Raw genomic sequence first — 115,824 nt, 5'->3', positions numbered from 1 at the left:
AGACTTTACCTGATGAGCTGTCTCAGTGGCCCAGGACGATTAAATCACTTCTTCGTCTGATGTGAAAAGTCAGGCTGTTCATCCAGCTTCACCATATGTGACTCTGCCATGGAAACAGGAAACCCACCGGTTATAGAGACCTTAACTGGAATGGACAGGCATTCCTGGCCTCAAGGGTCAAGGGTCAGTTTGGGGCCTCTCCTGACAGAGAAGGAGCAAGCAGCTGTAACAACAGGTCAGGGTAGGGTTGTGGCTTCTACCCACAGGTAAAGAAGGGGGAAGGAATACTTAGCCCAAGCAGGCTAGTCCCCTCCTGTCGGATTTCTGTGGGTGGTCTTCAGATTGGAAGACTAAAATAGCCAGGCTGAATGCCACATGCCTGAAAACTCAACATTCAGGATGCTGGGGCAAGAGGATCAGGATCACTGGGGGTTGTGTTTTATAAAAAGATAAGGAGAGAAGGAATATGTTTGGTGGAGGTACAGTAAGGTGTGAGGGAAGGGGGTGCCTCTTGGGGCCCATGCTGAGGCATCCCTTCCCCTTCCCCTTCAGGGACCAGTCACACAGTATAGTACAGAATAGAGTTTATTCAGGGCAAAGGGAAGGGAGTTTAGGGAGTAGAGACAGAGAAAGGCAGAGAGAGAGAGAGAGAGAGAGAGAGAGAACTCAATGGATCAAGAGGTCACATGCAGAGGGCCCAAAGGCACCCTGTAAACTCACTTGTTAAATTGAGGGCAAGGTATCCCAGCATGATAGGGTGTAGCTGGTCTTTGCTACTTTGTGGGTTCTTCCTTCTACCCTTTTCCCCCTGGTTTCACCCCCTAACACTAGATAGGAGAGAAACAGAGATAGAGATGAGAAAGGAATTAGGAAAATCCCTGAATCTAATTTCCTTCCTTTTGTTTCTTGTTGGGAGCCAACTTTAGTAGAAAGCGGCTAGATCAACTTTGCAGCATCTGGAACCATATACCCTGACCTGAGACTTGTTTTTCAACAGCCTACAACAGCTGAAGCACACTCTGATATCCATCATATTTTGTTTTGCTGTTTACTGCCCCCAGCTGCAAGGCACACGTGGTAGTCACGCCTGCAAGGCATGCGGTTCACGTGCTGTCCACGTGCTATCCAGGCCATATATGCCTGTAAGGTGCACGTGGTATCCAAGCCTGTAAGGCTTACGTCATATCAACACCTGCAAGGCATGTGGTATCCACGCACCTACAAGGCACGTGGCAAAAGCGTATAAATACCCCAGATTTCCCTTCAATAAAGGAGACTAGAGACTGGAGACTGGAAACCTGACCACACACCCTGTCTTGTCTCCATTCTTCGCGTCGATTGCCCCTCTAGCCCCACCCTCTCTTTTGACCAGAGCACTTAGCCCCAAATCGTTGAGGCAGAGTGTGGATCTCAACAGTTTCTTCTTGGACCCACAGCTGCTAACAAACCAAAACCCACCTCCCCAAATGACAAATGACTAACTACCACACCCATCCCACCCCCGAGGGCTCTAGCATCTATATACCCTCTGAAAAGTCTCCAAATTATCCCAGAAATTATCAGCAGCTGGCAAAATCATGCTTCTGCTAGAGCAGGAAGCAAATCAGTCAGCTGAGTCGGACAGCCTGAAAGAGTCCATAGCCCACTACTGCGATTAAAATGGAAAGACATTCCTTTCTCTCTCTTTTTTTTTAATTTTATTTTTATTTTATGTATATTGGTGTTTTACCTACACGTCTGTCTGTGTGAGACCATCAGACTCCCTGGAACTGGAGTTATAGGCAGTTATGAGCTGCCATATGGGTGCTGGGAATTGAACCCATGTCCTCTGGTAAAGCAGCCAGTGGTCCTAACTCCTAAGCCATCTCTCCAGCCCTGAAATCACACTCTTAAAATATTTCTGGGTTGCTGTTTTTTTTTTTTGTTTTTTTGTTTTTGTTTTTAAAGAAACCAAAATTCCAGAATACTCACTACAGTGGGGTCCACCATTAAACTCACTACTAGGGAGACAGAGCCAGTCAGATCTCTGAATTCAAGGTCGGCCTGGTCTACATACAGAGTTGAATGGAACAAAAACAAACAAACAAACAAACAAAAACAAAACAATAGAGAAACAAAGAGAAGTTAAGGAGCGTCACAGAATGTTACATAGAGATAAACAGCATGGGGCGAGAAGTGAGAAGCTAAGTCGCTAGTAGAATTGAAACTTTAGCCTAATTTTAAGGTCTGACTTCTGAGTCTTCGCCTCCGTATTCTTTCTTTTCCCCTCCTCTCTCCTTTTCCTCTCTCTAGTTTTGATTTTTAGAGGTAAATTATTTTTTCTATCCCAGGGTGGTGTTGAACTCACCACATAGCTCAGGCTTTTGGGGTGCCTCTGTGACCTTCACAGGCTGCAGAGAGACAAACCTTGGGAGGCAAGAAGGCAGTTCTGTTCAAAACAACTCCCTTAGCTGTTCCAAACTTTTGTTTTGTTTTGTTTTTTCAAGACAGGGTTTCTCTGTGTAGCCCTGGCTGTCCTGGAACTCACTTTGTAGACCAGGCTGGCCTCAAACTCAGAAGTCCACCTGCCTCTGCCTCCCAAGTGCTGAGATTAAAGGCGTGTGCCACCACCGCCCGGCTGTTTCAAACTTCTAAAGTGATTTATTTTACACGTCAACACAATTTGCTGAAAACTGTTCTGGCGATAGTTAACTCACATTTACAACAAAGTATCCATAAATCTCTCTTCAGAACAAAGAAAGCTATATACAAACATCAAAACTCTTTGTTAAAAAAAAGAAAAAGAAAAGAAAAAAAGTCCATACAATTTGATTCTACTGAGAAAAAGAAATTTATGATAAGGGTCTGGGGGAGGATCCAAGTCCCAGAAAGTCTCTAGTCACACAGATAGCACAAAGGTCACCTAGCTAGAAAACAAGTCCATCCAGCCTGCTGGGCAGATAACAGATACTGCATTCCTTCCCTTGAAGGAGCAACCCTGTGTGCTTCACACACCAGATTCCCCTAGTGCTTATGGTGAGCACAGGGACTCTGGTGCCTCCTGTATAGGCTTGCCTTTTTTTTTTTTTTTCAGGTTTATTTATTTGTGTAATTGGACACTTTGTATGCATTTATATCTGCACACCAGAGGACATCAGATAGGTGTGGGCTGCCATGTAGGTGCTGGGAATCGAACTCAGAACCTTTTGGAAGAGCAGTCAGTGCTCTTAACCACCGAGCCATCTCTCCAGCCCTTAGGCTTGCCTTTAATTCAAAGCAGCCCTTGCTTCTGCATCTCAAGCACCAGAGTTAGGGTTATACTGTGCTGTGTGCCCTGGGCTTTAATTCTTGGGTTGAGATCTGCGAAGATCTTTAAAACAGTATTTAAAAACAAATATTTTTAAGAAGATGTAGTCTACTACTTCATCCCTTAAGCATGCAATGAATTCTGTGTTTTGCAAGAAGCCCTGGGTTTAATCTTTCACATTTCAAAAACCAGCTGCGGTGAATGCCTGCAGTTCCAACACTGGGGAATTGGAGGCAGGGGGCTTATGAGTTCAAGGTCATCCTCCGATACATAGCAAATTCAAGGCCAGCCTGAGGTACTGGAGACCTTGTCTCAAATAAACAAAGAAGCCTGGCAGAGTCACACATGCCTTTAATTCCAGGACTCCAGAGGCAGATGCAGGCAGATCTCTGAGATCCAGGCCAGCCAGAGTTACACAGAGAAACCCTGTCTCAAAGGGGGAAAAAAGAAAAGAAAAGAGGAGAGGAGAGGAGAGGAGAGGAGAGGAGAGGAGAGGAGAGGAGAGGAGAGGAGAGGAGAGGAGAGGAGAGGAGAGGAGAGGAGAGGAGAGGAGGAGAAAAGAAAAAAAGCTTGTTACTTCATTTGACAGTTTTTGTTTTGTTTTGTTTTGTTTTGTTTTGAGACAGGGTTTCTCTGTGTAGTCCTGGCTGTCCTGGAACTCACTCTGTAGACCAGGCTGGCCTCCAACTCAGAAATCCACCTGCCTCTGCCTCCAGGCGTGTGCTACCACTGCCCAGTCACTTGACAGTTTTTAAGAAAAGGTCTCAATAATAGTTCTGGCTGTCCTGGAACTTATTATGTAGTCTAGGCTGGCCTTGAATTTACAGAGATCTGCCCGTCTCTGCCTCCTGAAATAACATTCCTGTCAGGTCTACCTCATATGCACCTCCAGAAAAGATCAGGCCCAGTCAACCTGGCCTATAGAAGGGTTTCTGGCAACAGCCAGCATTCCTGGGGAACATGTGAAACCTGCTCCCCTCTGCCAAAAGAAGATGTTTCTCTTACCTCTGGCAGAAGGGACAAATGGCTGTCCAACAACAAGTACTTATGGTTTGCATGTCAAAGCCCATGCTGGCCTCCAGGCTCCATCTGTCCGTATTCACACAAGCTACTGTTATCCAAAGCTCCTACCCTGGTATCCTGGCCCTCAGCTCAGATCACCACCGCTCTACTCCCCACCCCATATCTACACTAAAAAACTTCCCTGATAATGTAGCTGTCACGTCAGCCTTTAATAACTGAGTCCCCTCAAGTGACATCTGGTGGGGAACACCCAGGAGAGAACAAATGGACCCATGGGCCTGTCCTCTCCTAACTGAACAGAGCTGCTGATCTGACTCTCCTAAGGCATGGATCATTTGTTTCTGCTGGCTTCTGCCACCCAGCATATTCAGCTCTAAATTTTAGGGTCTGCCTTTCCAGCCACTTGTCCTCTGCCTCCTCTAACCACACCTGTCCCTGTCTACTCTGGTGAGCACCACCTGTGTGCTCTGTCCCTGTCAGTTCCTGGAGCCGCCTACTACTACAGAGACAGAGAGAGAATTCATGTCAGTGAGGTCAGGAAGTTTCTCTCGCCTATCACATGGGAAAGGATGCCTCTCTTTTGTGATTTGGAACATTTCTCTCAGACAAGTCTCTCAGTCTGGTTGGGGCTGGTGCTCACTGAAGTTCTTGTCACCAGGGTGTCAGGTTCAAAGGAAACTCCCAGCTGCCAAACTCCAAAGGGCAGTCCAAATACCCAGAAATGAGCTCCGTCTGGACTAGAGGGTTTCTCACAGACAGCCCGCAGTCAGCATTCCTCAGGACCTTGTGAATCTCGCTCCCATCTTCTGAAAGGAGTCACTTCCCTTACTTATGGCAGAAGGGACATATGACTACCCGTGCTACCAATTGGCATATCAAAATGCATGGGTGTCCATCAGAGAAGACTACTGGACATGGGTTTAAGCCAATAAAAAGTCTTTATGCACCAACCAGAGACTACACTGTGTGTTTGGGATCCCAGTCTCAGGGCAAGCTTTTAAGTCTCCCCTCCCTCTCCCCCCCCCCCCTGTCGTTTTTATGTTTGTTTGTTTTTCGAGACAGGGTTTCTCTGTGTAGCCTTGGCTGTCCTGGAACTCACTCTGTAGACCAGGCTGGCCTCGAACTCAGAAATCCATCTACCTCTGCCTCCCAAGTGCTGGGATTAAAGGCGTGCGCCACCACTGCCTGGCCTCAGCTCTGTCGTTTTCTATACAGGGTCTTTCTGTATAGCTCTGGTTGTCCTGGAACTCACTCTGTAGACCAGCCTGGCCCCAAACTCAGAGATCTACCTACCTGCCTCGGCCTTTCTAGCACTGGGATTAAAGGTGTGCACCACCACTGTCCTGCTGGCTTGTTTTCTCTAGTCTCTGCCCCCTGTTATTCTCCTGTCTCTCACAGATAGTCCCAGCAGCCTTCAGTCTGCTGGCCATCTCTGCTCTGGACTCTTCCAGATGCCTCTGGATTTTTCCCTTCGTTATGCACAGTAACTCCTTCCCATACTATGGGTTGTTATATCAGTTTATACATCTGGTGCCCAACACCTGGGGAAGGTACAACAGGACCCCTTTCCTAAGAGCCTGGCCTCTCCTGACTGAACCAAGCTGCTGCTTTGACTCTCTGGTGGTATCAACCATTTGTTTCTGCTGGCTTCGGCCACCGGCCATATTTGAATCTGAGGTTTTGAGGCTGCTTCTTCAGCTGCTTCTGTCCTCACCTGCTCTCTCAGGGTGCTCAGGGATCACGTTGGAGCTGTCTGCTCTACCTCTGCTGGCTCACGGAACCTACTACAGGCATGACAGTCCAAAGGCACAGTCTGCTCCATCAAGTGGCTTCCCTAGCCTTACCGGGAACCTGTCACATGGAAAAGGACACCATTGCCAGTTGGGACATTTCTGACACGTCTTTCAGTCCACTTGGGGACACACTGGATTGAAATTCTTGTTGTCAGGATGCTTACCCTTCTCTGTCCCATCCTTGCTGGCCCCTTTCCTAAAGTCTCTCCCACCTCTCCCTCTGCTCCTGGCTCCCTCTCCACTGGTCCCTCAGCTTGCTCCATCCCTGTCACTTGCCTGCTGGAACCCAAGCTCCTTGGGCTCTTTCCTTCCTCAGACTCAGAGACTAAAGCCTGCTGTTTTACTGCTTGACTCCTGAACACTCAGTTTCCAAATTTTGGTACATTGTGACAAGTTCCAGCACCGAGAATCTCTTCTCTCTAAACTTTCTCCACTCCTGACAGTCTTCTGTCCAAGCCTTCCCTGCATTTTCCTCACACTAGTTCTGCCCTCGGATCAGTAAATCCAGTCTTACAAAGAGTCAGACGCTTTTCCATGTGGATAATATTTTAAGGCCATTGTGTAAACTTTCTATTTCCCAGGTTCATCGGGTGTGGTTAAAATCTAGAACAACAAAAATAGCTTAAAACTTGTAACGGAAGGGCTGATGGTTAAAAGTCTACAGCATGCTTGTATGCAACCTGGATTCCACGCTTGTTTAGAAAAATAGATTTTGTTGTTTATCACCAGGCTGTATCACACAGCCAACTTCCTAACTAATGACTCTGGGACTTCTCAACAGTTATGAAAGCCTGGCCTATCTTAGGCTTGTTCCCAACTAGTTGGTATGACTTAAAGTAACCTGTTTATATTAATCTACATTCTGCCACCGGGCTGCCTGCCTCCATCAGCTCTTTATTAACCACTCAGAGGGGGTTAGAGGGCGTGTGTACAAGGTAAGATGCAGCTTTCAGAATAACAATACCAAAGACAACCTTTACACAAAGCGCAAAAAGATAGCCCTCAAGGGTCTTTGTGGTTGAAAGAGTGTGTGCCTCAAGGGCTCATCTTAGCTTAAATAGCAACTATCAGGCTTACTGCTCTAGTGTAAACTAATTAAGGAAGACCAAGCAAAAAGGAAAAGAAAAAATGAGCCGGGGCAGTAGTGGCTCACGATTTTAATCCAGTCACTTGGGAGGCAGAGGCTGGCAGATTTCTGAGTTCAAGGCCAGCCTGGTCTACAGAGTGACAGTCAGGGCTACTCAGAGAAATCCTGTCTCAAAAAACAAAACAAAACAAACAAACAAACAAACAAAAATGGAAAGCCAACCAAACGTTTTAGTCTTATTGAGCCCTCCTCCTTTCTAGGCCAAATAGTCAACAGCAAGTCTTCAAAATATTTTGGAGTATGATGGATTTTGTATGATGATTTTTTTTTCCTGAGAGTAAAAAAAAAAAAGTACAATGAAGACAAAAGCATGAACAAGATTTATGAAAAATAGGACAGAGGTGGCTCAGTGGTTAAGAGCACTGACTGCTCTTCCAGAGGTCCTGAGTTCAATTCCCAGCCACCACATGGTGGCTCACAACCATCTATAAAGGGATTTGATGCCCTCTACTGGCCTTCAGGCATACATGCAGACAGAGCACTCCTACTTGAAGAAAAAAAAATACATACATACAAATTTCTAAATACAGCATCATATGTTTGATGGTTAAGGTTTAGGAGTTCCCAAAGTTACAAAGGTCACCTCAGGTTCACAGAAGCTGATTTGCATGTGTCCGTCTATCCACTTATGTCTCTTCAATCTGTGCTCAGCAGGCTTCTAAAACAATTTTAGATAAGGATTATGTTTGATGAATGAAGTTTATGCATTCCTAAGGTCCACTCAGAACAGCAAAACCTAGCTTGAAGTTGTGTATCTAATATACAACGTTGTCTTTGCTAACTCTGTTAAGCTTTAGCTATTGGAATAAACTGAATTAGCAGAAACTGATACTCTGTGATGGTGTCCTATGAAAGGCTGGGGGAAGTAGGGTTTCCAGTTTCTCGGCTTTTATGGTTTAAAGTTTCTATTTCGATGCTACAGCTTAGTAGATCGAAACTTAGTGAAGTCTTCAACTCAAAATTTAAAGACTCAACAGGAATAAAACTTTAAAGTCCTAACTTCATAAGAGCTACTAACTTGTTAACAGTTAAATATAATTAAGACATACAAGCTAGTGATCAGTTGTTTTATGAGTGATCAAATTCTTTGATGTGAGTCTCAAACATAGCATCTCAAACATCTTGGGGCCTCCAAGGCAACTTCAAAAATTACAGCTTCTTGTTCCAATGTCTGGAATCCACACATGATCTTTGTGAAGTGTATGCCTTTAATACTAACACTTGGGAGGCAGAGGCAGGAGGATCTTTGTGAGTTCCAGGGCAGCCTGGTCTACAGAGCGAGTTCTAGGACAGGCAAGTCCACAAAGAAACACGGTTTGGAACTTTAATGTGCTTAGAACTGTGTTTGTTGCCATGTTACATACAAATGTAATTCACTTACAAGGACAAGCTTTAGTGTTCTCTATATATTGGTGTCTTAGAGGTTTACTGCTGTGAACAAACACCATCACCAAGGCAACTCCTATAAGGACAACATTTAATTGGGGCTGGCTTACAGGTTCAGAGGTTCAGTCCATTATCATCAAGGCAGGAACATGACAACATCCAGGCAGGCATGGTACAGGAGGAGCTGAGAGTTCTACATCTTCATCTGAAGGCTGCTAGGAGTAGGGTCTTAAAGCCCATACCCACAGTGACACACTTACTCCAACAAGGCCACACCTCCAAATAGTGTCACTCCCTGGCCCATGCATATACAAACCATCACATTCCACTCCCTGGCCCCCATAGGCATGTTCAAAGATATAGGTATAGCTGGGCAGTGGTGGCACACGCCTTTAATCCCAGCACTTGGGAGGCAGAGGCAGGCGGATTTCTGAGTTCAAGGCCAGCCTGGTCTACAGAGTGAGTTCCAGGACAGCCAAGGCTATACAGAGAAACCCTGTCTCGAAAAACAAAACAAAACAAAACAAAAAACAGTGTTAAAAGTCCAAAGCTCAATTCTCTTCTGAGAGTCATCCAATCACTTAGCTGTAATCCCCCAAACAAGACAGGAAACCAGCTGGGCAAACTTCAAACTCTGCATCTCCAAGGCTGATGTCAAAGCATCTTGAGATATTCAATTCCTTTTTCATCTTTGTTAACTGCAACAAACTTTTTTCTCCTCGGTTGGTTCCACTCGGTTAGCAGCTTTCCTCAGCAGATATCTCACGGTTATGGCATCTCAAACATCTTGGGGCCGCCAAGGCAACTTCAATGTTACAGCTTCATGTTTCAGTGTCTGGGATCCACACATGACCTTATGGACTCCTCCAAAGGGCTGGCGTCACTTCTCCAGCTCCGCCTTCTGTAGCACTCTAAGCTCAGGTAGATCCACTCCATTGGCTGCTGTTCTTGGTGATCATCCCATGGTACTGGCATCTGCAATGCACTGGGATCTTCCACTGCAACTAGGCCTCACCAAAGGCCTCTCATAGGCTCTCTTCACGATGCTAAGCCTCAAGCGCTTTGCACGACCCCTTCAGTCCTGGGCAAGCTTTACATTCTTGTAATTCAAGCAATAACTCCCCCCTTCAACTGCAACTGAAGCTTCAGCAATGGCCTTCCATGGCTTCTCACAGTACCGAGCCTCAGCTGCTCTTCATGACCCCTTCAGGCCTTCAAAACCAGTACCACCCAGGTGACTCTTACACGTTACCAAATACAGCTGCTGCAGGAGATATAACCTTGGCGATCTCTAGAACACAGCTTCTCTGGGCTCTCAGAAAACACTTCCCAGATTTCACCTTACTAATGTCAGCCTCTTCTTAATCACCACTATTCCTTAGCTCCAGCTAACCAGCATGAATTGTCCCAGTAGTCCCTTCTATTCTGGACACTAAAGCCAGAGCCACGTGGCCGAAGCTGCCGAGTTCTGCTGCTTGCTGGGGCTGGAACACGGCCCCTTGTTCTAGTACATCATCTCCAGCTTTCTGTTTTCAACTTCTTCACTTCCTAAGCTTGGCTGTCTTGGAACTTACTCTGTAGACTGACTTTGAACTCAGAGATCTGCATGCCTGTCTCCTAAGCACCGAGATTAAAGATGTGGTCCACCAAGCCTGGATTTAAGTTTTTCTTCACCTAGAACTTGCTCTGATCTAGGCTGGCCTTGAACTCAGAGAGCTGCTTGTCTTTGCTTCCTGGGATTAAAGGCTTATACTACCATGCCTGAACCTAAATTTAGCTGGGTGGGATCTTGCCCCAAGGTCACTTAATTACTTCCTTAATTCAATTTAATATCCTTGAACACAGGATTCAGCTCCATTTCACTTCCTGTTGTCCATTTAATACTCAAACTATATATTTTGTATTTTTCTTTTCTCAGCTTGCTATGTTTGTTCAAAATGCTCTTCATGAGACTTAACCAGAGAACAAAGTCTATGATGGGCATTCCTGAGACTTCCTTTGTTAATGCAATTAATCTGAGTCTCTTCACCTTAGCCTCAGGCAGACTCTTCAGACAAGGGCAAGAAGTAGTCACATTCTTCACCAAAATACCACAAGAATAGTCTCTGGGTCACACACTGAAATTCTCCACTGAAACTTCTTAGGCCAGGACTGCACAATTCAAATCACTCACAGTAACAAAATCTTCCATATTCCTACTAGGATAGCCCATTAAGCCCCATTTAAAACATTCCACTGCTTTCCAAATCCAGAGTCCTCAAATCCACATTCTTCCAAACAAAACATGGTCAGGCCTATCATAGCAATACCCCAGTCCCTGGTACCAACGTCTGTCTTAGTTATGGTTCCACAGCTGTGAACAGACACCATGACCAAGGCAAGTCTTATAAAGGATGACATTTAATTGGGGCTGGCTTACAGGTTCAGAGGTTCAGTCTGTTATCAAGGATGGAATATGGCAGCATCCAGGCAGACAAGGTGCAGGAGGAGCTGAGAGTTCTACATCTTCATCTAAGGGTTGTTAGAAGAATATTGACTTCCAGTCAGCTAGGAGTAGGGTCTTAAAGCCCACGCCCACAGTGACACACCTACTCCAACAAGGTCACACCTCCAAATAGTGCCACTCCCTGGGCCGAGCGTATAGGAACCATCTCAATTGGCAAGGTCAAGCATAAAGCATATAAGTGAAACAAGTACTTGTTTAAATCAGGTCTACCTAATGGAATGATTACATAATGCCTCTCGAACCCCTCAGAGAGATCTGCTGACTATGGCATTTAAGGGGTTTAGTGAAAACGACTTCCCCTGACCACAAAATACCAGCTCCTGATAGCAGCAGCTGAGGCTGTCTCCAAAGAACAAACTTGCTTCAAGTGTGGTACTACTTACTGACCACTGGGCAAAGAACTGCCTGGTGGCAGGGCCAGCCCAAGCTAAGGACAATGTTGGAGATTGACTGCCCTACTATGCTTCACCAAGGTGAGTCAGTTCTCCCAAGCTCCTTCTCTGCAGACCTTGTGGGTGTGGCTCTGCAGGCTGGTGCTGCTCGGTGTAACAGCTGAAGACAGACCCAGCCCCCAAGGAAGCCACTGAGATCACCCACAGTGGAGGATACCAGGCTGGCTGTGGGTAAGTCTCTCCCATTCTAATCAACATGGAGGGTATTTGTTTTGCACTTGCGGTTCCAATGGATCCTTCTCAGATCTCTGTGATGGCCTGGATGGAGTTCTGGCTTTATCAGACAGTTTAGCAGCAGCCGCAGCAGGCAGCCCTGAGCCAGCTCCTACCCCAAGACTGCAGGGGCCAGGTCTCACAGGCTGGTTTACCTTGCTGTCAGGCTTCATGCTAAGAAAGATAAACCCCCAAAACAGGTTTCAGTAGAAGACAAACTCACATTTTGTCACACACTAAAATTTTTGCGTTTTTTTTTTTTTTTTTTTTTTTTTTTAGAAAGTTACTGGGGAAATACTTTCTAGTCTAAAACCCAAATTATAACCAGAACTTTTCTAGTGTTCCCCCATTAACATTTGTAGACTCAGAAACATGTCAAGTTAGATCTTTGGGGGGCCATAGATTTACAATTTGATGTCAAGAAACATACTATTTATTTATCTGGTTATGTATGTGTATATGTATGTATGTATTTATTTATTTAAGACAGGGTTTCTCTGTGTAGCCCTGGCTGTCCTGGTTTTTCAAGACAGGGTTTCTCTGTGTAGCCCTGGCTGTCCTGGAACTCACTCTGTAGACCAGGCTGGCCTCGAACTCAGAAATCCACCTGCCTCTGCCTCCCAAGTGCTGGGATTAAAGGCGTGCGCCACCACCGCCCGGCCGACCTCCAGTTTTTTCTTTACTTTTTTCTTATTTGAGGACAGGTCGGCGCCATCATCCAGATCCTACTTTTCGGACCTAAGAAACCCAACCACGAGCGACCTCGGTGGAGCGGTCTCCAGTTCACAGGGTTAACGGGGAGGCGTGCAGGTACAGCAGCATCCGCTAGGCGGCGCTAGCTCCGCCTCGACCTTGCTCAGGTGCCTTTGCACATGCGTAGTGCTTCCCCCACCCACTTCACACACGCGTACTTCTGACGCAAACCAGAGGCCTCAGGAAGCCGAGCGGAAGTGCAGCGAGCTCCGCGCAAAGGAGAGGGAGAGGAGGAAAGAGAAAGAGCGGATCCGGAAGTAGGATCCAAGGAGTCTCGTTCTCTCGCTCCGGCGGGCCAGAAGAGTCGCGACTCAGGGGGCGTGGCCCCAGAAGCGGAGGGTACTGTGATTGGCTCGCGGTCGCGGCGCTGGCGCGGATTGGCCTCTGCGAATTGAGCGGTGAGTTTACAGCGCGGCGGTTGAAATTCAAAAGTGGCGGGTGTGGCGGGTGGCCTGGGCCGTCTGTCTCCCTCGTTTTGTGGCGCGAGCCCATGAGAGGACGCGGGTCTCGGGACACCGGGACCCTGTCTGCTGCCTTTGCATCCCGTCCTGTGCGGACCACCGTAGACATGCAGGCGCAGGTGAGTGCGGCGGAGACGGCATCGCGCCACGAGCGGGGGACGCAGGCCGGCCAGCGGGCCGCCCGGAGACCCGCGTCCTGGGGACGAGTGTGGACAAGCCGGCCTGCAAGGGGAGGGTCGCCCCGCCTCGCGCCCTGGACTCTAGCGGCCGAGTGAGTGCGGGCGACACACAGCGAGCTCCCCAGGACTGTAGCAGCGACGTTGAGCGCCTCCCCCCCCCGCCCCGCCATTCCTGTCGTGCAGCAATCCCGTGTCCCTCAGCCCTCTCTCCATCATTTCCCATTTCGAATTCTCAAGCGGATTCGACATGTTTGTGCTTCTCAGTTCTTGCAGATCGCCTTGTGGGAGAAGCGAGGGTTCTGAGAGGCCTTGTCGCTTGTCCGCAAAGCACATTCCTGCTGATGTCCTGTTGTGTTGCCTTCTCTTTGCTGCTGGATCTGGATGGAGGAAGAGGAGAAATGGGGGCAGTCTGCCCAAAGGAGTCCTTATCCCTTCGTCTGTCTCTTTCTTTTGCTCATTTGGACTGGTTGACTAGTTTACGGATGCCCTGCTCGGTCACAACCATCCAAGGTGTATGTGTGTGGCGGTTAATGGACTGATCTCTCTAGTGTCAGGAAGGGCCGGCCTGAATTCTTTGTTTACTGGTATTTCAGTCTAGACCGACTCACAGTCTAGTTCAGCTTGAAGAGACTTTCTGGTGTACCCAGCATCCAAATGGAGAGCATTGCACTGTGGCAGGTGACAAAAAAAAAAAAAGAAAAAGAAAAAAGTTAAGGCTCTCTCAGATTTGTTCGTGCATTATTTGCAGAGCCTCTTCTGTCCTTTCACAGTTGTACTTGTGTAGGAGACAGGAGTCCTAGCTACCAGTGAGCTGACAGACCCTGGGGAGACAGAAATAGATACAGTTTGTATCTCTTTTGGGAGGCAGTGAAGGACTGTAAAGGTTCCAGAGATCGAAGGGGAAGAGAGCTAAGAGGAGTAACATTAACTAATTATGGAGAGTAAGAGAGGTCTGTGGTACAGCACTAGGCGAACCTCCAACAAACTCTGGGATCAATAATCCCCTGAACCAAAAGCAGCAAACCTTTCTGAGGTCAGCTGTGCAGAGGCTCAGACAAGGGTTTTGAGGTTCAGGCTAGTTGTCTCAAAAAAAAAAAAAAAAAAAAAAAAAAAGAAAACAAGCAAACTTAAAAGGAACAATATATATTTGATCTAGTAACCTGAAGCTGGTAGCGTGCTTAAGAATAGTAGGGTTGGCTTGTTGTTTTCTTTGTTTTTTGTTTTTGTATTTTTGGTTGTTTTTTTGGGGGGGGGTGTAACCCTGTTTTCTCTGTATAGCCCTGGCTGTCCTTGAACTCATTCTGTAGACCAGGCTGCCCTAGAAATCAGAGATCTACCTGCCTCTGTCTTCCAAGTGCTGGGAGACAGCAGTTTTGGTGGAAGGGTTGAAGTGAAATTTGTTGAGGAGAACCCAGTGATTCTCACTCTTCCCAATGCCAGAGGCCCTTTAATACAGTTTCTCATGTTGTGATGACCCCACACCATAAAAGTATTTTTATTGCTACTTCATAATTGTAGTTTTGCCACTGTTATGAATCGTAAACATCTGATATGCAGGAGACCTGATATTTGACCCTGTGAAAGGGTCACTCCCATAGGAACCCTCAACCTGGCCCACAGGTTGAGACCCACCGGTGCCCTGGGTACTGTTTTTGAGAAATTTTGCTGCAAAGGTCAGTAGCTGCCAGGGTACACTGTCAAGAGAGGAGTTTTTGAGGCTAGGGGGAAGTGCCTGAGCTGGCGGAGGTGGGACTGGTGTAGTACTCACAGGGAGTGGGTGTGTATGCACTTGCTGGATGTTGGGTGCCTCTGAGAGATGAGGTCATTGTGTCTGTCTTTGCAGCAGGGACAGAGGCATTTATGCTGGTTAGAGTTGTCCAGAACTGTGGGGAAACACAAAGGTAGTGCATTTCAATTACTCAGCAATAAGGTTGGGTTTTTGTTTTCTGAAACAGGGTCTTACATGTTACTCTGGCTGGTATAGAACTGGGTAGAACTGGTTTCAAACTCAGAGATCCACTGCCTCTGCTTCCAGAGTGTTGGGATTACTGCTCCTGGCTCCGTTGTTGTCATTTTTAGGAAAACATGAGAACCAATTTAGTGAACATCATTTTTTTTAAACATCACTGTCAAGGTGTGACTTTTTTGACATTGTGATGTGATGTTCATTGTTCTCTAGAAACATAGCTGCCTCATTTATAGCTTAACCTGCCATGCATGTGGCTGTGGCAGCTAAGGAATTTTAAGTTATAGAGACTCTGTACCGCCTTGTCCTGCCCTGTTCCCAACCCCACCCCAGCCATGTAGCCCAGACTGACCTGGAATTTTATGTAGCTATGGACTATGGCCAGGACAGCTTCTTTTATTTAATGCATCTGCACAGAAAGTCAGTCAGTTGAGTGCAGGGTTCACAGTGAACACTAGCTGAGGGAAACTAGAAATGGTGGGTGGCTCGTGTCCATTGCCGTACAGCTTAAGTGGTGATAACAGCTATCAGCTTGTAAATCTTAGGATTGGTAACCAAAGCTCTGTGTGTGTGCGTGTGTGTCTACGTGTGTGTACATGTGCGTGCATATATGTGGTGGCATACTTAGAAATCAGAGGACAACTTTCTGGAGTCGTGAGCCCTGGGTGTTACACTGAGGCTGCAGCAGGTTTGGCAGCAAATGCCCTCACCTCCTGAGCTACCTTGCCAGCCTTGCCAGCCTTTCTGTCTCTGTGCTGGGCACTGAATGGCTCTTGTTGCATGTTCTGCTCACAGGCTGTCTCCCAGTCTTTTGTTCAGGTTTCCAGTTTTAGTTAAACAGTCTTGCTGGCCTTGAGCTTGGACTCTTGCTGCCTCACCCTCTCCAGTAGCTGGGGTGACAGGCATCTGCCGTCATGCCTAACAGATTGGTTTCCTGAAGCTGGACCAAAATAGTTTAGTTCACTGGACTTTATAACATGTGCAGAGGGACCAGGTATGGTAGCATATTTCTTTAATCCCAGCACTGGGGAGGCAGAGGCAGATGGATCTCCATGAGTTTGAGGCCAATAGAGTCTACAGTGTGAGTTCCAGGGCAGCCAGGGCACAGAGAAACCTTGTCTCAACCCTCCCCACCCCACCCCCTCAAAAATATGTGCAGGGGTATGTGAGTGAGTACTAGGCAGTTCAAAATTTGGTTTTATCAAAGTGCATTCTTGCAGGACTCCATCTTGATGAGCCTGTGTCTTATTAAATGTTTAGCTGTACTTCTGCGTTAAGTTTACTACCAGATGAGTTTGCCTCACAGACACGTGAGCTAGCTAGTGCTTATGGAGAGTAAGAACCCCCCTCTCCAGTCTTCATCATGGCTTCTCCAAATTCCTCCCTTATGTATTAAAATCAACAGTTCTGTCCTCATAGAGACACTTTTGTACGAGAAGTACAGTTGGTGAGGGCGCAGATGAATGCTGTGCTTCAGGCGGAGGGGCTCGGCTGCTGGATATACTTGTTGTCCATCTGCCTGATTCCCCAGAATCAGCCAGGATGGGAGCAATTTGGGTTTGGGGTAAGACTACAGACTTTGGCAGTGGGCTGGTTAATACATACACTCAGTCTCCCCAACAGCCTTCAGCTTTCGGCCCAACAACCAGTCCCCCTGCAGAGCTAAACTAACCCAGACCCTCCTGGGACACAGTAGGTGCCCTCGGGTCAGCTTAGGCTTTCTTAGCTTCTGCCCCCCCACCATCCCCTTGGCTCCCCCTGACCTCTGACACCAGCCAGTCCCTAATTTCCCCAACACTGGCTTCAGGAGACCTTTTTCCTCAGCCCCATTGCCAGTTTATTTATCACTTGCCTCTCCTGGGTGGACAGAGTGTAGCCCCAGTGCACACGCGCGTCCTTTGCACCAGCCATAGCTCTGTGAACTAGCCAGTGCACAAGTGTGTCCTTTGCACCAGCCATAGCTCTGTGAACTAGCCAGTGCACAAGTGTGTCCTTTGCACCAGCCATAGCTCTGTGAACTAGCCAGTGCACAAGCGTGTCCTTTGCACCAGCCATAGCTCTGTGAACTAGCCAGTGCACACTCATATCCTTTGCACCAGCCATAGCTCTGTGAACTAGCCAGTGCACACTCACATCCTTTGCACCCGCCAAAGCTCTGTGAACTAGCCAGTGCACACTCATATCCTTTGCACCAGTCATAGCTCTGTGAACTAGCCAGTGCACAAGCGCATCCTTTGCACCAGCCATAGCTCTGTGAACTAGATTCTGTCCCAGGCACGCTCTCAATGATAACGGTGATTCTGTTGTTAAGGAAGTAGATAGTTTTCTACAGTTTAGTTCCTTTTGGAGTTCCAGGTGGATGGTTACTTAGAGAATGAGCTCTGAGAAGTCGGGACTTGGTGGTCATCACTTCACCAAGTGCCACGCCTGCTGCTCACGGCCTTGCTGGGTGAGTGACGCAGTCTCTGACGATGACGTCACTCATCTTTTCTCTTCTACCTACCTCATTTTCAAATGCTCACAGTTAACTCCCCACCTCCCACAAGGTCTTGCTTATATATAACCCAGACAGGCCAGCATCAAACTTGTGATCCTCCTGTCTCAGTTCCTGGGTGTGGGACTAGAGTGTGCTGCTTCATGTGGTTCGCAGTTCAGTTTTCACATCTCTCAGGTTCTCCTAAGTCAGACCTCGGAGCTTCTCCCCCTCATTACAGCATGCAGCCAGCACAGTCTCTTCCCTCTTGTCTCTCTTCCCTTTCTGCTGAGTCCATGTGTTGATCTCAACAGGACACTGCTGTTGATGGCATGTGTGCCTGTTTTTGCTAGGTTAGCATGCTTGTCCTTGAGCCATACTTAGGAAGCCGACTCTTATCCAAATTGCTACTGAAAGGACCTTAAAGGGCTGGCGAGAGCTTGGGGACTTGCTGCCAGCTTGAGAACCCGACTGGATCCCCAGGACATGGTGGCCAACAACAGTGTAAGGGGGTCTGACTCCCTCTTGTTGGCCTCCACTGGTCTTACATGGCATGCTGAACAGATCTGACCAGAGCGACATTTCACCTCATGAAGTGTGCCTTCCCCCATTTGGAGAATGACTTTAAATGGTGTGAGGGATGAAGCATTTGGGACAGCACTCTGTAGACAGCCTGCTCCCCCAGCGCGCGTCCCTCGCTTTTATCTAAGGTCCCAGCGTTGACTAGAAGGGCTGTTGGCTTTGTGGCTGTACTGTTGGGTGGTTTCTGTGTTCCAGGAATAACCTTTCTAACCCTGAAAGGTAGCTGCAGCACGAGATCCTCAGTCAGTGCTCGCTGACAGTCAATACTGAGAAGGAAGGTTGAAGGGAGCTCAAAAGGGCATTTGTGCGCTTTTGGTTCTGTCTTGTTCTTAAGAGTCTCTTTGCCAGCAGGGTGTGGTGGCACACGCCTTTAATCAGGGTGCTTGGGAGGCAGAGGCAGGCAGATCTATGTGAGATTGAGGCCAGCCTGGTCTACACAGAGAAACTTTGTAGAAAGAAAGAGAGAGAGAGAGAGAGAGAGAGAGAGAGAGAGAGAGAGAGAGAGAGGAAGGAAGGAAGAAAAAAGAGAAATTTTGTCGAAAGAAAGAAAGAAAGGAGTCTTTTTTCCCAACAGAGGCCCCCTTTGTTGGAAGTGAAGAGGAACTTAGAGCTGAACACAGCCCTGGTCAAGTCCTCATCCCGACTGCCCCTGGCAGGAAGCAGGCTCAAGAGGGGTCCTGACCAGATGGAGGATGCCTTGGAGCCTGCAAAGGTAAGATATGTTTGGAGAGCAGAGAGTCAGAAGTGGGGGAGGGATAAAGACAGGTCACTATGGAACCTCATCTTTATCTCTCCCCAGAAACGAACACGAGGCATGGGTGCAGTGACCAAAGTTGACACATCCCGCCCCAGAGGACCACTCCTCAGCACAGTGTCACAGACTGCAGGTGGGCTGTGGGGTGGGGATGGGGCCAAGATTATAAAATTCTACTGTTCTCTTACTCCTTTTCTTTCCAGTTTATTTGTTTCTGAGTCGATAATACCCTTTCACTTAGTTCAGAACTCCAAAGGCACACACGTTGTTAGGTGGAATTCTTTTTTTTCTTTAAAGACTTATTTATTTTATGTATGAGTCCACTGTCGCTATCTTCAGACACACCAGAAGAGGGCATCAGATCCCATTACAGATGGTTATGAGTCACCATGTGGTTGATGGGAATTGAATCAGCACCTCTGGAAGAGCAGTCGGTGCTCTTAACCGCTGAGCCATTTCTCCAGACCCCAAGGAGAGTCATCTTATTTCCAACCCTTTAACATATATACATATCATCAGTGCATGCCACCTAAGTGTCGTACCGTCTCTTCTTTTCCATCCTCGGACAGCTCAGAAAGGCCCTAAGAAGACAGGACCTCGTGGGTGCTCTACTGCTGGCACAGGTAATAGTGCCTAAGCTGGGGCAGACCAGGGCTCTGGGGCCATGTAATAGGAGCAGTGACGGAGGGGCTCTGGTCCTACCAGTCTTCTAGGGGAGGGCTGGTGTTGGAATCACATCTGGGGATTTGCACATGTTAGGAAACACAGCCCTTGAGTTTGTTTGTTTTACAATCTTATTTTTTCTTTTTTTCTTTTACTTTATTATGCACACACACACACACACACACACACACACACACACACAGAGGGAGGCAGCATTGAATCCTCTGGTGCTAGAGTTAATAGTGGTCACAAGTCTCCTGACAGGGATGATGAGGCTTCGGTGAGAGCACTTGCCATCTTTGTGGTTTTTGATGATTTTTCACTGTAGCTGTCATATCAGCCTCCCTAGTGCTAGATCACAGGCGTGTCCTATGTCCTACGTGGCCAGCCTGTAACTCCATGTCAATTCTTCTCTAGTGCTGAGGAACCAGAAGCCAGCTCCCGCTGCTCCTGCCCAGAAGCCTGGCAGTAGGTGACACATAAACATGGGTGAAAGGCTGGGAGGGGAGATGAGGTGGTAAGTGCCCAGAAGGCTCCATCATCTTTTGTCTTCCTATCAGGAGAGGGAAGAGGTAGCTGCGCCTGGGGTATGGAGGCCTGAAGGGTAGAAGGCCCAGACTCCTGACCTTTGTTTGCCCCTTCTGTGTCCACGTTAGCATCAACTGCTCCTGTAGTGGTAGGGAAGAAGCCTGGCAAACGTCCTGCTTGGGACTTAAAGGGTCAGTTGTGTGACCTCAATGAAGAGTTGAAACGCTATCGGGAGAAGACTCACACGCTGGACCGGGAGAACCAGGAGCTTCGGGAGCAACTGAGAGAGGTCCAGGAGCAGGCCACGACCCTGGGGGCAGAGCGGAACACCCTGGAAGGGGAGCTGGCCAGTGTACGCACCCAAGCTGAGCAAGGCCGGCAGAAGCTGGAGACGCTGAGTGCCCGTGTCCTGGAGTTGGAGGAATGTCTGGATACCAAGGAAAAGCTGGTCCAGGAGCTTCAGAAAGAACGGCTGCAACTGCAGGAGGAACGGAGCACACTGAGCACCCAACTGGAGGAGCGGGAGGTAAGGCCAGACCACAGGTGCCCTCCCAGCAGAGGCCATGCCTGCCTCCCAGCAGCGTGTCTGCACTCAGCTCCTCTGAGCAGCTCCTCATACTACCTGTGCTCCTGCCCCTCCCTTGCTCTGCTCATGGCTCCAGCATTCCTCCCTCTTCCCTTCTGTGAGCTCTGGTGAGCTAGCTCCAGGCAGATGGCATGGCTGTCTCTCAGACACTTTTTTGTTGTTGTTGTTGTTGTTTTTCGAGACAGGGTTTCTCTGTGTAGCCCTGGCTGTCCTGGAACTCACACTGTAGACCAGGCTGGCCTCGAGCTCAGAAATCCGCCTGCCTCTGCCTCCCAAGTGCTGGGATTAAAGGCGTGCGCCACCACTGCCCCGCTCTGAGGCACTTTTGAAGTGCATGTCCACCTTACCTAGCTCGCTCCTGTGCTTGAGTGTTGCTCTGAGACATCTTCCTGGATGTCCCCTTTCCACTCCTCCTAGTGCTGGGGCTTTCTTTTCTTTTTCTCTTTGGCAGCAGGGGCTGGGGATTACTGACCTGCAGCTCACTGTTCTGGCTGAACTAGCCAGCAAGGTCCAGGATGCTCCCGTCCCGGCTCCTCAGCTCTGGGAGCGCATGTTCACATAGTCATATCTAGCTTTTCTTTGTTAAACATGGGTGCTAGGACTTTTAACTCCTGTCCTTCTGCTTTTACATCAAGGGTAGGATGACTGAGATCTCCTATGTCCACGGGACCCCAACCCCACTCCTATTTTCTTTCCTCGTCTTTACCAGACTGTGAAGTCCATTTGCCCGTCTTGGCACAAGACTTACTCTGTTGCATTCCACCTTGTCTCTCTGTTCTGGACAGAGGAGGTTTCAGGCCTCAGAAGCAGCTCTGTCAAGCAGCCAAGCAGAGGTGGTGTGTCTTCGGCAGAAGACTGCAGCCCAGGTGACCTTACTGGCTGAGCAAGGAGACCGGCTCTACGGGCTAGAGATGGAGCGGCGTCGACTCCACAACCAGCTGCAGGAACTGAAGGGCAATATCCGGGTGTTCTGCCGGGTGCGCCCTGTCCTTGCAGGGGAATCCACTCCATCTCCTGGCTTCCTTGTATTTCCTCCTGGCCCTGCGGGACCCTATGACCCCCCAACCCGCGTCAGCCTTTCACGGTCTGATGACCGGCGCTCGACCCTGACAGGGGCGCCAGCGCCCACTACCCGCCATGACTTCTCCTTTGACCGGGTGTTCCCACCAGGGAGCAAGCAGGAGGAAGTGTTTGAGGAGATCTCCATGCTTGTCCAGTCAGCACTGGATGGCTACCCTGTGTGTATCTTTGCCTATGGACAGACAGGCAGTGGCAAGACCTTCACTATGGAGGGTGGGCCTAGGGGAGACCCCCAGCTGGAGGGGCTGATCCCTCGGGCCATGCGGCATCTGTTCTCTGTGGCCCAGGAGATGAGTGGCCAGGGCTGGACATACAGCTTTGTGGCGAGTTACGTAGAGATCTACAATGAGACCGTCCGAGACCTGCTAGCTACTGGAGCTCGCAAGGGACAAGGGGGCGAGTGTGAGATTCGTCGGGCAGGCCCAGGGAGTGAGGAGCTCACTGTCACCAATGCTCGATATGTTCCCGTTTCCTGTGAGAAAGAGGCAAGTCGGGACTGGAGCAGGAGGGTGGGCAGAGCAGGGTGAGCGAAAGCTCGGCAGGGACGAAGGATGCTGTGAGGGCGGTGCCTCCTCAGACTGAGAGGGTGACACACTCTTCCTGCCCCTTAGGTTGCTAAGTTCACCCTAGCCAGGATGGCTGCCTGACTGTTCCTGTCTCAGGTTCTTAGGAGCCGCTTGATTGCTCCTTCTCTGGAGGTCTTCAGGCAGCGAGAGCATTGCACTGTAGCCCTGGCCACCTTAGAACTCAAGGCAGGCCTGTCTCGGCCTCCTGAGGGCTGGGATTATAGGCCTGAGCCACCACACCTGGCCTGGTTTTATTTTGAGACATGGCCTCACAAGAACCCTTGAGATATTCCCTCTGTGTCTCAAGGAGCTTTGAACTGCCAGTTCTCCTTCAGCCTTCCAAGTGGCTGGCATTATAGGCTTGTGCATTAAGACCCAGTGGGTCGCCGGGCGGTGGTGGCGCACGCCTTTAATCCCAGTACTTGGGAGGCAGAGGCAGGCGGATTTCTTGAGTTCCAGGACAGCCAAAGGCTATACAGAGAAACCCTGTCTCGAAAAAAAAAAAAAAGACCCAGTGGGTCTCCTGTCTAAGTGCACACACACTTATACCGCTCTGCAGTTTGGCTCCAAAAGGGCAATGGCGCACCTCACCAGCGTGTCCTGCTCTGACTGCCTGTATCCCTTCTTAATCCTAGGTGGAGGCTCTGCTCCACTTGGCCCATCAGAATCGGGCTGTGGCCCGCACTGCCCAGAATGAGAGGTCCTCACGCAGCCACAGTGTGTTCCAGCTGCAGATTTCTGGAGAGCATGCTGCTCGCGGCCTGCAGTGTGGCGCTCCCCTCAACCTTGTGGACCTGGCTGGGAGTGAGCGGCTAGACCCTGGCTTAACCCTAGGCCCTGGGGAGCGTGATCGTCTTCGGGAGACACAGGCCATTAACAGCAGTCTGTCCACACTGGGACTCGTCATAATGGCCCTGAGCAATAAGGTAGGAATGGATGCATGGGCAGGTGAGGTGGGGGGCCGTGGAGTGAGCCGTGAGAACCGTGTCCTGACTGCCTGTGCCCCACCCTCCAGGAGTCTCATGTGCCCTACCGAAACAGCAAGCTTACCTACCTGCTGCAGAACTCTCTGGGTGGCAGTGCCAAGATGTGAGTAGAAGGGAGAGATTGAAAGGCCTTTAGAAGGAACTAGAGTCTTAAGATGAGGAGGAAGAGAGGCAGCTGTGCATGTTTATTCAGCCGTGGCAGACCACTGATGTGGGCTTGGACTCTGCTCTTTCCACAGGCTCATGTTTGTGAACATTTCTCCTCTGGAAGAGAATGTCTCCGAGTCTCTGAATTCACTACGCTTTGCTTCCAAGGTACAATGACAATCCTGCTTAGTTTTCTATTCTTGTGGCAGGACATTATTGGGGGCTTACAGTTTCTGAGGGTTAGGGTCCATGACCATCATGGAAATGGAACAAGGCAGTAGGCAGGCGGGCGGGCGGGCAAGGCCGCAGCAGTACCTGAAGCTCATGAGCGCCTTGAGTCCAGCCATGAGCCTTTCAAACTTTAGAGCCCCTCCTCCCTGCATGGTACGGGGCGCGCACACACACACACACACACACACACACACACACACACACACACGCCTCTGACAAGGCCACACCTCCTATCCTCTTCACCAACTGGGGCCCAAGTATTCAATCTCTGAGCCTATGGGGCCATTCTCATTGGAACCATCCCGTCTTCCCACACTGTCAGGACTCCTGGCTGCTCACGGGCGTCTCCTTCATGACTCCTGGTTTCTAAGCTAGGACACATCTATGCAGAAAGGATTTAAACTTGCTAGCATCTTGGGTACTGCCCACCTGATTCCATTTTTAACTGCTGGCATTTGAATGAATATTTTTAGAAGAAATAACCAGAGTCAGGACTGTATTGCAAGGACAAGCCGTGTCCATGTTCTGAGACCGCTCGGATATGTGTTTGTACTGTCATCCCAGGCTGCTGAGCTCTTCAGAAGGGCCCCAGGATTACTCCCAGTGCACTGGGATTGCACATTACTTTTAGCTCTGTGTAGGATTCTACCAAAGTAACCACTGCTGGGCTGGTGCATTTCCACCTTGTTCCGATTGCAAACGAGGCTCCATTGTAGTTTTGTATAACTGTATTTTCCAGTTACATCTATCTAGAGAAATGCTCCTTGGAATGGAGCTGCCAGAACAAAGGACATGGACAGATTTGTGAAAATTTCCCAAGTAGACATTGAAATTCTAAATCTTACCCAGCTAGACAGTCCCCATGACCTCATTTTCATCTGTTGTAGGGATAAGCAGGCCTCAGATTCGTTACTATCTGCCTTGGTAGGTGATTTTCTCCTGGTTTCCCCTTTTCCTGTGGGTAGAAGAGCTCTCTGAGTTCTGACTTAATTTGGCATCTGATCATGACTGGCTCTGCCCTCTGCCAGGCGGAGCTGTCAGGCAAGTCAGCACCTGCACCACGCGTGCTGCCTGGAAAGTTACTTGGCCTGTTGTCACTTAACAGGGCTTGAACCGGGTCCTCTCATAGTGAGCATGTGCTTGGTGAGCAGCCTAATTTCTCAAAGCTAATGAGCAGCTTTTAGCCATAGATGGTAATCATGTTTTTTGTCCCAGCACGTGGGAGGCTGAGGCAGGCCAATGTCTGTGAGTTCGAGGCCAGCCTGGTCTACAGAGTGAGTTCCAGGACAGCCAGGGCTACACAGAGAAACCCTGTCTCAAAAAGGGGTCCGGGGTAAGCTTTAAAGTGTTTTACAGGTTGGACAGATGGCGCAGTGGTTAAGAACGAACACTTCTGCTCTTGTGGAGGACCTGAGTGTAGCTCCCAGCACCCAACATCCATCCCTAACTGTAGTTCTAGGGCCTGCTGCATACTCTGCAGGCATCCTACACAGAAATGAATGACTCTTTTTTTTTTTTTTTTTTTTTTTTTTTATGCATATGAGTACACCACCATTGCTCTCTTCAGATACACCAGAAGAGGGCACCAGACCCCATTACAGATGGTTGTGGGCCACCATGTGGTTGCTGGGAATTGAACTCAGAACCTCTGGAAGAGCAGTCAGTGCTCTTAACCACTAAGCCATCTCTCCAGCCCCCATGAATGACTCTTAAAATTAAAAAAAAAAAAAAAAAGTATTTTGTGTGTGGTTAGAGAATAACTTGTAGGATTGTAGTACTTGTTTCTCTCCTTCCTTGTGGACCCTAGAGATCAAACTTAGGTTGTCATGTCATCAGATTTGGTGGCAAGTACCCTGCGGCCCTCAGCCCTAACATCTCCTATGTTAATGTCAGCCCTCTATGGGACAGGAGGGGTGTAAAGTCAACTTCTCATGCCAGTTATCTGTAAATGTAACTTTGGTTTGTAAAGATTTATTTATTTTATTTTTATTTATTTATTTGGTTTTTCGAGATAGGTTTATTTATTTTTATTTTATGTGTATTGGCGTTTTGCCTGCATGTATGTTTGAAGGCGCCAGATCCACCTGAATTGGAGCTACAGACAGTTGTGAGCTGCATGTGGTGCTGGGAATTGAACCCAGGACCTCTTAACCACTGAACCATCTCTCCAGGTCCTAAATGTAATTTTTATTCTCCTGTTGTCTCCAAGGCTTACTGCCTCTGTCTGCTGTCCTGGTCCTGGTCCTGGAAACTTCTAGCCTCCATTCAGTCTTATTTAGGCCTAGAATAGTTTCAGCCTCTGAGGCTCGATGCTGATTAAGTTCACCCTTGTTCTTTCTGAGCTTTCACTGGCTGATTCAACTCAGCTGGTCTGGCTCAAACTCTCCCAGGTGACTGGCTTCTCTCAGCTTCTCCTGAACTGCTCTACTTGGCCTCATATTAACTCTGGCAATCTGTTCAAATCTTCTGGCTCCTTCTCATTCTCTGGCTCGTTTGTCTTCACCTGTGTCTAGCCTGTTCTCTTTCTGTAGCTGCCTCTGTAAAACTGTAAAACCCAGTAAAACGACCTGTCTCCATTTCCCTCTGCACTACCCCCTCTTACGTAGCCCCATCTTCCTCTCTTCTCCTTACTTGGGCCGATCCTATTCTGTCAAATCTTTCTCTGATTCGTCACTTTGTCTGCCACTCAATTAGACATCATTTTCAAACATGGCTGCTTCCTTCTACACACTAACTCCATCTTCATTGTTTGAGATTAAAGGTGTGTACTAAGAGCGAGTGCATTCCAGCCAGAGGGATTAGAAGCGTGTGCTGAGGCTGAGCCACACCTCAGCTAGAAACAGGTTGTTTTCAGTAAGAACAGTCTGTGGGCTCACAGAGTGGTCAGATGCCCTGCAGCGCTGACCTTCTACCCACACCGCCCAAGTGCTGGGTCATGGCAGCGCCGCTTTCCTGTCTGTACTCACGACGTCCACGTCCGTCCCCAGCTGCCTCAGGATGTCTCTCTTGGTGATGCTTGTCTGGTGTGGGCATTCATCTCCCTTGGAGGAGGATGGGCCTGTTTGCTGAGAATGCTTGTTTAATGTGCAGCGGGGCCTCTCCTCATGTACGTGGTATTTATTTGAAGTGGGATGTCTGCCCTGTTAACACCATATTCAGACACTTGGTTGCTCGCTCTTCCTCAGAGTTGTGCTGTTTGGTAGTTTGAGACTTGGTTTGGTTATATTGGTGATTCTAGTTCAAATTCTTGGCCTATTTAATAGCTGGGACAAATGGTGTACCTGTCACATCATAAGTACCCGATCTAGTTCTACATTTATTAAGTGTTTGCTTTGTGTGTGTGTGTGTGTGTGTATGTGTGTGTGTGTTTGTGTTGTTAGAGATATCCCAGAGCCCCTGTGTGTGTTCAGCAACTGCTTTACCACTGAGCCACCTCCTCCATCTTTTTTTTGTTTTGTTTTGTTTTTTGTTTTTTTTTTGTTTTTTTTGTTTTTTGTTTTTTTTGTTTTTTTGTTTTGTTTGAGGCAGGGTCCCAGGTAGCCTAGGCCAGCCTGGAACTCATCTTTCTGCTTGCTTGCCTGTCTAGTGCTGAGACCTAGACTTGTGTTCCTTGATTCTCAACAGTGAGTTTATGAAATAGTAATTCTAGATCCATGCTTTTGTTAGAGGGCTTTTCTAATCAGTGTTTGCTACTCATGGCTTTCTCATGAAGAAGCCTCCTTACAGAGTAAAAGCACACCTCAAGGACACTGTTGTGGATCAGTCCCCGACCACTGTGGTACAGCAGAGGCAGGAAGTGTGTGCATCAGAGCTATAGTGTGCTATCGCCTGTTAAGCTTTAAAGCTGTGGACTAACTGTGAAAATACAAAATTGATAACATGTGGTAGTGATTACCTGAACTATTGAAAAAAATGGCACCAACTAGACTTGTTCAGTGTAGGGGTAGCATAAACCTTCAATTTGGTCAAGGACACATTGTGAAGGACACTGCTGTGGTGAGGTGGACATATTGATATTGTGTAGGGAAATGTGTGTGCAGAGTTCTTTGGTTGATGAGTATTCTGTGTGCTTGTATGTCTGCACTATGTGGGCCTGGTGCCTAAGGAAGCCAGAAGAGGAGGCTGCATTCCCTGGGACTTTAGTTAAAGACAGCTCTGAGCTGCTGTGTGGTTCCAAGGTCCCTTGGAATACAGCCTGTGCTTTGATTGATTGATTGATTGATTGATTGATTGATTGATTTATTAAAATTTAGCTGAGTGTGATGGCACATGCCCTTAATCCCAGCACCCAGGAGGCAGAGACAGATAGCTCTCTGAGTTTGAGGCTACCCTGATTTACAGAGTGAGTTCCAGGACAGCCAGGGCTACACAGAGAAACCCTGTTTCTAAAACAGAGAGAGGAAAACAAGTTGTATTTTATGTGAATGTTTTGCCTGCTGAGGTATCTTTACCACATTTGTACTTGGTATCTGAGGAGGTTAAAAGAGGGCATTGGATTTCCTAGAACTGTAGTGGATTGTTTTGAGCCACCATATAGGTGCTAACAACTGAACCCAGGTCCTCTGCAAGAACTAGTGCTTTTAAACACTGAATCATCTCTCCAGCCTCAAGATGCTGAGTCCTTTATAGGTTTTCAGTATTGAGTTCCTATCCTTATGGGCACACGGTCCATATGACCCGTAAGCTTTTATGAAGAGGTGGGTGATACAGATGCTTACATACATGACATCTGTCAGTCTTCTCTACTCACTCTTCCTGATCCTCACAGTGCTACATCTTTGGTCAGTAAGTACCTTCAAGTAAGCTCCTGTCTCATTTCTTTGGGCTGGGCAAGCTCTATACACTAAGTAACAACCCCAATGCTCATGGAGCCTTTGATCTGTACCTAGTAGTAGTCTCTGTTTCCAGTTCTCTTCTGTGGTGATACTTTTTTTCTCAGGAGCCCTAGTTCTCAAAGGAATTTAATGTCTTGATGTTTTTGTAGGAAGGTTTTGCGGTGTCTAGTCCAGTGTGGTTGAAAATGGAGACCTCTCTGCTGCTGTGGTCTTTGTGTAGGTGTCACAGTTCGCTTTCTAATACTGTGGTAAACACCATGAGGAAAAGCAACCTGGAGTAGGAAGGGTTTAGTCCGTTGTCCAGGGGTGTCAGGTCAGTAGCTTCTGTAGGCCGTAATGGAGTGCCGTTTACTGCTTGCTCCTCCGAGCTTCCTCAGCCGGCTTTCTTACACAGCTCATTAGGGACGCAGCTGTTCCAGGGGTAGCACTGGCCCACAGTAGGCCGGGTCCTCCAACATCAGTCCCTAATTAAGAAGAGGCCCTGTGGCTGGCTTACAGGTCAATCTGATGGGATATTTTCTCAGTTGATGTTCCCTGTTCTCAAATGAGGGAGGGGCAGCCTGTGTCACGGTGACATAAAGATAAGCTAGCACCATGGAGCTTCGTCTCTTCAGACTCTGGTCTCCTCCACTGTCCCTCCAGGGGATCCTGCTGACCTGCTTCCATGGCCCTTGTTATTTCAGGGATTCAGATGGTGGGCCCAGCACTGGGGCAGAGTGAGAGGACTCCTGATCTGCAGACCTTGGCTCTGTGTAACCCTGTTTATTGTTTACAGGTGAACCAGTGTGTTATTGGTACTGCTCAGGCTAACAAGAAATGAAGATGGATCCGAGCCTGAGTCCCGTGCAAGCGAGTGTGCGTGCGCCTGTGTTCCGGTGTATATGTATTCAGTGGGGTGGGGGTTGAGACAGGATTTTATTTGCCAGACATTATGTACTCAACTATCAAATAAAGAAAATTTGCTGTAGATTTCTTAATCTTAGATTTAAAACTGTGTACATTTGTTTTGCCTGAGTGTATGCATGTGCACCATGTGCGTGTCTCCTGCTCCTGGAGTTCAGAAGAGGGCTCTAGGTCCTCAGGAACTGGAATTAGGGATCGTTGTGAGCATCAATGTGGGTCCTGGGAACAGAACCTGGGTCCTCTGCAAAATCAGTAAGTGCTCTTAACCGCTGAGCCATCTTTCCAGCCCTTGTTACAGCTCAAGCTGTTTTATTAGCTGCCAGAGGAAGGTATTGTAAATAAATACCATAAGCATGTAGGAATGTCCTTTTTGACATGCGTTTTGCAGAGTGAGGCTATGGGCTTTCACTTGGCGGGGCACACTCTGCCGTCCTGATGCCTCTTCACTATCCTTCAGCACAGGGAACTGTGCCCATAGCTTCCCAGACTGGGCCCTCTGTGACCAATTTCTTAGGACTGCCAGGCCCGGCCCCAGCCTGGAACAGGAATGTTCTTGTCTGGTGAGAGTGCCAGCGCACTCCACAATCTCTTCCTTTCCCTGCCCACCGGTTCGAACCATGGTTCCGTGCCGCCTAGTGCCCATTGGCTGGTGTGGGCGCGTCACCACCTCAGTACTAGTTCCAAATAGCCCCTTGTCCTTTCCCTCCCTGGAGGAGCACAGCCATACCAGTGCTCTCGCAGCGGGAGGAGTGGCTGTGTGCCCAGGTGCGGTGCGCAGGCGGGGTTACGCGTGCGCAGAAGGGCGGGTCGGCAGGAAGCGTGAATGGAGAGGGCGGTGCTGCGTGCGGAGGCGGAGCTTGGAGTGGCCACGGGGGCGGGGCAGCTAACGGATGTGGCATGGGGCGGGGCCCGGCCCTGACCTGCAGGCTAGCTGCCAAGAAGGTTATTTCCTGCTGCCCTCAGAGCAAGCCTCTCCGAAAAGGGGGCTGCAGGAATTTTCTCGTCCTCCCTCACCGGCCGCGCCCCCAACAGCGCAGCGCCCTCCAGGCCTGCTGGAGGTGAGGGAGGTGCTGCCTGCCCGCCCCTCCGTCTTCTCCTCCCCTTAGTGCTCCCCACCCTCCACTCTCCTCCCTCCTTCTGTCGACTCCTCCTGCCGCTGCTGCTGCTTTGGCTGCTGCGTCATACGCCCCAGAGCCGCCAGGACGGAGGGGCTGGGCCCGGGGACCCCCTGGCCTCCCCCTGCACGCCCCCCTACGCTCACACTCAGTCTTCCAGTACCGGGGACTCACCCAGGTCTCTTGGGTCTGCCCCTACCTGGCTTCCAGCTGCCCCAGCTGTCACCGGTAAGGAGAAGGCGGGAGGCCCGGATAGGGGGGCAGGGAGCCAGGGGTCGGTGTGCAGGAAGGTGTGGGAGAGCCTCCTGGTCCCAGCTTAGGGTCTGTGCTTGGGCGACTCAAGTCCCTCCTTGGACTGGCAGTGTAGGGGAGTAGAGACTTGGACAGGGACACGCCCCCCTCCTGGGGCACTCAGGGAAGTTATCTAATCCCGGGTCAAGGAGCCCCAAATTTGAGGGTGACCTAACATAACCTGGCACCAGCATGGTGGTTCTAAATAAGACAACACGGGCCTGGGGAGACAGCTGTTTCTACTCAGAAAATGTCTTCAGAAAAGCCCCCAATATCTTTGGGCAACAGATTGCCCCAGTTAGGATACCTCTACACAGCTGGGAAAGGTGAAGTGGTAATCTTGATTCTGCAAACGTCTTTTCACCTGAGGTCCCTAGGAACTGAGATACTACAAAACTAGCAGGCAGGGGAGAGGAAAGGAGTGGAGTTGAGAAGCTGACCAGAGCGACCTGCCTTCTTAGGGCTCTAAAGGATTAGGAGACTGAGCTTGGAGATGCTGGGTCAGGGTCAGGGTTAGGGTTTCTTTATCCGCGCAGTGCAGCTTCCTCGGCACTCACAAACTCTAACCATCCTGTTTCGGAATAGCCCCCCCCAGGATGCAATGGCGCAGCTCCCCCGGCTGAGCCGTTTGGGTGCCCCCTCTCTTTGGGATCCAGCTTCCCCTGCTCCCACCTCAGGCCCCAGACCTCGGCTTTGGGAGGGTCAAGATGTGCTGGCCAGATGGACTGATGGGCTGTTGTACTTGGGTACCATCAAAAAGGTAAGACCCACCTCTGCTCTGGGTCTACCGTAAGTCTCCGGTCTGATCCCACCCCCATTTTATCATCATTGGTCATCATTCCAGGTGGACAGTGCTCGGGAGGTGTGCTTGGTCCAGTTTGAGGATGATTCCCAGTTTCTGGTTCTATGGAAGGACATCAGCCCAGGTGAGACCCTCGAAACTGCAGCCTGTGACGGGCTGCTGTGGGTGGGGATACTGGTTGGAAGCAGGCCTCTGACATTTTGCTCCTTTACAGCTGCCCTCCCTGGGGAGGAGCTGCTCTGCTGTGTCTGTCGCTCTGAGACCGTGGCCCCTGGGAACCGGCTGGTCAGCTGTGAGAAGTGTCGCCACGGTGAGAGGGCGGGATACTTTGATGGTACAGTCGCCCTGGGTCTTTGTAGCATGAATTACGTCTCCTGTCCTGGCCAGTCTTCACCCTGTCACCTCATCTCTCAGTACAGGGAGAGGGAGCTGTAGCTGAAGGTGACACAGGCCACACGAGGCTGAGGTGGCTTGGGGCTAGCTTACATTTCGTGACCGTGCTTTCTTGGGCAAGGCCCTCAACTGCTAGAAGCCTGTTTACTCTCTTGCAATGTTGGGGGCGGGATGGGACACACCCAGCAGGGCCGTGGTCAGGACTTAAATGCACACAGTGGTCTGCTCTCAACATTGTTCTCATTCAGCTTATCACCAGGACTGTCACGTTCCCAGGGCCCCAGCCCCTGGAGAAGGAGAGGGTACATCCTGGGTGTGCCGCCAGTGTGTCTTTGCAATCGCCACTAAGGTAAAGACAGCTCTTTGGCCCTTGTGTGGGAGCTCTCCTCTTCTCTTCTGCCTCTCTGAGGTTCCCATCTGCTCCTCTGCAGAGGGGAGGCGCCCTGAAGAAGGGTCCCTATGCCCGGGCCATGCTGGGCATGAAGCTCTCCCTGCCGTATGGACTAAAAGCGCTGGATTGGGATGCTGGGCACTTGAGCAACAGACAGCAGAGCTACTGTTACTGTGGAGGCCCTGGAGAGTAAGTGAAGGGGGTGGCAAGCTATGGGATGGGTGTTGTGGTGGCAGAGCCCAGGACAAAGGGGAGCAAACAGGGTGAGGGGGCCGTCTGAGGGCCACAAGTGCTGTCTTCCCTTGAGGTGGAACCTGAAGATGTTGCAGTGCCGGAGCTGCCTCCAGTGGTTCCATGAGGCCTGCACCCAGTGTCTGAGCAAGCCCCTCCTCTACGGAGACAGGTGAGCCTGGGATGCTCTCTCCGGAAGTCCCGACTATTTAGCCCTCTGCAGCTTGTATCGGAGGCTCGAGCAAGGTGCATCCTTTGCCCTGCCCATGTACAGATTCTATGAATTTGAGTGCTGTGTGTGCCGGGGTGGCCCTGAGAAGGTCCGGAGGTTACAGCTTCGCTGGTGAGATGGATTGTGTCCTCGATAGGACTCATTTCTGTTCTCCACCATTTTACCCTAATGACTCCCGACTCTGCTGCTGCTGACAGTCTCATGCTCTTCCAGGGTGGATGTGGCCCATCTTGTCCTCTACCATCTCAGTGTTTGCTGTAAGAAGAAATACTTCGATTTTGACCGAGAGATCCTCCCCTTCACCTCTGAGAATTGGGACAGTCTGCTCCTGGGGGAGGTAAGGGCTCTAACGTTTGGGAAGCGGGGTGGGACAAGGAATATCTGCTTTCTGACCCACTGATCCTCTGCCTCAGCTCTCGGACACGCCCAAGGGCGAGCGCTCTTCCAAGCTCCTCTCTGCTCTTAACAGCCACAAGGACCGGTGAGTCAGGAGAGGGAAGTCAAGGGTACGGTGCGAGTCTGGATGAGGGGAACTTGCTACAGCATGGACGGACCTGCCGACCTTCCCCTTGTCCCAGTTTCATTTCAGGGAGGGAGATTAAAAAGAGGAAATGCCTTTTTGGTCTCCATGCTCGGACCCCTCCTCCTGTGGAGCTCACTGAAGATGAAGCACCCACCAGGTCACTGGTCCAGGGGGGATGGGGAGAGTTCTCAAGGATCAGTTTGGAGGGTATATGTACAGAAATGGGGGTCTTGGGGTACCTGGGAGGGGCTGGGGGGATAAGGAGGCCTCTTACAGCTTCCCTTCAGGGCAGGGCCCTGGGGGAGGGGTCTCACGTCCCCTGGGGAAACGACGGAGGTCGGAGCCAGAACCCTTGAGGAGGAGGCAGAAAGGGAAAGTGGAGGAACTGGGGCCACCCACAGCAGCGCACAGTCGGCATGGGTCCCGGGAGCAGAGGGCCCTGCAGGTACAAGGGCAGGGGAATCCCATGGGGCACACTGGTGGGGTGTGAGAAGGAACCAAGCTTGGGTCATCTCATGGCCCCTCTGCCTTCTCCTACAGGCCTCAGTGTCTCCACCACCCCCCAGCCCTAACCAGAGCTACCAGGGCAGCAGCGGCTACAACTTCCGGCCCACAGACGCCCGCTGTCTGCCCAGGTCAGTGCCTGGTCCAGATATGCCCCAGTCATTCCCTTCTCCAGATTTTGTCACCTGCAACTCTTTTCCCTTTCCACCTTCACTTCTGGATTCTTGTCCCAAAGAGATGTGCAGAGCCACGGTGCGCAGGCGCACTAGCGTTAGTATGCGAGCTCTGCCTTTCCCAGGGAAGACATGCTTCCCTGCTTCCGGTGCTGATTTGCCTGTTCCCCAACCTCAGCAGCCCCATCCGGATGTTCGCCTCCTTCCACCCTTCTGCCAGCACTGCAGGGTCCTCTGGGGACAGTGAACCCCCAGACAGGTAAGTGTATCCTGTCAGTACCAGTTCCCTCCTTTCCTTATGCAACCTCAGGCTTCTTGGTCTCTCGAGGCCAGACTAGCATCAGTCATGGCCGCCCACATCTGGCCAGTCTGATCTTACTGTTGTCTTCTCTTCCAGGTCACCTCTGGAACTTCACGTTGGCTTCCCCACAGACATCCCTAAAAGCCCTTCCCACTCAGTGACTGCCCCGTCTTCCTCGGCCCCAGCCCTGACCCCAGGCCTTTCCAGACACTCACTATCCCCTTCTCCCTTGTGCCGTAGTTTGTCTCCGGGGACTGGGGGAGGAGTCCGAGGTGGGGTTAGCTACCTGTCCCGAGGGGACCCTGTTAGGGTCCTTGCTCGAAGGGTGCGGCCTGACGGCTCTGTGCAGTACCTAGTTGAGTGGGGAGGAGGGGGCATCTTCTGACAGCTCACTTCTGCTCACCTCCCCATCCACACACTGGCACTTTCATGCCCTGATCCCTGACCTCTGACCTCACCTACAGCTGGGATGTACCTGGAGAGACAGGGAGTGGTTCTCCCTCCTGCCCAGGCTGGAATCCAGGGGAATGGGGAAGAGTTCCTCTTCTCTGTCCCTTCATGACTCCTAACCCCCCCTCCTCATTTCCTTTGATGTTATTTTGTTACAGCTTTTGAGATATTTTTTAAAACTATTTAACCCTTGGGATTAGAGATTGGGGGGTTGGGTGGTCCAGGATTCCAGACTGTACGACTCTAATAAAGATAAATAAACCTAGCAGGCATGAGTCATTTTGAAAGATGGACAGAGGCACTCTCGACCTTCCCCGACCACATCTATGTCACAAGAGAAAATGCATCGAGAGCAGGAGAGGATTTATTGGGGGCTAAATCATCACGTGAAAGGGGAGGGGGTGCAGGGTGGGGCTTGTCATGGTAGGGCTGTGCCAGAATCTGAAACTGATTCTGTGACCTGGTGCACCCAGTGCAGGTACGGAGGGTTCCCCTGCTCCACAGGCAGTGCAATCACCTCGGCAACTTCATAAGGGTGCACAGATCTGTGGAAGTGATAGGGTGGGGGTATTCAGACACCCAAAGACACACCTCCTAACACACCAACCCTGGACTCCCCTGTAAGTCCCACGACACAGTGTCACGGAGCTCCTATACCAAGATGGGGGGAGTGTCTCAGTGGCAGAGTGTGTGCTTGCCTGGAATGCTTCAAGGCCCTGTCTGGTTCATCCTCCAGTACCACCGCCAAAAGAAAACCTCAAGTTCTTACCGAACAAACTCTGTCAGAGCAGGGACCAGGGAGCTTTGGGTTTTAATCATCTAAAGAGCAAAGACAGACATAGTTCAAGCAAAGGGGTGGAACTGGTGTTAGGGTGAGGGCCAGGAATGTCAAAAGGAGAGGGGCAGGAGGGGAATTTTCTCACCATCAGCACCTCACTATCTTCCTCGATCTTTCCTTTCCATTCATAGCTGAAGAGGTCAAAGAAAGAAGGGAACAAAGTCTTGGGAAAGGAAGATTTCTCCCAGAAAAAGCTTTCAGCCCCTCAAGTGGGATTAAGTTTCTGACAACTCACATGGATGTGACCTGCGGGATGAGGTTGACGCAGGCTGCCAGGCGCTTCTCTACCACTGCCCTGGGGGTGAAGCGAGATCAGAGTGCGCACGACCTGGAGTTCCCCTATCCCCAACTCTCCCTCGTAACTCATCTGGCCGAGGTCCTCACCTGGCGATCTCCTTGGCGACTTTTTCGTTGGGACAAGTGACAAAGGCTGCAGAAACTGATCCTGGAACATAGCCGGAACCAGAGGCCGGAGGGGGCTGGGACGGAGGGCTTCCTGAAGCCATGGACAGCAGAGCTCGGGGTAGCAACAGGAGGCGGGAAGCCACCGGCAGTAGCGCGGGCATCCAAAGAAACGACAAGAGCAGCGTGGCCTGGAGAGGGAAAGGGGTGGGGGGCGGATTCAGTGTCCCCACAACTTCCCCAGGAAAATGCACCAGGGGTGCCTTCTGGGCCAGACACCAAGCCTCTGCCCAGCCTCTTCTGCACCAGGAAGAAAAATATCCCTGAAACTTAAAAGAAACTTGGGACAGCTCCTCTGTTCGGCTGCTGAAGCTCGGGGAGACTTCGAGGCCGGAAGGGGCGGGACCAGACTCACCCCTCCGCCGAGCAGGACGCTGGGCGCCCGCCCCCAGTTCATGCAGCCCGCGCTGGTAGAGAGAAGAAGAGATCAAAGGCCGCTCATTTCACGGAGGAAGGACCCGAGTCCCGGCGGAGCGGCGCCGCTTACCTGCAGCAGCCACGTGACGAGAAAACAGTGCGCACCACGTGACAGGAGCGGCCCTGCCTTCCCGGAGTCTCCAGCCCTGACCAATCCCGGCCCTCGAGCGAGCCGTAGCCCCGCCTCCCAGAGGGGGCGGGGCGTTCGGCCCTCTGGCCAATCGGCAGCTGGATCTGAGGTCGTGCGCCGAAGTGGCCCCGCCCATTTCCGTGAAGCCTCAGCTGGTTCCCGGCGCGGGGTTGTGGGGGGGGAAACGCCGCTGCGGCGGCCCGCCGTCACGTGACGAGGCCTGTCCTTTCACGCGGCGCCGCCTCAAGAGCAGCGAGCGGAGGCCAATCTCCGGCCGGCCTGGCGGGCCACGTGACGTGAGACCTGGCGGCCCGGGCTCTCGCTGCGTCAGGCTGGGGCCGGGGAGTCGTCCTGAGCCCCGGAGTGTGCCTAGTAACAGTCCCCCTTCCCCCGCCCTGGCGCTAGCAGCGAGCTGAGAAGCCAGCTGTCCCCTGGGTAGGGGGCAGTGATCAGGCAGGCTCAGACGTGGCACTGCCATAGCTGGGTGAGGGAAGACATTTCAAAGCACTGGGTGACACCTGTAAATGGGCTAAGTGGGTGATGGAAGGTCCCGAGGACCCAAAAGCTTAGGGACAGGCTGACTGGCAAGTGACACGGAAGGAGAAATGGAGAGTTGCGGGTTAGAGTTCAGAGGGATGGTCCTGTTCTCTCTCCCTTGCTGAGTCTTGTCCCCAGGACTGGCCCACCTCTCTGTCTTGGGTCTCCTTACCATCATCCATCCCCCCAAGGAGCCAGGACCTGCCCTACATAACCTCCCTGGAGCCTAAACACATCCAGTGACCCAAAAATGGAGAGGGGGGCCAGTGAGAGGCCAGAGAAGAGGGAGGAGACAGCAGGAAAAAGGGCCCTGCCGCCCAAATATTAGCCCTCCCTCCAAGGTCTGGGGTCCTTGGCGTGGGTGGCCGACTAGGCTCCTGCATTTTCCTCTTGAGTTGGAGGTGGTGGTCTCAGAGATCCTTGCGTGTGTGCGTGCGTGCGTGTGTGTGTGTGTGTGTGTGTGTGTGTGTGTGTGTAGGTGAGGGGGGCGGGAGTCCAGTATCTGGGCCCTTCCTAGGGTCTGAGTTACCTGTTGTTTCAGGTAATTGAACCCCGCGATCAGCAACCCAGATCTTTCAGATGTCATGTGTTTTAGATATCTGTGTGGTCATCTTCATCTTTGGGTCAGCCTAATGTCTCCTCCCTTACCCCCAAGTTTGCAGGTTCTTTGAGAGATGAATGTGGGATTTCTTATCTCCAGCTAGATTCTAACATATAATTCTGGCCTGGGGCTCTTTCTAATACTGGCTTCATCTTTTTCTTTGGGTCTAGGTCTCCGTTTTGGTTCCCCCAGACTACCAGTCCAGGGTTTGAATAAGATTAACGTGGGTCTGGAGAACCTGACCCATGACTCCTTTAATTTTTGGGGTGGGGGGCTCTGAGCTCAGAGGTCTCTTTCCTTCTAGATTTGGGTCTGTGAGACCCAATTTGTTGAGTATGGAGTGAGGGTTGACGTGGTGAAGTATCTTTCTCTGGGTCTGGGGTCTGTGTCAGGGTCTTGGGTCAGCTTCTTCAGGACTGCCCTCTGTAGTGTGTATGAGTCGGGGGTCGGTCGCTCTCCCTTTTTCCGGGTCTCCCTGAGTAGGGGTGGGGGCTGCAGTCTCTCCCTCCTCCTCCTGCTCTCTCCTCTCTAGCTCGCTTCCCCCGCCCCCCCTCTCTCTCTGCTGCCGCTGCTGCCGTTGGCTCTTATTCTCCTCCTCCTCCTCCTCTCTCCTCCTCTCTGCTCCTCTCCGCTCCTCTCTCCTCCTCTCTCCTCCTCCTCCTCCTCCTCCTCCACCTCCTCCTTCTCCCCCTTTCTCTCCCCCTCTTTCTCTCTTCTTTTTTCTCCCCCGTCCCCCCGCCCCCTCCCCCTCAGGCCTGATGAGCAGGTCTCGAGCCTCCATCCATCGGGGGAGCATCCCCGCGATGTCCTATGCCCCCTTCAGAGGTACGGTGATGGTAAGGGTAGGGGAGGGCCAAATGGGGGGGCAAGAGGGGGAGGGGCAGGGGGCGGGGGAGGGCCGGGGCTACGGAGGGGAAAGATCGGCTCAAATGGAGGGAGAGGGGAGGGCTGGGAAGGCAGAGGTGGGAACAGTGGGAAAGGAGGGATTATAGGCACAGGGGTAGGTGAGGGATAGAGGGGCTGGGACACGGGCCTTGAAGGGGGCTGAGGGGAAGATGATGGTGGGAAAAGCGCGTCAGAAAGGGATGGGAAGGGAGGACTGAGTTTGGGGAAAGGCTGCAGAAATGGTTTGGGTTCGGGAGCTGAGTGAGGAAGAAATTACCAAGGAAATAGAGGCACGGTCTTAGGAAAGGGTAGACGGGGAATTGAAAACACAGGCGGCGGGAGAGACCAAGAAGGTGGGAAGGGAATTTGGTGAGGGGCTCAGGGTGGTAGGACTTAGGAAGAGAGGGGGATGGAGGGAGGGAAGGGGCCAGATGGAGAAAGAGGGTGGCAGTGGGGGGGTGGGGGTCCAGATGGAGGGAAGAGAGGAGAGAGAGAAAGGGTTGGGGGAGGGGACACCAGAGAAGGGGGAGGATCAAGTGTTTTTTTTGGGTTGGGTGGGGGGAGATGCAAGTAAGATTGAGGGATGGGAGCAGGGGCCAGGTAAAAATCCTGAGGGTGACTAGCTCTCATTAGAATTCTTGAGAAGTGAGATGCAATCCCTGGGTCTCTTCTGCTTTCCTCACTTAATCGCTTTGACCCCTTCCCCCACCCCACCTCCTCTTTCCAGCCCCCCTCCCTGCCTCTGCCGTCCATCACTTATATCTTTCCCCCCATATGGTGTCCGTTTCTTATATGAGTCCCCCTTCTGTTCTTCCCCTGTATTGGTCCCTATTTCATATCTCTTCTCTCTCCCTCCCACTCTTCTAATAACTACCTTAGTACACCACTGTTGCTCCTGGGTCCCACGTCCCAGTGCCCTGTGGGGTCTCTCTCACCCCCTCTGCCCCATGGCTGAAACCCCTGGTCCATTCCCTTGCCTCAAGCATCACCACCGTCTTTACTTCCTTTTCTCTTAGGTCCACGCTGTCACTTGTCCCTCAGCTCAGCCTCTGTTTCCTACCCCACTTCCCATCTTGTCACATGGCCTGTGCTTATCTCCTTATCCCCCAGCCTAGTGATTCCTCTCTCATCCCCTCTGCTTCCTGGGGTGATGGAGATCTGGGGGGTACCAAAACATGGGTGTTGATGGTTGGAACAGGGCTCGAAGGAATCACGATCTTGGACTCTTGTGGAACTTCTCATTCCAGTAAAAATTTCCCATTTCCCCTTTCCTCTTCCGTGGCCCACTGCCTCCTCAGATCCTTGACATTCTTAACTATAGACTCTGTGTGTGTGTGTGTGTGTGTGTGTGTGTGTGTGTGTGTGTGTGTGTGTAGTTGTACCTAAGCTAAGGTTCCCCGTGTCTCTTTTCTGTTCCCAGTAGAACAGTGTCCCTTGAGGTCTAACCTGCTTGCCCCAGCTGCAGCCTGGAGCAGCCCCTCTGTTGTGTTTTGGTTATATGATCCAGCATGTGTTGAGCTGTCCTAGGCCTCAGGTGTCTGTGATCTAAGTTATGGGTGCTGGCTGTTGCCACTGCTGTGCCGGGACTTTAAATCCTAGTGGGTTTTGTTGTTTGTGGTGGTGGTGGTGATTTTGGGGTTTTTTTTGTTTTGTTTTTTTTTGTTTTTTTTGTTTTTTTTTTTTTGTTTTTTTTGTTTTTTTGTGGTGGTGGTTATTGTTTGTTTTGTTTTTTCCCTACCACTGACCTATAATGAGTGGCCCTATCGGCCTTCCTTGATGCTGACAGAATACGAGAGTCTCCAAGAAAGCATCGAGACATGACATTCTGAAAGCTCTGTGAGGTCTAGACACAATTCCCAGGTGTTCATCTTTCTGTCTGACTTGCAGTTTGGGTTAATTTGAGGGATATGGCCACCATCCATAAGGGGATGGAGTTTCCTAGGTTAGTTCTTCTAGGGGCTGGAAGGAAACTCAAAGGCCAGTTCTCCTGAAATGTGCCCAAGTTAATTACCCCACACAGGTGACAGGATTTGTCTTCCTGTGAACATTCTCCAACTGATCTCTTAAGCCTAGTTTTATCACTTCGATGTCACCAATCTAACTTTTCTGACTTCCCTTCACTGTGTCCCCATAGATGGTATGTGGCAACGGTGCTAGCAAGACAGCAAGGGCGGAGCAGGGAGACCCTTGGGCACCTGAGCGTGCACACTGGTGTCCCATTGCAGGAAGACCCTTGGGCACCTGAGCATGCACACTGGGGTCCCATTGCAGGGAGACCCTTGGGCACCTGAGCGTGCACACTGGGGTCCCATTGCAGGGAGACCCTTGGGCACCTGAGCGTGCACACTGGGGTCCCATTGCAGGGAGACCCTTGGGCACCTGATCATGCACACTGGGGTCCCATTTTTTTTCTCCTGAAAATTTGCCCACCTTCAGATCTCATCTTGGGAAGCTCCTCTGTCATCAGGCTAGGCTATTCCACTCTTTCCTCCCTCTCTCCTAAGTTCTTCACTATGCCCAGTGACAGCCAGGTGTGGCTGTCAACCTGTAGAATTGGCTTCTGTCCTAGCTATGAAGATCAGGTGGGGAGAGGTGGGTTGACTCTTGACTCCTGCACATGCTGTGGACAGAAAGGCCAGTCCAGTCTCTGGTCATCCCTGCAGTGTACTTACCTCCTCCCCCACTCTGATCCCTGGACAGCCAGATGCTAAGAAGAGCTACCTTCTCCCTGGTAACGTTTCCCAAAGGCCAACCAGGGTAGGAGTAGGTAATTAAGGGGGGAAGAGAGGGGAGGCCTCACGCCTCTGTGAGCATGTCAGCCCCCCTCCTCTCTTCAAAATGTTTACTTTTCAGAATCTCATGACTCAAATATTCTTCAACACACCATCTTCTTTCCCACAGCCAGGTACCTCACATTCTTCTAAATGTGTGAGGCCACACTTATTGTAGGCAACTTAATGCCCTTCCTCTCTGCGCCTTCTGCCAGTTCCATAAATCTCATCCCTCAACACTAGTGAATGGGCAGAGTTCTCCCCCTCTCCTGCCCCCAGTAAAGTCCCTCTCTGTCATGAGATGAATTCCCATCTTTGGAGCCATGCCCAATCCCTTCCTGGAGTCTCCTATGATGCAGCTCAGTGTGAAGGACCATCTTCTGATCCTTTAAAAACCACCAGGCACTTCACACCCAAGACCCCTTCTTCCTCTTTACAGACTCTCCTTCCCACTTTAGGCTTCTACACCCAAAGTATAGACCCTCCCTCACTGTCTGTGTGTCTCTGTCCCCCAGATGTACGGGGACCCCCTCTGCACCGAACCCAATACGTTCATTCCCCGTATGACCGTCCTGGTTGGAACCCTCGGTTCTGCATCATCTCGGGGAACCAGCTACTCATGCTGGACGAAGACGAGGTGAGCGGGCTGAGGAGGAGCTGGGCAGAGCGGGGACCGTGGACAGGGTGATGGGGAGAGTCCCAAGAACAGGAAGGAAGGGAGACAGGAGGTGGGAGGAGAGCGGCCACTGGGGTTGTTGTATACAGCCAGAGTATTAAGAAGAAGATAGCTAGCCCTTCTTTGACTTTCACTAGAAGGTCTTTGAGTCCATTGGCAGTGCTGTGGAGGTTCCAAAGATTTGAGGGTGCCTCCTGGTTTCACCCTATTGATATTGTGGGAGAAGGAGAGTGAGGAGGAACTTGAAGCAAGTGAGGTAGAGGCCTTCCTCCAAAGCCCCAAAGCCGTCCTCAGCTTTCTCCTCCCTGCCTCTCCCGGTTCCTCATGACAGGGCACAGGGCAGGCAAAGACTGGGTGATCCTGAGGAAAGGCAGGGGAAGTGGGAGCGGCCGAGGGACTGACAGGACAGGTCAGGGCTCCTTGGATCTTGGCCTGAATGAGAACGGAAATGGAGCTTCAGATCAGGTTTACTTCCGCCTCTACAGGGCAGGTTGGGTTTCAGGAAGGGCACAGAGGGAGAAGAGGCCTGAGGAGGCAGGTGACGGAGTGTGGGGAGCTGCGTGCAGGAGCAGGACTTGGACCGGCCAGAGTAAGGAGGTGGTTAGTGGTCATGTAAGGTCTAGGAGTCCAAGGGGTGTGGGTTCCATAGTAGGAATGGGCCCGATTCTGAGGCCCCCACTGTGATTTGGGAGCCCCGGGAGAGGAAATGAGAGTTGTGTAAACACTGTGGTGGCTGGAACTGGCTTTAGGGCTAACCAGGGCAGGTGACAGTGTGGACAGAGAATGTCCAGATGATGACGTAGAAGTGTCTGACAGGGAGCAGAGCGTGGTGACTGGCTACAGGTGCTGTGGCCGGGTGGACCTGGTTGCGGTACCAGAAGGCATTTGAGTGATTTGCTGTTGGTCATCAGCCTTGACCAAGGGTTTGAAGTCCAATGGGTGGTCTGGGAAAAAGAGCCAACATGAGCCTAGCGAGCGGGAGCCAGTGCAGCAGTGACAAGGAAGGCCCAACAGGAATAGCCTGTCTGGTAGGAAGGTGGCAGTGGGAAGGCAAGGATGGAGCTGGAAGAGTGGAGGCCTTGGGAGGTGGGACTGGGTGGATGGTGGGGTTGGGGCCTCGTGGGTGGGAGTCTAGCTTCTGGTAGGGGTGGAAGTCAGGATGATGACTCCCAGGGGGAGCAGAGGTGAGGCCTAGGGAAAGGTAGGGCTGAGGGGGAGAGGGTAAAGGAGGGAGATGAAAAGGGGGGAGGTGACCAGGCTCTCTTGGGGGAGGGGAGGTTGGGTCTCAGTCTGGCCGCAAGCCGGGCTGTGGGAGGGAGACAAGCTGTGGAACTGATTATAAATGCAGCTGTGACAGGCTTGAGGGAGAGAAGGGGGCGAGGAAGGTAGGAGGTTGGGAGGGAAGCAGAAAGAATGGACGAACTGAAGGTCACGGGGAAACCAGACTCAGGAGGTAGCTGACTCCTGTGGATTTGCGGGAAGCGCTGAGTGGGGTTTGGGAAAATCCTCTAGACTTTCTAGAAATGGAGGGAGAGCAGGGAACGAGAAGCCCCCTCACCAGGGCCAAGGGAAGTGGGCAGGGATGGAAGGGGCAGGTGGGCTGGCAAGGGGCCGGCCTTCCATGGAAGGGGAGAGGAGGGACGGCGCAGGCCCGTGGGGTCTGACACACTCCCCAATCCCCTAGATACACCCCCTTCTGATCCGCGACCGGAGGAGCGAGTCCAGCCGAAACAAACTGCTGAGACGCACCGTCTCTGTGCCAGTGGAGGGGCGGCCCCACGGCGAGCATGGTACGGCGGCCGAGCAGGCTCGTGCCCCGGACAGTCGCGGGGAGCGGGCGGGGGCGGAGAGCAGCCGTGATCCCGATCCCGAGGACAGGGCGCCCTCGTCCGTCTGGGCTGCGCGGGTACCGGGGCTGTTGGTGAGCGGCCCCGCCCACGTGTCCACACACTGCTTAGCTTAGCTCCCCCTTTCTTCTCCAGCAGTGAAGTTTGACTGTTTCCCTGGTGCTTGTAAAAATAATCTGCTTAGATCTTTAGTCTTCTGCCTGTGCTCCTGGCCCGCGCCCTCGCATCCTCCATCTGAGAACTTGCAGAGAATGACCTGGTCCCCGCCCTCCCCCAGACCCGTGTCGCGCTCCGCTCGCAAGCTCCCATCTTTTTCCAGATCTTCAGGCCTGTGGCCTTCCCTCCTTCTTCCCCCCTCAGTTGACTAGGTTTTCTACAGTCACTCCCTGCCTTCTTGTTTCTCCCCATTCTCATTTTCCATTCCCCTTTGATCCCCTGTGTTCCTCCCCTCTGCTCCGGGTGGAACTCTGTCAGACCCCCATCTCCGCACTGTCTCTCCAACTCTCTCCCTCTCTCCATCTGTCTCTTCCCCTTCCTCCTCCCTTCTGCCCCCCCACCCCCCTCTTTAGTCATTTAAAAAAAGATTTTTGTCTTCCTCTGAGAAGTTCGCTTAAAAGGTTTCCATGGGAACAGTGAGGGGAGATGAAGGCAGAGAACAGGGATCTGCAGCCAAGGTGCAGAGAGACGCCCTCAGTCCCCGGAAACCCCTTTGCCACTCACTGCCCAGTTCCTCAGCACTTCCCTTTCATGACCCCCCTCCAACCCCATGAGACCCCCTTTATCCCACCATCTCTTCCTCCCCAGGGTTACAGGCTTCCTTAGAAAACCAGGAGCCTGTGTTACCAGCCAGCTGCCTGCTGATAGGTCTATGGCTCACTGCCCTTGGGGGCCAGCTTCGGCACCCCAGGCCAGTGGTCAGGGATGTGTGTCATTGTCATGGAAACTGACACGAGGATGTCTGAGGCTAGCCAGGAGGCGGTGGTGAAGTGTGTATGGAGAATGGGTGATGTCTGTCTGCCGTGTCCATGTTGGGGCATGTTTTTTGTTTGTGCCGTGTGCACCCGTGTGCACTGGAATGGTAACATGCTCACTGAACGTGTTTGTCATGCGTCCTGCTGCTGGCCGCTCTGCCCACACAATTCTGTCTCCTTAGAGTCCTCAGAGTGCTGAGGCCTTTGGTGTGGGTCTCCTGTGTTTTGGGTGAAGTTAGGTGGCCTGTGAAGGTTACAGTGTTGGGTCCTAGGAAAGGCTGAGAATGGTTTTGGAGATATATGTGTGTATATATATAGTTTGGGGGCAGGGTTTATTAGAAGTTAGTAGGTGGTAAACGTTTGGAATCTTCGGAGGGAAATAGAATGTGTAGAGGGCATGGACGATGTGCAGGGGACATAAAGGGTTTTGGGACTTTGGGGGTTCCACTCTGCAAAGGTCTTTGCTGAGGCTGTGGACGCTCCAGCCCGGGAGAGGTCGCCGGACCTTTGAGGGCATTGGAATCCAGGGCTCCTCCTCTGCTGGGTGGAGCTGCAAACCCTCACTCCCTTCAAGGGTTTCTCGCTCTCTCTTCTCTCTCTCTCTCTTTTTGGGGGTGGGGGTCCTGTTCACGAGGCGACGATGGGAGGCCTTGTTGGTTTTGGGGGTCCCTCTGTCCCCCTCCCCCGTCTCTCTCGAGCTGTCTCCGGGCGACGGGGCTCGTGACAGAGGCGGCCACGGCAGCAGCGGTCGCCTAGCAACGGCGGCGGGGCCCGGGCAACGGCGGCAGCGGCGGGAGCGGCGGCGGAGGGAGCCGTTCCCGCGGCTGTCACCGCGCGGCCGTTCAGGCCGTCCCGGGCCCCGCCACCGCCCCACCGCGTCGGGAGGCGCGAGCTGGGCCGCCGCCCCCTCTCCCTCCGCACCCGCCCCTCCCCCGCGCAGACCGGGCCCCTCCCCCATCGGGGACACCCTCGACCCCCCGGGGGGCGGTGCGAGGTAAGGGCGGGGCCGGGCGGACGAAGCGCGCGCGTGGGGGGCCGCGCGCGTGGGGCGGGGGCGCGCGTGTGCGTGGGCACGGAAGGGGGCTGGGGAGGCCGCGGTGGCGGCGGCGGCGGCGGCGGCAGCTGCTCCCTCCGCATGTTCTCGCTGCATCTTCCGAGTGGGGGGAGTTATGGTAACCGGAGGGGGGGCAGTAGAGGTCGGGAGGGAGGGGGTCTGGGCAGCTTCCTGCTCTGACCGCGCGTGTGGGGGCGGCTGGTGTGAGGGGGTCTTGGAGCCCTACTGGAGGGCCAGCCCTGGTTTTTGCGTGTGTGATCTTGACCGTGGTTGTGCCCCTATGTGTCGGTGCATGTGCACATGGGGCCCAGTTCCTCTTGCACACGTGTACCGAGCACTGTACAGGTATGTCCTGTCTTGCCCCACCTCTGCCAGTTTACAGCCTGAGGGCCTGTGGGGCTAGCCACCGGTTTACGGGGCAGTCTGTGGCCATACTAATCCATGTCACCTCTGACCCTGAGCGTGCATGTCCCCGGTTGTGGCCGATGTATAGGAATGTGTGGCTGGCCAAATGAGAATTTTCAGTGTCCCTGGTGGCAGGTGTGTGTCTTTGCATGTGTGTTCCAACACTGGCCTGAGAATCTGTGTCAGTCCCAGCATGGGTGTCCAGGGCGTGTCTGGATGTGGGTGGTGGTGGGGACAAAGTGTGTGAATGGGTCCTTGTGGTCCAACTGCATGAAACACCTTTGAACTAGGCAAGTGTGAGCCTCTCTGCCTGGTCCCTAGACCAGAGGACAGAAGCTTGAAGGGAAAGAGGTGAAGAGGAAAGTAGGGATGAGAGTCACCAAGAAGAGGAGGGCAAAGGGCAGGGAGAAGGAAGGCCTTGAGGATGGGATGCAGAGAGCCGAGCTGGACTTAGAGAAAGACAGCAGGGGACAGGGAAGTTGGGGGGCAGCCGAAGAGCCAGGTCTTTCTGTAAAGCAGTTTGAGATGGTGGAGAGGTAGATTCAGGAGAGCCTAGGTTGCCACAGTCTGTAGGGTCAGGCTTGCCTGGGGTGCAGGAGGCCATCCAGCCACAGAAGCTGGTTCCCAGTGAGGCCTGTCGCCACGGAGACTGCAGAGCATGCCCTCCCCTCAGTTTTTCTGTCCCTTCCCTAGCCCAGGTCCTCATCCTCCTCTGGCTCCCTCTCTCCCTGGCTCCCTCTGAGAGATGTCAGCTGGATATAGAGAAGAAAGGCTACAGGAAGGGTAGGAGAAATGTTTGTGGGTGATGTCAAGATTAGAGACATTGGAGAGGCGGAGTCCAAGCCCTTGCTTTGTGACTGTGTGTGTGTGTGTGTGTGTATACAGGGTGTGTACTGTGTGGGTGTATGCACAATGCCTATGTTACGGGTCTGTGTAGGTGGCTGTTATGTGTGTGCATGAGTGTATATATCATGCAGGGATGGGACATGGAGACCCAGCATGGCAGTGTATGCTTTTCAGGTTTGCTGTGTGTACATGGCTGTGTGCTTTTTTTCTGTGTATGTCACTGCAGGCAGCACTAATGACAGCATACCCCATGTTTCTGTAATTCTGCCCTTTTCTGTGCTTCTGTCTCCTTCTTGTGTCAGAGTCCTTGGGAGCATGTGTTGTGTGGCCTCCATGCACCTGTGACTTATTTTTGAGTTCCTGGCATTATGTGTCTTTCCTTCAGGAACTAATATGCAGAGCAATTAGCAGATCTCCCTCTGTGAATGCCGTTAGCTCCAAAAGAGAATTTCAATGGATTGAAACTTAAGGCCTTTATGCTTTTATTAGAGATGCTGGTGTGTGAAAATAATGGCTGACCTAGGTTCCCGGGATGAGAGTAAGGCAGCCACACCTGAGAAGTGCGGAGAGTCGGCTGAGGAGGGAGCAGGGCTCGGGGACAGAAGGCTCGTGAACACATTTGCCCTCGTTGTTTGTTTTGTTTGCTCTGTTTTCCTGGCAGCCATCACAGATGCTGCTGATTAGAGTCGTGGAACAGCTAGAAGGAAGCTGGGAGTGGGGAGGAGGGAGCCATCCTGTCCCAAGCCAGCGAATGTGGCCGTACTGCTAATGTCAATTACTAGTGTCTGTGCTTTACAAGTGTGGTGCTCTCTTTATCATGATGTGTGGACACACGGTGCAGGGGTGGCCCATGGGACCACAGTATACTTAAACATGTGTCTCGGGCCTTAGACTGACATGCTCCTGCCTGTGGGACATGACTTGTCATAGGGTCACCTGTCCATTATGTAGTGTACTGCCCACATGACAGCTGCATAGTCCACACCAACAGTTCCCATGTGGCTGTCTGAGTTCAAGTATGTGTACCCCGTGGCGGTGCTCACAGATGTCTAGGCATGGGGTGTGTGGGCCTGGGGTCCCCATGCTCAAGGCTGTCTGTATGTGGGGTGTGGGCCGGGTCCCCATGCTCAAGGCTGTCTGTATGTCTCCGAAGCACACAGTTTCCTATTATTTCTCCTAATGCGGCCGTGCTATACATGGCTCCCCACTGCTTGGTGTATTTTCGTGCTCTACGCATGATCCCTGGGAGACTGAGAGGGTTCTCGTGTCTTGGGATCCAGACTTGCTTGTGTGTGCAAATCTGAGTCTGTCCATAAAAGGAGCAGGCAAAGGACTGGCAGGCTCTGAGGCAGTGGGCAGCCTGGAAGCAGACATGAAAATGTAGTGGGGCTTTCGCTGTTCTCTAGTGGAACCTAGCGGGTTAACAAGCAGTTCTTCCGGTGGCCCCCCCCCCCCAGCCTGTAGCTTCTTGTTGCCATGGCGATGGTGGCCCCGCCCCTGATGCAGCACCAGCCCCCCCATTGGCTGCAGTGGTGACTGTGGGGCTGAGGGGGGAGCCCAGGCCTGGGCAGCCATTCTGGAGCTGGAGCCGGAGCTTGGCATCCCCCCACTTTGATTCTCCTTCAGCCCTTCAGCCCCTCCAAATTCCCTAGCAGCGGACCTTCCTTCGGCTCCCTTCCGCTAAACTCCAGTGCCTTGGATTCTTGGCAGGCTGAGCTTCATCTGCATTCACCTCCCCCCCCCCTCGCCAGTCTTTACTTGGGAGTCCCCAGAATCCCACTGCCCTTCCTCCCCACTCCCCTGCATTCTTTTCTTCTCCTCTTCAACCATTCACTAGCACTGCAGTGCACGTGGAACCGGCTCCTTCTCCCCCGCTCCCCATCCGTCTCTTCCTCGGGTCTTCTGTTCCCCTCCACTCAGCACAGATCTCTTCTGAGACCTCCCCCTCCAGTCCTGGGAGGGGGTCATGGGAGGCAGCCCCGGACCTCCAGACAGACAGGGCCTCGGGGAGGATGTGCCTAGCTGGGAAAAGAGGAAAGCCCATCCATGGGCAATGACCGTTAAACCTTTTCCCCCCAAGAAAGCCCCTTCTCTTGGGTGGGGGACAGGCAACTGAGCCTTCCTGGGCCGTGGGTCGTCTTCACGAGGGAGGTTTTACTGACCCTCCTGACTATGCCCCCCTGCTGACTGCCTGTCCCAGTCATGGGCTTAAGGCCTCCCACCCCAACCCCGTCAGGGGGCTCCGGCTCAGGTTCCTTGCCCCCTCCTTCCCACCGCCAGCCTCTCCGCCGCCGCTGCTCTTCTTGCTGCTTTCCGGGGGGTAGGTGAGGCCGGTGCTGAGGGACCGAGGGTGGTGGCTGATACACTGGCCCAGGGTGGAAACTGGGACTAACAGTTCCACAGCCCCTTCCCCAACTTTCCTTCGGGCCCTTTCATCCTCTCCAGAATACCACTTGGGTCGCTCGAGGAGGAAGAGTGTCCCAGGGGGGAAACAGTACAGCATGGAGGCCGCCCCCGCTGCACCCTTCCGGCCCTCGGTGAGTGAATGCAAGTGTCTGCCAGATGTGGCTCGGCCTGGCCCCATCTCTTCCAGCCCCAGCTGCAGCCCCAGGATTCTGAGAAAGAGGGCCAAGGAAGCGAGTGCATGTATCCCTACCTCTTTGGTTTACCCCTTCTTGGCTCTGCCCCCTGCTTCTTGGCCCAGCCCTCCCACCGTTTCCAAGCTAGTATATGTGTTTGTGTGTCTGCTCACATCATACAGCACCCGTGGGAGCAAGGAAGACAAACTGGGGTCAGGGCTCCTGTCCCCTTTCCTCTACTCCATGTTCCCCCAGGGATGGATTCCCTGCCAGCTGAGGGTGTCTAGGAAGACTCTGAGCTGCCCCAGTCACCCCCATTCCATTTGCTCCCCAGCAAGGCTTCCTGAGCCGGAGGTTAAAAAGCTCTATCAAACGTACCAAGTCACAACCCAAACTTGACCGGACCAGTAGCTTTCGACAGATCCTGCCTCGATTCCGAAGTGCTGACCATGACCGGTAGGTAGTGGGCCTGAAAGGAGATGGGCGCCGAGTGCGGTGGGGGCTCCCTGAGAGCAAAGGTTCACAGGCTCCTGTTGGTTGGGGTGCAAGAGGTATCAGAGAGGAGCGGGCCTCAGCTGTGGGTAGCAGGAAAGAGGAGGTGACAAGGGAGGACCTGCTGAGGCACGGAGGGAGGTGAAGGTGAAGCCAAGGAGAGCAGGGCAGGAGGTGGAAGGAAGGGTGGGCTCCTGCCCCAGGTAGGGCAGAACAGCTTGTTGAGAAGGAGCCAAAGGGCCCAGGTGAGAGGTGAAGCAGGAAGGGCAGGGGTTAAGGGAGCAGGCTGGACCGGGAGGGGTAGGGAGCTGGTGCAGCATGGCCAGTGGGGGGCAATAGAACAATAGCACAGGAGTATCTGGTATGCAGGTAGCAGAGTGAGGGCAAAGGCTGGGTTAATCCAGGGCCTGAGGAATGAGGAAGGAGACCTGGCTGCTTGCCTTTCTCCTTCTCTGGGCTTCCCCTAGTCCAGTCTCTCCCTGGAGAGAGTCTGTCCTTTTCTCTTGCGTCTGGCAGTCCTAGGGACTGAGCAGGGTAGAAAGGTTGGGATCAGGTGAGTCACACCTTTCCCTGCCCCCTTCCAAGTAACCAGTGCTGGATTTGGGACTGGAGGGGGGGGGGTGAGGGCATGGTATTCCTGGCCGCGGGGGCGGGGGGCCGGGGGAGCGTGGTGCTGACGGCAGCCAGAGCCTGTGATGACGGGGCTGCTATAAATAACTCCATGGAGGCTCCCACACCGAGCTCCCCCCTGCTTCCCCAGGCTCTCCATCTCGTCCCCTGCCCATTTCCACATGGCTTGCTATCCTTTCTCCCCTGGCTCAGTGGTACCTCAGCCCGGCTTACCCCAGGCTCCCGCGCAGCGCTGTCCTCCCTCCGCACAGTGCGCGCTCTTCCCTAGCCTTACTGGGCCTGCTTTTGCCTCCTGCTTGCTGTTCTGCCTCCTCCTCCTCCCAAGCCTGTTCTCCAGCCTCTGACCTTTATTCTGCCCATCCTGCCCCCTTGTTCTCCTGGGCCTTTCTCTCTCTCTCCCCTTGTTGTACTAAAAACTCACTTCATTTATAGTTTGAATCATAAAATGTTTATTAGGTACTAACTGTGTCCCAGGTCCAAACCAGACGTTACTATATTTCCTCTGTGACTTGAGTCTTTGCTTCCAATTTTTCCCTTTACATTGAGATTCTGCTTTCTAGAGTCACCTAGACATGTTCTGGCCATTTTGGTTTTTTTCCTTTCCTTTCCTTTCCTTTTTCTTTCTTTCTCTTTCTTTCTTTCTTTCTTTCTTTCTTTCTTTCTTTCTTTCTTTTCAGTTGTTTTGTTTTCAACATGGTTTGCTTCTGTTTTTAAAGACAAGGTCTCACTATGTGGCCCTGGCTAGCCTGAGACCTGCTATGTAGACCAGGCTGGCCTCAGACTTAACAGGGGTCTACCAGTCTGTGCCTCCTACGTGCTGGGATTAAAGGTCCGTGTTACTCTGCCCATCGATTCTGAGTTATTTCTAGGTATCCTGAGGCTGAGCTGATGCAGATAAGGCTCTTGAAGGGCTTTGGTTCCCCTGTACCTCCCACGTCCACAGGAGGGACCTGGGCTTCCTCCTGCCATGTTCTATGCAAAGGACTGAGGCTTTTCTCTGGTGAGGCAGAGTCCTTAGTGAGGAGAGGGCCTTCCCTGAGTTTCTGAACCCTGTGCTGCCAGGGCCCGGCTGATGCAGAGCTTCAAGGAGTCCCACTCCCATGAGTCCCTGCTGAGTCCCAGCAGTGCTGCTGAGGCCCTGGAGCTGAACCTGGATGAAGACTCCATTATCAAGCCAGTACACAGCTCCATCCTGGGCCAGGAGTTCTGCTTCGAGGTAGCGGCCTTTGTGCTGCAGTGGGCTGAGGGCAGGGATGCAGGAGGGTAGGGCCCCAGGGCCTGGAGTAAGTGCACATGTGGAGATGTCAGGGGAACAGGGCTGGGACTAGGGAGGACAGGGAGGACGCCGTGTGGTCCCCAGCCTCTAGGAAGTACCCTCTTTGTCCACACTCCTCTCCAGGTAACAACATCGTCTGGAACAAAATGCTTTGCCTGTCGGTCTGCAGCGGAAAGGGACAAATGGATTGAGAATCTACAGAGAGCTGTAAAACCCAACAAGGTACTGGGGAGGAAGGGAAAACAGGAGGCGGGGCCTCATGGGCTAAAGGAGGGGCCAGGGTGATCCCCCCCCCCAACTGCTACCTTGCCTCATGCTCTGCTTCCTTAACGGTGAAAGCCATGGAACTAGGGAGCCCACAGTGCTTGTCGGGCTTGTTGTGAAGGCTTCACTCACACCTAACAGGTTACCCAGACGCACCCACAGTGCTTTGTGAACCCTGGGTCTCCTTATAAAGTCTACCAAGTCTGGTTAAGGTGACCGGTCTGGACTTGGTGACCTCAGGGTCCCCTTGACAGAGTCCTATGCATCTGTGCTCCAACAAAGACTTAAGTTCCCAGAGAAGAAGCCACCACTCTCTCAGCCAGTCTGATTCCAGTCTGTAGCAGGCTCACTGTCCTGACCATCCTTCTCTTTTTCCCCAGGGCCATTATTAGAAAATCCCACCTAAAATGCTAGACACAGTGTGAACCACATAGGGTCCAAGTACCACACTGCTTCCAACACACTGCAGCACTTGTGACTCTCTATCACCAGGAGCTTGGGTCCTCCTCAAACCCACCCTATACTTAACCCAAGTATTATTTTGTTTTGCAACATCTGAGTTGCAAAACAAACAAGTTTCTGTGGGACTTTCTCATTTGCATCTCTGAGGCCTTCCTTACTTGAAAACAACAACAACAACAAAACGTTGCTGGGCATGGTGACACAGGCCTTTAATCCCAGCACAGAAGCAGGTGGATCTCTGTGAGTTCCAGTCCAGTGTGAGTTCCAGGGCAGTCAGAGCTATGTGGATCTATCTCGTTTCAAAAAACCAAAAGTAAATAACATAAAAACTTGCATATTTATTTATTTGGGGGAGGGGGGGAATGTCACAGTGCACACATAGAGGCCAGAGCATGACTTTCTGGAACGTTCTGGACTTGGTTCTTTTCCTTCAACTCTGTTGTAGGTCCCGGCACTCATACTCATGCTTGGCACCTTCATCAAGGAAGCCATCTTGTTGGCCCCCTCAACGCTCTTGACTTGTTACTTAAGCGTTTCCCAGCATTAGTTCTGTAGGAGCCGCTCCTCTCTGTTAGCTTTCAGGGCTGCTGTAAAAACGTCACCATGAACCAAGCCAGCCAAAGCCATTCTCTGACAGGTCAGGGGTCTGAAGTCCAATATGAGCAGGGCCATGTCAGTTCTGAAGCTGCTGCCCCAGCCCTTCCCTCTTCTCATGGCTCGCTTCCTTCTGTGTCTCCATGTGATAAAGCCCACAACCGCTGGATTGAGAGATGACATTAATCAAGTATGCCCTTGTCCTAGTTGACGTCCACCAGGACACTGTTTCCGAATGAAACCACACTCAGAGTCTAGACAGACAATAATTTGAGGTCATCGCTAGATTTAGTGGTGCACGTACTTTCAGTTCTCAGGTCCATGTGCTCATTTGAGGCCAGCCTAGGCTATCTAGTGAGATTATCTCAGAAACCAAAAGCCGGGTAAGATAGAATTCTGGGAGTAGTGAACACTCTTCAAGCCCAGTATACTTACTGCTCACCTTCAGCCACCATCTTGATCCTGTGTGCTCACTGTCCTTCTGGTGTGTCTGTCTTCACTGTCTGCCCCCAACCCCCCAACTTCCTCTTGCCAGGACAACAGCCGCCGGGTAGATAATGTGTTGAAGCTATGGATCATAGAGGCTCGAGAGCTGCCCCCCAAGAAGCGCTATTACTGCGAGCTGTGCCTGGATGACATGCTGTATGCTCGGACCACCTCTAAGCCCCGCTCAGCCTCTGGAGACACCGTCTTTTGGGGCGAGCACTTCGAGTTTAATAACCTGCCTGCTGTCCGGGCCCTGCGGCTACATCTATACCGTGACTCAGACAAAAAGCGGAAGAAGGACAAGGCGGGCTACGTTGGCCTGGTGACTGTTCCGGTGGCCACTCTGGCTGGGCGCCACTTCACAGAGCAGTGGTACCCCGTGACCTTGCCAACAGGCAGTGGGGGCTCTGGGGGTATGGGCTCAGGGGGAGGAGGGGGGTCAGGGGGTGGCTCAGGGGGAAAAGGGAAAGGAGGTTGTCCTGCCGTGCGGCTGAAAGCCCGTTACCAGACCATGAGTATCCTGCCCATGGAGCTGTACAAGGAGTTTGCCGAGTATGTGACCAACCATTACCGCATGCTGTGTGCAGTGCTGGAGCCTGCCTTGAATGTCAAGGGCAAGGAGGAAGTTGCCAGTGCACTGGTTCATATCCTACAGAGCACAGGCAAGGCCAAGGTGAGCACTGAGCCCCCAGGGAAAGCGGGTTTGAGAGCAGGAGAGCGGGCACCAGCCTGTAGGCAGTGACGAGAGAATGACCTCCTGAAGCTGGACTCTGCAGACCTGACCCTTAGGTTTCCTGCGTTCCAGGACTTCCTTTCAGACATGGCCATGTCAGAGGTAGACCGGTTCATGGAGCGGGAACACCTCATATTCCGCGAGAACACGCTCGCCACTAAAGCCATAGAAGAGTATATGAGACTGATTGGCCAGAAATACCTCAAGGATGCCATTGGTACTTCAGGCCAATGAACCTCCCTGTGCCCACCCTACCACCCTAAACCTGGCTGCCCACACCCCACATCCACCTTCCTCAGAGTCCCAGGACCCCAGCCTCCAACCATCTGATTCTGCCATTCCTCCAACCCAGGGAGCCCCTGTCCCTGCCCTTGGAAAGTGTGACCGCTCCCTGTTGTACACCCTCCCAGGGGAGTTCATCCGTGCTCTGTATGAGTCTGAGGAGAACTGTGAAGTCGACCCCATCAAGTGCACAGCGTCCAGTCTGGCAGAGCACCAGGCCAACCTGCGGATGTGCTGTGAGTTGGCCCTGTGCAAGGTGGTCAACTCCCATTGGTGAGACTGGGAACGCTGGGCTGGGGGGCCAGGGTTGGGCAGTTGTGTGTCCATCTGTTCATCCATCTGTCCATCCTCAGAGGACTGAGCATCAGTACAGGCAAAGCATTTTCTGGGGTGTCGTAGAACACAGAGAGGAGAATGAGGGCTGGTTTCGGACCTCATATGGCCTCTAACCAAAATGAGTAGGGACACATGAGATGCACAGAGCCACAGAGCCATGATGACATGTGTTAAGGGAGGGTCCCTTGGGCAACATCAAGTCAGAGACGACAAAGCCATGACGAGGTGCCCAGGGCGGGGCTGTGAGGACCACCGGGCTCAGGGGCTGGTATCTGTACACAGTAGGCAAAGGACATTTCCAGGGCTGAGAGAGCACAGGTATGATGTGGGGGGCCTGGGAACTTCAGAGCATGGCTGGCAGTTGCTGCACATGGCGCTTGTGGAGGCAAGAGGACAGGGCTGTGCTTTGGGAATGAGAGACTCTGGAAGTGCAGGGCTCAGGAGTCTGCAGCTGTCAGAATGCTTTGGGGTAGCCTTAAAAGTGTTAGCACCAGGAGGAAGCCTGACAGACTGGCCCACGAGTCAGTGAGCTACATGGGGAGGGAAGGAAAGAAGTCCAGAGCATTGAAGGCCCTGGTTCAGGTGTGAGAACCAGATGCTGGGTCAAGGTGGAGTCAGAAAGCCTAGAAAGGGGCTGCTCAGGGTTGGCAGGAGGAAGGATCACAGGGCTTATGTGGGGAGTCAGGATGACTCAAGAGGTCATGAGACTGTAGTGCCTAGGAGACCCACAGCCTCATTGACAGAACCAGGGAAGTCAAGAGGAGGAGCCAGCTGGCAGTGTGTGGGCGATGGTGAGCTGCTTTACACTAGTCAAGTTTAAGGTGTCAGTGGGACACTGAAGTGGCACTGGGAGGCGGGGAAGAGCAAGCTGAGCCATTCCAGGGACTGGGGATCATGCCTGGAGCACGTCCATCCCCATTTCCCTGGAGTCCAGAAGAGTTGGGGGGTCCGAGCTCCCTGTACCTCAAGTGACCCTCCATCTCTCTCCCATCTCTGTCTCTTCCCTGGTGTCTGTTTTTCTTCTCCTCCTCTCCTTGTCTCTCTCACGCCCTCTGTCCTCTCCCACGTGTCTATCTCCCCTCACCCCTTCCCACCTCTCCATTTCTCTCTCCAGAACCTGTTCCCTCTACTGTGGCCCTCTTCTTCAGCAGCCTCCTGTCTTCCTCCTGCAGTCCCTCCCGGTCTTTCTCACCTGTCTCCACACCCTCACCTCCTACCACTCCCTCAGCATGTTCCCTGAAAGCTGAGGGTCTCTGGGGCTCAGTCCCGGTCTCTCTTTCTCTCTTTCTCTCTCTGTCTCCCCACCCCTTCCCCCCAGCGTGTTCCCGAGGGAGCTGAAGGAAGTGTTTGCATCATGGCGGCTACGCTGCGCAGAGCGGGGCCGGGAGGACATTGCTGACAGGCTGATCAGCGCCTCGCTCTTCCTGCGCTTCCTCTGCCCCGCCATTATGTCGCCCAGTCTGTTTGGGCTTATGCAGGAGTACCCAGATGAGCAGACCTCACGAACCCTCACCCTCATCGCCAAGGTCATCCAGAACCTGGCCAACTTTTCCAAGTGAGGGAAACTTCAGCAAGGGTGGGATGGCCGTGGGCTTCTGGAAGGGTCTCTTGAGTCACCAGAGCCTCTGTGCCCCTGGCCAGGTTTACCTCAAAGGAGGACTTCCTGGGCTTCATGAATGAGTTTCTGGAGCTGGAGTGGGGCTCTATGCAGCAGTTCTTGTACGAGATATCCAACCTGGACACCCTGACCAACAGCAGCAGCTTTGAGGGCTATATAGACCTGGGCCGCGAGCTCTCCACACTTCACGCCCTGCTCTGGGAGGTGCTGCCCCAGCTCAGCAAGGTCAGTAGATGTCCCCTTGTCCCATTCCCAGGTACTTCCAGAGGCACCTGGGCTGAGAGATTATTTCTACACAGAACTCCTGTCACCTTCCTATTCCCAGAAATGTTACCACCACTTCCAGTGCACTTCACAACCTCTACCCATGGCCTCTGAGGCCCTTTAGAACTGTGCACTTACTCATCAAGTGACAGACAGCCTTGTCCTTCCAGGAAGCCCTCCTGAAGCTGGGCCCACTGCCCCGGCTCCTCAATGACATCAGCACAGCCCTGAGGAACCCTAACATCCAAAGGCAGCCAAGCCGCCAGAGTGAACGGACTCGGTCTCAGCCCATGGTGCTGCGAGGGCCATCAGCCGAGATGCAGGGCTACATGATGCGGGACCTTAATAGGTGAGCACCCTGCTTCCACACGGCTATGCTCTGGGAGCCCGACCGCTCCTGGATGCTTCTTGCTGGGCCCTGTACGTATCTCTGTAGACCCCAGAAGGAAGAACGGAAAGCTCTTAGGGACAAGGGTAAGGATGCAGGCAGTGGGAGGCTGAGCTATTCACAGCCAGTGAGGGAGAGCTGCAGAGCCCAGAAGTACTGAGGCTCCTCGTCTCCAAGCTCGGGTGAGCCCAAAGGGCCCCTGCCACAGCTGGCTGACTTTGTTCCCCTGCCAAGCCACTGCTTGTCCTTAGGCTGTGGCTCAGCCATTTGGTACCAAAATCATCAGGTGTCTCTGAGAGACCTAAGCTCCCCAATTCCACCTTACCCTAGAGAGCTCTCCATGATCCAGCATTCAGAGAAGCAGCAGGTGGAGCGGAGTGGGCCCTGGAGCCCAGCATCCAGCTTGATGGGGGAGGGGAGGGAGGGTCTGGGCCTCAGCTCAGGATAGTGTCCTTCATCTTGTGATTACTCTGCTGTTCCTCACCCATGTCTGTGTCTTCGTCTGCAACACCATGCCCCTCCCACCATTCCCTCCACATCTGTCCATACCGCTCTCCTTCCCCCATCTGTGCCGCCCCTTTGCATCTCTCTCCAGCTCCATCGACCTTCAGTCCTTCATGGCTCGAGGCCTCAACAGGTGAGGGCTCCGTGCTCCCCACCCTTCTGTCCCGCTGCGCTGGCCACTGCCCGCCTCTGCTCCTGCCCTTCACAGTGCGCCTCATCTCCTCCACGCCCACCCAGACCAGCCCTCACTCCTCCTTCTCCAGGCCTTCTACCCTTCCTAGGCCTTGTCCCTTCCCCATCCTCCTGCCTGTCTCTCCAGGGCTGCCACCACCAGCTCAAAGCCCTCTCCCGTGGTCCCACTTCTCACCCAAGGCTAGCGCCAGCCCACAGGCTCGGGTGCTGGCCGTCTTGGCCTTACTCTGCCTGTGTCTCCTTCCTTCCAACAGCTCTATGGACATGGCTCGCCTCCCCTCCCCAACCAAGGAAAAACCACCACCCCCACCGCCTGGAGGGGGTAAAGACCTGTTCTATGTGAGCCGGCCGCCGCTGGCCCGGTCATCCCCAGCGTATTGCACAAGCAGCTCGGACATCACGGAGCCGGAGCAGAAGATGCTGAGTGTCAACAAGAGCGTGTCCATGCTGGACCTTCAGGGTGATGGGCCTGGGGGCCGCCTTAACAGCAGCAGCGTCTCCAACCTGGCCGCCGTCGGGGACTTGCTGCACTCAAGCCAGGCCTCGCTGACAGCAGCCTTGGGTTTGCGGCCTGCACCTGCCGGGCGCCTCTCTCAAGGGAGTGGCTCTTCCATCACTGCAGCTGGCATGCGCCTCAGCCAGATGGGAGTCACTACGGATGGTGTCCCTGCCCAGCAACTGCGAATCCCTCTTTCCTTCCAGAACCCTCTCTTCCATATGGCTGCTGATGGGCCAGGGCCCCCGGCAAGCCACGGAGGGAGCGGTGGTCACGGTCCACCTTCCTCCCATCACCACCACCACCACCATCACCACCACCGAGGGGGAGAACCCCCAGGGGACACTTTTGCCCCATTCCATGGCTATAGCAAGAGCGAGGACCTCTCTTCAGGGGTCCCCAAACCCCCTGCTGCCTCCATCCTTCACAGCCACAGCTACAGTGATGAGTTTGGACCCTCTGGTACTGATTTCACCCGTCGGCAGCTCTCACTTCAGGACAACCTACAGCACATGCTGTCCCCTCCCCAGATTACCATCGGTCCCCAGAGGCCAGCTCCCTCAGGGCCGGGAGGGGGCAGTGGTGGGGGCAGTGGTGGGGGTGGTGGGGGTCAGCCACCTCCCTTGCAGAGGGGCAAGTCTCAACAGTTGACAGTGAGTGCTGCCCAGAAACCCCGGCCGTCCAGCGGGAACCTATTGCAGTCCCCGGAGCCAAGTTATGGTCCTGCCCGTCCTCGGCAACAGAGCCTCAGCAAAGAGGGCAGCATTGGGGGCAGCGGGGGCAGCGGTGGCGGAGGGGGTGGGGGGCTCAAGCCCTCCATCACTAAGCAGGTAGGTAAGGGTAGGGTGAGGTGGGGTGGGGTGGGTGAAGAGCAGGGAGGGAGGGAATCAGCAGTGTAGTCTATGAGACAACTTTCTCACCTTCTTTGTTCACTAAACAAATGTGTGGCATGTGGCCTGTATTCTCACTGTTCAGAAGGCAAGATGATTGTAAGTTTGAGGGCAGCTAGAGCTAGGTCTAAACAAACAGAAAATCACAAACATAAGAAGAGGGCCCTCAGCCGGGCGCTGGTGGCGCACGCCTTTAACCTCAGCACTTGGGAGGCAGAGGCAGGTGGATTTCTGAGTTCGAGGCCAGCCTGGTCTACAGAGTGAGTTCCAGGACAGCCAGGGCTACACAGAGAAACCCTGTCTCGAAAAAACAAAATAAATAAATAAATAAATAACAAAGGAAAAAGAAAGAGGGCCCTCGGCAATGTCCTGTGAACTGCTGAGGCACCAAGGGTGTGTGGGTGAACGGTTGAGCACCCCAGCCTCAGTACTTCCTCCAGGCAGGCAGGCAGGATTACTTTACTAGTTCAGGTGTAGAAGGGCTAAGGCAGAGGAGCAAGCCTGGGGGTCATGCCTGTGTCTCTTCCTCTGAGCATGCCCTCCCTTCTCCACCTTTCTGCTGTCTGCCCTTCCTTGCTGGTCTCAGCATTCCCAGACTCCATCCACGCTTAACCCCACGATGCCGGCCTCAGAGCGGACCGTAGCCTGGGTCTCCAACATGCCTCACCTGTCGGCTGACATCGAGAGCGCACACATCGAGCGGGAAGAGTACAAGCTCAAGGAGTACTCGAAGTCCATGGACGAGAGCCGGCTGGACAGGGTACGCGGGCCCTGCCCTCTGCCCCGCTCTTCCTCTGTCATGCTGGGGGGAAGGCCGTCAGCCCTTCTGAGGGAAAACCACCCATGCTCAGATAGCAGGGGAAAAAGAAACAAACACACCTCTTTCTGTCAAGAGCAGAAAGACTGTTAGTCCAACTCCCCTGTGGGTCATCCATACTGCCTATCTATACCACAGACTGGAGAGAGCTGTTCTGTTTAAGCTCTGAGGAAGAGGATTAGGATGTATGTGAGGAAACCACCTAAGCTGGGCCTGCTAGCACAGGCCTGTGAACTCATCAGGAGGCTAAGGCAGGAGATGTCAGTCCAAGGCCAGCTCGGGCGGCTTAAGGAGACCCTATTTCAAACAACAGTGAAAGGAGAGCGGAGGACCACAGTTTGTGGTAGAATGTCTGCTAGGATGCTCAAGGCCCTGGGTATCAGCAGGTTCTCCCGAGGGTTAAACACTCATGCCCCCCGACAGCTGTCCCAGGCCATAAATTCCCCTCCTGTGCCTCTCCCGCCGGACAGCAGTTGAGAGTCCTTGTTGAGGAAAGCCCAGCGCAGCCGGCACACAGGAGCTTTCGGAAGTGAAAATCAGCTGGGATTATGGCTGCCTGTGGCTAGGGGTCCCTAGGTGACACATGGGTGCCGCTGCAGTTCAGGAGCTAAGGCCTCTGCTGAGTAGCTCTGTGTAAGCTGGGGCAGAGCTTAGTACAGGGCTCTGGGTTTGATCCCTGGTACCAGAGAAAAACAGAGCATATAAGCACTGCATGTGATGACTACGATAAGCCACATGGAAATGAAGAGGCTGGTCTGAGCTCTTCTGGCCCTCGAGTCCCAGATTCATGTTAACAGTTGTATCCTCACCCCGGGAGCCCCTGACCCTGGTCTGCAAGACAGGACTGGGGAGGGAGTCACTCCAGAGACAGCACCTGCCCCCACCTCACCCAGTGGGTTTTTTTTTTTTTTTTCTTTCCTATCCCCATGTGCTCAATCTTGATTTGGAATTCTTGTCCCTCTGGCTTTAATCTGTAGATACACTTCTCTAGGAGTGTCCAGGAGTCTTGACAGAGTGCCTGTGGGGCCCCATGTTCCCCATGCACGTGGGAGGGTGGGACACACGGCTGAGGCGTGGGACTGACTTTGACTTTGCTCCGCCTTGCAGAAGCCTCAGTATTACTTCTGAGCTTTCTTAAAAGCAGATCAAGTGTGTCCAATAGGCAGAGAAAGGATGGGGTACTCCTTGTACCATGGCTGAAGTGACAGGGATGGGAGCAGGCTGGCAGAGCCAAGGCTGGGCGCCTCTCACAGTACGGGGTCCTGTGCCCGGCGGGCAGGTGAAGGAGTACGAGGAGGAGATACACTCGCTGAAGGAGAGGCTACACATGTCTAATCGGAAGCTGGAGGAGTATGAGCGGAGGCTGCTGTCCCAGGAAGAGCAGACCAGCAAGATCCTGATGCAATACCAAGCCCGCCTGGAACAGAGCGAGAAGCGCCTGCGGCAGCAGCAGGTGGAAAAGGACTCCCAGATCAAGAGCATCATTGGCAGGTGAGGGGCGGCCCGGGGAGGGAGGAGGGGGAAACCTGCTCACGCAGTGAGCCGTCCCTTACCAGGCCCCCCCCCCCCCCAGCACTGCTCACACACGGACTGCCGAAGCCTTAGGGAGATAGACCAGTGACTGTAGTCTAACCATCAGCATCTGGACGTAGGCCCAGACTCCCTACCAGTGTTCCTTCATCCAGTCGTGAGGCTCACCTCAGAGCTATGTGGCAGTTCAGAGCCACGAGAACTCTTAACCACTCCTGTGTCCCTGGCCGGAGCTCCTTGTCCAGGCTTGGAATGGGTTCCATTAGATGGGCTTTTAGCTTGTCAGTGCTCTGAAGGACCTGCCTCCTCAGTGGCCACCACAACCAGAGCCGGCTGCACCCAGATCTACTGTAATGTTTTGAGTGAGATTTAACTAGAAGAACATGGTCTCTCTACCTGAGACATTTGCTATCACTGCAAGGACTATCTTATGAGATTGGAGTCTTCAATGACTTAGTCACTGGCACAGGAGCCCCGTCCTCTGAACACAGGGTCTCTAGGAGGCCGGCTGAGCTGGGGGATCTGGCTGCCAGGAGTCTTTGAGATACACAGTTGTGCATACTTTTTTTTGGTTTCTCCAGACAGGGTTTCTCTGTATAGCCCTGACTGTCTTGGAACTCGATCTGTAGACCAGGCTAGCCTCGAACTCAGAAATCCGCCTGCCTCTGCCTCCCAAGTGCTGGGATTAAAGGTGTGTGCCCACACCACCTGTTTACTTGTTTGTACACTTTTAATCTAAGCTTTCTGGTGGCAGAGGCAGGTGGATCTGTGTGAGTGGGAAGCCAGCCTGGTCTATGTAGAGAGTTCTAGCTAGGGCTGCATAAAGAAACCTTGTCTCAACAAACAAACAAAACAAAACAAAACAAAACAAATGATACAGAAATTTCACCAGGAGTACCCATGTCTGTAATCCCAACATTTTGGAAGCTGAGGCAGGAGGATACAGCTACACAGGGTGTTCTAGGCTTCCCTGGCTACAACGTGAGACTCTCATCTGAAAACAACCAATGGGAGAAACCAAGTCTACTTTACCTTTGTGGGTTTGAGGGATGACTCAAGTGCTTAAGGGGCTATACGGCTCTTCCAGGGAACCTCAGTTACATTCCCAGCACCCACACGGGTGGGTGTGGCTTAGAGCTGTCTGCGACTCTAGTAGCTACAGGGGCATCTGATACCCCAGGCCTCAGCATGCTCTTGCACGTGTGTGTGTGCACAGACCCCCACACAGATACACACACCTTTAATTCTATCACATGGGAGGCAAAAGCAGGCAGATCTCAGAGTCTGTCAGCCTTGTCTACACAGTGAGTTCCAGGTCAGCCAGAGCTACACAGTGAAACTGTTTCCCCCAATACATGTATGCATGCATGCATGCATGCATGCATGCATACATACATACATACATACATGCAAGTCTTTAAGAAGCTCCCCAGAAGATAGGCATGAAGATCCCTGGGAGAAAGTGGACAGCAAGGGTCTGGTGACAGGCATCTTTTAGGTAATGAGGAAGAGGAATTCTTCAGGGTCAAGGGTACCAGAGGTGGGCTCTGAGTCCGTGCCCGCCACTAACCCCACTGAAGCCCGTCCCTTCAGGCTGATGCTGGTGGAGGAGGAGCTGCGTCGGGACCACCCCGCCATGGCTGAGCCGCTGCCTGAACCCAAGAAGAGGCTGCTCGACGCTCAGGTGGAAATTACAATGTCATTTATCTTCTCCGTGTCCCATCCCCATTCATCCCACTGTCTCTGTGCACTCACCGCACTCACCGCACCAGCCGTGCCGCCCTGGCCCATCGCCTCACCGTCAGTCTGTCTCCTGTTGTCCTGTTTGTCTATTCATCTGCATCCCGTTGTCTGTGCCTCCGTCACTCCTGGCAGAGCCAGTCTTACTCCTGTGCCTTCCTGTCCTGTCTTCCCACTCTTGCCTGCATCTCAGGACCACCACCAGAGCCGTAGCCTTTCAGCTCCCCTCCTGTCTGCTCCCTCAGCTCTTCTTAGCCAGAAGGCTGAAGGTTCTACGGGGTAGAGCAGAGCATACTATACTCTGAGCTGCAATATCTCCAGCCCTGGTACTCTAGAGACTCCAGGTCCCCTTGACTTCCCACTCTGACTCCTTGGTAGGTCCCTGACTCTTCTGATCCTAAGGCCTCGCCCAGAGACCCCTTTCCATAGTTGAAGTTCAACCTTCCTTTGGCCTCTGGTGTTTCCCGAAGCTGCTGTCTAACTTGCTGTTGCCACCCTCTCTGCTCCTCAGCCAGCTTCCAGGCCTTTCTGCATTCCTGGTCCCTGCTTCCCTCAGATCTGCTCTTTCCTGTCCATACTCCTCCTCCCTCTGCTGACCACCAGGCCTCCCTGCCACCACCACCAAGCTTCCTGACCCCATGACCCCACTCTCTCCCCCTGCAGCTCCTCATCAGGTAATTCTCCTCGTTCCGCTTTGACCACGGGCGGAGGACACTGGGGGAGGTGACTCCGGACCACTGCAGGTTGGTGGTGAAGCCCACCCCCTCCAACTCTCTGGAGCCTCTCCCTTCTCACTGCTGTGCACCACACCCAGAGACCCTCCACAGACCCCTCCCTCCTGACACCTCCTGCACAGACCTCTTCCCAAGGTACCACCAGAGCTCACCTGCTGACACCCCACATCTGCCCTCTGATGCTTAGCAGTACCAAACTGGACCCTTAGAAAGGCCAAGCACAGTTCCAGGTTCCCCAGTTCTCTCCAGACCAGCCCACTAGCCACCTCCTGGCGCCACCCTCCTTTCCTCTACCTATCCAGTGTCTGTCTGTCACCCCCCATTTCACCAGAGCGTCCTTGGGAGCTGGGATGTTGGAGTGGGTGGGACAGGGTGGAGGGATATTGGGCTGGGGCCAGGCTGGAGGGGCTGTGTTGACTCCAGCAGGTAGGTTGGGGTTCCCGCTTCCTCTCCTGACCCCTCACCCCTCCTGCTGTCGCCTTTCTGCTCCTTCTTTGCACTTGTGAGGCAGAAGGACTCTGAGGCCTCCTTAGTGCTCCTGGGTGGAAGCTGGGAACAGGAGTTAATTCAGGGCGACTGTAAGGAGCTTGAGATGCCTGCCCTAGCAAGGAACAGAGCAGGTAGCACACGGCAAGCATGAGTCTTGGGCAGATGTGAGGCTGGACTTAGTTTCATGTGGCCTGTAAGTTAGGAGTAGGGAGAAACAGCCCCTAGAATGAGTTCAGGGGCCCAGTAGCCATGTTTAGTACCAGGCAGGGACACCAGGAACAGCATGCTGAATCGCTGCTTTCAGCAGAGCCTGAGCTCCACCAGCTGATGCCACTCGGTTCTCCCTGCTCCGCCCAGGAGCCTTTCAGGACACAATCCTATGCAGAAGCCACTGAATGGGAAGTACTAGCACACCTGTCCTAGGACATATTTCTGTGGGAAGGACGTGTGGTGAGCAGTGGCTCCTCACAGTGTAATTTTTACTCTGCCTCCCTGGCCTGGCCCGTTAAACTTGTCAGTGATCTGTAGACAAATGCGGAGAGACAGCAAGGAACCTCACCATTTAGAGGACTCCTGCAGTGGATTCTTTTGTACAATGAATAATGGCACCCTAGTTTATCCAGTTTCTAAATTTGGGTTCATGAGGGCGTAGGGGGCATGCCCATGTGTCGTCATGAACAGACAAGCAGAGTGGAGGCGATCTGAGGGTTCCTTCCCCTGCGCTCCTGCTGCGTGTACTCGGGGTCTCCCAAGACATTTAATCTCCTCTCCCACTGACTGCCTGGGAGATAGCGGAGAGCCAAGAGGGCAGCTTGTCTGAGGTTGTATATTGGGTGGCCTTGTAACAACAGGTGAGTCTTTGATTCTGATGTGGGGAAGGGGGAAGCTGATCTTGGAAGGCTTCATTTTTTTGTGTCCTTTGGAGACAGGGTCAGATACAGATAACTAACTACATGCTGCCCTACCTAAATGTCTTGTAGCTTAGACAGTAATTTGGGTATTCGTTCTAAACTATTTGTAGGCTTTGATCCCACTGCAGCCCAGCTACTACTTAAAGCTAATAGAATTCATTTTAAGCCAAGTGTGTGTCCAGCACTGTGAGCCCTCTCCCAGCACAGGCACAGAAGGCCGCGCTGAGGCAGGAGCCAGGAAGTGGGTAAAAGAGCCATGCAAGTTTCTGAGACTAAGTCCAAGAGTGGCTAGGGTCTGCCACTCAAGCTGGAAACATGGGGAGAGGAACTGAGACAAAAGAATGGGGGCTTGGGGAAGTCAAGTCAGCCTGGGAATGTGGTCTGGGCACAGTGAATGGCTTTAAACTGAGCCCTTTGGGGTCTAACAAGCCTTTCACAGGGGTCCCACATCTGGTATGTACATTACGATTCATAACGGTAGCAAAATTAGTTACGAAGTAGCAACAAAATAGTTTGATGGTTGGGGTGAGCACGTGAGGAACTGTGTTAAAGGGACAGCATTAGACCGGCCGAGAGCCACTACCAAGTGTGAGAGGAGTCTTCTTAACGGTGCCCTCCACATCCCTTCTGACCCCTCCTGTCTCCAGTACAGTCAAACCTAGTTTGGGATGTTATATTTGAAAGGTCCACTCTGATAGCTGACAAAACTGAATGACAGTGTCTATTTAGGGAAATGCCTGTCTTCAAAACACAGTAAGTAGAACGCTGTGCACAAGGCTTCCACACAGGCCCAGGGGGCACGGCGTAAGGAATGAACTGTTTGCTGGTGTAGGTTAAGTCCCCCTCCCACACACATGTTTTCCACCAATTTGTTTAGCACACTCTTTTTTTTTTTCACAGATAAAGGAAAACTCAAGTCCTCATTTTGTTCAAATTATTAACAAACTTCCAGATCTGTAGGGGTTTGCACTAATGAGGTTTTACTGTATTGCCTCCTCTGGCCCCTCAGTGCTTTCTGGGAAGTTCCTGCCTGGGTGGAGGGTGCTGGGACGGGCACCATGGAAGTGGGGCTGGGCCGGGTGGGGGATACACAGTTCCTGAAGTGGGTGTTATACTGGAGGGAACGAGAGAGCTAGCTGTTTTTGAGCTGGTTTTCTAGTGTAAGTCTGGTTCAAAGGCTTCTGGTAGGAGTTGGGGTGATTTCCTGGAGGTGAGAAACAAACAGGAGAGGGGTAGACATGGCTGTGCAGTGGGCTGGGTGTGTGTGAGCACAGCTTGGGGCTAGCATCTTGGCCCCCGCGAAGCGTCTCAATAAGTCCGCGCTCTCCTCTTTGGTGTCTTGCAGGAGAGGCAGCTTCCCCCCTTGGGTCCAACAAACCCGCGTGTGACGCTGGCCCCACCTTGGAACGGCCTGGCCCCCCCAGCCCCACCCCCCCCACCCCGGCTGCAGATCACAGAGAACGGCGAGTTCCGGAACACCGCAGACCACTAGCCCACCCAGCATCACAGACCTCCTTCCCTGTACACCTTACCCCGGCCCACCCAGCGTCACAGACTCCTTCCTTGTGCACCCCACCCTGGAACATCACCAACCACCGGGACTGGACGCCACCAAGGGACAGCAGGATTGTCTCCCTTAATGCCTCCTTGGGGCACCCATCTGCCGACTCCACTGCTCCATTCTAGGAGGGAGAGTGGGACCCTCAGCTGCCCTCTTTCACCCCAGGACACCACCTACCCCACACAGACCCCTTCACTCTGGGGTGCTATCCCCATCCTCTGCCTCATAGTTCCCCTGAGCACTGGGGGACAGACCCTCACCCCCACACTGGGGGTGTGGCACCTCCAAACTTTCAACTTCAGGGTGATTTTTTAGCAGTAACCAGAGCTGACAATCTATAACTCCCTCTACCACCCCATTTTGGCCTCCCCTGCCCCCCTTGTTATGGGGAGGGGACCCCGGGTGAGGGGCCCTGTTACCCCTTGATTTCTCAGGAGCGTCTGGGGGGGCTCAGCGCGCACAACTCCTTCTCCTCTTCCCACTCTTACATTAACTCCCCACCCAGAACCCAGATGGGGTGGAGGGGCCACCGGGGCAGGGAGGGGGCGGCAAGGGGGGAATGGGAGTTGCCTCCCCTTCTTCCCACACCTGATCTGCTCTTGGCTGGTCCCAGAGCGGGGTGAGGGGGCTTATGCCCCCCCCTCCCCCAGTGTGTTGGGTGGGGTGGGATTGAGGTTCGGATGAGGGGTTAGGGTCTAGGAGGCCATGTGTGTTGGGTTGTAGAGGACAGACTAGCTCATCTGCCCTACCCTGATGCGCAGCCGGCCCTCTACCCCTTCCCTCTCTTGTCTCTACTCCCATGGGGAGGGGGGAACTTACTCTAGGAAAAGCCATGTCTCTCTCCCCCAGGATGGGGGGACCTGTGTTGGAGGATGGTGTTTGGGGGCCCCCTTACATGACTCTGTCCCCTGGGGGAGGTAGGACAGGGCTGGGCTTCCCTCTCACCCTCCCCCTCACCCAGTCTCCCTCCCTCCCGCCAGCTCCACGCTTTTTCGGTGTTTTTCTGTACATAGCTCTCTGGCGGAATAGGGGAGGTAGGATGGATGGGGTTTGGGGTGGGTAGGCCACGGAAGGGGAGAAACCCCTCCTGGGTACCCCCTCTTCTCTGACTGCTGCCCCTTACCCAGCCTTGTCTCTTCACTCCTTCTTGCGTTTGGTATTGAGAATTCTTCCCAGACTCCAGACTCGACCTTTCTTTTGTATGGACAGCTCTCCTTCAGTCTTATCCCTCTACATACACCTACCCAGCCGGGGCCAAATTTATACTTATATAAAAGTTGTAAATATGTGAAATTTTATCCCACACCCTTTCCTCTGCTTCCCCTCAGGCCTTACCCTTGGGCCTCCTCCCTTCTCTTGGCTGTTGTAATTATCTGGGGTTTGTACTGTACATAATTGGGGTGGGGGGCTGGGAGGCGACCCCTCTGTACAGTGCTTCCTGGCTCCCTAGCCCCACCCCTCACTTCCCTCCCCACCCACCACCTTAAGAGTAGGGAGAAGATCTTCTTACTCATTTTTTTTGTTGTTTGTTTACTCGTTTGCTCCTGGACTCTTGGTCCCCCACCACTGCCCCCCCTTTTCTCCCACCCCCAGGCCCATCTCTCTCTCTCTCTCTCTCTTTTTTTTTTTTTCTGGAGTGTGTGGTGAAACAGAAAACTCATGTTTAATAAACGGAGATTGTTCTTTTATTGCTGGGTTTGATTTTTATTTATTTTTGGTTTTGCAAGACAGGGTCTCCCTGTGTGGCTCTGGCTGTCCTGGAACTCACTCTGTAGACCAGGGTGGCCTTGACCTCAAGAGATCTGCCCGCCTCTGCCTCCAAAGTGCTGGGACTAACTGCCACCTTCCCCGGTACTGGGCTCACTTTTTAGCCAGAACCACCTGAAGGGTGGCAGGACTACTTTGAGGGAGGAAAAAAAGTCCTCTTACATTACACACTGTTCCACCTAGTCAGGAGAACAATACATCCCGCAGGGTCTTCCTGGTGACCCCCCCTCCCGCTCTCTACCAGCCGCAGCACTCGATCCGAAGGCGCGGAGGCAGAGGACCGGCGTTAGCGCCCGAAACACTCCAAGTGCAGGCTCTGCGCAAAACCCTCTCCAAGTAGGGTTTAACCGCGAGGACGCTCCTCGGTGAAACGGAGGAAAGCACCCAGGTCCTCAGCAAGCGTGCGCTCCAGCCTTCAGACCTGGCTGCCCCGCGTGCACGCGGAGGACAGCAGCCCCTGCCGCGCTGCGGAGCCCGTCGGTCTCCTCACAGCGACCCCAGAACCGGCTGACCGGCCCTCCGCCTCCGGGATCACATTCCGCCGCGCAAGGACAGCAGGCCCGCCCCGAGCCCCGCCCCTCTGTCAGCGCAGCCAATGAGAAGAGGGCTCGTAGGCTGTTGCTTTTCCATTGGCTTTAGATCTGGCCCCGCCCTCCGCGCCTAGCCCGCAGCGGCTTCCGGCGGAACTGACGCAGCTTCCGGCCGGCCAGGCGCAGTGGAAGCCGAGGAGCTCGGACGCGGTCGCGCGTGCGGTTGGGGGCGTGTCGGTGGGAAGTCCCGGGGCCGGAGCTCGCGGAGCCGACTTGTACGAGCACCGTGAGGAGGGGCGAGCGGCGGCGGCGGCGGCCGGCCGGAGGCGGCGAGGTAGGGCGCCATCCCTTCCCTTTTCGGCTTCCGCTGGGCCTGGGAGTGAAAACCCTGGTTAGTGTTTAGTCGGGTTTCTTGGTGGGCGGAACTAATATACAGAAGCTTTTAGAGTTCTAAGTGTCGGTGGGGAGGGGCTTGAGACAGGGCTCGTACCCCGAACTTGCGTGACCCCAGTCTGTTTCCTCCGCAGCCTTCACCCCGTGTAGAGCCCTGCTCTGCCCGACTCCCCGGGATTTATTTCTCTTTCCGAGGTAGCCATGGATGCTTCGACTCCTCTGCCTCCCGCACCCCCTTCCCCGAGGTGCAACCCGGCCCCACAGACAATCCACATTGAGTTCCCTCATCATAGCTCCTCGCTGCTGGAATCCCTGAACCGCCACAGGCTGGAGGGAAAGTTCTGTGATGTATCCCTCCTGATTCAGGGCAGGGAACTTCGAGCTCACAAAGCAGTGTTGGCCGCTGCCTCTCCTTACTTCCATGACAAGCTGCTTTTGGGGGATGCGCCCCGGCTCACTTTACCGAATGTCATCGAGGCAGACGCGTTCGAGGGACTGCTTCAGCTTATTTATTCAGGAAGCCTCCACCTGCCACTGGATGCTCTCCCTGCCCATCTCCTTGCAGCCAGTGGCCTTCAGATGTGGCAAGTAGTGGATCGGTGCTCAGAGATTCTTCGAGAATTAGAAACGTCTGGTGGAATTTCAGCTGGCGGAGGAGCCTCCAACCTCACACTTCTTTCCACAACATCTTCAGGAGGCTGGTGCATTCGCTCTTCCTCTTTCCAGAACCCTGTACAGTCCTCTGCTTCTACAGAGAATTCTGCTTCTCCTGAGAGCCCCATTGGAGGGAAGGGGAGTGAACTAGAAGGAATGTTACAGATTCAGGTGAAAGTAGAGGAGGAAGAGGAGCAGGGGTCAGCAGACCCACTCTTTCAGACTCCTCAACCTGAGGGAGTGTCAGAAGGGGCTTCCCAAGCTTGCGTATCCCACCCGTTGCCTACATCTGTTCTTCCCAGCAAACCTTCAGAAGATGAGAACTCAACACTTGATCCTCCTGCCCCTCCTGTACAAGCTTCCCAAATCTTATATGCTAATCAGGAAAATGTCGAGTGTAAGGAGGAGATACCAGGAGGTAGGACTCGGTCTGGAGGAGCAAAAGAAAAGACCAAAGTACGATCTGGAGAGGACTCTGAGGAGAAGGGGGAGCTAAAATACTTGCTGTCCTCAGGAGGAGGGGAAACGTCTGGGGCAGGAGATCCATCCTGGAAACCTGTAGATCTTCATGGGAATGAGATCCTGTCAGGGAGTGGAGGACCTGGAGGGACAGGGCAGGCTATGCATGGGCCTGTGAAGCTAGGAGGGACGCCTCCTGCAGATGGAAAGTGCTTTGCCTGCCTGTGTGGGAAACGCTTTGCAGTAAAGCCAAAACGAGACCGACACATCATGTTGACCTTCAGCCTTCGCCCTTTTGGATGTGGCATCTGTAATAAACGTTTCAAGTTGAAGCATCACCTGACAGAGCACATGAAGACCCATGCTAGAGCTCTGCATGCGTGTCCCCACTGCGGCCGTCGGTTCCGTGTCCAGGCCTTTTTCCTTCGTCACCGGGACTTATGCAAGGGCCAGGGCTGGCCCACTTACCACTGGACTTACAAATGACTACTGGTGCTCCGTAGTGATTTCTAGGACAAGATAGCCACGGCTGCTGATGGACTCTTACCTTTCACCACCTCAGTCCTGGATTATGTAGTTATTCCAAGAGATTATATATGTTATGTTACGAACCCCTTATTCTTGGGTATGGGTCTCACCATGCTGTATTTAGAAGTCCGAGTTTAAACAGACTGTAGGAAAGTCATGCTTCTGATCACTTAACCTAAGTGGCCCTTTTTGTATTGCTAGCCAGTGAAGGAACTGCTGACCTCAGATTATATTAGAGAACAGTTGGAGCAAAGTGACCCAATAACTCTTACCTCATCTTCATGGGGAGGTGAGGGAACTAGTCTCTAAGAATACATTTGGTTCAGAGTTCAAGTAATTGCCAGACTTAGCTCTAAGCAGCCTCTCCCTCACAGCAGTATTCTGTTTCTGAACGTTCTGTCATTTCTTTCCAGATGCTTTTTAGGTTGTACTTTGTGTTTCTTACCAGTAGACACCTTTGCCGAATATCCTTTTAAAAATACTTGAGCAGGACTGAAGAGATGGCTCAGCAGTTAAGAGCACTGTCTGCTCTTTCAGAGGTCCTGAGTTCAATTCCCAGCAACATGGTAGCTCACAACCATCTGTCATGGGATTTGATGCTCTCTTCTGGTCTGCAGGCATACATGCAGACAGCATTCATACATTTAAAAAAAAATGTACTTGAACATGCAGTGAGTGTGGTGTACACATTTAATCACAGCACATGGGAGGCAGAGGCCTTGAATTTCTTCAGGTTCAAGGCCAGGCAGGGCTATACACGGTGGGACCCTATCTTTATGGGGAAAATAGTACTTGAGCACTTTAGCAAACAGAGCATTTCATGTCATTCTGAAAGTATATAACAGGGTATTCCCTCAGCAGCCTTAACTTTGTCCACCTTTCACTACCACAGATAACTTGCTTATGATCACAATGACAGATATGACCCACGAACTCAGGAGATGGCAGCTGACCTACAATGCTCTCGGTGTGGCATTTGGTCTCTGAACAAATTGCCCCGCTTAGAGGAACTCAGGGTTGAAACCACACATGGTGAAGTCTGCAGAGGAGTTAAAGTGGGACCATACTGCTTTCTTTTCCATCACACCCACACATGGTAGAAACAACACCTTTGTAGAGGTAGAGGGACTAGCACACTATACTAGATAGTAGAATGGAGGTGAAGGGAAATTTAAAGTCATTAATAAACTCTGCCCTGAAATCTAAACTGACAGTACACTGGATTGAGTAATTCATGTGGAAGAGGTGTGAGTGTGGAGCTGCAGGAGATGAGTCTGTACCTCTTGCAGCCAGTTACACTGATGGAAGAGTGAGCTGGCTTCACAGAGCCATCGTGGAGAGCACGATCCTGAACCCAGGCCCTACTGCTGCTGCTGAGGAACAGGTAAGTTACTTTATGTCTCAGAGTCTGGCCTGCTACTGCTTGGTTCTCTGTCTTGGTTTGTTGAGACCTTGTCTTACTATCTCGTCTGGACTAGCCTCAAAGTCATGATCCTCCTTCCTCAGCCTGTGGAATACTAGAATTACAAGCACACACTGGTATGTCTGGCTTATGTCTATTTTGGCTTTGGGTCACATAATATTAGCTTAAATTATTTCCTAATTTCTTGCAGTATGAATAGTTTTGGATGGCACTTTGACTTATTCTAGAAATACTTAGAACAGAGCAGTGTGCTAGCCCCTGGTTTTCCCTCACTGGGACAGTGTCTTAGAGAATACAGCACTCACTGCCCAAAAATGAAGACCTGAGTTCAGATCCTAGCACTCATGGAAAAAAGCAAGAGGCTGACAAGAGGGTTCAGCAGGCACCTACTGACAAGCCTGACACCTTGAGTTTGCTCCTCAGAACCCACGTGGTAGAAGGAGAGAACCTGCTGGGGGCCACGGGGCAGCCGCTTTGATTTTTTTTGCTCCTTATCCTTATTTTTTTTATTTATTTAATTTATTTAGGTATATGATCCAAGTCACTTTTCATGAAAGCAACTGATCTCGTAGGTGCTAATGTTTTGAAAAGGGATCTGGCATAACAGTTTCTTTTCTATCTTTTTGTTCTTACACGGTGTTGTATAGCCCAGGCTGCCCTTACATCCTCCATGTAGCTGAAGCTGACTGAATTACTGCTCCCCCTGCATCTCCATGTTCAGCTCAGCCCAACAGTCTCAATCTATACCTACATTTTTATGTGAATGGGTGTTTCTTCTTCTAATTGTATATCTGCACCATGTGCATGCCTGGTGCCCCATGAGGACAGATGAGGAAGATGGGTCCCTGGGACTAGAGTTATAGGCAGTTGTGAGCCATCATGTGGGTGCTGGGCATTGAACCCGAGTCATCGATAAGAGCAGGAAGTGTTAAATGCCGAGTCATCTCTCCAGCCCCAATTTAATTTTTCCACGTAACAGGTAAGATTGCTGAGGGGCTCAGCAAAGCTGTGTCCAGAACAAAAAGACATATCAGGTAATGATTAAACACACAGGTGTGTGTGTGTGTGTGTGTGTGTTACTGCATCTGTGTGCATGTTGCTTAGTTGTGGTGCTCAGGACAGCTTGCAGAGTCAGTTCTCTTCTGTCACATCAGTGTCGCGCTCAAACTCAGGTTGTCGGCCTCAGCAGCAGCACCCGTGTCCACTGAGCCGTCTCACCAGACCCCTGCCCTGCTGTACGGCATGTATGTCTTTCCCTGTGCTCACAGGAGTGAGAATACAGGAGGAGACATGTCCCTTGGTTATGTGCTGCCGAAGGAACACTGCAGAGTGCTTATGCAAACCTATGTGCTGTGTGGAATGTACTACTGTGAGAATCTGTGGCACTGAAGCACTTCCGCTGCACACGGCTGTGGCATGCATACACTGTGGAAACTACCCACCCTCCAGGTAGTCCTGTGGAGTTCAGGCTGATCTTGAGCTCACCAGGTAATCAGTGCTGGCCTTGAGCTCCTGATCTTGCTTCCAGCTCCAGTGTATGGCACTCCTGGAGACACAGTCCATCTTTCTGCGGGGCTAGGGGTGGGAGGCAGCACAAGGCAGCTGGATGTTGCATTGCAGTTGGAGTCAGAAGAGGTGGGTTCAGTTATTCCTTGTGATCAGAGCTTCAGCCTATGGAATGACACGGCCTACACCAGGGTGTTTTCCCCTAACCCCCATGTCAGTAGAACCTCCCTGGAAAGCCTCAGGCTCGCATCCCAGGCAATTCTAACTCCTATCAAGTTGACTAGGTTAACTGTCACAGGAGTGAAGAGAACTTCCAACACTCCGTGACACTGTGAACCTCTGAGATACTATGCTACAGGAGACAAACCAGCCACAAGAGGACATGAGTTTCTTCTGCAGCTGCCATAGTCACAGACATCTTTGAAGACCTGCAGAAGTTATTTAAATGTCTAGAGACCAAGCACTGTGTGTGCTGGAGAAGAGAGCGAGGGGTTTTGGCTCATAGGTGTGTGGCTTCTGTTTCAGCAGAGGACAAAGCTCTGGAGGTGGGTGGATAATGGTGATAATTTCACAGCTTTGTGAACATGCTTAGTGTCAAAACTGTACACAGACAAAATGGATAAAAATGGTAAACATTATTAGATGGAGTTTAAAAAAAAAATAAGAGCCCCCAGTGAATGAATGAATAAAGGCATTTACGTCAGTGGCTGCTACATCACAAAAAGGCAAGCAGACATTATGTTCCACTTGCAGAAAATGCCACCACATAGGAGTTAGTATTGCCCAAAATATCCACAGTGAAAATGATGAGGCCTTAAGAGCTAACACACACGCGCACACAGTGTCTGGGGCCAGGAAGCATGATAAGTCAACAAGCAAAGCTGAAACTGAGGACAGGCAGCTCAGCTTGACACACAAAGGTACTTTGCAAGGGGAAAGGATGGATTTAAAAGAATTTTGGTGGCTGGGTGTGATGGCATCCACCTCTGACCTCTGCTGACAGGAGGAAGGAGCAGGAGGATCTCTGAGAGAGTTACAGGCTGCCCAGTCTGCATATAGCAAGTCCAGGTCCCTGAGGCCTGCATGAGAAGAACCTGCCTTAGAAAAAAGCACACAGCCAGGCGGTGGTGGCGCACGCCTTTAATCCCAGCACTTGGGAGGCAGAGGCAGGCGGATTTCTGAGTTCAAGGCCAGCCTGGTCTACAGAGTGAGTTCCAGGTCAGCCAAGGCTATACAGAGAAACCCTGTTTCGAAAAACAACAACAACAAAAAAGCACACAAAGGAATGTTAATGGCTGTAGAGATGACTTGGGTTTCGGGGTGAAGGGGACTGCTGTGCTAGTGTGAGGACCTGAGTTCAGATCCTGAGCACTCAGGAAAAGCTACCTGGGGCCTTTAATTCCAGAAATTGGGAGGCAGAGGCAGGTGGGTCTCTGAGTTCGAGGACAGCCTGTTCTACAGAGTGAGTTCCAGGGCAGCCAGGGCTACACAAAGAAAAACCTAAAAAAATACCCCAAAATACTAAATAAATACTAAGGTGTAGAGACATAGAGGAAGACACCCAGTATCATCCTCTGGCTTTTACATACACACACCAAATACATGCACAGGTAAGCACACCCTGACACATATATACAGGATATACAAACAGACACAAAACAATAGAAATAGTTTTTAAGATATAACCATTATGGATCATAGTTTAAGAAATGATTTTTTTTCCTGAGACAGGGACTTCCTTTGCAGCTTAGTCTGGCTTTGAACTCGCCCAAGATCCTCCTGCTTCATCCTCCCTAGCACTACATCTGGAGTTGTGTACCACAAAGAGTAGGGCAAAAGTGGTTTTCCTTTCTTATTTTTTTGAAAGAGAAACTTTCAGGCTGGCCCTGAGAGGAGAAATCCTTCCTAGCTGCCTGAGAGTTGTAGTTCAAAGTGTGAGTTGCCAAACCCAGCTTTAGTGTGTGTGTGTGTGTGTGTGTGTGTGTACACACATATACATTTACAAAACCATGGTATTAGAACAGAGACATAGCTGAATGGCCACATAGAGGCCGAGGTCCCTGGCTCATCCACAGATGATTAAAGTCAGGGAATGGCTGTGGAAGGAGCAAGGGAGACAAGTGCCTCTCAGGTGTCATCCACATCCAGGCCTAAGAATGTGAACTTCTTTCCTTAGCAGGAGTCTCCACATGTGGAAGCCTGCTGCCTGAAGTCTGACAAAGCATGATACACTCTGGGCAGACTAGTGGTGCACCTGGATGCCGTGTTCTGCAGGTTATGCACCGCCTCTCCAGCACCACAGTAGGTGCTGGAGATTTTTCCTTAACCTGTGTCCAGTTAAGAGACATACTATGTTATTAAAGTAACTTATTCTCCTGATGCAACTGTCATCACTGAGGCTTACTGTCTCTGTCTGCAAACTGAGGCCTAGTCCATGAAGCTTCTAGCCTCCGTACAGTCTAACCTAGACCTAGAATGTTTACAGCCTCTGAGACTTGCTGCTGAGTAAACTCGCCCTTCCTAGTTCTTTCTAAGCTCTGGGTGGCTGGTTCTACACAGTTCTTCTGGCTCAAACTCCTCTCCAAGATGACTGGTTCAATCTGGCTTCTCTCTCAACCTGACTTTTTGCTCTTCTTGGTCTCAAAATATGGCAATCTGTTCTAATCTTCTGGCTCCTTTCTCATTTTCTGGCTCTTCTGTCTTCACCGGTGTCTGGCTTGTTCTCTCTTCAACCTCTCTCTGTACAACTCTCCCCGTTAAAACTGCCTCCTTTCCTCTCCACTGCCCCTCAAATAGCTTCCCTTTCCTCTCTACTCATGAGTTGGGCGTATCCTATTCTGTCAAACCTTTCTCTCATTCGTCACTTTGCCACTTAATTAGACAGCACTTTCAAACATGGATGCTTCCTTCTACAAACTCACTTTACCTTCATTGTTTGGGATTAAAGGTGAGTACTAAAGGGATGTCTGTATTCCAGCCAGAGGGATTGAAGATGTGTGGTAAGGCTGAGTCACGTGACAGCTAGAAACAGTTGATCACATATCTTGATCAAATATCTTGCAACACTATGTAGTAATTTGAACAGCATAGTTTAATATAATCAGTTACTACAGTGGTAGAATACTTGCCAGCATGTACAAGGATTTATTTTAATTCCCAGCCAAAACAAAACAAAGCAAACTATTTCTCCCTGTGAAGTTTTATTGGGCATTGTTGAACATTCCTATAATCTTAGCATCTAGGTAGCTGAGGCAGGAATACTGTGGGTTCAAGTCCAGCCTGGGCTACATAGCAGGACAGTGTCTCAAAGGGGAAAAAGGGAAGAGGGCAGGGAAGAAGGATGGAAGGTTAATTAAATGTCAAATGTCACTAGAGATGTAACAGGAAGGACACTCTAAAGGGGGCGCTCTAGAACAGAGTGGGCATTCCCTTATGGCCATGGTTCAGATCTTACTGGAGAGAATTATGGAGGGTAGAACTTAGGAAGGTTGTCCAGATGCCAAGAAAAGAGCCCCCAGGAGAAACCAAGCTGGGTGGGACCTTGAACTTGGGCTCCCAGTTCCAGAACTGTTATGGAAAGGGCTGGAATAATCCAAGCACTTGGGAGCCAGAGACAGGCTGGTCTTTGAATTGGAAGCCGTCCTGGTCTACAAAGCAAGTTGTAGGTCAGCGAGGGCTACATAGTACAATGAGACCTTGTCTCTTAAGGGGGAAAAAAATTAAAAGGAGTCACCTTGTCTGTGATACAGCATTCTCCCTAATCAGCCAGTCAACACTTCGCAAGTCTTTAGGGGGAAATTTAGACCATGTTTGCTTACATGAAATCAAAATCAGAGTGGTATGGTTACTCACACCGTGGTTCCAGTAACCTCAAAACCCAAGATGACAGAGTTACCTCACATTTGAGGCCAGTCTGGGTTTCAGGTGAGCCTGGGTTACACAGCAAGGTTAAGAGCTACTTGAGTTATGTAAGACCTTGCTGGGGAAAAAAAAACACAACAAAAATCGGCCTGGGAAATAAACAATAGAGGCTGGAGAGAGATGTTCAACAGTTAGGAGCAGTGGGCTGCCTGTTTGGAGGACCCAGGTTCGATTCCCAGCACCGACATGGCAGATCACAGCTTTCTGTTGTTGAGGCCTGCTTCTTTTAACATAATGACTGGCCATTTTGTATTCAGTCTCCATTTTGCTGATAAGGCAAAATTAAGTTCAGGTTCTCAGATGCTGCTTCCCAGAAGTAATTATCCATAGCCAACACTGAGAAAGTCTCCTAAAAGGTCATGACACTGTGGTTGTATTACTTATGCTCTGTTATGTCAATTCTGTGAAACTCCCGTTTGTCCATCCACCACCCCTCTCACCTCACTCAGGACCAGTCAGCTTAAAGGTCAGCTGATAATACTTTGTCCAGTTAGCTAAAATGTAGTACTGTCTCCACCATTGTCTTCTGAACTTCTTTTTGTGTTTGTTTGTTTTTCGAGACAGGGTTTCTCTGTATAGCCTTGGCTGTCCTGGAACTCACTCTGTAGACCAGGCTGGCCTCAAACTCAGAAATCTGCCTGCCTCTGCCTCCCAAGTGCTGGGATTAAAGGTGTGCGCCACCACTGCCTGGCTGATAAGGTCTCATTATGTAGCCCTGGCTGGCCTGGATCTCACTATGTAGACAAGGCTGGCCTCATATTCACATGGATGTAACTGACTCTGCCCCCTGAATTTTGAGTAAAGGCATGGAACCTGTGGGCTTTCTGATTTTGGGTTGTGGGCTTGTGTTCATGGCCTTGGGATAAACTGTCTCAGGTTATTACAGGGCTCTATTAAATTCATTTTCATGAGTGTGTGTCAAGTCTGTGGAAAACCATGGAAAAGAATTGGCAGTAAGGTAAACAAGGCCCAAGTTATGTGAGAGATGCAGACACAGAAGTGCACTGCAGCTTCAGGGGTAAGCTATCAAACCGTCAGAAGTTAGTGCAGCTCGTGGCAAAAGCCATGCTGAGGACCCTCAGGAGGCCAGGTGTGGTAGCCACAAACTTAATCCCTGCACTCAGGAGGCAGAGGCAAGAGGATCAATGTGAGTTCGAGGCCAGCCTGGTCTACATAGTGAGTTCCAGGACAGCCAGGGCTACGTAGTAAGACTCTCTCTCAAAAACTAAAACTGCAAACAAACAAAATTCCCAAGAGATAAAGGCTCAGTGCTTAAGAACACTTGCAGAGAGCCTAAGTTTAGTTCCCAGCATCCAAGCCCTGTATCTGCAGCTCCAGAGGACTCAGGGGAAAAGCCCTCCTAGGGTATCTGTAATCACATGTGTACACACACACACACACACACACAGATCCATCTAACCAAAACTAAATCTTTTAAGCACAGAGACTGGAGAGACAGCTCTGCAGTTTAGTGTGTCTGCTGCTCTTGCCAAGGCCCTGAGTGCAGTTCCCAGCACACACATCAGGCAGCTTACAACCACCTATAACTCCAGCTTCAGAGGATCTGGTGCCCTCTTTTGGCCTTGGTGGGCACTGCACACACAAGGTAATACACTCTCAAACACATACACCTGAATAAAAAGAAATCTTAAAGGAGGCTAGAGAGGTGGCCCCGTGGTTAAGAGCACTAGGGTCACTTCCAGAAGACCAGGGTTCAATTCTCAGCACCCACATGGCAGCTCACAACTGTCTGCAACTCCAGTTCCAGAGGACCTGACATCCCTCACACAGACATAGATACAGGTAAAACACCAATGCACATGAAATAAATATAGATACATTTTAAAAACCTTATCTAAAAAATCAGGCTGGTGAGATGCCCAGTGGTTAAGAGCACTTGGCTTTTCCCCCAGAAGCTGCTGGCTCCACTCCTACTATCTCACAGTGGCTCGAAGCCGTCTGTAACTCAGTCCCAGGGGCTTTAAAGTCCTCTTCTGGCCTCCTCTGGCACCAGATACACATGTAGTACACAGGCATACATGCAGGCAAAGGTACGAATAATATCTGTACAGATAATTACCCATACAAATAATTTTAAAAACTGTCTTCTCTCTGCATTCCTTGGTGTCTTCATAATAGATGCAACAGATGTGATGTGTGTAATTGCAGGGCAGTGTCCACAAGGAGGTCATTAGCCGGGGAACCCCACTTAGAGCCAGGGCCGAGTGCCTAATCAGGCTCATCCCTCTCCTCAAGGACTCCCAGTGAGGAGAACACGCCACTCTCTGGCCCACATAGTACTTTTCCCAGTTTTAATTTTGAATCAGGCCAATTACTTCCCTGGATCATACAGATGCATTAAATAATTGATGAAACAGGAGGAAAAGAACGCATAAAACCACAAAAGAATTGCCATCTTAAGCAGAGAAATTTTCATATTCTATTTTCTCTTGCTTTTTTCCAATTTGGGATTTTGTTTGTATAGCCGGGAAAGCAATTAAACAGGCAGCTTACTTCTGAGAAGCCCCCAGAGACGCCACAGCCCGGCAGTATATCTGAGCTGGGCACCCGGCACTCAGCACGCCCCTGTGGCTCTAAGCTGTTAATAGGAAGCCGGCAAATGCAGCCTCACGGAAACAAGCCAACTCAGCTGACAGCCGTGCCGTGTGAGCCCAGTGGGGCTGGCTCTGGGCCCCTCCCTGTGTAGCTCTTCTGAGGATTGTCTCCCTCAGGAGAGGGACAGGGAGACCTGGGGCACCCAGGAGTCAAATGCAGGTTCTGTTTTTGTGGAAGTTAATTTACATTTTTTTATTTGTAAAGGTGCTGTGTAGGCACACACGTGCATGCATGTGTATGTCTGTTAGAAAAGGACATTAGGTCTCTCGAAGCTGAAGGTTCAGGTGGTTGTGACCCTCATGACATGGATACTGAGAACCAAGCTTGAATTTTTTAAAAGAACGGTAAGTTCCTACCCGCTTGTCGGGCTGTGGAAGGATGTCTTGGTTCTTGGGTGGGCACGGGCCTCAGGCGTTCGGCCACGCCCCCAGGATCCAGGCTCCTACATGCGGCCAACATCTCCATTCAGTCACTTAGGACACAGGTAGAGGGTGTGGCTCTCAATCTCAAGATTTTCATATTCATGAGTTACCCAAAGGGGGCGGGGTGTAGCTAAATTAAGTTATTCCGTCCCAGTCCCTCCTCTTTTCCCCCCTCCCTATTTAAGCCAGCTCCCCCCTGGCTTGAACTGGGGTGCACACACCATCTATATTCGCCATGAACAATAAACCTTTGGAAACCCACAGACTCCCTCGTGTCTATTGGGGCCTGCCGTTGTGTGATCGGCGTGGAGGACTTTCCCACGACCCAGCCGCTGGTCTGCTCCCACACCCGCTGAGTCTTGTTACTGTGTAGCTCCAGCCAGCCTGGGTCTCCCTATGTAGACCAGGATGAACTAGAACTCAGAGAAATCCTCCTGCCTCTGCCTGGTTCTGTTTTGTTCCGCATTTGCTTTTAAGGTATATTTTTTTAGATTTACTTCCGTGTACTGAGTGTATTGTCTGCATGTATGTTTATACCACATATGTGTCTAGTGCACTCAGAGGTCAGAAGGCTTTGGATACACCGGAACTAGAGTTACAGAGGGTTGTCAGCCTTCACGTGTCCTGGAAACTAAACCTGGAAGAGCATAAGAACCTTTGGGGTTTTAGCCATCCCTCCAGCTCCCAAAGTAAATCTCTAAAACAGGGAAATATTTTCTCTTCCTTAGGCAGTTGGTAGAGTGCTTGCTTAGTCTGTAGGGAGTTCCATCCCTAGCACCACATAAATCCTGTGTGGTGGCCCTCACTTGTAATCCCAGCACATAGTAGGTGGACATCGGAAGATTACAAATTGAAGGCCATCCTCAGCTACATAGCAAGTTCAAGGCTAGCCTAGGCTACATGAGACCTTATCTCAAAAAAAATTAATATGATATTTTTCTAATGTAGTCATGTCATATAAGCTAGGCCCATCCTTCCTTCCTTCCTCCTTTTCTTTCATTTCTTTTTCTTGTAGCTCAAGATAGGATGCTGGGCTTGGCGGGACAAACCCGTAACGCCAGAGCCTGGGCTGAGGCAGCAAGATCACGAGCTTGAGGTCAGTTTGGCTTACATAATGAGACGTTGTCTCACATAAACAAAAACAAACAGAAAAACAGACACAGGACCTGAATAAGAGTGCTTGCTGCTCTGCCAGAAGACCACAGTGTGATTCCCAGCACCCAAGTCAGGAGCACGCGTATGGCCATAACCGACACCCCCACGTCCGGGGAGCCAGTTCCCTGCTCCGGCATCTGTCCTCGCACACCTACACAGACATAATGTAGAAAGTAAACTGGTGTATTTACAACTTCTCCCTCGTTTTCTTCTTTCTTCTTCCATTTTCACTGTGAAAACACACACAGTGAACTTGCGTGTCCACGGGCACATGCGTGTGCAGCCCAAGGCTTATGGCAGGTCATCCTCTCCGTCTTCCACCTCACTCATCTCAGTTGAACCCAGAGCTCAGCCAGCCAGCCAGCCCCCCTAGTCAGTTTACTTTGGGGAGCCCCTGTCTGCCTTCAGGGTCTGGGATTATAGCCACCTTACCCTGCCCTCAGGCCTTTACATGGGTTTCTCTTTTTGTTTGTTTGTTTTTGTTTTGTTTTTTTTGAGACAGGGTTTCTCTGTGTCATCCTGGCTGTCCCGGAACTCACTCTGTAGACCAGGCTGGCCTTGAACTCAGAAATCCGCCTGCCTCTGCCTCCCAAGTGCTGGGATTAAAGGCATGTGCCACCACTGCTCGGTTGTTAATTTCTTTTTAAAGATTTCTTTTTATGTGTGTGTGTGCATGTGTGTGTGCATGTGTGTGTGTGCATTCATATTAAGTACACACGGAGACTTGGATCCTCTGGGGCTCCGATTGGGGAAAGTTGTGAGCTGTGACCCATCCTCTTCAAGAGCTGCAAGCACTCGTACCTGCTTCTCTATGTCTTAAGAAAGTGTGTGTGTGTGACGTATGTATGATATGTATAAACACAGCCATACATGTGCCATAGTATGCATGTATGAAGGAGGTTGGAGGACACTTTTTGGGAGTCAATAATACTCTTCCATTGTGGTCTAGCCTGGGGTAGTATAGGCAAATATTTTTTTTCTCAACCTGCTTTAGTAAGTGTCCAACCTCTCCTCTAGCCCACCACCCACCAGAGGCCACAAAAGAGACAAGTTATCAGGATACAGGGGAAGTGGGCCCTGTTTACCAATAGTTCTTTGGGGACACGCTCAGTCTTCTTTGTCAGGATTTCAGCAGTTCAGTCCAGGAGCAGAAAACACCAGTCCGGTCCTTGGAGTGAGGAGAGTGAAGAAGGGCATCCAGAGAGAGGAGAGAACAGAAGGAATCCAGATAGAGGAGAGAATAGAAAGCCATCCAGAGAGAGATGTAGACAGAGGGCATCTAGAGCGAGAAGAGAATTGAAGGGCATCCAGTGAGAGGAGAGAACAGAAGGGCATCCATGGAGACGATAGTTCAGAAAGGAATCCAGAGAGAGAAGAGAAGAGAAGGCAAACACCACACATGAACCAGCAAGGGCAGTTCAATCCAGAAGAAGCTGCAAGGTTTGCCAACCAGCCAGGGTCCAAGGAAGTGGGGAGAAGCTGCAGGAACCTCACGAGAAGTTCTTTGGCAAGTTTCTAAGTCGTCACCACAAGCAGAGCTTAGCAATGCAACGTAAGGCGAACCAGTACATGTGTGTACTTAACGGAGAACAGCGAGGCAGAGCAAAGCAAACCAGTGCTGTCTCCCACTGTCTGTGGGGTCATATTTACACTCCTTCATCACTTGTCCTTTCACGTGTCTGCTATAGCAAAACGACCTTTCCAAAAACATCCCTTCACCTGTGTCTGCTTCAAGAAAACATCATTTGACATGAATGACTTTCCAAAGAAGCCAGAAGTTTCCACTTCAGGGTAGGGAGAGAATCTGCAAGGCAAAGGATCTGCAATCCAGGAGGGAGGAGTCTGCAAGGCAAAGTGTGAGCTGTAACATGTGTGGGTGTGTCTTAGGGCTTCATTGCTCTGAGGAAATGCCTTGACCAAGGTGACTCTATAAAAGACAGCAATTAATTGGGGCTGGCTTAGAGGTTCAGAGGTTCAGTCCTTATCATCAAGGCAGGAAGCATGGCGGCAGGCAGGCAAACGTGATTCAGGAGGAGCTGAGAGTTCTACATCTTGATCCAAAGAGAGCCAGGAGGGGGATCTCTTCCGCATTGGGTAGAGCCTGCGCATAGATCTCAAAGCCCGCCCCACAGTAACACACTTCCTCCAGCAAGGCCACACCTCCTAACAGCGCCACTTCCTTCAGGCCTAGCATCTTCAAAGGACCCCAGGACCTCCCACACACGTTTCCTCTGAGAAGCTGGGGATGTCCTCAGGGTTCAAAACTTTTTCTAATCTGCCACCTCTCTACTCAGCTCAACCCAGTGTCCAGGATTAGAGAACTGCTCCTCGGTGCAGTCTTGGAAGAATGGTGTCAGGAACTCACCAGTATCTACCTAGATCTGGGAGTACAGGCCAGGACTGTGGTCTGCATCCTTTCTTGCTCAGCATTCCAAGTGGCTGCCATGGAAATGGATGACATATAATCAAAGTTTCAGATGTCAGGAAACTGGGGCAGACAAGTGCTGGATGACAGAATCACGGTCCAAAAATAGCCGAGTAGCCTAGAGGGGGGGGGGGGGGGAGGGGCTGAGCTAAGATGAGAAAAAACAGGGAGCTTTGCTGGCTGTTCTGTCTGACTTGGCTCTCCTGTGTGCAGGGTAAGGGTATACGGTTAGTCCTCCCGTGTGCGGGATAAGAGCGTGTGGTTAGCCCTTCTGTGTGCAGGCTGGGGAGTGTGGTTATCCCTCCCATGTACAGGCTGGGAGTGTGGTTATCCCTCCCATGTACAGGCTTGGGGGTGTGGTTATCCCTCCCATGTACAGGCTGGGAGTGTGGTTATCCCTCCCATGTACAGGCTGGGGGGTGTGGTTATCCCTTCCTTGTGCAGGCTGGGGGGTGTGGTTATCCCTTCCTTGTGCAGGCTGGGGGGTGTGGTTATCCCTTCCTTGTGCAGGCTGGGGGGTGTGGTTATCCCTTCCTTGTGCAGGCTGGGGGGTGTGGTTATCCCTTCCATGTGCAGGCTGGGGGGTGTAGTTAGCCCTCCCATGTGCAGGCTGGGGGGTGTGGTTATCCCTCCCATGTACAGGCTGGGCAGTGTGGTTATCCCTTCCATGTACAGGCTGGGGGGTGTGGTTAGCCCTCCTGTGTGCAGGCTGAGGGGTGTGGTTAGCCCTCCTGTGTGCAGGCTGAGGGTGTGCACGTGCGCAGTGCATGGCCCTTTTCTTTTCTGTTTAGATTATTTCACTTTATCTTTCACATAGGAGTGTTTTACCTGCCTGTATGCATGTGTGTCCTAAGTGCCCATGGAGGTCAGAGGAGAGCATCGTATCCCCTGGAACTGGAGTTACAGATGGTTGTGAGCCACCGTGTGAATGCTATGAGCTGAACTGAGGTTTTCTGCAAAAGCAGGGAGAGCCCTTAATCACTGAACCGTCTCTCCAGTCCCATAGCTTATGGGTTTTATAGGCAGTCTGTACATGAAGCCATGTCGATAGGCCACTCTTTGTAAGAGCGAGGCCTGGTCTTTGTTTATTTCCAGGCTGTCTTTGACTGCGGGTCAGACGCCTGCTGTACGCAGGCACGCTCATCATTTGTGAGACAACGGTCACCAAGCAAGCTTTTACAGCATCCCGTTCTAGACCCTGGAATCTGCAAGGTCACCCTGTAATGAGAGCACCCTCTAACTTGAAAAATTAGCCTTGAGGGAAACTGAGGCTGCCCTCTCCTTCGTGGACACTGGACTGTCTCCTCAGATCAGTACCTCTCTGGAATCACCCTGCAGAGAGGCAGGACTACTGCCCCTTCCTGGGTCTCCCTCGGTTAAAAGTCTGAAGTTCCAGACCCAGAAAACGGCTGTGATGTTTGGTCTTCCTCCTCTCAAAATGGCCGCTCTGATTAAAACAGTTTCCTGTCTTTCCAACTTCCTTTTGTCTGAGACAGGGTCACATATAGCCAGACGGCCTAGGGATCTCTCTGTGGCTGACTCTGAACTTTTTTTTTTTTTTTTTTTTAAGATTTATTTATTTATTGTATGTATGTGAGTACACTGTAGCTGTCTTCAGACACACCAGAAGAGGGCATCGGATCCCATGACAGATGGTTGTGAGCCACCATGTGGTTGCTGGGAATTGAACTCAGGACCTCTGGAAGAGCATTCGGTGCTCTTAACTGCTGAGCCACCTCTCCAGCCCGACTCTGAATGTTTGACCCTCTTGCTTGCCTGTATATCCTCAGTACAGGTGTGCCCGCTATACCTGGGGTCTGCAGTACTGGGCATGGAACCCCGGGCTTGGGTGTGCTAGGCCAGTGTGCAACAGCTAAACCACCACGTGCTGTTCAAGAGTGAGGACAACAACCTGGGTGGAGACCTGGCTGGCTGTGGAGAGGTGCTGAGACCTGTGGCTGGTCTTTGCTGCTTTGTGGGGTCTTCTTTCTGCTGCCCTTCTCTCCCCTTCCACCCCCTTTACCTCCCCTCCCCCATCTCACCCCATCCCTAGATAGGAAATCGAGAGAGAGTGAGAGACAGAGAGAGACAGAGACTTGAACCTAATTTCTTTCTTATTTCAGCAGGACTTTTGCCTTATATCCCCTAACATTTATCTACCCTCTGAAAAGTTCCCAGAATTCCAAACATCACACCATTGCAGAAACCATCTGCAGCTGGCAAACCACGCCCCTGCTAGAGCACGAGGCAAATCGCAGTCAGCTGCTGCAAAGCAGCCCCCGTACCCCCACACCTGGGACTAAAACAAAATGTATTCTTTTCTTTTTAAAAGAATTATTTATTTGTATGATTTATCTATTTGTATTTGTAGAGATACAAAAATTTGCATTTGTGATTAACTTATGTATTTGTATGATTATTTATTTATTTATTTATGATTAAGAGTCCACTGTCACTGTCCTCAGACACACCACAAGAGGGTGTCAGATCCCATTACAGATGGTTGTGACCCACCATGCAGTTGCTGGGAATTGAACTCAGGACCTCTGGAAGAACAGTCAGTGCTGTTAACCACTGAGCCATCTCTCCAGACAGAAACCATATTCTTATAATAATATTTCTGTATTTTTTTTCTCTAAAGAAAGAAAAACTCCAGAATTCTCTCAGCAGAGACCTAGTTCAGATAGATACTCAGGCTCTTGAGGAACACAGGCCGCTCACCAGGAGAAGCTGGGGTAGGAGCTTCTGCAGCAGCCCACAGAGCACCGAAACTTCTTACGTGTAGCCTGCGATGAGGGGCCCTGAGCCCAGCAGTGTGGTGCAGGTATTAAACAGGCCATAAGGCTGTAATGTAGGCTACAACTCATACTGAGGCTTACACAGCCCTCCCTCCATGGATGCTCTTTCCATCCCTCAAGCTGGCCTCAAACCCCCGGGTTCAAGGGATCATCCTGCCTCACCTTGAGGGGTGCAGGGTGAGCCTGGCGTGAGTTGTTCCTTAAGCCCACAATAGCCCCCACTGCCCACTGCCTGCTGGTTTGCTCACAGTCCATCGCCTGTGTTACCTGTGGTCCTTCCTGGATGGACTCCAAAGCAGGTTCTCCACTGTGCTGCGTAAAACTAGCTCACAGGGCCCGGGGAACTCTAAGCATCCTGACTGTTGACGCTGAAGAGATGACAGAGGACCAAGTTGAGTCCAACACCCACCTCAGCAACACCCACACCAGCAACAACACCCACACCAGCAACAACACCCACACCAACAACACCCACACCAGCAACAACACCCATCTCAGCAACACCCACACCAGCAACAACACCCACACCAGCAACAACACCCACCTCAGCAACACCCATACCAGCAACACCCACACCAGCAACAACACCCACACCAGCAACAACACCCACACCAGCAACAACACCCACCTCAGCAATACCCACACCAGCAACACCCACATCAGGCAGCTCACAGTATCTGCCACTCCAGCTTCAGGGGATAAGATGCTTCCTGCTCTAACACGCGCTCACACACGCGTTGCCTGGTGTGGTGGCGCACACCTTTAACCTCAGCACTTGGGCAGCAGAGGCAGGCAGAGGCAGGCAAAAATCTCTCAGTTTGAGGGTAGCCTGGTCTACATAGTTTCAGGACTATATAGTGAGACTCCTTTTCAAACAAAACAAATAACTATTGCTATTTTTTTTTTTTAAATGCCTTTGTCCCTTCCCTAGCATCCATAAGTCAGGTGTAGTAATGTAGACATGAAATTCCAGCAACAGTCAGGAATGTCAAAAGGTCAAGGCCATCCTCTGCTACAAAGTGAGTGTGAGGCCAGCCTGGGCTACATATAATTCTGACTCATTAAAAAATATCTGTTGCCAGGTATGGTGTTATACATCTGCAATCCTTTGGCACGGAGAGGCCAAGGGGAAAGGAATTTGAGTTCTAGGTCAGCCTGGGTAATACAGTAAGCCCTTGCGTAAAAAAAAAAAAAAAAAGCCAGGGAACAGACTGGAAGGAAGAGTGTAGTTCAGTGGTAGAACCCACACAGCCTTTGCAAGTCTGAAGCACAGAAAGGTAAGGCTAGATTCGGAGCAAGCTGTGGTGTGGCTCGTGTCTGTAATCTCAGCATTTGGGCACTGAAGCAGGGGGTCCGGTCTGCCTGTAACTTGTTACAGCACGGGCATAAGCAGGCAAGCAACTCTAAGTCTGACCTGAAGGACTGGGGTGGGTGAGTGGGCACAGGAGTGTGTGGCGAGCGGGACACAATCAAACCCCTTCTCTCATTTGCTTAAAAAAGCGTGTGCATGCACAAGTGTGTACATGTGTGTGCAAGTGACTGAGGAAACAGAGGAGGGTGTTGGATCCCTAAAGCTAGAGTTTCAGGGCTTGTGAGCCACCCGAGGGTGCTGGGAAGCAGACTTCAGTCCTCTGGAAGGGCGGTAGCAGCTCTTAGCCACTGAGCCATCTCTTCAGCCCCTCTCTTTTTAATTCTTACTACATTTTTATACAGTGTGTGTGTGTGTGTGTGTGTGTGTGTGTGTGTGCATTCATGAGACTGAGGGCATGTACAGGTCAGAGTGATGCTCTCAGGAGTTGGTTCTCTCCTTCCACCCTGTGAATCCGGAGGGCCAAACTCAGGCTGTCAGGCTTGATGACAGGCCACCTTGACCAGCGTTGTTTGTGGATTCCTCTCCCCGACCCCAGTTCACGAGGCGGACGTGGGACCAGTGACTCTTAAGAACTTCCCGACTGTGAAGACAATACAGCAGGCAGGACCCACCTCCGCGGATTGTGACGGGGATAAACGGGGATAAACGGTAAGTTCAGCTCACCAGCTCAGCACCCGGCTCCCGAGGCATCCCGAGGGCATGTGACTGTCTACCGTCTACCTCTACAGATCTACGCGCGCAAGGCCCCATTTCCCCCCGTCGTTCCCGGCGCTATTAATTTCACTTCCCACTTACTATTTTCGGCACTTCAGAGGAGGAGTCTGTGGCTTTCTAGCAATTCTGGATATTATGGTGTTCTCTCTCACCTCTCACGGGGCTTCAAGGCTCATAAACCTCCCCCTCCCGGCTTGCTGCCTTAATCCAGGAAATTTGGGAGGCAGTGCTGTTCCATCCTGTCCACGCTTGACTGTTGAAGATCCGCCCCCAGCCGCCCCTGGCCCTTTGCTTAAGAGGAGGGTCTTTTTAAGGCTTTCTTTATTTTGTTTTGTTTTGTTTTTCGAGACAGGGTTTTCACTGTGTAGCCCTGGCTGTCCTGTAACTCACTCTGTAGACCAGGCTGGACTCGAACTCAGAAATCCACCTGCCTCTGCCTCCCATCTGCTGGGATTAAAGGCGTGCGCCACCACCGCCGGCGAAGGCTTTGTTTCTGAGTAAGACTCTACCTCCATTTCGCCTGCCCCATGCTTCAGCCTTCTCTCTTGCTCTTGGTATCGGTGAAGATGCCCTCATTCCTTTCTCCCTGCACACTCCAGATTTCACGTTCAGGCTGACCCAGGGAAGGGGCAGGTGGACCACATATATGCTGGGGTAGCCACAGGAAGACCAGGAGAAATGGCTCACTTTACCCTCATTCATTCATTCACATGAGAGTTGAGGTGTTAGAGGCCACTGGTAAGGCTGGGTGTGCATCTGTAATCCGAGCAGTCAGAAACAGGGTTGCTACAAGTTTGAGGCTAGCCTGGTATACACGGCCTGTTCTAGGCTAGTCACCCTGTCTCAGAAAACAAAACAAAAAGCCATGTGTAGCTTTCAAGCCAGACTTGAAAGACAGGCTGCCCCCACAGACATCTTGCTCTAGGTGCCCTGTCTTCCCCAACTCTGGCTGAAGCCCCCTTCCCAAGACCTTTCTTCTTTAACTCTGAGGTGGCCTCAGTCCGCCATTCCCCAAAGCACACCACACATTTGTGTCTCTAAGTGTAAAATTGCCGAATGGACTACACAGAGGCGCTGGGCAGTAGCCATGACACCCTGCCTTCAGCAAGGCCAGAGTCTTTCTCGCTGAGGTGGGTTCAGCTACTCACAAACAAGAATCTTGTCAGGGGTGGGGGTAGGGGAGCTGGAGAGATGGCTCAGCAGTTAAGAGCACTGACTGCTCTTCCAGAGGTCCTGAGTTCAATTCCCAGCAACCACATGGTGGCTCACAACCATCTGTAATGGGACCTGATGCCCTCTTCTGGTGTGTCTGAAGACAGCTACAGTCTACTGTAATATAAATAAAATAAATAAAATCATTTACAAAAAAAAAAAAAAAGAATCTTGTGTGGAAAGTAAGAATGACTTTAGGGAAGACAACAATGAGTGTCCATCCCCCACCTCACCCCCGCCCAGTGCTGCCACAGACAGGAAGCAGTCTCATCTCCTTAAGTCTACAGTGCCCCCTTCAGGAACAGTCAACAGGAAAGGGGGTCACCACCTGGCAGCAGCCTCCTAGGTCTGGACATGTCGGGGGTGAGGGCAAAGGGCCATGCTGGCCAACCCAGGCTGCGCTCTCTCCCTCTTGTCCGTTGTTCTTGGCACTACTGTTCCACCCTCATGCTAAAAGCCTAGAGACAGCTGGCACACGCCTTTAATCCCAGCACTCCAGAGGCAGAGGCTATGCAGATATATTGGGAGTCAGCCTGGGCTACAGAGAGAGAGGGTTTCAGGACAGCCAGGGCTACAACAAAGAAACCTCATCCGGGAGATGATTGGGAGAATCTAGAGACCTTGAAGAAATTGCCCGATGAGACGGTGATTCCGAGCAGAGGGAGCAAGTGTGGCAGGAACAGAGTTTGTTGCGCCCCCCGCTAGATCAGCAAGGAAGACGCAACAAACCGGATCCTTCTCAACAGCCTTTATTGGAAGAGCTCTTTTAGATTTCTGGGAGAGACCTCGAATGCCCAGAATGGGCTGTTTATATACCCTCAGCCCTGGGCGGGGCAAAGCGCATGGAGTGCTCAATTGGTCAATTTGCAGTGCCTTATATGCATACACCTCAGCATACCCTGCCAGGGAGGGGGTGATTGGCCAGGTTCGTGGTACCCTAGTGGTACCTCATTTGCATGCCCCGTTCGGGAGGGGCTGGAGTCAAATTCCAAAGTGCACTGCGCATGCGCACTGCACTGGTAGTCACTACCGGAGCCTAAGCAGCCGCCATCTTGGATTGCCGCTTCAGAGCGGCTGGCGCGCGCCGAGTCAAAGCGGCAGCAGCGCTGTTAGCCGCTTTGAGTCAGAGGTGCTGCTTTACTCAGCCGACAGACCTGTGGCGCCATTCGGCTCCGTTTAGTCAGCCGGCAGGTCTGCGAGTCTGTTTAGTCCGCTGTCAGGTCAGCGGCTTACAGGAGTTGATGGGTTCCTGTTGCACATGCCTTCCTGGGAAGACATGAACAAATGTCTGCTTGCCCAAGATGGGCGACCAACACTTCACCAAGGAGCAGCTCCATCCAAGGCTGAGTGCTGAGCCAGTGATCTCTCTGAGAGCAGACAAGGTGACAACTGAGCTGCCGACTCTCTGAGGAGAAGGCCCCAGCACAGTAAAGACTCATGAAAACTGCACCCAGGAAGTGCTTACTGCTTACACCTCTTGGATGAGTATAGCCGCCCGCGGCCACAAGTCAACTGGGTTCACCTGAAAGGGGGGCTGGGAATGAAAGGGGACAGAGGGCGAGAAGAGATGAAGCCAAGACAAAGTTCTCTGATCGAGGCTCAAAGCTTTAATGTTCAGCTCTCAATTTAAAGGGGAAGACCCAACCCACAACCCCTCCTGGTTTCAGATGGGTGGGATAATCCATAGTCCGTTCCAGGTCTCAAGGCAAGCCCAGGGGCAGTTCTGCTTCTGTGTTCTGGGCAGCCAAGGTAGGTAACTCCACCTAGATCCTATCACTTGACCTTGTTGTGGTAAATAAGGTCTCTCAGGCCTGCTCATGGTGGGGGGAAGGGTACAGATGAGTCCCCTTTAGAGATTTACGTTCTTTTTAGTTATATGGATGTGTCTGTAAGTGCAGCACCCATGGTGGCCAGAAGAGGGCGCTGGATTCCCCTGGAGCTGGAGTTACAGGAGACTGAAATGGACTGGGTTACACGCCTCCTTCCTCCCTCCAGGAGCAGAATGTCTCAGCTGGGGCGTGGAGGGGAAGTGGGCTATATACCGTAGGAACCTGGCTTTTGTCCCCCAGGTATCCTCTTAATGGTTAGGCCTGCTTGCTGTCTGTGTCTACCCTGACCAGTCATTCTCTCCTAAGCCCCCTGTACCTGCCTCTTCCACTCATCTGACCTGGGTGTGTTGAATGATGTCTTTCCCACCAAAGATATAAGTCTACTCCCTAGTCCTGGGTCCTGTCTGGTGACCGGATCTATAAAAGAGATGTTTGTAGATGTGAGGGCTCTGAAAATAGTCCTAGATTATCTTAGGTAATGTGTAGTGATGGTTATCACAGGACACACACGCACACGCGCGCGCACACACACACACACACACACACACACACACGGGGGGGGCAGGAAGCTGGCATCTTGATATTAAACTCCTAGCCTCTCAAACTTAGAATACGTATGTGTTGTTTTAAGACATTTGACTCCAAGGGATGGAAACAGCACCTTGAGAGATCAAAGCCTTTCCTGAACACTCTCTGAGCAGCAAGGACAGGTGCCATACTTCTTGGGACACTGGCTCCCTCTGCCTTGCTGGCCCCACCCTGTTCTTTCTGCTGCCTCCTGGGATTGGATATTTCTATTGATTCTGACTTCTAAGCATTAGTGGTCTTGTCTGGGCCTTCCCAAGACCCCTGTTAAGATCACCCACATAACCACTCTGAAGATTCCGACCACCAGCTGTGGTCTCTGGAAGCCAGCACAGCAGGGGTTTAGAAAAGAATAACCCAGGTGGTGGTGCATACATTTAATCCCAGCATTCAGAAGGCAGGCAGAGGCAACAGAGCTCTGTGAGTTCAAGGCCAGCCTGGTCTACAGAGTGAGTTTCAGTTCCAGGGCTATACAAAGGGTGAGGAGAGAGAGAGAGAGAGAGAGAGAGAGAGAGAGAGAGAGAGAGAGAAAGTTTCAGGCTAGCCTGGGCTACATGAGCCTCTGTGGCACAGTTCCTAAACTCAAGCTACACATTCTGCCTCTCTACCACAGCAACCAGTGGCCCCTGACCAGATGCAAGCCCTGCAAGTACCCAATGGCGAAACCCAGGCCCCTGGGCCTGCACACATCTACTGGGCCTCTCTGGTGAGACTGGGCTATCTCGACTCTGCTGGGATGTCTCTGTGGAAACCCAGCAGGACCTTCTCCTTGGATTTTGGTCACAGGATTGGCAGAAAACCACCCATGGAAAACCAGTTTTTGTCACCTTTTTTTTTTTTTTTTAAAGATTTATTTATTTTATGTATGAAGTACACTGTTGCTGTCTTCAGACACACCAGAAGGGGGCATCAGATCCCATTACAGATGGTTGTGAGTCACCATGTGGTTGCTGGGAATTGAACTCAGGACCTCTGGAAGAACAGTCAGTGCTCTTAACCACTGAGCCATGTCTCCAGCCCCCGTCACCTGCTTTTATCAAGAAAGCATTCTGGGAACCCAGACCCGATCTTTCCTGTCCATGCTGTCTGTGGCTGCCCTCAGACCTCAGGAGCAGAGCTGAACAGCTACTGCCCAGGAGTAAACAGCCTAATGTGCTCGCTCTGTGGCCCTGGAGGAGGCAGCTTGCCAGGGTGAGTCAGCTCGAGGGGAAGGCTCTCCCATCACCAGCATGCTGAGGAGGGGTCCTTTTCTTCATTCCAGACCTTATTCACTTGGGGCTTGAACCTGCATGACTTCTGCTGTTTCAAGGTGGGTTTTGTTAGTGGAGTCTTTATGGTGCCTCCCTGCTTGTTCTGTTGTTCCGGCTGTGATGATCTCTGAGAGCCCAGTAACAATCCCACTTCGGCTTTCCCACACCCCTGAAACTTGTCAGGATGTGACATGGACCTCTGGGTGCCCACACCACTCGGAAACACCCATGCCCAGGGAAAAGGGCTGTGTACACTCAGTACCTAGGAAGCATCTCTCGATGTGAGGTGCACGGTGGATAGAAGGTTGTTAGGATACAAGCCCTTTACACGCCTCACACAGCTTCTAGGAGACCGAACATTCTGCAAGGAGAGCTACCCATCTTGTGGTCGTGTGTCTGTGCGCCACATGTATGCAGTACCCACAGAGGCCAGTAGAGGGCGACATCACAACTGGAACTGAACTTAGAGAAAGTCCTTACCCATCACGTGGTGCTGTTATTCGAACCCATGCCCTCTGGAAGAGCAGTACTTTCAGTCACTGAACTATCCTCAGGCACCCCTCCCCCATTCTCGTTTTCTTCTTTCAGCAGTAACTTTTTGATGGTCAGTAACAGTGTCCTCTCTGTATGCTCTCTTCCATTCATGTTCTGTTTGATATAAGGAAAAGACCTCCCCGACCCAGGCCCTTCCACACCTGCCGCATCCCCCATGTTTTCCCTGCTGTGCATGCTGCTTCCACATTCTGAGCCCAGGGCTAGCTCCTGAGCCATGTTTTCTCAAACCAGGGAACTGCTGTGCTGTGGACAGACAGGACTACACAACAAGGTTCCCTGCTCGCTCCCTGCAGAGCTCCGAGGCACCAGCATGAGGTCACGTGTTCGGAAGACAGTCTATTTCCAGCAGTGATTTCTCACACATCTTCCATCTTCAAAGCCTTCAAAGGAAGCCGTCCTCTAAGCTGCAGCAAAGGGTGCTGGGAACCACTTGGCACTATAGATGTTCTGAGAAGCTGTTAAGGTGGGGATCCCATGCTAACTTGGGGTTGCCTCTGATCTCTTAGGATGGAGAACAGTCATTTGGTGCTCGCTCAGGACCAGCCTTGAGTCCCATTGTGTTCAGAACAGAGAGAAGTGGGGCCAGACAGGACATGCCAGAACCCCAGAGACTTGGGAGGCTGAGGCAGGGGACTGGAAAATTCTTGGCTAGCCTGAGGTACAAAGAAAGTTTATACCTAATGTGGTCAATTTAGCAAGACTTTGTCTCAAAATAAATAGAAAGGGCTTGGGGCTGGAGAGATGGCTCAGCGTGGTTAAGAGCACTGACTGCTCTTCCAGAGGTCCTGAGTTCAATTCCCAGCAACCACATGATGGCTCACAACCATCTGTAATGGGATCCGATGCCCTCTTCTGGTGTGTCTGAAGAGCTACAGTGTATTCATACATATAAAATAAATAAATCTTTTTTTTTTTTTTTTTTTAAAAAGAAAGGGCTCGCTGGGCGGTGGTGGCGCACGCCTTTAATCCCAGTACTCGGGAGGCAGAGGCAGGCGGATTTCTGAGTTCGAGGCTAGCCTGGTCTACAGAGTGAGTTCCAGGACAGCCAGGACTACACAGAGAAACCCTGTCTCAAAAAACCAAAAAAATAAATAAATAAATAAAATAAAATAAAAGAAAGGGCTCAGTGGGGAGGGGGTTGGGCGAGGTTGGGGGTGTGTCTCAGCGTAGAGCATACTGGGGAGCAGAAGAGGACACTGGATCCCCGAAACTGGAATTACAAACAGTAGTAAGCCACTGTGTAGTGTGGGTGCTGAGCCATTTCTCCAGCCCCACAAATGTTTGCTTTGAGAGAAGCTGACTTCGCTCCCTTCTATTCCTGCCTAGAATGTGAGTACCGGGAGGCCGCCGCGGTAGCCATTTTCAGTGCAGGATGTGACAGGAGGATGGCGATGAGGAAACAGGAGCTCGGAACCAGGGAGCTGCCTGCCGCTGCCCACACTAGACTTCTTCAATACAAGGGAAGAACCTCCACCCTGGGCATCGACTACTGAAGAGCCCCGCAGACTGAACCGGCTTCTGGATGGTAACCACTAGGAGATGGAATCTTTTCCCCATGTTCCTAAGTCAGATCCACAAGTGTCCTCATAAAGGAGAATTCAGATGCAATTCTGTTAGCTGGGCGTGCTTCCTGACAGGACAGCTGACAGCCAAAGTGTATTGGTCTCACGTTATTAAACATTCCTGTTTATGTAACATCCCCCCCCCCCTCCTAATTTTAGGTAAACCTGGACATATTTTTCATCCGTTCAGAGCTCAGTTATTTAAGATGTCCTAATGAGTCACACCACACTTATATTAACTTCTTCAGAGACATCATGCTTTTAAACTTTGTTTATTTCTAACCGCACCTTATGTCCCCACACTGCCAGCCATTCCTCATCCCTCAGCATATGCAGTGTTTAAAGCTCTTCTCGGGGTTAACACAGCTAAACCCTGGGAACAGTCTGCCCAGGCAGATTGAGTAGAAGACACTCCACTGTATTTTTAGAAACACTTCCAAAGATTATTCCTCTAGAACAATGTAACAGCTTGACATGGTGACTTATGTCTGTAGGCACCTGGGAGGCCGAGGCAGAAGGATTGCCAAGAATCTGAGAGTAGCTTGGCCTACATAGTGAGTTTCAGGCCACCCAGAGCTACCGTGAAAGACAACGTCTATAAATAAATAAATAAGTCAAAAACAAAAGAAAAATGTATCAGGAGAAAGGGGCCCAGGGTGGAACTCAACGGCAGAACAGGTGCTTAGTCTTTGCAGGCTCTTGAATTCCCCAGTACCATTCTCTTAAAAAAGAGCAGATGCAGCTGGTCTTTGCTACTTTGTGGGTTCTCCTTTTCCCACCCTTTATCCCCTCCCAGTTTCACTCCCTATCACTAGGTAGGAGAGAGGGGAGGGGAGGGGAAGGGAAAGAGGGGGAAGGAAGGGGAAAAGAGGGGAGGGGAGATCCCTGGATCTAATTTCTTACCTTTTGTTTCTTCTTTGACCACGGCTGCTAACAAACCCCAACCAACCTCCTCTGAAAGAACAAAACACCCTACCCTTCCTCTTGGGGCTCTAGCTAAAAAGTTCCCAGAATTCCAAATGTCACACAATCACAGAAACTATCTGCAGCTGGCAAACCCATTGCTTCTGCTAGAGCACAAGGCAAATCACTGTCAGCTGCTTCCGACAGTCGGACAGTGGAAGCTGCCCAACCTCCCACACCTGGGATTAAAATGAAAGCACTGGAACTCACTCTGTAGACCAGGCTAGCCTCGAACTCAGAAATCCGCCTGCCTCTGCCTCCCAAGTGCTGAGATTAAAGGCGTGTGTGCTCCACCACCACCCGGCTGTTTTCTTTTTTCTTTTATTTTTTAAAGGAAACAAAATTCCAAAATAGTCATTACAAGCAAAGGTGCAGGGCAGAGAGAGTTGAGAGGTTAAGAGCTCTGCTCTTCTATAGGACCCAGGTTCGCTTCCCAACACCCACATCATGCTCACAGCTGTCTGTAAATTCAGTTCCAGGGGATGTGATGCCCTCCTCAGGCCTCAGAAGACATCAAGAAAACATGTGCTGCAGGCCAGGCATCCATACATATAAAAAAAAATAATTTAAAAAAATTCTAAAAAGATCAGGGCTGGTGAGGTTGCTCAGTGGGTGAAGACACGTGCTACCAAGCTTCGAGAAAGGGTCTCACTGCGTAGCTCTGGCTGGCCTGGAACTGGATATGTAGACCAGCCAGGCCTCAATGGTGCCTACTGGGTGCTGGGATTAAAGGCGTGCAGCCCCATTTTTGGCAAGACCGGAGTTTGAGCCAAAGAATCCTCCTGTTGGGAGATGAGACCTCATTCCTACAAATGTTCTTTGTATGGCATGTGTGTGCAAAGGGATATGTATGTGTGCATGAGTGTGTGTGACTGTGAGCATGTGCACACACACACACACACACACACACACACACTGAAGAAAAATTCGGCTCAGTAAGGGGACCTTCACTACTGCAATTAGTCAACCTGACACTAGAGATCATGGCCAGTGCCATGGCTATTCTTGGTTGTCAACTTGACTACATCTGGAATTAACTAAAACTCAACAATGGGGCATAACTTTGAGGGATTTTTGCCTAACTTTAAAGTGCGAAGAGCCACTTGTAATCTGGATCTTTGAGGTGAGAGGAAACGCCTTTATCCAGACCTTCAGAGATGGGGAGACCGGAGACCTGCCTCTAACCTGGCCCACACCTTCTGCTGGAAACCTATACAGACATGGAAGAAGGAAGTTTGGTCTTTGCCTGCAGGCTGTCCCTCTCCATAGCACGTCAGTTCCTTCACTGGTACTAGGGCCTTCTTCTTCAGGGGATTTTGGCATATACTGAAGACAAGCCGAGACCTCCAGCCTTGTGCACTGAGCAGCCATTGGGTTCCAGGACACTTATTGGTAGACAGCCATTGTTGGATTAGCCTGTAAGTCATCCTAATAAATCCTCTGTCTATTAAAAAAACCTCATTCTGTAAGTTCTGTTACTCTAGAGACCCCTGACTGATACACAGACCCTCGTTGTCCTGATAACAAAGGTCGAAGTCTAGCACTACCCAGATAGCCTTCAAGACTCAGCGCAAAATGGAGGACTTCCTTTACAAGCAGGGCTTCCCCTCTCTGACCTTAACCCCACACACCTCTACCTGCGGAATGTCACATGGCCTTGGTTAAGGTTGCAGGTTCAACTTCCTTCCCACCCCCCCCCCCATAAGAACCCAGTCAGCTCACACCTGAGCTTCCTGAAATGCCTCCTGTGCTAAAGAGGCATCTCTGTATCTCACACCTTCATCCAAAGACCTTTGCCCATCCTGGATATTCTGACTCCCATCCCCAAAATTATATAATCCTTGAATCACCCCAAGTATCTGCCTCCCCAAAGCTGGACCTTGTGTTGTCATTAAAGTACACTAACCCCTGCCCCCCATCCCATCCTCAAACCATCTGTCCATAGTCTCTGCTTCATTTGCCCTTGTGGACTGATTCTCACTGACAACTCCCTGGGGCCAGAAAGGGTCACATACCCTCACTTGTGTGTGTGTGTGTGTGTGTGTGTGTGTGTGTGTGTGTGTGTGTGTTGAAAGAAGGTCTCCTTACACAGTCCTGGATGTCCTGTAACTCACTATGTGACCAGAATGGCCTCGAACTCAGAGATTCACTTGCCTCTGCCTTCTGGGTGCTGTGATTAAAGGTATGTACCACTATGTCCAGTTGTTTTTATTTATTATTTTCATTTGTACATATGGGCATGGGGGGCGGGGGGCGGAGACCAGAAGAAAATGTAGGATTCCCTGGAGCTGGAGCTATAGGCAGCTGTGAGCCGGTTCGTGTGTATTGTCAGACTTTCGGGACCTGACAGTACCCAGTGAAGACAGAGACTTACTGTTATTTATTAAAGCCCAGGCCTTAGCTGGTTACCTCCCAACCAGCTTGTATAACGCAATTGACCCGTCTACACTAGTCCACGCTTGCCCATGGCCTGCTACCTCTCACTATCTCCTGGTATGTCCCACTTCCTCCTCTGTGTCTGGCTAGCAAATCCCTCTCGATTCTTCCCACAGTTCCAATCTCTGTCTGGATGTTCCAACTTTCCTCTCCGGCTCTGCTATAAGCCGTCGGCTTTTTATCAAACCAATCTGAAGATGACGGAGAAGAATATTTGCAAAATATGATGCAGGCGCTGAGCAATTAGAATAACAATACCAAAGACCAGATAGTACTGAACACTCTGCTGGTACAGAAATCAACATTTGAATAATACAAAAACAACCTTTAAACAGCGCACTAGAGGGTGATCCCGTCACGCGTGGGTGCTGGGAACTGAATGAACACTTCGAAAGACCAGTGAGCGTTCCGAACTTCAGAGCCGTGTCTCCTGCCACTAGAGAGCAGGTTACCTGGGCAGTTCCGGCAGCCTCTTAGCAACTTCATGCTCAAAGAAGAAACAAGAAGAAAGAAATTAGATCTAAGGTCTCTGTCTCCCCCTCCCCAACTCCCCATCCTTCTTTCTCTTCTATCTAGTGCTAGGCGGTGAAATTGAGGGATAAAGGGTGGGAAAAAGAAGCCATTTTACCCGCTTTGGACACCCCGGAGACCACGCCCCGAGGCCACGCCCCCGTGGCTTCTTTCTGTGATGGCCCAACCCATTCTTCCCCCTAGGGCATCTCAGAGGCTCAAGTTTGAAGTGTGTGTGTGTGTGTGTGTGTGTGTGTGTGTGTGTGTGTGTGTACACGCGCGCACTCAAATGCTATCGTGATTAGAGGATTCTTTATGGGGGTCAATTCTCTCTTAATATGGATTCTGGGGATCAAACTTAGTTCGTCAGGCTTGGTGGCAAGCACCTTTCCCTACGAATCAGAATCATCCCATGCTCCTTGTTTTTTACATGTTTAGGCGGGCACTGCATTATAGAGCTGTAGGCTACTGGGAGCCAAGTGAAATGGCGGCACTGTAGCATTGTTGGTAGAGTGGCTGCTCACATTACACAAAGCCTGGATCTGATTTTCAGAATCCTGTAAGACTAGGCAAGATTGTGTATGACTGTGCTCCCAGCACCCAGGAGGTAGAGGCTGAGGACTGTGCTCCCAGCACCCAGGAGGGGGAAACTGAGTTCGATCTTGGAAAAAAAAATCATTCTGCAAAATCTGACGATGCTCCACCTCAGCTATTCACTCACCAATAGTACACTGCGCTAGGCGGTTTGCCAAGTGAATACTGAGGTGATACAAAGAAACAGAAAAGACACTGGGAAGGTTACACTCAAGAAGCAGCCTGTGCAGAGTTCAGGTGTCAGACCAGTTGGTGATGAGCTGGGTGGGAGAGAGGTGAATCAGCCTGAAGGGGCTCTGGCAGGCCTCGCCCTTCTCCCCCATTCCCTGTGCCCTGATAAAAACCCTTAGCTTATATCCCTAATGTCAGCCCCCAAGGTCTATTCCCTTACTGGGCCACTTCCTCCTCCTGAGGCTGACTACCAAGGTCTGGCCATCAAAGTATTGAAGTGAAGAAATCAGAAGCCCCCTTTGGCTCACCTAATTATTATGCCCACTTAAATAAAACACCTCATCCTAACATGGAGTTTCCCCTTTCACCTTTATAAACTGCCATTTTCTTATGTGTCAAAGCTGTCTTGTCTCTATCCGGAGACAATTCTTTGCACCCACTGTGGGACAAATACCCCTTCTTCCTCTCTCCCTTGTCCTCTTTTCTTCCTTCCCCACCTCCCTCATCTCCTGCCTTTGTCCCTTATCCCTGCAGTGTTCCTCTGGGGCAAACAGGTCTCCTTTGTGCTGAGAACTTGCTCTTAGAGCTCCTGACTGAAACCTTTCCTTTCAGAGCCCATTCATCTGCCCTCCCTAAGGGTCCATCTTGGATGGACATTGAGACGAAGCTCTTACTGGACCCCGCCCAACACACAGCCTATCACTCAGCTGCTGACTCCTGGTGTTTGGACCAATCAGAAACCTCTGAGTTCTCCGGTCCTCCTCGCGGGGTAACTATGTGAGACAACTTGCAGAATGATTTTACTTACTTGCCAGATAGACTTCCCATAAATTGGCATGCTGGTTAATTTTAACAGCTTGGAAGTTACATAAACGTCCAACAATAGAGAATCGGTTAAGAATAAAATTCATTATAGTGCCTAAGTATAATGTAAAACTACGTAAAGAACACTAAAAAAAAGTCTTCTCGCTGGGTGTGGTGCCGCACGCCTATGATCTGGGTACTCAGGTAACAGGTGCATAGGACTGAAGAGCTCAAGGCTAGCCTGGGCTACATAATGAGCTCCAGGACAGGCTGACCTATAGAGTGAGAGCTTGTTTAAAGAAGTGTGATGTGTTTATAAAAAGACAAAGAGATATAGAATATGTTCTATGGGTGTGTGGTGAGGTATGGGGGAAGGGGATGTCTCAGCGAGGCCCATGCCGAGGCATCCTATCCCCCTGAGGGACCAACCACACAATGGTATAGTATAGAATAGAGTTTATGTCTATTCAGGGCATGGGGAGGGGAGCCAGGAGGGTAGCAGAGGCAGAGAAAGGGAGAGAGAGAACGAGAGAGAGAGAGAGAGAGAGAGAGAGAGAGAGAGAGAGGTAGAGGAGAGAAGCAAGAGGCAAGACAGCAGGAGGTGAAGAGAGAGCAAGTGAAGGAGGAGGCAAGCAGCCCATTTTATAGTGGGCCAGGCCTACCTGGCTGTTGCCAGGTAACTGTGGGGTGGAGTTTAGACAGAATGCTAACAAAGTGAGCCAGGCATGGTGGTGCACACCTTTAATCCCAGCACTTGTGATGCAGAGGCCAATGGCTCTCAGTGAGTTTGAGGCCAGCCTGGTCTTCTACAGGGCAAGCTCCAGGATAACCAGGGCCACACAAAGAGAGCCTGTGTCTAAAAGCCAAAATAACAAGATAAAAGTGAAACGGTGGATTTTGCCAAAAGAAAATGTCCCAGAAGGAAGGTGGTTTTGCCTTTGGAGACAGCACAGTGCCTTAGTATAGGCTCAGTTCTGTCACCAAACACCCAACAGAAGCAACCTGGGAAAGGCTAATTCTGGATCATGGTTCGAGAGATGCAGCCCACCCTGGCAGTGAGATGGGCTCACCACCACAGCAGGTGCCACGTGAGGAAGCAGGTCACACCAGGAAGTAGAGCTCTGGGGCAGGAAGTAGAGCCTGCCTGCCCATCATCCTGAAGCCCCACCCACTCCCCCGGGTCGCCAGCTAGACCTCATGTTCGCATGGTTCCACAACAGACTGAAACAGCGCCACCCGCTAGAAATAGGAACTTGTGGTCCGGAGACTTTAAGAACATACAGGCACAATATGTGGTGGGGGCGGGGAGGGGAGATTTGCAGCTCAAGACACAAGACTAGGCGGCAAAACAGGAAGGAAGGAGCATGCTTGTCATCCATGTGCAGGACATGCATGTGCTCGTGTGTGTGTGTGTGTGTGTGTGTGTGTGTGTGTTTGATGGGGTCTCCTGTCACCCAGGGTGCCTCCAACTTATACGTAGCTAAGGATAGCCTTGAATTGCTGATCCTTCCCCATGCTGGTTGTTATGGCTTACTGCAGAAAGCCGGGTCAGTAGAGAGAAGCTGATGTGAGTAGCGAGCGGTCTTAGGAAAGACCCTAACGACCTTGGGCAGCTCTGACTGGTGTCAGAGTCGGGGCACTGCGTTATCAACAGAGCACTATTTACTGTATTTTTAAAGCTTATTTTATTTTAAAATATGTGCGCATGTGAGCGCAGACACCCTCAGAGGCCAGAAGAGGGAGTCAGATTCCCTGGAGCTGGCATTACAGGCAGCTGTGAACCCCCTGATGTGCGTGCAGGGAGCTGAAGTCAGGGCCTCTGAGTAACAACCGCTCTTAACAGCAGCGGATTCTCCACACTCACAGAGGAGTCTTGAGGGGACAGAGAGCTTTTGATTCTGAAGGATGAAAGGGGTCCGACCCGTAAGGATCAGTTCGGAGTGAGAGGAGGCGATCTCACGTCACGTGATTTAGCCCACGGGCCAAGAGTCACAAGGCAAGAGAGCAGGAGACAAAAGTCAAGTTATAATTCGAGGTTGTCCTCCGTCTAAGTGTCAGGGAGGCTGGGCTTGCTCACAGCTGCAAGTGGGAGGGAGATGACTGAGCTCCCGGAGAGCTGCGAGCTCATTTGTCAACCCTGTCCCAGCAGAGGCTGCCAGAGGGCGGGGCCTGATTTCTGAGAGAGAAAAGGTCTGTGGTCCAACAGGGAAACTACAGGCAGGCAACCACCTCTGTGCCCAGAATATTCTATTTTTGAGACAGCATTAAATGCTGCGGTCCAGGCTGGGCTGGGATTTACAATCCTCCTCAGTCTCTTCTTTCAATCACTTGCTTCCCTCCCTCTCCTTCCTTCCTTCCTTCCTTCCTTCCTTCCTGTTTATGATACGCCCAGCTTTCTATTTAAAGCTTTGTTTATTTCTGCCTGTGGGTATCTGCATGTGTGTGATCATGCCTGAGCCGGCCAGAAGAGTGTGTTAGAGTCCCTGGAGCTGGAGTTACAGGTAGTTGTAAGACATCATGTGGGTGCTGGGAGCCCAACCCAGGTCCTCTGCAAGGATGAGTGCTCTCAGCCATCTGTCCTGCTGCTGGTGGGCACTGTAAACCCAGCAGGTTATAGGGAGATCCTGGGAGTGCACCAGCCTTCACCTTCTTCCCAGGCCTTAGCGTGCCATTGTTACTGAACATCTTCCTCCTCCTCATCATCATCATCCTCTTCCTCCTCCTCCTCTTTTTTTGAGAAATACTTTGTCGCCGGGCGGTGGTGGCGCACGCCTTTAATCCCAGCACTTGGGAGGCAGAGACAGGTGGATTTCTGAGTTCGAGGCCAGCCTGGTCTACAAAGTGAGTTCCAGGACAGCCAGGACTACACAGAGAAACCCTGTCTCGAAAAACAAACAAACAAACAAACAAAAAAAAAAAAAAAAAAAAAAAGAGATATACTTTGTCAGCAAGGCTGGCCTTGAACTCATGATCTTCCTGCCTCACTCCCCAACGCTGAGATTACAAACTAGGATTTACGAATGTACCCTGACCTGCTCTGTACTGAGAGTTCTGAGACTGAGGTGAGCCCCTTTTGCGACCTGACCTGCCACTCACATAAACTGGGGTGCACTGTGTAGCTCTCTTGGGAAGGATCTAAAGTAGCCAGAGGTGGCTGGAGGGCTCTTGTCAGGGGCTGATAAGGGGGAGGAGGCCTGTGGAGGCTTGAATGAGGATAGCCCCCCATGGGCTGATGGATTAGCAGTGTGGCCTCCTCACTGGCCTGGGCTAGCATTCTCGGGGAGCTCCCCCTCAGCCTCCTGTTTATGGATGAGATGTGAGCACTCAGCTACTGCTCCAGTCCCACACCGGCTGCCTGCCTGATGCTATGTTCCCTTGACACGACTCTCATGGACTCTAGTGTTATGACTCCCAGAGGAAACGGTTGCTTTTGAGTCACCTTGGTCATGGTGGTTAGTCCTGGCACTAGAACAGTGACTAAGACAGGGGCTGTTGTGTGTTCAAATGGGTTAAAGGGACAGGCTTCAAGGTGAGTCCCCCAGGTCACTGTATTAGAGCGTTGATATTAATTAACGTGAGAGCAAGCACTTCAGAAAATCCATAGAGAGGTGTGGTGGCTTATACCTGTCACCTCAGTGTCTGGAAACCTGAGGCTGAAGGATCGCCATGAGTTTCTGGAATAGTTTAGGTTACTGTGTGAGACCACGTCTTGACCAAAAATAAGTAGGCTGGGTTTCGTGTCCCAGCTCTTTGGGTCTCTTGTGCCACCCCCTGCGTCTATTCCTGGGTACCTTGGGTGAGAAGCTGAAGGTAGGACCAGGAGTTCCACACCAGCTTCGGCTATGTAATCAGCTCACAGCCAGACTGAGAAGCACGAATCCCTGTCATGTAGGATGCGACGACGGTGATGATGATGATGACGATGGTGGACCGTCTAGCTTTGTCCTAATAGAAATTCACCACTGTATTAACAACACTTCGTGAGTTCCATTCCGATGGCTGAGGAAGAAACTGAGGCAGGAGAGGAAGGAAAAATGTGGAAGATGGGGAAGAGAAAGCCACCCAAACAGTAACAAAGAGACTCTTACAAACAAGGCCTTTTAACCCCTGCACTGTGGGAGCACTGGGAGGCAGAGGCAGGTGGGTTTTTGTGAGTTCAAGGCTAGCCTGGTCTAGGTAGAGAACTCCATGACAGCCAGGCCGACAGACTAAGAATCCTGTCGAGGGCTGATATGCTCAGTGGATAGAGGTGCTAGCTGCAGAAACTGCACTCCGTTCTCAGATACCAAGTCACGGAAGGAGAGGCGTCCGTCCTTTGACCTCCACGCGTCTTGGCAGCACATACGTCTCCCCTATAGGTGAATATGTATAATAACTTTTATTCAATCCTTTGGAGAAGACGACTTTAAAACCATCGAAGTCATATAAGTAGCTATTGGTGTGACATTTTAAAAGGATTGTTTCTCAGGGCTGGACAGATGGCTCAGAGATGAAGGGCACTTGCTAATCTTGGGAAGAACTTCTATTGGGGTTCCCAGCACCCATGCTGGGCAGTTTAGAGCCAGTTCCATGGGATCCGATGCCCTCTACACTCATTCACACACACACACACACACACACACACACACACACATACACACGCTCATACACACACACACACATACACACGCTCATAACACACATACACGCTCATACATTCACACACACACACGCTCATACACACACATACACACACACATACACACATGCTCATACACACACACACACGCTCATACACTCACACACACACATACACACACGCTCATACACTCACACACACACTCATACACACACACATACACACACACACGCTCATACACACACACATACACACACACACGCTCATACACTCACACACACACTCATACACACACACATACACACACACACGCTCATACACACATACACACACACATGCTCATACACACACACATACACACATGCTCATACACACACACACACACACACACTCATACATACTTAAATTTTAAAAAATCCAACCATAGTCGGGTGTGATGAATCATGCCTTTAATCCCATCCCTCAGGAGGCAGGAACTGACAGGTCTCTATGAGTTCAAGGTCAGCCTAGTGTGCATAGCTACCTGCGGTCCAGCCTAGGCTACACAGTGAGCACCACCACCATCACTAACAAAGACCAACAGTGAAGACAGCCAGGGACCTAGCCTATACAGCTGAATGCTGTTCTTATTTTTTTCTTTTGCTTTTTGTTTGGTTTTGGTCTTTAGAGACAGGGTTTCTTTGTGTAGCCTTGGCTACACTGGAACCAGCACAATAGAGACCAGGCCTCCAACTCAGAGATCTGCCTGCCTCTGCCTCTCCAGGGTGGGGATTAAAGTTGTGTGTCACCACCACCAGGCAACAGTAAAACGGTTTTACTAAAGCTGGGCAGTGGTGGCTCATGCCTTTAGTCCCAGCACTTGGGAGGCAGAGGCAGGTGGATTTCTGAGTTTGAGGCCAGCCTGGTCTACAGAGTGAGTTCCAGGACAGCCAGAGCTACATAGAGAAACCCTATCTCAAAAAAAAAAAAATTGTTTAAAATGGTTTTCTAGTATTCATGAGACCCTGTGTGGAATTCCCCAACACTGAGAAAAAAATCTTGGCAGGTCCTGGTGGACCATGCCTTTAATCTAAGATTCTGTCTCCAAAATAAACAGATTTCCAAGGCAGGACCTGTCTAAAATCTCAAGTCCCAGTACTTAGAGGTAGAGGCAAAAAAAATAAAATAAAATAAAATAAAGAATTCAAGGTCATTCTTTACACAGTAAGTTCAAGGCCATCCCACACCACCTTATATCCTGCTTACACACACACACACACACACACACACACACACACTCACTCTGTCTCATATATGTATATATGTATTCTAGTTAAATGTTAGTCAAGATTGTAAATTTAAAGGCATACTTTCATAAATTCTTCAGTTAATTTGCATATGCTGATGTTCTGTTTAGAATTCTCATACATTTTGTATACCGACATATACATTTGTGTAATAAAAAGAGGCATAACTTGTCTTTTGATTGGTGCTCAGTTAGCCTGTGGGCCAACACATGAATTAGCTTGAACATCACCCATACCATTTACAAACTTAGCTAATTAGGTTCTCGTAAATATTTAAACTATGTTTACAAATTTAACATACTTGATTTTATTTTCCAAGCACAAATCCCTCACGGGACACATTTACAAGTCAAATGAGAAAAAGTTCTGGGCACTGAAACATTTTCAAAGAATTCTATCCTTCAATATTTTAGATGTGAGCTGCACATCTGGAGGTCAGAGCTGCACATCTGGAGGTCACAGGACAGCTTCCAAGAATCCTGGGGTTCCCAGGGGTGGGTCTCAGGGCATCATGCTCCCAGCAGGCGTCTTTACCTACTGCTTGCCCTAATTTATTTATTTATTTATTTATTTATTTATTTATTTATTGTTTTTTTGAGACAGGGTTTTTCTGTGTAGTCCTGTAGTCCTGGAACTCACTCTGTAGACCAGGCTGGCCTCGAACTCAGAAATCCGCCGGCCACTACCTCCCAAGTGCTGGGATTAAAGGCGTATGCCACCACTGCCCGGCCTAATTTTATTTTTTAATTATGTGTATGTGTGTGCTTGGTGGTCTGGTATTGCAGATGTCCTTGGAGCCCAGAGAGGGCATTGGATCCAATCGAGTTGGACCTATAGGCTGCTGTAAGCTGCCTTTGGTGGGTACTGGGAACTGAACTCAGATCTCTGCCAGGGCAGTAACTGCTCATAACTGCTGGGTCATCTCTGCAGCTGCGACCTTTTGGTTTTTTCGAAACAGGGACTCTCACCCACCAAGGACTTGCATTAGTATCTAGCTTTTTACCTTTCCAGTCCTTGGACTGGAATCCTCTAAGTATATACAGTATATATATATATCCTTAAGTATATACAGTATATATATATATATATCCTTAAGTATATACAGTATACATTATACATATCCTTGAGTATATACATATATATATCCTTAAGTATATACAGTATACATATCCTTAAGTATATACAGTATATATATCCTTAAGTATATACAGTATATATATCCTTAAGTATATACAGTATACATATCCTTAAGTATATACAGTATACATATCCTTAAGTATATACAGTATACATAGCCTTAAGTATATACAGTATACATAGCCTTAAGTATATACAGTATACATAGCCTTAAGTATATACAGTATACATAGCCTTAAGTATATACAGTATATATATCCTTAAGTATATACAGTATATATATCCTTAAGTATATACAGTATACATATCCTTAAGTATATACAGTATATATATCCTTAAGTATATACAGTATACATATCCTTAAGTATATACAGTATACATAGCCTTAAGTATATACAGTATACATAGCCTTAAGTATATACAGTATACATAGCCTTAAGTATATACAGTATACATAGCCTTAAGTATATACAGTATATATATCCTTAAGTATATACAGTATATATATCCTTAAGTATATACAGTATATATATCCTTAAGTATATACAGTATACATATCCTTAAGTATATACAGTATACATAGCCTTAAGTATATACAGTATACATAGCCTTAAGTATATACAGTATACATAGCCTTAAGTATATACAGTATATATATCCTTAAGTATATACAGTATATATATCCTTAAGTATATACAGTATACATATCCTTAAGTATATACAGTATATATATCCTTAAGTATATGCAGTAGTGGGTGGATATAGCAGACACTGAGAGATCTGGGGAAAAGGAAGAAGTTCTCCAATTAAACTGTTGGGATAGATACCTAATGACCTAAAGTGTGCCCTTTTGTTTTGTTTTTTGAGAGAGTCTCCACGTAGCTCTGGCTGACCTCAAACTCGCTATGTAGCCTCGCTATGAAATCCAGATGTATTTCAAAGAAGGTACAATTTCAGGAGACCCACAAATGTTGAAGCGTAGGAGTACGTGCTCTAGATTTAACCGCGGCACCTGCAGAGTCCATCTGCGCCCAACAGCCTCTCGGCCTATTCCTTAGGCTGTCCCTCCTAACTTCTCGCCCTCTGGTTTGGGCAGCTCCGGAAAGTAACTGGGGGTCAGGTCTGAGGCAACCTCATCTTGTTAGGTGTTGGAGGGGGGCAGAGACGTCAAAGCCCCAAACCTGGGGCTCACCTTTCTTGCAGAAGGAAATTACCGCCTCCTAACCTTTGGTTTCCAAACAGGAGAATGGCTAGAACAAGTTAGCTCCCAGGCCACGCCCACAAATGGGCACGCATGCGCGCGCGCGTGTGAAGCCTAGCCGGCCATGTTGGACTCGGGCAGCCTATCCGTCTTCAGGTTTTCACCTCAACGGGGAAAACCAAAGAGTTGCCTCGACGTTCTGTCCACCTAAATCCGTGGCAGGCATATGCTCGCGAGGCCGGCGACTCTCCCTTCCGTCCTGCCTCCAGGTAAAACCTCGAGCCAGTAACCTTGTGAACCGAGTTCTAGCTCAATGCTAGAACCGAGTTCTAGCTCAATGCTCTTTGCTACCCACGTGACGCTAAAAAGGCACCTGCCTTTCTGGATGGTGGGAGTCTAACGCACCCACCCATCACATATCGTTCCAGCGTCAAAAAGAAGTTCTCAGTATACACCCTGGTACACGGCGCCTTAAGTGTTAGCTTTGAGCTCCGCATGGAGGTTCCAAACATTCCTCCAGCCCCCAGTACCTGTGGGCACACAGAAGGCGAGGGAATGCTGAGAGCCAACCTAGGCCAGTGAGAGTGCAGCTTTACCAGGCCTCTTGGATCGACAGGTCATGTGATGGACTGAGGAGGGTGTCAGAAACACAAACGGGGTGCCCAGGACTGAAGGGAGAAAGGAATCTTTGTGAATTTTGGAACATTTTAACGCCCCCAGCTTGTTATTTTTATCCCCCCGTGGCTGCCTCTCTGTAGGGGCTCCCATACAACATCAAAACTCCTAGGATCAAAAAAGCCCAGCGTGTGTGTGTGTGTGTGTGTGTGTGTGTGTGTGTGTGTGTGTGTGTGTGTATGTGTGTACATAGAGAACGGGGAGCTGGAACATTATGTCCCAGGCAGAGTGTGAAAAAAGGCCTTAAGGGCTGGTGTAGGCTGTGGTTTCTGTAGAGGTAGCCTATGGGATCCCTGAAGTGGTGCGCCTTCCCATTCAGCTCCCCAGCCAAGGGGTCCCTGACTTTCCTTGTGGTTGGAAGCTGCCTGGACAGCAATGAAATAAGAGAGCCGTCTTGAGATGCTCAGTGGACCGCCTGGCAACCGAGTTTGAGTTCCAGATCCCGAATGGTAGAGAGAACTGGTTTCCACTCGATGTCATCAGACTTACACACACATACACACACAGTGGCACATGTGGTCCCGTCATACGTGCGTAGAAAAAGAATTACGTAAGGGGTGAAGAGCCGGTGGGTTCGTCACAAAGGGTTGGCTGGGGTTTGTCCTGGTTTTCCAACCATTTGCGGCTTCCTACTCCAGGACATTTGTAGTGTGTGTGGAGCCGGGATTACACCAGTGTGTCCGGCTTCCCACCGTCTAGCATAGGCGACGTAGCAGAGTGTAAAGATGCCAGGTGAGGTGTTGGGGCATTGCACAGTTTATTTCCAGACACAGAGGGCGAGGTGGGGGATACATCTACCTCCTCCCCTCCCCCCATACATTTGGCTTAATGGAAACTTCTCCCCCCTCACCCCCTATGTTGTGCAAGACAGAGAAAAACACCCCACCCCCCACCCCACCCGAGGAGGACCTAGGCAGACAAGAAGCATATGGGTAAAGGTGGGTTCAAGTATTCACAGGTTCCGGGGGTTTGTGTGTCATGCTGCACCCAGATCCACAGTTGCTTCTGCTGGTGTAGTTCTCTAGCGAGGATACCTCCAAGGGAGTGCCCACCCTTTCCCCTGTCATAGTTGACCAAGTCTGAGGCTCCGAGATCTGTCGAGAAGGCCTCGTCTCCAGTGAGCGGGCAGGCTCACCTGAGGACCCTGGGGAGAGGGCGAGGATCTTTTCCTACCGACTAGGTTGGGAGCAGGGGTCAGGAAGGGACACGGGTTTGGAGGGCCTTGATGGACCCGTTCAGACATCTGTGGTCTGAACTCTCTCACCTCCGCCCTCACTCTGGACTCGGAATCCCTGAGAGTCCAGCCGCCTAGGCAAAATGGATCTGGGTAGGGGGCGGGGGTGGAGGGTGGGGGGTGGGGGTGGGGGGGAGGGGAGAGTGGGCCAGAGGCTGGGAAGTGGAAGATGAGGTGTGTGTGGGGGGGTGTGTGGACGGAGTAGGTCATGTACTCCTACAGCTGGTCCTATGGTCCTATTCTTGGGACCAATGTAGGGAGGGCCAGGACTGTGCTCGGGTCCCTTCTCAAGCTCTGACCTTCCAAAGTAGCAGGATTACTGGGAAACACGGGTTAGAACCACTGGTCCCTACGCCCTCAATGTTCGGGTACAGAGGGAGAAAAGGGGAGGGCTGTATCTAGAGGGTAGTATAAAAACAAAAGTAACTTTCTGGGAAGTGGTGGCCCAGCCTCTTGCCCCCCCCCCCAGGGCATCAGTCAACCCCTCTGAGACAGGATGGGGTTCAGTAGCACCATGCAGTGTTGGGGTGTTCATGCTGCCTTGATGAGCCCTGGGCAGTGGCTTTCCAAAGCAGGGGGCCCCTGTTTGCTAAAGCGTCTTTGCCCTCGGAGGAAGGAGAGGACTGTTGTGGGGGGGGAACGGACCGGGGTAGGGGGAGGTTTAGTCCAGGCAGGTATGTGGCTGGGGCCCCAAAGGGGCTCCCCAGGAGTCATGATTTGAAGAATCTGTGTACCACAAATTGGCCCAACAGAACTACACCAAAAATCACCATTACGCTCAGGATGGGGTTTCTATGCAAATTCAGGGCTGCTACCTGTCAGGGAAAAAAAAATGGGGTGGGTTGTAGTGGCCAGGCAACTGCCCGCTCCCCCCACCCCCATCCCCACCCCCAGCAGGGGGATGTCCCAACCCCAGGCACTTACCCAACCGCCTCTCTGTGCGATCCATCTGGCAATGTAATGGTGCAGTATGATATCAATCAAAAAGCAGGTCACCTGGCCCAGGAAGCCGGTCAAACCACGCTGGTAGACATAGAGGGCCAGACGGTAGCCAAAGCCCAGGAGAGCCACCACACGGCCCCAGCTGATGCCACTCTTAAATAGGCTGTGGGTAAAGAGTTTCTTAAATCACGGAAAGCCTGCCTTGGGGACCCCATCCTCTCCTTCCTCTTCTATCCAGCCTCTTCCTCACCCCACACATGGGAAGCTCCATGGTTGAGCTGCCAGGACAGGTCAGAAAGTCACCCTTGGCCCGGCTGCCCATCAGGAAGAGCCTGGCTTTCTAGGAAAAGAGACAGCCGAGAGGGTGAGGAGCAAGCTGGCTGCCGCTGGTACGGGGCCCAGAGAGGGAAGAGTGAGCAGATAAGGTGACAGGGGGATTACCTGTGCATGCTGCTGCTGGCCTGGCAGCCCGAGGGACAGCAGAGAGAAAAGGACAAAAGAGATTATGACAGATCCCCAAATCACAGGGGCACAGGGTGGGGCCTGAGAACAAGGATGCACTTAAACCTCTGTGCTTAAACCTGTCAGCTGCCTCCATGTCTACTGCCACCTTTAGATCTATCCTGACGCTGACTCCCTGGTGCAAGGAAAGGACAGTGCTTGGTGGTATATGCCTATAATCTAGCACTTGGGAAATAGGGTGATCAAGAGTTCAAAGCCAGCCCGGGCTACGTGAGACCCTATCTCTAAACAAGAGGTGTGGCTCAGTGGTTAACAGCACTGGCTTCTCTTCCAGAGGACCTGGCTTCGATTCCCAGCATCTACATGGTACCTCACAACTGTAAACTCCAGCTCCGGGAGCTGCCTTCTGGCCTCTTCAGGCATCAGACACACAAGTTGGTGCACACACATACTTGCAAGCTAGATACTCACACAGATAAGAAAAAGATCAAACGACAAAAGTCAAGCCAACTCGGATGTGGCTTCAAAGAGGGAACACTGATTTCGGGTTCTTTCCCGTTCCCTAGGGTTCACAGTGGTGGCCTTTGGCAAGCTGGGAGGTTACTGAGTGACCCGCCATCAGGTGGCCTCTTAGATACTATCTGGTTGTAATTGGGCTGACTTTGGTATGTCCCAGCCGGGCTTGGGAACATCTCCATCCCGGGGCACTAGTCATTGGCCCTAGAGCTCCTGAGAGATTCAGGCCTGTATGCAGAAGAGGGTGAGTGAGGGGCAGAGGGGGAGACAGGAAGGGATCATGTGACACTGTTCCCCAGCCCGGGAGCCTGTCTCGTGTACGCGGGGTGGAGTTACGGGCTGGTACCTGGAAGCGATCTTGGTGAAGAGTTCGTAGGCATTCCCAGCTGTGGGCTGAAGCTGTTCCAGTAAATTCTGGAACTCTGTGTCATAGCGCCGGTTAATATCGTCTCCGATGAGAGCGAGCTGCCGACCCACCTGACCCAAGACGCTGTAGGGACGAGCGTCAGTCAGAGAGCGGGAACCGGCTCGTGGCAGAGGGGCCCCGGTGCGGTGGGGGCAGACTTTTACCCTAGCCCTGTCTGAAGGCCCCTGACAGTGGCAAGACTAAGGGCAGGCTTATCCTGAAAGGGACTGCAGTTTGCAGTTGGCGAGAAGCCAGGCTGACAGGGAGTGACCTATAGAGCTCCCAGGACCTGTGCCCTAAGGCTAGAGCTCACCTGTTGGGATCTAGGGGCAAGTTGTCCATCTCGGGGTTCACAGGGGCAGCCGCCCCCTGGGTCTCTTGTTCCTGTTGGTGGAGGTGGAAAACGTAGCTTCTAAAGACCTCCTCTGTGTCCTGGGCAACCTGCTGTTCTGCGGATCAGAGCTGGGAGTCAGCAGGAGCAGGCTGTCCCCAGCACCCTCCGCGGACAGACACACCCCTCCTCGCCCCCTGCCACCCCCCCACCCCGTGTTAGCATTCAGCCCCCTTGAGACTCCTGGCG

General features: G+C 51.4%; 6 protein-coding genes and 1 long non-coding RNA gene across 38 annotated transcripts in view; 5 read left to right on the top strand and 2 right to left on the bottom strand.

The window, feature by feature from the left end:
• The first annotated feature begins 12,770 nt into the window (after window positions 1-12,770).
• Kifc1 (kinesin family member C1) lies at window positions 12,771-29,587 on the top strand. 2 transcript variants are annotated; one of them, XM_076916588.1, is made up of 11 exons: window positions 12,771-12,957; window positions 18,795-18,932; window positions 19,020-19,107; window positions 19,544-19,597; window positions 20,055-20,105; window positions 20,294-20,691; window positions 21,537-22,316; window positions 23,033-23,323; window positions 23,413-23,486; window positions 23,623-23,698; window positions 29,372-29,587. In XM_076916588.1, the coding sequence occupies exons 2-11, from the start codon at window positions 18,906-18,908 to the stop codon at window positions 29,414-29,416; spliced, it is 1,884 nt and encodes a 627-aa protein (XP_076772703.1). In that variant the 5' UTR covers window positions 12,771-12,957; window positions 18,795-18,905; the 3' UTR covers window positions 29,417-29,587. The 2 variants fall into 2 exon arrangements, with proteins under 2 accessions (XP_076772703.1, XP_034380207.1); XM_034524316.2 differs by lacking the exon at window positions 12,771-12,957 and adding an exon at window positions 12,961-13,139.
• An 834-nt stretch (window positions 29,588-30,421) lies between these two features.
• Window positions 30,422-35,170, top strand: Phf1 (PHD finger protein 1). 5 transcript variants are annotated; one of them, XM_034524324.2, is made up of 15 exons: window positions 30,422-30,842; window positions 31,491-31,665; window positions 31,750-31,831; window positions 31,922-32,017; window positions 32,349-32,449; window positions 32,532-32,680; window positions 32,799-32,894; window positions 32,997-33,065; window positions 33,168-33,291; window positions 33,368-33,435; window positions 33,533-33,634; window positions 33,754-33,922; window positions 34,018-34,112; window positions 34,333-34,413; window positions 34,552-35,170. In XM_034524324.2, the coding sequence occupies exons 2-15, from the start codon at window positions 31,507-31,509 to the stop codon at window positions 34,838-34,840; spliced, it is 1,680 nt and encodes a 559-aa protein (XP_034380215.1). In that variant the 5' UTR covers window positions 30,422-30,842; window positions 31,491-31,506; the 3' UTR covers window positions 34,841-35,170. The 5 variants fall into 5 exon arrangements, 2 of the variants coding, with proteins under 2 accessions (XP_034380215.1, XP_076772701.1); XM_076916586.1 differs by having other exon boundaries at window positions 30,423-30,842; window positions 34,336-34,413; XR_013105261.1 differs by lacking the exon at window positions 34,552-35,170 and having other exon boundaries at window positions 30,423-30,842; window positions 33,765-33,922; window positions 34,336-34,413.
• An 81-nt stretch (window positions 35,171-35,251) lies between these two features.
• On the bottom strand, window positions 35,252-36,826 carry Cuta (cutA divalent cation tolerance homolog). Of its 2 annotated transcripts, XM_034524350.2 has the most exons (7): window positions 36,693-36,788; window positions 36,561-36,612; window positions 36,128-36,336; window positions 35,979-36,038; window positions 35,829-35,874; window positions 35,675-35,724; window positions 35,252-35,450 (listed from the first exon to the last, which is right to left on the bottom strand). In XM_034524350.2, the coding sequence occupies exons 2-7, from the start codon at window positions 36,600-36,602 to the stop codon at window positions 35,324-35,326; spliced, it is 534 nt and encodes a 177-aa protein (XP_034380241.1). In that variant the 5' UTR covers window positions 36,603-36,612; window positions 36,693-36,788; the 3' UTR covers window positions 35,252-35,323. The 2 variants fall into 2 exon arrangements, with proteins under 2 accessions (XP_034380241.1, XP_034380242.1); XM_034524351.2 differs by lacking the exon at window positions 36,561-36,612 and having other exon boundaries at window positions 36,693-36,826.
• Window positions 36,827-37,215: 389 nt separating this feature from the next.
• Syngap1 (synaptic Ras GTPase activating protein 1) lies at window positions 37,216-69,301 on the top strand. Of its 20 annotated transcripts, none has more exons than XM_076916578.1 (19): window positions 37,216-37,236; window positions 42,062-42,183; window positions 43,907-44,012; window positions 49,791-49,882; window positions 50,259-50,380; window positions 52,109-52,262; window positions 52,446-52,544; window positions 54,178-54,801; window positions 54,934-55,078; window positions 55,272-55,416; window positions 56,798-57,034; window positions 57,121-57,322; window positions 57,532-57,710; window positions 58,345-58,386; window positions 58,700-59,771; window positions 60,418-60,591; window positions 61,928-62,139; window positions 63,772-63,862; window positions 67,398-69,301. In XM_076916578.1, exons 2-19 carry the CDS (start codon window positions 42,166-42,168, stop codon window positions 67,542-67,544), a joined length of 3,861 nt encoding a protein of 1,286 aa, XP_076772693.1. In that variant the 5' UTR covers window positions 37,216-37,236; window positions 42,062-42,165; the 3' UTR covers window positions 67,545-69,301. The 20 variants fall into 20 exon arrangements, 17 of the variants coding, with proteins under 17 accessions (XP_076772693.1, XP_034380192.1, XP_034380191.1 ...); XM_034524301.2 differs by lacking the exon at window positions 37,216-37,236 and adding an exon at window positions 38,596-38,715 and having other exon boundaries at window positions 61,934-62,139; XM_034524300.2 differs by lacking the exon at window positions 37,216-37,236 and adding an exon at window positions 38,596-38,715.
• A 798-nt stretch (window positions 69,302-70,099) lies between these two features.
• Window positions 70,100-72,118, top strand: Zbtb9 (zinc finger and BTB domain containing 9). The gene is made up of 2 exons (XM_034524333.2): window positions 70,100-70,244; window positions 70,438-72,118. Exon 2 carries the CDS (start codon window positions 70,505-70,507, stop codon window positions 71,900-71,902), a length of 1,398 nt encoding a protein of 465 aa, XP_034380224.1. The 5' UTR covers window positions 70,100-70,244; window positions 70,438-70,504; the 3' UTR covers window positions 71,903-72,118.
• A 20,408-nt stretch (window positions 72,119-92,526) lies between these two features.
• Window positions 92,527-100,449, top strand: LOC117724499 (uncharacterized). 4 transcript variants are annotated; one of them, XR_013105254.1, is made up of 5 exons: window positions 92,540-93,257; window positions 94,536-94,628; window positions 95,184-95,231; window positions 95,959-96,190; window positions 97,054-100,449. It is a non-coding gene; the product is annotated as an uncharacterized LOC117724499 (long non-coding RNA). The 4 variants fall into 4 exon arrangements; XR_013105255.1 differs by having other exon boundaries at window positions 94,536-95,113; XR_004608819.2 differs by lacking the exon at window positions 95,184-95,231 and having other exon boundaries at window positions 92,527-93,257; window positions 94,536-95,113.
• Window positions 100,450-113,039: 12,590 nt separating this feature from the next.
• The window catches only part of Bak1 (BCL2 antagonist/killer 1), an 8,073-nt gene continuing 5,288 nt past the window's right edge, over window positions 113,040-115,824 (bottom strand). For 2 of the 4 annotated variants that reach the window (XM_076916568.1, XM_034524348.2), the window contains 4 exons: window positions 115,558-115,688; window positions 115,185-115,328; window positions 113,843-114,023; window positions 113,040-113,733 (listed from right to left, as the gene is read on the bottom strand). In XM_076916568.1, coding sequence (XP_076772683.1) covers window positions 113,629-113,733; window positions 113,843-114,023; window positions 115,185-115,328; window positions 115,558-115,688 — 561 coding nt within the window. In that variant the 3' untranslated portion in view covers window positions 113,040-113,628. Of the gene's footprint in view, window positions 113,734-113,842; window positions 114,024-115,184; window positions 115,329-115,557; window positions 115,694-115,824 lie in introns of all 4 variants that reach the window. The other 2 variants (XM_076916567.1, XM_034524347.2) reach the window with 1 other exon arrangement.

This window comes from Arvicanthis niloticus, chromosome 20 (genome assembly GCF_011762505.2).
Source record: "Arvicanthis niloticus isolate mArvNil1 chromosome 20, mArvNil1.pat.X, whole genome shotgun sequence".
NCBI lineage: Eukaryota > Metazoa > Chordata > Mammalia > Rodentia > Muridae > Arvicanthis > Arvicanthis niloticus.
This window is presented reverse-complemented; position numbering and strand designations above follow the sequence as displayed.

Excerpts from the sequence above, each read along its gene's own strand:
- Kifc1 (XM_034524316.2), top strand. The coding sequence starts at position 13,050 with ATGAGAGGACGCGGGTCTCGGGACACCGGGACCCTGTCTGCTGCCTTT. Across the intron at positions 23,324-23,412 it reads TAATGGCCCTGAGCAATAAG|GAGTCTCATGTGCCCTACCG; the intron begins GTAGGAATGGAT and ends CCCACCCTCCAG. Across the intron at positions 23,699-29,371 it reads CACTACGCTTTGCTTCCAAG|GTGAACCAGTGTGTTATTGG; the intron begins GTACAATGACAA and ends TATTGTTTACAG.
- Phf1 (XM_034524324.2), top strand. The coding sequence starts at position 31,507 with ATGGCGCAGCTCCCCCGGCTGAGCCGTTTGGGTGCCCCCTCTCTTTGG. Across the intron at positions 32,018-32,348 it reads CTGTGAGAAGTGTCGCCACG|CTTATCACCAGGACTGTCAC; the intron begins GTGAGAGGGCGG and ends GTTCTCATTCAG. Across the intron at positions 33,292-33,367 it reads ACAGTCTGCTCCTGGGGGAG|CTCTCGGACACGCCCAAGGG; the intron begins GTAAGGGCTCTA and ends CCTCTGCCTCAG.
- Cuta (XM_034524350.2), bottom strand. The coding sequence starts at position 36,602 with ATGAACTGGGGGCGGGCGCCCAGCGTCCTGCTCGGCGGAGGG. Across the intron at positions 36,039-36,127 it reads GTCGCCAAGGAGATCGCCAG|GGCAGTGGTAGAGAAGCGCC; the intron begins GTGAGGACCTCG and ends CTTCACCCCCAG. Across the intron at positions 35,875-35,978 it reads ATCCCGCAGGTCACATCCAT|CTATGAATGGAAAGGAAAGA; the intron begins GTGAGTTGTCAG and ends TGACCTCTTCAG.
- Syngap1 (XM_076916570.1), top strand. The coding sequence starts at position 42,547 with ATGACAGGGCACAGGGCAGGCAAAGACTGGGTGATCCTGAGGAAAGGC. Across the intron at positions 52,263-52,445 it reads GCCAGGAGTTCTGCTTCGAG|GTAACAACATCGTCTGGAAC; the intron begins GTAGCGGCCTTT and ends ACTCCTCTCCAG. Across the intron at positions 62,140-63,771 it reads ATCAAGAGCATCATTGGCAG|GCTGATGCTGGTGGAGGAGG; the intron begins GTGAGGGGCGGC and ends CCGTCCCTTCAG.
- Zbtb9 (XM_034524333.2), top strand. The coding sequence starts at position 70,505 with ATGGATGCTTCGACTCCTCTGCCTCCCGCACCCCCTTCCCCGAGGTGC.